This window comes from Oncorhynchus tshawytscha, linkage group LG19, assembly GCF_018296145.1.
Source record: "Oncorhynchus tshawytscha isolate Ot180627B linkage group LG19, Otsh_v2.0, whole genome shotgun sequence".
Lineage (NCBI taxonomy): Eukaryota > Metazoa > Chordata > Actinopteri > Salmoniformes > Salmonidae > Oncorhynchus > Oncorhynchus tshawytscha.
Genome location: NC_056447.1, coordinates 14,115,456 through 14,237,351, shown reverse-complemented (window position 1 = coordinate 14,237,351; position 121,896 = coordinate 14,115,456). Strand labels below are relative to the sequence as shown.

Sequence of the window (121,896 nt, the reverse complement as noted above, 5' to 3'; positions counted from 1 at the left end):
CTACCAACATATTTTACTTACATGGATTACCAACTGGGGTCATTTGGACTCCAAGATGAAACGGTGGATGTGGGTTTAAGAACCTGTAAATACTGTAGCTAGACATGCCTTGTTGACCTGGTCCATTGTGAGGTGAGACAGGCACTACCACCAGCAGTGCACCAACATTCTCTTGTCAGAGGCATCTGTTTTGATGTTCATAATGTGTTCCCTTGTATGCTAAAACACATCAGAATTTGTTGTTGTTGGGGGAGGTCAGAGGGAGGTGCTCATTTTTTATGTGGGCTGCTATTTTTGAAGTTGGTTACTCATAGACGGAGAAGATCTCTGCTGCCAAGCTACTTAAACATCCACCCGTTGTATCACGCCTTGTGTACTAGTGCAAACTAGTGGAACTGATACAGTATGTCTCCACGTGCTGTACATTGGCTGACAGTACGTGGCATACAGATTGCATGCCTGCATAGGACAAAAGCAAAGCAGCTAGCAAGGTGCTGCTCCCTGTCTGCAGTCATAGTCAGCCTAGCTGTATGGAGAAGAAAGTGCTTTTTGGTATCCATATATCCCTGATCTTTGAAATCTTTCTCGACTGTCATGTGATTTGTGGATTTAAATAACGTTTTTTATTTTTTATTTTAATGTTTGTGTGTGTGTGTGAGAGAGAGAAAGGTAGTGAACGTTAAACGGTGTCTGAAGCTACTTCAAAACAAAATAATATTATACAGACATAAACCATCAAATAATGGAGCTACCAGCTAGCATGCGTATCTAGGCCCTACATCCTTCACTTCTTCTTTGTGAAAATTGAAAATCACTTGAAATGAAGACTGTAGGAAAATGGAATCCTTCCTGCTACAAGGCAATGTAGATTTACCTTGAGGGAGCCGTCCCCTTGCAGCAGCCCACCACACAGCCAGGTGGTCGGGCTCAAATGGACCGCACAGAGGAGGCAGATCCACCTGCCGTGGAATTAATAAAACTGTCAAAGACCAGCGTTTGAGCGTTATTCCTCGGGAGCCCAAATTAAATGGAAAACTTTTAAAGAAGCCATGAGGTAGACAGCGGCATTACCGCGGGATGTCCGAGGGACATGCAGTCGACAGAGATCATTGCGGTCTGCATTTAACATGCTGCGGTTGGGAGCAGGTGGTCACACAGACAACTTTGGGATGAAAACATTTGTTGTTGTCCCGCAAATAGTTTGGATACGGTAATCTTTCTGCGTTGTATGCATTAGCCTACCTACTGTATTAAAAACACATCTTTGTCACATTATTCACACACTCAGAATTTGCTGCTTCAAGTTAAGTAGCCTACCTCTTCGGTCCGAGTTGAGTGTGCGTACTACCTGTATCTGTGGTCTCAATGAAAAAGGGTAGGCTGCCAATGCATTGGCGGAGAATTACGTATCAGCTATCTCTCCAAGGAAATTACATTAAATATGATTAGACTATAGTTTACCTCAGTGTCTGTAAATAAATATCGATCATGTAAAGAAGTGGAGGTGCAATCAAAAATTGTGATCGTCATTGAAAAGGAAAAGGCGCAACACGTGCACAGGTTTGGCTACCATGGTGAGCGAGCATTGCAACTTTTCATTTTCAATAAATATTGATTACCCATTTATTTGTCTTTGCCTGCAAATCATCCTCCTAAAAGTTAGCCTATATTCTATATGCAAAACATAGCTCAAGAGAAAGTGCAAGTGTCTGCTCTCATCATTCGCTGCTTCAAGTTTAGTAGCCATATGTGCTAGATCAGGAGCACGTGTGGTCTCACTTAAATAGAGTAGGCTTGGCTATAGCCTATGCATGGGTGGAGAACAACGGGGCAGATATCTTTCCACGGAAATGTACTTCCTAAATATGATTCGGCTATAGTTCACTACAAGGACCGCCTGGAACCAAAAATCAGCCCTGGCATTTCCTTTAGGCCCCCACACCGGACAATTTTTAACCCTTGAGGCCCCTACACTGGCCCACACTGGCCCATATTTTTCCTCGAGGTCCCCACACCAGCCCATTTATTTCTGTATGGCCCCCAATATTAGCCAGATAATAGTAATTTTGCACAAAAAACCCAAGTTAGACAGGCCCACTGGGCTAAAAATAAACCAGCCCATCTGGCATTTTGGGCAAAGTCCACCCCTGGTTTACTACATTGCCTAGAAGGGATGAATAAATCAGTCCTGCACAGACCTCTATCACGAGGTGACAGATTTCCCAGCAGGGCAGGAACAGGAAATGATTAGATGGGACACCCCCCCACCCTTTAAATCCCACACCTCCAGAATGGTACGCCCGCCCCTATGTCACCCAGCCCTGGGCTTCCGCTGGTGGGCTAATGTTTCAAGGCCGCATTCCTGAGGTCTACTTGCCCCTCGTCAACTCTGGGAACCTGCAGCTTGGCTGCTTGGGGGAAAAGGATCACTTTCAAAGGCAGGGCCTTTGTAAATCAAAATTTCAAAACACTTTCTTTGAATACATATCTCTAAGAGATTGAGTCTGTTGCATTCATTACATCTGCTGTTACACAATATACCTTATTCTATCTGCTGAGAATGAATAACAGACTACAAGCCAGACGGGACACAGACACATACTCCACACCAAACCACAACTCACATGCAGATACACAAATATACACACACATGCGCACAAAAATGCAAAGACACACACACATACACAGACTGACACTAGCCTTGCACTGCACAAGAGGCTCCCAACCAACTGGCCCGTGGACAAGAGGCTTTTAAATTGTATGTCTAATTGGCAAGCTGGAAAACCCATTCACTCTGGGGCAGACACTGAAACCTAAAACTTGACTTGCACTTTCTAAAAGTAGACTGAGCGAGAGGTCTCAGGCCTCTGCTTGTCACCAGTTTAATTCATCTGCCTGTCTCCCCAGTACACAACACCCTAAAAAAATAGACCGTATTGTCTGCTGTGTGTGCTGGCTGGCCAATCATCATGTGCTTTGATCCATTAATACAGGCCAGGGGTGTCCACATTCTAAACCAAAGTGACCATTCATTCATAGTCTTTGCCGTTATGAAATGGGCAAAGAAAGAGTGAATGACATTGTCGGTTCATGTCAGTTATGTAGATTGGATATCAAAGTTGTTCATTCGTGGCATTCTTGATTCGGGTTTGGCTGTACAATTTGTTTTTCATGCCGGGCTGGCAAGGTTGTGTTAAGCTCAAAGCTAATTGAGTAGACAGCAAATTCTCCAGTGTTATATCAACACCGAGTGTTAAATTTAACACTGGTCCAGTGTCTTTACAGGTCCACACTTTTCAGTGTTAAATTAACACACTGCTTCGTAAAAAGTTTTATTGACATATTTCCCAGAATGCCTTGCCATTCAAGTAAAATTTTGAGTTTACCACCCATGACTGTATCTGTTAGTGACAGAGACATGGTTGTTGCATACATCCATTTTCAGTCCTGTGACCTTCAAGTAAGATTCTAGGCAAACATATTATAGTTCAAATAAAATGATTTAACACAATACAATGCATATTTCACAAGGTGTTATTTTCAGGGCCTAGTTTTACCCTAACACTCATCAGGCCTGTAAGTCACATTATACAGGTTTGCAAACTGACTTGTAATTCCTATCGGAATTCAAACAGACCTGGGACAGCCAACATTCTGACATTTCATTCACCTGCAACTTGCATTCAGAATGACTAAGATATGAGACTATCTAAACTGTATGTCACATCTGCTCCTGCTATGCCCTCTGGTGTTCATCCGTGTCTTCTTGACCTGCAGTTACTCCCCCTGTACACTCTCTCTCTCTCCCTCTCCCTCTCTGTGTGGTTGGAGACAGGTGTGCTGAGTCAGAGCAGATCTCTACTAGCTGCAATTCGTTCCATAATCAAGACCTCTACAAATACTCAGTCCTGCCACTTCCATTTTGCCAGATTGTAATCTCTGCTCAGTCAGTTCATGATTCTAGCCATTTATGATTATTCAAGATCCTGTTACTCTGCTGTGCCTGGTTCCCTGCCTGACACCGTGTATTGCAGTTACCGCTCTGGCTCCTGTCTCCTGTTCCACATCTCACCACCCAACTACCTTGCTCTGGATTTTACTCACCACCACTACCTTGGATTCCCCTCAGGACCTGTTTGCCCTGTTCTACTCTGCCAACTCCAACCGCAGTCTCCACATCAGGTTTTTCTGATACTCATCCGAGCTTCCCCGGATCTGCACTCCATATCTCTCTGTGTAACAATAAATAGTTTGGTTCATTCATCCCTGTTTCCTCATCTGAGACTGCTCTTGGGTTCCCCTTTGTCGCTCCGCTTAACACTGTAACAACCAATTATTGGAAATTTGCCCTTCAATGCCGTCTGGGTTGTGTTCAATAGGGCACACAATAGAAAACACTTTAAAATGTTTTGCGATGGAAACGAAAATGAGCGTCTTTCCATGTTTCACTCTGTTTTCGACCATTTGGTGCCTAATGAACATGACCCAGGTCGCTCTCCAAAAATACCTCCAGAGACCTGGCTGGTATTTCACATGGCAGAATTAACCTTAACCTTACCAGTTAAAAGCTGGCAAGCTAACTCATTGATACTGCTTTAAGAAATACCTAGTATAAAAGGGATTACATAAATCCTAAATAGGGCTGAGTAGGGTGATTTGGTGAAGGTAAGATGTCGGTGGCCTGCTGCACCCGTCGGTCTGAAGTAAAGGAGTAGAGAGGGAATTAGAGAGAAGCGAGAAAGGGGCCCCTGGGTGGATCTTGGCCAGGCAAAGAGCTGAAAGGTAGGTCGGGGGGCGCTGCATGGGGGAATGTGATTCCCCAGAGAATCTCAGCCACCACCGCATGCTCAACGCCACTATAAATAACTTTTATTAGCTTTAAGAGGAATTTGTGGAGATGTTAGTAGTCAGCATGGACGCAGATATACAGTGACAGACTGGCTGACACGGAGGGAGGTAGAGTGAGTGACGTCCATATGTAGACTGCACACACACACCAATGCTCAAGCAAGATAATACACACTCACAAAGCCAAGCACATGACCATGAGCATACTCTCAAGCAAGTGAGCACACGTACAACCAAGCAAAAACACATTCACAAAACTAGCCAAGCGCACACTCACAAAACCAAGACAGCACACACTTGAAAAACGAAGCACACAATCATGAATATGAGCACACAGAAATACACAAGCAAGCAGGAAAAACACACACACGTTTGTTTTGCTATCCTTGTGGGCACCAAACAATTGATTCCCATTGAAAATGATATTTTAACCCTAACCTTAATTCTAACCCTAAATTAAACCCTAACCCCTAAGCCTAAAACAGACTTTGTCCTTGTGGTAATCGGCAAAATGTCCCCACTTGTCTGAATTTTCCATATGTTATTATCCTTGTGAGGACTTCTGGTCCCCACAAGGATAGTAAAACCACACACACACACACATGCACAAAAATATAAGGATGACTGCATCGGCACACACATACACTGACAAATAAGAAAACAAGCATGCCGATGAGCACAAAACACAACACACACAGCCAAGCGAACAGAAACAAGGAACCACACATTATTTTCTGTCCAAAGGCACAGATGATAATAGTATAATCATGCAATAACTACAGACAAGAGCTCTAACAAAGACACACATTGACCATGTACATAGTAACACAATCTTGAGATATCATGATCTGTCTTGTCATCATTTAACAAAGTCAAAAACAGCTTCTGTAAGAAAATGTAAACTTTATTGCAGTTTGTCGATTCTATTTCTCTAATTTACAGAAGAGAAAAATAAAACATGTAATTGCACAGTCATTGAAATATGTACATTGCTGATGTGGTTATAGTAATACCCGGTCCGTCCTCCTACTGTATAAGAGAGGGCTGACAACAAGGTACATATCATCACGCTTGCTCAGCGTGTGGTGGGAAAAGTGTCTCCAAGCTTTTCTTAGCAACTTACATCTACAGTACCATAAAACAGCATACACTGAAAAACATAAGCAGGAAAAAAGAAAAGCTCTTAACATAAACAGTTAGTTCTACTGCATTTGGGCCATAACGGTTAAGTACATGAATCTCTAATAGGGTTTAAGACGTTTAAGACACATGCCCACAATGTGCTGTGGCACTAAGACATTGTGTGATTTGATTAGCTACTAACAGTAGACCTGAGTGTTCTTTCTGTATGAAGTAAACAAGTCAAATTAAAGTAAATCAATTCAGTTGTCAAAATGAAAGGTGTAATTAAATGACGCAGTTTAGGTCCCAGGATGACAAACAAAACAGAGAGAATCCGTACCGAGGTTTGATTTGTTAAGCAACGACTGTTTTTGGTTTCTTACGAAGGAAACGTTTTTTTTTTTTTTGAAAATTACATCACCGGGAGAAATAGCTGAAAACCTTTTCTATCTTTCTGACTACAAAACCTAGAAATGCACCGTTTTCACATACACTGGTATGGTGCTGGATATAAAGAACGAGGTGAAAAATCTGTCTGTGAACTGAGGGTATAGTTACAGTAAATCAAATAATGAATTCACTAACCAAATCACTTAGCAGGTCTGTAATGTGTGGAGACAATTGCTCTATGTTTGGACAGCCTCTATAAAAATCACATGCTTTCTAAACCAGATTGGCTGTCTATCTAACTGTATAGCAGGTAACTCTGACAACTCAGTCAAATGTTAATTCAAAATCTTTACAGTAGATCCGTCTTTCAATTGCTGTGTAGCCTTCAAAATATATTTGAGAATTTTTTTCATAAAACTCTACTACTGCAGTAAATTAATCAGATGCTTTGAGGAGAGGATGTAGCTAATAATTCATAGAGATCAACTCAATATTATCTTGATAAGGGCACTGATGCCAATTCATGGATCCAATGAATGGTTCCTACCAGCCCTTCATGTTAGACAAATATGCTATCATATTATGAAAGAATAATACAGAAACATTGGATTTCTACTCTAACCAATCAAGATGTAGCTGTGTGAACTATCACTTTAAAGGGATAGTTCAGTGAGATTACATATTTAGATATTTAGAAATTCTGACTTTGAATGACTGCAATCCACAATTTGTTTTTGTTCAACTAGCTACAGGTAATATTAGCATTTTGGGACCAAATATTATCCCCATTTCAAATGTTCTGCCAAAATCATCTGAACCATTGAGCAACACAATCCATTTAAGAGATGATTTGGATTGCAGTGTGGATTGCAGTCACTCATTGTACCTAGACTGCTTTCAAGGAAACATATCTAAATATGTAATTTCCCTGAACTATCCCATGAAGGTTAGGGTTACTGGAAAGAGAGAGAGCGCACACATTTCTTTGAGACTGAATTGTTTGTAGAAGAAAGTTAAGTTTAACAGGCTGGAGTCTATTTCGTTGAATATATTTTTTTGTATTTGGTGCATTTATATATTGGGTCTATTTACCGACAGCCTGTATAGGTCCGGAAAATCAGTTATTGTCTATTTTATTACTCTGCCTGAAATCACTATCTCTTTAGTTCCTATGTCTCTTTCCATGGATGCTTTCCCGTTCAGGGAAAAAAAGCGAGCATTTCTTGTGCTGCAGGAGCTGTATTTACTATGCTCTCTTCTGGGACAATGTGGACTGATCGGAGTTTCGATGCAACAATTGTTTACTTGCAGAAGACGATAGGAAAGAAGTGACTACTCTTAGTAAACAGATTAAAAACTTGCACAATCTACTGGGGAAAGTACCCACGCCTACCTTCTCCACACCACAGGCTGGACGTCGTTTCAATGTATTGAGAGTATCACCACCATCTTAACACTCCTTGACTGAATGGCCAATGCCTTCCAGGGACCCCTCCCCAAAGAAGCCTCCTACTCCCCTGGGAAATGGAGCAGGACCGTTGCTTCTGGTGGATTTCGAGGATAATACTCTCACCAATTCTGCTGCCCAACCATGGAAGTACGTCACCTGCCATAGGCCAAATGGAGGGAAGTGGCCTGTGGCAAGTGGGGTTCCTTTGGTGCTGGGAAGCCCGACCCAAATCCAGTTGTCAAACAGCTTTACCATCTTGGCTTCCTGAGACTCCAGCGCCATCGCCCCCATCCGGACTCTTTCCGAGGGGGATTCTGCCTCGAATTCTCTAAGTTCCCGAGGGTGTACTGTCCCAGATTCCGATCCGCTGCACTCCTCCTCTCACCGGACCTCGAGGGTGTCTTGACGCAGTGTCTTGACGCACCGGCTCCTAAGTTAGCCATAATGAGTTTTGTGGCTGGAGGGAGGCACAAAAACCTCCGGACCTCCGCTGCCATCTCACCAGCCTTTATCATCGCCAGCTTTATGGTGTGAAACATCTCGGTTCCCGGGACAAAAACCTTGTGCTATCCTGGGGCTCGGCTTCAGGACTTTACTGGGCTGCATCCTACTCTTTTACGCCAGAAAACAGGGGTTGTCGCTGTAAGTAGTCCATGTGGGTTCTAATGACATTAGGAAGGCAAGCTCAGAACTGCTGAAACGGAATTTCAAAGAACTGATTATTTCAGGCCCAGTACCATCATGGAGTCATGGCAGCGAAAGATTGAGTAGGTTGCTGGCATTGTACGACTGAGTCTATTGTAGCTCTGATAGGCGGAAACATATATGCATTGAGCTAAATCTAACTCAGTTGATAACTGAACAAACCCACCCCATCTTTGAACACCCTGAAAAATCTACTCTTTTAGATATTATTTTGAGAAATGACCCTCATAAGTATACAGACAATTTTATTTTTGCTAATGAGTTCAGTGACCATTGTCCTGTTGTCTGCATAAGAGAAGCAAAGCTACCTACACCTCGCCCTCACATTATTTCAAGATAAATTATAGGCATTTCGCATCAGGCCCTAAACTGTTTTACTTCTTTGCTCTATTGCAGATAAGCATGCTCCATTCAAGAAACTAAGGGTAAGGGATAAAGCTAATCCCTGGTTCACGCATGAACTATCAGAAATACTTCTGGAGAGAAATGTAGCTTGGGCTAAGGCTAGGATGACTGAATTTTAGTCTGACTGGCAGTCCTTCAGACGCTTGAGAAATATGTCTATGCCTGGTTAAAAAGGCAAAATCGACATACTTCTTGAACTGGTGAGAATCCAGCTGCCTTCTGGAAGGGAGTCAAATCTCTGAAACAAAACTCCATCCCCTCATTACTCCGGCACGTTACGACAGCCTCTGTTCCCATAACAGATAAGATGGACATTTGTGATGGACATTTTTAATAACTACTTTGCCTCAGGGGGTCACCTATTTGATTTTATAGCTTCTGAAAACTCTGATTCCACCTCGAGCCAGGTTGCAGAGAACAATACATTCCCAGATACACATTCCTCATTTCAACCATTGGATGTCTACAGTATGTACTAGGTGCCTTATTGAAGATCGATGTAAAAAAAAAAATTGGCTGTAGCTGACTCTCTTGATCCCTTTCTGCTGCAGATTTCTGCCCCACTTATTGCAGAATCCTTATCCTATATTTTTAACTTGCCAATTGTTTCTGAAGTTATCTGGAAAATGGCATAAGTCCTCCTCCTACACAGTCCTCCTGACTTAACCTGGATAACTACCATCCAATTTCCAAGCTATCTTGCCCTGCCGAAGTTTTAGAGTCCCTGGCCAACTCTCAGCTTGAAACTTTCTTTACTTCTCATTCTATTCTTAATGACCATAAGTCTGGTTTTAGACCCGAACATAGCCCTGTTTCAGTGGTTACACTTGTCTTAGATGATGTGCTATATTGTTTCGACCATAAAAATATGTGTACTGACCTATTTCTTGACCTATCGAAAACATTTGATATGGTTGACCATGTTTTACTTCAAAGTTTGTCTGAAATAGACCATGATCAGGCATCTTGCAATTGGTTCAAGAACTATCTAACGGACAGGACACAATGTGTGCTTACTGATGGTATCAAATCTAGTTTTCTACGATTTTGGGCCCTGTTGTCAACTATTTATGAAAATAATATTGGTCTATCTGTTAAGACTTGTAACATTCATCTCTACGTGGATTATAGTTATTTACTTCTGTGTACCTTCATTACAGCAGGCCATTCATGACCTTCATCCTGGTTTTGACTCAATTCAAAAATCACTTAGTGATCTTAAATTAATGCTAATAAAAACAAATGTATGTTGTTCTCTAGGTCTCTTAATATTGACCCTGAGGACTTGCATATTTGCTAATTGAATGGAGCCCAAAGTTCCCCATTTAAAAATACTTGGGGATTTGGATTGACGATAAGCTCTCTTTTAAAGCACACGTTGAAAAACAATTTAGATTGGTTTCTTTTATTGAAATAAATCCTTCCTCACTTTGGAAAGTAGAAGGAGAATTGTTCAAGCCATGCTTCTCCCAGTACTTGATAATGGCGATATAATCTACATGCATGCGCAGCCTTTGCTTTAAAACCCTTTCGAATCAGTCCATCATTTAGCACTGCGCTTTATCACTGGGGACAATGTTTTTTACACACCACTGCATTATCTATAGCTCTGTTGACTGGGAGTCTCTGACTACCAGAAGGGCCCAGCGGTGGCTACTTGTATATAAAGCGGTTCTTCTAACTCAGCTCCCGTATTAACTGGAGATCCAGCAATTGTCAGACCCACTCTCTGGACTGGCTGGTTCTAGAGGTCCCGCGGGTCTCCACTGACCTGGGTAAAAATACCTTTAGTTTTTATGTTTCTATGCCCCCAGGTCATGGAATAACCTTCAGGCCACCTTGAAATTCGACTCGCTTGTCTGAATTGGACAGTTTAGATTGAGTTTAAGGGAGGTGATATGTGAGTTGTTTGTTTTGATTACTCGTATGTTATTTATTGTATTGATATTATTTATTGTATGTTCCTGTTCCCTGGGCTCCCTTGAAAATGAGATCCTGGTCTCAATGGTGATCCACCCTGTATACAATTGGGGGAGGGGCTTGCATTCTTTGACAATAGTCATTCTAATCTGCATCCAAACTGTGCTGCAGCGGTTGCTATGACAGCTCAAACAGTACATAGGTGTTTCCAACCATTGACATATACAGGTACTTTGGGGCACCTTATTTTTTGGGGGGGAGGCGTTATAGACCCAGAACATCCCTGTCTTATTTGAATCTCCATTACAACTGGCGTCCACCTTTAGAGCCTGGTGTCTTTCTTTAGAGCTTCCTCTGGCTACCACGAAAGAGCACACCAACACAGCACCAGTGCCAGTAAAACATGACCATACGATTAAAACATTTTAAGACAGACAGCATATTGAGTAGGAGGTTTGAGTGGGCTAAGCTGCTATAAGCAACATCTGTTGCGTATGGTGCATGCTCTTGCTGGGACAGTGGTTTAGGTTCAAGTTCATGTATAAAAAAGGCACTCAAATGGGTTGCTTATACCAGAATAGAGCTTGAAAAGCTACACTATGTATACGAAAGTATGTGGACACCCATTCAAATTAGTAGATTCAGCAATTTCAGCCACACCCGTTGCTGACAAGTGTAAAAAATTCAGCAGACAGCCACAGAACGGGACCACTGAGTGCTGAAGAGCGTACAAAAATGTCTGGCCTCAGTTGCAACACTCACTAACAAGTTCCAAACTGCCTCTGGAAGCAACGTCAGCACAGGAAGTGTTTGTCGGGAACTTCACGAAATGGGTTTCCATGGCCGAGTAGCAGCACACAAGCCTAAGATCCCCATGCGCAATGCCAAGCATCAGTTGGAGTGGTGTAAGGCTCGCCACCAATGGACTCTGGAGCAGTGGAAACGGGTTCTCTAGAGTGATGAATTACGCATCACCATCTGGCAGTCCGACGGACGTTTGGCGGATGCCAGGAGAACGCTACCTGCCTCAATACATAGTGCCAACTGTAAAGTTTGGTGAAGGAGGAGTAATGGTCTGGGGCTGTTTTTGAAAGGAAATGATAATGATACAGCATACAATGACATTCTTGACAATTCTGAGCTTCCAACAATTTGGGGAAGGCCCTTTCCTATTTCAGCATGACAATGCCCCCGTGCACAAAGCGAGACCCATACAGAAATGGTTCGTTGAGATTGGTGTGGAAGAACTTGACTGGTCTGTACAGTTCCCTGACCTCAACCCCATCGAACACCTTTGGGATGAATTGTAAAGCTGACTGCAAGCCAGCCCTAATCACCCAACATCAGTGCCCGAACTCACTAATGCTCTTGTGGCTGGATGGGAGCAACTCCCCGCAGCAATGTTCCAACATCTAGTGGAAAGCCTTCCCAGAAGAGTGGAGGCTGTTATAGCAGCAAAGGGGGGACCAACTCCATATTAATGCCCATGATTTTGGAATGAGATGTTTGACCTGCAGGTGTCCACATACTTTTGGTCAAGTAGTGTATGTTAAGGTTGTAAAGTACAATAAAGAATATTAGCATTATATTCTGCATATTGTTTGAGCATGAGTTGAAAGAATAAGTGCTTTAAAGGAAAGGGGTGTCTCGAAGTCTTGAAGTGTGTAAGTGTTGATTGTTAGCGTAGTAAAGCAATGAAAAAACTGAAGTTGAGGTACATTCATCATACATCAGCTCTAAGCCTAGGTCAAGTAAAAGCTGTTCTAAAGAATGAAAGAGACATACCAAGCTGCTTCAGCCTCTTTCATATTAAGCAAAACATCTCATTCATTCCTTCCAGGCTCTCCGTTAGCAGAAACCATATTCTTCTGTTTCTTTTCCTTCGTTTGGTCTTCTTTAGAAATTCATATATTTTCTTTTTAAGCGAACGAGGGGCTTGCGTTGGTACTCTATGTCTCCATGAGAACCGGCAGCAGTTAAACGTTAGAAATGAATCATATGTAAACACATAGGTTTCTTTCTTAGATACAAAAAAGCAAGAACAGCAATGATTAGAAGAAACAAAAAAGAAGTCCTGAAACAATCAGCCGAGAGGTACAGCAGATTAAAGTTTAAAAAAGGAAGAAGAGAGAAGAAAACGACGTCAATAAAATACAAATCGTTCTGAATTGTAAAGTGCAAGTATAAAAATATTCACATCTAATCTCAAGAAGAAGTCTTGAGCCTCTGTCAATTGTCTTTGTGGAAAAGTGCAACTTGAGAACAGCACGAGTAAAACATAAAATAAAAGATTCAAAACTAGTATCCGGATAGGTCACGTATAAATCACGTGACTTGAGCCTCAAGATCTCCTCCGTAAGAAAATGGCAACCTCCTCGAGGGCGACAGGGTAGTCCTCCAAGAGAGTTCCCCCGTCGAACACCTGGGCGTTGCGGCTGTCCTGCCACTGAAAGCCCCCGTCGGGCAGGTAAATATTTCTCCGTACTGTCCCCCTCTCTATTACCGGGGCAACAAGGACCTGGAAAAACACATTAAAGGAGAAGTTCAGTATTTTAAAACTTAATGTTAGATGGTTCCTCACCCTGAAAGTAGTTTATCGGCCAGGAGAAACTGTACTCCATGGTTTGGTTTTCATTAAACCACTATAAACATTTTCTAACTTTAGTCACCGCTAGCTAAAAATCTATGGGAGTGATAGGAGCATGCAACACATGTCTATCCCACTTCTGACATGCAACACATGTCTATCCCACTTCTGACATCAACTGTAATAAAGATGCCTAGGGCCTCAGTCTTCTAGGATGGCATTGGCCACTAGTTGACGTTGGTGTTAGAAGTGGAATCCACGCAGGACTGTCTGAGATGAATACTGAGGCCCTAGGCCTCTTTCTTACACTTGGAAACCGGGGGGGGTCTCCTTCAGTAGGCCCCAAACGGGATATTTAAAAATATATTTTTTTTATTGAACCTTTTGTTTAAACAGGAAAATCTCATTGAGACCCATGCTTCTTTTCCAAAGTAGCCTGCAATCAATCATACAAATGTACAATTCCAACGCAATAAAAACATACAATATTCACAAGCAATTTAAGAAAAGTAGCTTCATGAAACGACCATAAGAAAAATAAAAACTAATTCTCAGTTTAAAGTTGCCCTAGCGGTACCAAAACATCCAATTTGAGAGAGTTCTGGAGATCACTGAAAAAGTAACGTAAAAAAAAAAAAAATGAAATGCAGATCTACCTAACTCCCAAAAGGATCTCCAGAGTTGGCCATCTCTGGGACCGGGTCTGGTAGCTCGTACGTCTGTAGGTTAACATTGAAGTAAGGTACGGCTGAAGTTCGTGCAAGAGGGCTTTATAAACTGAGAAGTTATACCAGAATTTATGCAATAATAATGTTTATTATCGCTGTGCGTCCTTCAATCTTAACCAGCAAAATCAGAACAAGTATAAAACAATGCCACGTCTGAGTGTCATTCGGTCACCTCGTCTCCGATGAGGAACTGGTCATCAATGGTGAAGGTCGCGGGGTCATCAGGGCTGAGCCACCACAGGGGCCGGTAAATTGGGCTCCCCGAGGTCATCCAGTCCTCTGCATACCTCGTCACCAGTGGAACCACAAAGTCCTGGTGCCACGCGATGAGAGCCCGCGTCAAGTTCAGCACCTAGGGTGGAGGGACAATCACATAGAAATACACAGAAACAACATACTTTTGAACAATCATTGGAACTGCCAAAGCTGTAAGCAGTACTGAGGGCCAGTCTTAAACCAGATTTAGCCTTTCCCACTGGGAAAAAACTGATTTTTAAATCATTTCAACAAAATAAATATAATGTAATGACGTTGAATCAACATGGAAAACTGATTGAATTTGAAAAAAGTCATTAACGTAAGGGACTTTTTTCTTTCTTCCCCCACCCAACTTTGAACCTAAATCCAATGACATGGTGACATGTTTTGTTGATCTCACACACAATCAGGTTAGTTGACAACTAAATCAAATGTAAATCAAAAATAGAAGTTGAACATGTCTGTGCCCAGCTCTTTCAGTGGAGATTTTTCTTTGAACATGTATTTTAGTCCAGGAGTGAGCTTAATCTGGCTGCTGAAACTGGTCCTCAGTGTACATTAAAGACCTGTAAATGCATTTGAGTTGAGAGAGAGGTGGGCCAATTTCAGCTGTCCTTCTCAGACATGCAGGAATAAAGAACAGAGCATTGTTAACATTGTGGTCTAACAGTGTCCGTCTCCTCTCTCCGGCTCGGGCCAAACCTCTCGGACATTCCAGGAAGGGTCACACACCCGGGTTAACGTCCTCTCCAGTCTCCCGTGACGGAAACAAAACCCAACCACAACCATAAAACTATGTATTTTGACAAGGGGGGGAAAACATTTGTCGAAATGAATGTGGAAGAATCATAGCCTGGCTAAGACTGGAGCTCTAATTGAGAAAACAGGCATGCGGTTTAAACCATGGTTGTATTCCTATTTGGACTCAAAACGGTGATTGATGTAACAGTCTCTGAAGGGTGTTGCGCATGCACGCGCACACACTCACACACACACACTATGATGGCCAATGCAAATACACCCAAACACACACGCACACTATGGAAAATAAAGGTAGTCCAAGGTATTTCTCACGACAACACAATAATAGCAGTCTGTCATACCTACTGTAATTTGTCATGTGTTGTATATCCAGCAGAACACCACTTAATTCAAGCTCTCTGAGACACAAATGACACCCTACTTCCCATACAGTGCACTACTTTTGACCAGAACCACATATGGAGGAAAAGGGTGTCATTTGAGATACAGCCAAAGACCGACATGGAAAAACTGCAGTCCCTCAACTGACCAATATTTTCTCATGTCCCATTTCTCCATAATTGTCATGCAAATGATGTTTCTCTCTGGATATTTTCTCCCTCTCTTCGCTTCCCAAACGTGGAAAAATGAGTTGATCTCCCTCAGCCCTGTCACACTAGTCAATTACACATGGGAACCTTAATGACGGTAATAAAGTCTTTTTCCAAGACTTGTCCTCAAATTCATTATCATTCCTGCCGAAGTGGCTCGCGTCATGGCCCGAGAGTGAGAGAGTCATAAATCTAGAGGAAGGCCCTAATGTCGACCAGATGGACTCCTAACCACAGGTGATACTGGGCCGGAGGGAGGGAGGGGGCCAACCGATTGCTCCCATTGACAGAAGGGGGGAAAACACTCTTTCCCCACCATCACCTCACCCTCTATCCTGTCTAAAAAGACACTGTGCTTTGCTTAAGGCAAAACCTAGCCACCCAATCCAGACAATTCCAACCCCTCGCTTCCACTACCACAACCCCCAAACCCCAACACTATCACCCCACCCACCATCAACCCCCAAAAAGCCACTGGGCCTAGCTGAAAACCCTTACTTGCATTCTAAATAGTAGGCTCATTGGGTATGCAGAACAGAACATTTTATGAGATATAATTTTTTTTACTGGAGTATGTTTTAAATACCAGGATGTCATACTCATTTTGGCTTTCATCTAGTATGAATTCGCTGCACATTATTGAGGAAGATAATCTTCTTTTCAGATCAACGTGTGTTTCACAACAGCTGATAATCAAATAAGGCGATGTTCCAAAATGAATTAATTGCAGGGAACAACCCAATTGTGCATTATATGACAACTTCTTAGTATGGATATGCAGTAGTATGTTGACCATACCCTATTCAAAGGAATTTAAGCATTTTGTCTTGCCCATTCCCCCTCAATGGCACACATACACAATCCATCTATCAATTGTCTCAAGGCTTAAAAATCATCTTTAACCCGTCTCCTCCCCTTCATCTACACTGATTGAAGTGGATTTAACAAGTGACATCAATAAGGGGATCATAGCTTTCACCTGAATTCAGCTGGTCAGTCTATATCCTGGAAAAAGCAGGTGTTCTTATTGTTCTGTATACTTTGTGTGTTTGTTCCGTTTCTACTAAACAGTATTCTGAAATATAATGAACAAAAATAAATGCAACATGCAACAATTCTACTGTGTTACAGTTCATATAAGGAAATCAGTCAATTGAAATGAATTCATTAGACCCTATGGATTTCACATGACTGGGCAGAGACGCAGCTATGGGTGGACCTGGGAGGGCATAGGCCCACCAACTTGGGAGCCAGGCCCAACCAATCAGAATGAGTTTTTCCCCACAAATGGGCTTTATTACAGACCAAAATACTCTTCAGTTTCATCAGCTGTCTGGGTGGCTGGTCTCAGACGATCCAACAGGTGAATAAGCCGAATGTGGAAGTCCTGGGCTGGCATGGTTACATGTGGTTTGCGGTTGTGTGGCTGGTTGGACGTACTGCCAAATTCTCTACGTAAATTCTTTACGGTAGAGCAATTAACCTTAAATTTCTCTGTCAACAGCTCTGGTGGACATTCCTGCAGCCAGCATGCCAATTGCACACTCCCTCAAAACTTGAGACATTGATGGCATTGTGCAAAAACACTGCACATTTTAGACTGGCCTTTTAATGTTCCCAGCACAATGTGCACTTGTGTAATGATAATGCCATTTAATTAGCTTCAGGTGGATGGATTATCTTGGCAAAGGAGTAATGCTCACTAACAGGGATGTAAACAAATTTGTGCACAAAATTGGAGAGAAATACGCTTTTGTGCGGATTGAAAATGTATAAAATTTCAGCTCATGAAACATAGGACCAACAACTTACAGTGGGGCAAAAAAGTATTTAGTCAGCCACCAAGTAATTTTCATCATAGGTACACTTCAACTAAGACAGACAAAATGAGAAAAAAGATCCAGAAAATCACATTGTAGGATTTTTAATGAATCCTAATTTGCTAATTATGGTGGAAAATAAGTATTTGGTCACCTACAAACAAGCAAGATTTCTGGCTCTCACAGACCTGTAACTTCTTCTTTAAGATGCTCCTCTGTCCTCCACTCGTTACCTGTATTAATGGCACCTGTTTGAACTTGTTATCAGTATAAAAGACACCTGTCCACAACCTCAAACAGACACACACCAAACTCCACTATGGCCAAGACCAAAAAGCCGTCAAAGGACACCAGAAACAAAATTCTAGACCTGCACCAGGCTGGGAAGACTGAATCTGCAATAGGTAAGCAGCTTGGTTTGAAGAAATCAACTGTGGGAGCAATTATTAGGAAATGGAAGACATACAAGACCACTGATAATCTCCCTCGATCTGGGGCTCCACGCAAGATCTCCCCCCGTGGGATCAAAATGATCACAAGAACGGTGAGCAAAAATCCCAGAACCACACGGGGGGACCTAGTGAATGACCAGCAGAGAGCTGGGACCAAAGTAACAAAGCCTACCATCAGTAACACACTACGCCGCCAGGGAGTCAAATCCTGCAGTGCCAGACGTGTCCCCCTGCTTAAGCCAGTACATGTCCAGGCCTGTCTGAAGTTTTGCTAGAGAGCATTTGGATGATCCAGAAGAAGATTGGGAGAATGTCATATGGTCAGATGAAACCAAAATATAACTTTTTGGTAAAAACTCAACTCGTCGTGTTTGGAGGACAAAGAATGCTGAGTTGCATCCAAAGAACACCATACCTACTGTGAAGCATGGGGGTGGAAACATCATGCTTTGGGGCTGTTTTTCTGCAAAGGGACCAGGACGACTGATCCGTGTAAAGGAAAGAATGAATGGGGCCATGTATTGTGAGATTTTGAGTTAAAACCTCTTTCCATCAGCAAGGGCATTGAAGATGAAACGTGGCTGAGTCTTTCAGCATGACAATGATCCCAAACACACCGCCCGGGAAACGAAGGAGTGGCTTCGTAAGAAGCATTTCAAGATCCTGGAGTGGCCTAGCCAGTCTCCAGATCTCAACCCCATAGAAAATCTTTGGAGGGAGTTGAAAGTCCGTGTTGCCCAGCAACAGCCCCAAAACATCACTGCTCTAGAGGAGATCTGCATGGAGGAATGGGCCAAAATACCAGCAACAGTGTGTGAAAACCTTGTGAAGACTTACAGAACATGTTTGACCTCTGTCATTGCCAACAAAGGGTATATAACAAAGTATTGAGATAAACTTTTGTTATTGACCAAATACTTATTTTCCACCATAATTTGCAAATAAATTCATTAAAATCTTACAATGTGATTTCTGGATTTTTTTTTCTCATTTTGTCAGTCATAGTTGAAGTGTACCTATGATGAAAATTACAGGCCTCTCTCATCTTTTTAAGTGGGAGAACTTGCACAATTGGTGGCTGACTAAATACTTTTTTGCCCCACTGTACATGTTTTGTTCAGTAAAGTATGTAATATGGTTAGTACACCGTATATAGTCGAAGTAGTATAGGCAAGAATGATTTCGGCCACGGCCACTGTGCTTTGGTGAAGGGAAAACATAGCCACCTCTTACGTACAATACATGAACAAAATGGTGTGGACACCTGCTCGTCAAACATCTCATTCCAAAATCATGGGCATTAATATGGAGTTGGTCCCCCCCTTTGCTGCTATAACAGCCTCCACTCTTCTGGGAAGGCTTTCTACTACATGTTGGAACATTGCTGCGGGGACTTGCTGCCATTCAGCCACAAGAGCATTAATGAGGTCGGGCACGGATGTTGGGCGATTAGGCCTGGCTAACAGTCAGTGTTCCAATTCATCCCAAAGGTGATTGATGGGGTTGAGGCTCTGTGAAGGCAAGTCAAGTTCTTCCACACCGATGTCGACAAACCATTTCTGTATGGACATCGCTTTGTGCATGGGGCAATGTCATGCTGAAACAGAAAAGAGCCTTGCCCAAACTGTTGCCACAACGTTGGAAGTACAGAATCGTCTAGAGTGTAATTGTATGCTGGAGCTTTCAGATTTCCCTTCACTGGAACTAAAGGAACTAGCCTGAACCATGAAAAACATCCCCAGACCATTATTCCTCCTCCACCAAACTTTACAGTTGGCACTATGCATTTTACAGTTGGCACTTTGCAACCCAGATTCGTCCATCAGACTGCCAGATGGTGAAGCATTATTCATCACTCCAGAGAACATACTTCCACTGCTCCAGAGTCCAATGGTGGCGAGCCTTACACCACTCCAGTCGACGCTTGGCCTTGCACACCTGATCTTAGGCTTGTGTGCAGCTGCTCGGCCATGGAAACCCATTTCATGAAGCTCCCGACAAACAGTTATTGTGTTGAAGTTGCTTCCAAAGGCAGTTTGGAACTCAGTATTGAGTGTTGCAAACGAGGACAGACTATTTTTTACGCTCTTCAGCATTTGGTGGTCCCGTTCTGTGAGCTTGTGTGGCCTACCACTTCACGGCTGAGCCGTTGTTGCTCCTAGACATTTCGACTTCACAATAACAGCACTTACAGTTGACTGGATCAGCTCTAGGAGGACAGAAATTTGACTGACTTGTTGGAAAAGTGGCATTCTATGATGGTCCCATGTGGAAAGTCACTGAGCTCTTCAGTAAGACCATTCTACTGTCAATGTTTGTCTATGGAGATTGCATGGCGGTATGCTCTATTTTATACACCTGTCACCACTAATATGAAGTGGTGTCGACATACATTTACCCATGTAGTGTATTCCCTGCAGGTTCCCACTGGATTTCTTAACACACTACTAAAGGGATATTACGAGGAGCTCCGTGTCAAGCCTTCTTGATACTATACAGAAGAAATGGCATGGGAAATGGTAATTGTCTGCGTTCAAAATCCCGCCCCAATGAAATTACATCTCTATTAGGAACAACGAAATCGAAATATGAAAAAGATCAAGTGGAAGAATTACATTTTACAACTGAAATAAAATTATTCAACCAGAAATGTAACTTGTCAATTTACGATGATTTAGTGAATACATTTTTAATTGCACACAAAATTTGTTGTTGCAATTAAGACAAATTATGCCTACATCAAAGCTACTCTTCTGCAAAAATAAAGTTATTGAAGACTAACTTGTATTTCATTTCCACATTGTAAATGAAAGTGATATGGAATGCCGCAACGTGTGATAGACAATTTAAATATCACTATAAAACAAAGCACTTTGCAAAGCTTGATCTAGTTCATTATTTGAATCAGCTGCGTAGTGCTAGGGCAAAAAACTAAACGTGCATCCCGTCGTGTCCCCAGAACCAATTTTGGGAAATGCTAAGCTAATATAACGTCTTCCAAATAACACGAAATGACTCTCCCATACCACATTTCTTTCCAATTCAGACATTGTTTCTTCAATAAAGTACAATTTGTGCAAATTCTTGTGCAACCTAAAATCCTTAAGTGTCTATTGACGCACCTGTGCATCAATCTAAGTAACATAATGACATCAGTTTAAGCTAGAGCTTGGGCTGCGTCTCAATCCACTGCATCCGCCTATATTGGTCTTCCGCATCTGTGGTGGAAGGTGGCCGAGCTACAAACTTGTTTGTCAGACCATGAGACACGAAAACGAACAATTTGGCCTATTTTGCTCTACGACCCCCACTAGTGCCTTAAAAACAAACTTGTATGTCATCTGCTAATACAAATACAATTGTTAAATTACAAGCCTAGTTGGTTGAGCCACAGAAAAAGCCAGGAACCTTCCCGTACGCCATGATTGGCGGAGATAATGGGTGGCTGGACATGTTGAGAGATGAGTTCAGATTGGTCTGCCATGTAGCACGCTTCTGTCTATAACATGAGCGGGTGCGTATGTGTCGGTAATGTTCATGATGTCACTGCGACAATATCACTGCGACAATTCGCTCTGGCTATCTACTCCGATTTCAAAGCACTTGTTTGAGTGTGCCAGAGCACAGAATAACTGACGAATTTACAAAAGCTCAACACCCGTTGAATATGGCCGGTGTCAGTAAACATGGGCAAAAAAGCATAATTAAATTGTTAACAGCAGCACAGTTGCAGTCACCAATGCTCTGGATAACATAAAAACTAGTAAAATCGTTAGAGTGAGCTGTTCCCTCATTTGTGTCCGGAAGTAGCTAGCAAGCCAGCCAACATTAGCCAGTTAGCTTGGGTGCTTGACTGCTGTTGTTAGGTCAGAAAGCTTGGATCAACCCTACTCCTCGGCCAGAGCGTCCAGTGTTTGCTCTGAATTTACGAAAGGACAATCTGACAACTCTCTGAGTTTACGAACGCACAAAGCGCACTCTGAGCACACTCTGGCACTCCAGATTGAATTTACGAAGACACCCGTAGTATAAACCAGCCTTTAGTCTTGACTTATTTGGTTGTTTAGTACATGGCCTCAAGTGAATCCTTAAAGAGCTCGGTGGGGCTAAGGCTTAAGAGGGTGTGAACAATGCTGAATGGGTGTAGACAAAGAAGTGCTCTTCAGTAGATGTACCAAAACTTTCAAGGGCCATTTTCTCAAAAGTCAGGTTACAAGTTTATCAACTTTTAAAGCAGAATTACTTTCCCATTGTTCCTCAACTGTAGTGTATGATATACCATTTTCAAGCTCGGAGTCTCTACTTCTATCCAATATAAAAAACACTATTTCAAAGACCGAATCAAGACAGTCGGTCACATTTTTCCTGACCTTACTTATATCTCCTAGATATTGGACAGACACTTCAAAACTTTTGTAAAAAATACATCAGAAGGAATGTCTTTTTTTTTGTGCCATTTATGAACGTGATATTCAATGCATTTTAAATAGCTAAATGATCCATGGTACGTCCATCTTAAAACAATTCCATATCAGCTGGCATTTTCAACCTGTCCCTGACTGAGTCTGTAATACCAACATGTTTCAAGCAGACCACCATAGTCCCTGTGCCCAAGAACACTAAGGTAACCTGCCTAAATGACTACTGACCTGTAGCACTCACATCTGTAGCCATGAACTGCTTTGAAAGGCTGGTCATGGCCCACATCAACACCATTATCCCAGAAACCCAAGACCCACTCCAATATGCATACCGCCCCAACAGATCCACAGATGATGCAATCTCTATTGCACTTCATACTGCCCTTTCCCACCTGGACAAAAGGAACACCTATGTGAGAATGCTATTCACTGACTACAGCTCAGTGATAACACCATAGTGCCCTCAAAGCTCAACACTAAGCTACGGACCCTGGGACTAAACACCTCCCTCTGCAACTGGATCCTGGACTTCCTGACGGGCCGCCCCCAGGTGGTAAGGGTAGGTAACAACACATCTACTGCGCTGATCCTCAACACAGGGGGCCCCTCAGGGGTGCCTGCTCAGTCCGCTCCGGTACTCCCTGTTCACCCACGACTGCATGGCCAGGCACGACTCCAACACTATCATCAAGTTTGCCGATGACACAACAGTGGTAGGTCTGATTACCACTAACGATGAGACAGCCTATAAGGAGGAGGCCAGAGACCTGACCGTGTGGTGCCAAGACAACAACCTCTCCCCCCTCAATGTGATCAGGACAAAGGAGATGGCTATGGACAACAGGAAAAGGTGGACCGAGCACGCCCCCATTCTCATCGACGGGGCTGTAGTGGAGCAGGTTGAGAGCTACAAGTTCCTTGGTGTCCACATCACCAACAAACTATCATGGTTCAAACACACTAAGACAGTTGTGAAGAGGGCATGACAAAGCCTATTCTCCCTCAAGAGACTGAAAAGATGTGGCATGGGTCCTCAGATCCTCAAAAGGCTTCACAGCTGCACCATCGAGAGCATCCTAACTGGTTACATCACTGCCTGGTATGGGAACTGCTCGGCCTCCGACCGCAAGGCACTACAGAGGGTAGTGCGTACGGCCCAGTACATCCCTGGGGCCAAGCTTCTTGCCATCCGGGACCTCTATACCAGGCTATGTGTCAGAGGAAGGCCCTAAAATTGTCAAAGACTCCAGCCACCCTAGTCATAGGCTGTTCTCTCTGCTACCGCACGGCAAGCAGTACCGGACCGCCAAGTCTAGGTCCAAAAGGCTTCTTAACAGCTTCTTCCCCCAAGCCATAAAACTCCTGAACATCTCATCAAAGGGCTACCCAGACCCCTCTTTTACGCTGCTGCCGCTACACTCTGTTTAATATCTATGTATAGTCACTTTAACTCTACCAACATATTACCTCAATTGCCTCGACTAACCTGTGCCTCCGCACATTGACTCTGTACCATTTGATAATCTAGTGGCCAATTTTCATTGCAATAGGCCCATTGATATCAGTGACCAGCAATGTTGGACTGGTCGTCGGGAGCACCGGGACATTTCCCAGTGGCCTTAGGGTCATTTTGGCCTGCGGTGAATTGTTAACTTGACCAGCAATAATACAGCAAGCAGGAATGAGTTGACGGAGAATCCACGCATCAGGCGCGACTCTCACTCACTCGCTGCAGTGTCCCCGCGCGAGGGTGCGTGCACCAAAAATGATATCAGGTCTCTCCGCGACGCACATAGCAACCGTCTACCTGCCTCTCTACGGATAACATGTTAGACAAGTTGCACGGCAAAATGGACAGTCAGAAGAGGAAAGGTGGAGCAGAGAGGGAGAGAATAAAAAAAGAGATGTTCACCAGTAAGGGACCAGGTTAGTCAAAAACACAAGCTAAACCACACACACTGACACACACACACGACACCTAGCATGACTAGCTAAGTAGCCTAGCTAATAATAGTGACACGTCTTACGTCTTCGCGGAAGAATTATATCATAGCAATGAGTGCAACATAGCGATCATAATATGACATTGAAGGCAATATGTTTCAACTAGTAAAAAATAGTAAACCTAAACTATGGACTTGCCAGCATTCGGTCATGACTCATGCCACATAAGCTAGGGAAAGTGCACATACACTGTACAGAGAAACAGGCTACAGTAACGTATCCATAATACATCCATGAACGTGACACAACACAGGCAACGACAAAGATCATTAGCACCATTAGTACCAGCATTACAAGTTACAATAATATACAGTTCTGGGAAAAATTAAGAGACCACTCCAAATTAAGAGGCCACTCTTCTTTTTTTCCAGAGCCGTATTAATGTAGCCTACTGATACACTAATGATTGTGAGTATGATAATAGTCTTTTCTTCAAGTTCAGAGCCCAGTACAGAGAAAATAGAAAGGGACAGCGAAAGCACTGAACATCCATCCTCAATCCAAGGATTTTTACTTCTTTTTTCAGTACCATCCAAAACAAACCCCTCAAAGAGTCATTCCCAATGTATTCCACCTCAACGATGGCACAAACAGAAAATGGCTGACATACAAGGAAGTAACTCACTCCTTGTTCAGCTCAGTATGTCTTGCATTCGCAAAACCTTCAGTCAGTGATAGTGCATTTGTCAAAGGAGGCCTGGAAACATGCCCATCAGAAAGTACAGGAACATAGAGAAAGTGCAGAAGCCTTTTTCCTCAGAGCCAGCAAATCCGTACCCTTCTGAGTGATAAGCAAATGTCAGTTCAACGAGACCAGATCAGAAAGAGGAGGCAGGTCATGGAACGTGTGATTGATGTAGTTAAAGTGATTGGTAAATGTGGGCTTAGCTACAGAGGACACAGACACGAAGCAACATATAACTTGGAAAACATGGCCGACAATCATGGCTAGTTTTTTGAGCTTATATTGTTACTAGTGGTAATTACTTCCTGGTTACTCTGAAGGAGCTATGCTATGACTCTTCCTTATTAACAGGCTGACAAGGGTGAAAGAACATTTGCTGTGAGTTCAAGCTTTTGTACAGAGGCATGTTTTTTGGACTTTCATATTCTACCTGCAGTTATGTAGCCAATGTTCCATTTCATTGACTCAGTGTATAGATGTGTTTATTGTGTGCTGTTGGCTTTATGGGCACCAGTGAGGGAACATTGTAATCTCATTTTTTTGTAGAGGAGTGTTTTTTAGACTTTTGTATTATACTTACTTACACTGTTGTAGCTTATGTTTAAGTTCTGTGAATGTGTGAAGTTTTTTTGCTACTTTTGATATGCTTGATGCTTGAATATAAAGATAATCATTTGAACATTTGAGCTAACTCTGTATATCTCATTCTCTTTTAAAAAGTGTAGGCTAATTGTTTTGTGTGCCTAGCCTTGTACATTTGTATGTGCTATGATTGGTGTATTCCTAGTGAGTTTATGAGGGTGCACCCATAGCCATAGCATACCTTGAAAACTCAGTGTTTAGATAGGCTACATGTTGGTCAGTCCCAAGTGTTTGTATTCTGTAATGTGGATAACTTTTTTCCCAGATGAACATAGTGGCCAAATGGATAACTAGCTTGGAACCCGTTACATCAACAAATAGGGTTAGCCTACAAAATTAGAGGTCTGGTGGTTTGCGTGAACAGGGTGGCCTGGGATGGAGTCAAATTCCCGGCCTGAATTATTGTTTCAGTCCGCCCCTGGTGACCAGACACCCTGAGACTACCCTTGGGGCCCTAATCCCTTGTTTACCTTGCCCACTAGGTGAAGTGTATATTTCTGATGTCCATCAGAGAGGTAAGGACGGGGAGTGATCCAGTATCATGCTGGGAAAGAGAGAGGGGAGAGAGGAAGGGAGAGAGAAAGGCCTAGGTTTGGATAGACCCAGGGACAATGTGCTCAATGTACTCTAAACACTTCAACAAACACACAAAAGTGACTGACAAAAAGACAGACAGATGGACTGATGGACAAAAGCGGTGTGAAAAGCGCTGAGTGACCCAGAGGCAAAGGGAGAGGCTGCTGGATCAATAAACACACTATCAGAATATCAGGCCTCCACTGACAGAGCACACACCGTAACCCTAAACACACTAGCTAAAACTATCCTATAAGAATGAAAGAACATCTCTCCAGCACATCGAATTGGTCAAATTCACTCCCCACCTCACAACTGTGTTAGGAATGTGTGGTGGTGAGTATGTAAAAAGGTCTTCGCTCTAAAGTCCCAAATATTGTAGTCTTCCAGGAGGTCTGAACATTTTGGGTGTTTGAGTGTATGACGGTTTAGGGTTGCATTTTCGAACTAGGAGTTTTGAAAACCCTGGGAACGTTTTTGAAATGTTGAAACCCTATTTGGAGACTTTATGGTGTCTTGTGAGGGTGGTGTTCACTCACCCGGTCCTCCCCACAGACCCAGGGAGGTGTCTCAAAGCTGATGACGGGGAGGAAGGCTACAATCTGCAGCCACCTGATGAACAGTTCCTCGTCAGTCACCAGGTCCCCAGATAGAGAACCACCTGGAAGAAAGAAAGAAAGAGATGGGCGGGGGGTGGGGGTGGGGAGGAATATGTAGGGAAGGGTGTGGGGGGGGAGAGAGAGAGTTAGAATTTAGCTTGCTATGCCCATATACTGTAGAGGTAGACGGACATTTCACTGAAGGCGTGAAATCCAACAGTTATTAATACAGCCTTTTAGTCTGAGAGGGTGATAGAAGTTAGTGTGATTTCCAGCCCATCTATCCTTCCTCTCGCTGACACATTTCTGTTTTCTCAACATCAAAGTAAATAGTTGTCTGATATGTTCCCTAACCGGAATTCAGAGTATTTTGGGAATATGTATTTTTTGTTGCCAAAGCCCAAGGATGTTTCACCTTTGGGAATATGCAGTCGTCCAGAATATCAAAGGTGGTCCAATGGATGTTAATTTAAATAGAATCAGGTCTGACTGCAGACTTTATGGCAGAAATAGCAGTGAACCCATGACCAAACCATCTCAAAATAACTTCAAATCAAGTCATTGATCAACACAATTCATTCAAGAGATGATTTGGGCGGCCTCCTGAGTGGCGCAGCGGTTTAAGGCACTGCGTCGCAGTGCTTGAGGCATCACTACAGACCCGGGTTTGATCCCCGTGTGTCACAGCAGGCCCAGCATCGTCCGGGTTAGGGAAGGGTTTGGCCAACCAGGATGTCCTTGTCCCATCGCGCTCTAGCGACTACTTGTGGCAGGCCGGGCACCTGCAAGCTGACTTCGGTCACCAGTTGTACAGTGTTTCCTCCGACACATTGGTGCGGCTGGCCTCCGGGTTAAGCGAGCAGTGTGTCAAGAAGCAGTGTGGCTTGGCAGGGCCGTGTTACGGAGGACGCATGGCTCTCGACCGTCGTCTGTACGAGAGTTGCAGCGATGGTACAAGACCGTAACTAAACTAAAGTGTGGATTGCAGTCCCTCCTTGTCCATAGACTGCTTTCAGGGCAAGGAAACAAACATGTACTTTTGCTGAACGTTCCCTTTATGCAGGACTATCCAAACAATGTAAAAGCAGTGAGCATTTGAATCAGATTTAATGTATTATTTTTTTCATTTTTTATTGAACTGACGGTATAGTGATGGTGAGTAACTGTGGTATTACCTACTGCGTCGGGAATGAGTAAGTTGTACCCCAGCAGAGTGTGGTGCAGCAAGGAGGGAATGAGGCCCTTCAGTCCAGAGGAGCTCCAGTCAGACTGCAAAGGAGGCATCCGCACAAACACAGGCTTGTGGCTCGACCTGGGGGAAGAGAGATAGATGATAGTTATGCATATTGTCAGTGTATTGTGAGTGTGTGTGTGTGTGTGTCCTCCCTCAGCTCTCACCTTGTCCCAGCATTCATGATAGCCGACTCTTCTATCCTGGCTGCCACATCTGCCAGTTGGCCAATATACTGGTCTCCCCCGCCTAGGTCCAGCGGGTTCCCCTCTGCCCCCTCCAGATGGATGGACTCCATGCCCAGACGGGCCTGCAGCAAGCCCACCCGGTCCAGGAACCAGCTGACCGCCTCTGGGTTGCTGATGTTCAGTTTCACGCAGAACTGCCCTCGCCACTGGGTCAGCACAGGCACCTGGAAAGAGAGAGAGTAGATTGGGCAATATGTCATTGTATGGCCTTTACATACTTAAAACATTAGAACATGCCTGACTTGGACAATACCTGAAGAGGACAAGCAGGAAATTAACACCACAATAAATATCAAATGCAAGGATGACAGTTTTTCTTTTTATCTTCCAGATAACAACCACCCGCCACCCCATCACAACAGACACCTCCCTCAGGTCTAATGGATCTCCCATTTACACTCGTAGAAAAAACGGTGCTAAGTAGAACCATATAGCGTTCTTCGGCTTGTCCCGATAGGGGAACCCTTTACAAAAAAAACTTCCAAAAAGGGTTATTCAGATGAAAACGGTTCATGATAAAACCCGATCCCTTCGCAAAGAACCCTTTTGTAATCTTTTTTTCTGAGTGTAGAGGTCCACCACTCCCCAGAGCAGGTGAGGGTTGGATGGGCTAGGCTGCTTACCAGTCGCCCCTGTGGGGCTACGGGGAGGCTGAGCCAATAGGCCTCAGTGCCATCCAGCAGGGACTTGTGGAACTGGGTGGTGTCCACGCTCAGGAACGGGGACAGGGTGATGGAAATGTTTAGAAGCTTGATCAGTGAGAGGTCCCTGAAGTCCCTGGTCTGTCTCTTGGATGTCCCCCTTTTCCTGCTGGCGAGGTAGTCTTGGTCCTGTAGGGAGAGAGAAAGAGATATTGGAGCAGAAGACTGGAAGAGAGACAATGCAAGATATGAACTGGGAACTGAAGAAGACCATGTCGGTCCAAACACTGTGATCATATCACCTAAGCTTCATAACAGAAATTGCATTTGGGAGCAGCAAATCAGTGAGCGGACTTTTCTTCTCTTCCTTTTTTTTATCGAAGTTACTTGTTCGTCACTTGTTACTTGTTCATCACTTCAATAAATACATTTCAAAGTAAGCCAAGTACAAGAACAGCTCCAGTATCAAATAATAATAATACTAATGTTGAAACATAACCAAGAAAGGCACACTGAAGGACACCATTGGTTGAAAAGAACAGAAGTTCCACTATTCTAAATTCAACTATTGAGTAAAGTAGCTGACTCATGCTGCCTTTGGACTCTGTGGCTGCTATAACTACTAAGTAAAGATGTAACTATGGCGATATGACCTCTGCCACGACTGTTTAACATCTCAGTTAATCATCTGGTGATGAGACGTGAGAAAAAAAGGGCGAAGGGGATTTCTGCTTAACTAAGAAAGACTTTTTATAAAAGTTGACCTTTTGAGCTTGACCCCATGAGGTCAACCATTACACAGTAATTATTACACTTCATAAGCAAATATCATGAAGGGTGGAAAAAGGGTTGTACCGCATTTGACAGAGCAACAGATGTAAGGACTGAGTATAGCTTGTAAATGTAGCTTGTAAATTATTTGAGAAATATCTACCGATATGTAGTGCTTATAAAGACTTTATGAATGCTCTATAAAGTCTTTAGTCCCTTATAGTATTTATCATACTAGCTAGCTGTAAGTCGCTCTGGATAAGAGCCTGTGCTGAATGACTAAAATGTAAAAGTACAATTGAATAATGCTTATCTAACAAAAATGTATGATCCGATTGCATTTTGTTTGGCCAACCTTATATTACACAGAGTTTTTTCAGCAATAAAGGCAGAAACCTGGCAGTCCTATTTATATCCCATTTCGCTCTACGCCAAGTGGTTGTTCCAACTCAAGAGTCCGTTGTATAAAGCTAATATGGAAACTAGAAAATAAAACTTGTGGCTTGACTGATAACTCATGAATACTTGTAAAAACATAACGAGAGAGAAGCATAGTCCTTGCAGCAATTCATTGTTGTCGTTCACATTCACACTTACGCTACTTTGCCAATTGTGCCAAAGTTTCCATACGCTAACTGTACCCTTGGATTATTTTACGTTATTAGCAAAGTGAACTGGGTGGCCTCAGCAACTGTAGAACGCCCTTTGATCAAGTTGAAAAAAAAACTTTAAATCCGCTTAAGAGACGCTCTTGTTCTGAATCTAAAAAATATTGTCCTTCTCTTTCTCTCGCAATGTTTCTTTCTCCATTATCCTTATTTTATTTAACTTCTTGGTCTAGCTCTCCGTTCCTTACTTTCTCCACCTGTCTCCCTCTTTCTCTCTGTTTTCCATCTCACACCCTCTCTGTCCCTCTATCCGCTCTCTCTCTCTTCTCTCTCTTTCTCTCTCTCTCTCTCTCTCACTCTCACTCTCTCACTCTCTCTCTTCTCTCTACTCTCTCTCTCTACTCTCTCTCTCTACTCTCTCTCTCTCTACTCTCTCTCTCTCTACTCTCTCTACTCTCTCTCTCTCTACTCTCTCTCTCTCTCTCTCCTCTCCCTCTCTATCTTCCCTCCCCATCTCCCTTCCATCTGTGGGAAAGTGACTGTGGAGATGGAACGCGAACCTGGTGTGTTATGATAGACAGTGAATTTAGAATAACAGGAGATGAACTGGCGACTCCTCTCCCATGTAGCTGAGGCAGATCACTGCACTAGCTAGGTGTCAGTTTCAACTAAACTAGTTTCTCTTGGCTCCCTGCCCCGCCTAGCCCAGCCTCAGTCAAACGTCTCGGCTGTCCGACTATCAGCCGGGGGCATAGGACTATTTTTCTTCCTACAGATGTATTTGTTTTAATGAGATGTCAAAGTATTGCAGACACCGGGGGGTAGTACCTGACCAGCACAACCCAACTACTAAGCCGTTACACCAAGATATCAAATCCGAATACGACCTTACTGTGAAATGCGTACTTACAAGCACTTAACCAACAATGCAGTTTTAAGAAAATCGAGTTAAGAAAATATTTACTAAATAAACTAAAGTAAAATAATAAATAATAATAATAAATAAAGTAACACAATAAAATAACAATAATTAAGCTATATACAGAGGGTACTGATACCCAATCAATGTGCGGGGGTACAGGCTAGTAGGGGTAAAGTGGGGTAAAGTGACAACGAGTGGCTAATCTGCCCATGTCTTCAATCCTGCTAGCTAACGTTCAGTTGCTGGAAAATAAATGGGACGAACTGAAAACACGCTCATCCTACCAACGGGACATTAAAAACTGTAATATCTTATGTTTCACCGAGTCGTGGCTGAACGACGACATTAAGAACATATGGCTGACGAGTTATACACTCTATCGGCAGGACAGAACAGCAGCCTCTGGTAAGACACAGGGCTGGGGCCTATGCATTTATGTAAACAACAGCTGGTGCACGATATCTAAGGACGTCTCGAGGTTTTGCTCGCCGGAGGTAGAGTATCTCATAAGCTGTAGACCACACCATCTACCGAGAGAGTTTTCATCTGTATTTTTCGTAGCTGTCTACATACCCCCACAGACCGATGCTGGCACTAACACCACACTCAATGAGCTGTATTCCGCCATAAGCAAACAGGAAAACGCTTATCCAGAGGAGACACTTCTACTGGCCAGGGACTTTAATGCACGGAAACTTAAATCAGTTTTACCTAATTTCTATTAGCATAAATGTGCAAAAAAATGTAAAAAATGTACTCCACACACAGAGACACGTACAAAGCTCTCCCTTGGCCTCCATTTGGCAAATTTGACCACAATTTTATCCTCCTGATTCCTGCTTACAAGCAAAAATGAAAGCAGGACGCACCAGTGACTAGATTAATAAAAAGTGGTCAGATGAAGCAGATGCTAAGCTACAGGACTGTTTTGCTAGCACAGACTGGAATATGTTCCGGGATTCCTCCGATGGCATTGAGGAGTACACCACATCAGTCATTGGCTTCATCAATAAGTGCATCGATGACGTTGTCCCCACAGTGACCGTACGTACATACACCAACCAGAAGCCATGGATTACAGGCAACATCCGCACTGAGCTAAAGGCGGGAGCTGCCGCTTTCAAGAAGCGGGACTCTAATCTGGAGGCTTATAAGAAATCCCGCTATGGCCTCCAACGAACCATCAAACAGGCATGGCGTCAATACAGGAATAAGATCGAATCATACTACACCGGCTCCGAGAGCTGCCCAGTGACACGAGCCTGCCAATAACTTCTATGCTTGCTTCGAGGCAAGTAACACTGAAACATGCATGAGAGCATTAGATGCTCCGGCAGACTGTGCTCCGCAGGTGATATGAGAAAGGCCTTTAACCTCTCTTGGGTAGGGGGCAGTATTTTCACGTCCGGATGAAAAGCGTGCCCAAAGTAAACTGGCTGTTACTGGAAATCACTCTAAAGTTTCTAAAACTATTAGAATTATGTCTGTGAGTATAACAGAACTGATATGGCAGGCAAAACCCCGAGGACAAACCATCCCAAAAAAAGAAAATTCAGCTACTGTTTTCAACGGCTGTCACTTTTATTTGAAGGCGAAAACCTCCCAGATTGCAGTTCCTAGAGCTTCCCCTAGATGTGAAAATAAGCCAGAAATTGTATTTTTTCTAGGTGGCTCCCATTTTGGCTGTAGTGTTTCCAAGTGCGTGGAAGAGAGCACGTTCTTTTGTATTTTTCTCCGGTAAAGACAATAACAATTCTCCTTCTCAAATGTTATCGTTTATTTACGTATTAGGGTACCTAAGGTTTGATTATAAACGTTGTTTGACTTGTTTGGAAAAGTTTATTAGTAACGTTTGGGATTAATTTGTATGCTTTTTGATGGACGGAAACTGGGTGGATTATTGACTGAAGTGCGCCAGCTAAACTGAGTTTTTATGGATATAAAGAAGGACATTATCAAACAAAAGGACCACTCCTTTTGGAGTGCCAACAGAAGAAGATCATCAAAGGTAAGGTATTTATTATATCGCTATTTCTGACTTTCGTGTCACACCTGCCTGGTTGAAATATGTTTTTCATCCTTTTTGAAATCTGACACAGCGGCTGGATTAACAAGTTACGCTTTATTTTGATGTATTACACTTGTGATTTTATGAAAGTTAAATATTTATAATTCTGTAGTTTGAATTTCGCGCCCTGCAATTTCACCGGATGTTGGCCAGGTGGGACGCTACCGTCCATAAGAAGTTAAACAGGTAAAAATTCACAAGGGCACAGGGCCAGATGGATTACCAGGACGTGTACTCTGAGCATGCGCTGACCAACTGGCAAGTGTCTTCACTGACATTTTCAACCTCTCCCTGTCTGAGTCTGTAATACCAACATGTTTCAAGCAGACCACCATAGTCCCTGTGCCCAAGAACACTAAGGTAACCTGCCTAAATGACTACCGACCTGTAACACTCACACCTGTAGCCATGAACTGCTTTGAAAGGCTGGTCATGGCTCACATCAACACCACTGTCCCAGAAACCCTAGACCCACTCCAATAAGCATACCGCACCAACAGATCCACAGATGATGCAATCTCTGTTGGACTAAACACTGCCCTTTCAAACCTGGACAAAAGGAACACCTTTGTGAGAATGCTATTCACTGACTACAGCTCAGCGTTCAACACCATAGTGCCCTCAAAGGTCATCACTAAGCTAAGGATCCTGGGACTAAACACTTCCCTCTGCAACTGGATCCTGGACTTCCTGATGGGCCGCCCCCAGGTGGTAAGGGTAGGTAACAACACATCCGCTACGCTGATCCTCAACACGGGGGCCCCTCAGGGGTGTGTGCTCAGTCCCCTCCTGTACTCCCTGTTCACTCATGACTGCAATGACAACAACCTCTTCCTCAACGTGATCAAGACAAAGGAGATGATTGTGGACAACAGGAAAAGGAGGACCGAGCACGCCCCCATTCTCATCGGCGGGGCTGTATAGTTCCTTGGCGTCTACATCACCAACAAACTAACATGGTCTAAGCACACCAAGACAGTCATGAATGCAGGCACAACTAAAGTGATGTACTGGGCTGTACACACTACCCTCTGTTGTGCCTCACGGTCGGATGGCGAGCAGTTGACATACCAGGCGATGATGCAACCGGTCAAGATGCTCTCAATGTTGCAGCTGTAGAACTTTTTGAGGATCTGGGGACCCATGCCAAAAATGTTCAGTCTCCTGAGGGGGAAAGGCATTGTCGTGCCCTCTTCACGACTTTCTTGGTGTGTTTGGACCATGATAGTTTGTTGGTAATGTGGACACCAAGAAACTTGAATCTCTCGACCCGCTCCACTACAGCCCCATCGATGTGAATGGGGGCGTGTTCAGCCCTCCTTTTTCTGTAGTCCATGATCATCTCCTTTGTCTTGCTCATGTTGAGGGACGGGTTGTTGTCCTGGCACCACAAACACACATCCGAACTTCTCGATTTGTTTGTGAGGTGCTGTTGGGCTAATAAAGTTTGCTATACTATCCCTTATTTTGAAAAAACTTTTTGGGGGTAGCCTCGAGCAGGACTCAAACCTGGGTCCAGCGACTGTCAATCAAACACCTAGGAGGGTCAAAATGAAGATGAGGGAGGAGGAGTCGGTAACACTTTATTTTTCAGGCCGCTGCTTACCAGGTAGTTAATTAGAAACTGCTTGTTATAATCGTAACCATTTAGGTTGAATTCTTTGACGTAAGGAGAGGAGAGGAGGGACATACCATGTCTGCGAGGAGGGCGGTGGAATGTTCGTTGAGGCTGATGGCCCCCTCTCCCAGCTGGTGTCTCCTCAGACGGTTGGAGAAGGTCCTCAACTCCCTCTCTACCTTTGGCCCTGAGTCCACACTGGCCAGAAGCTTCCAGAAAGGCAACCTGGATGGGGGACGGATGGACAGACAGATAGATATTTGGTCAAGTAGACCGAAATTCTAACTTGAGATCACATTCATATGTTTTTGACATCAATGCGTTATGCACCAATTATGCGACTGCTGAGTTAAAGCACAGGCATCTCAAGTTAGGATTCCAACTGAAATGGACATTTGTGAGATCTCGTTGGGTTTCAAACTATCCGCGCTAGCTGACACCCACATAGCTGGTGTCTTGGCAGTGTTGGAAGTGGAACTGCGTTAGAGCTGTCATATCCATAAGCGGCTACCGGAGTTATACCAATCGTAGGCATTGCCTGTGGATGCATCTAGTCATGTTATGAATAGGTAATGATCTCCATCCATAAGTTATCACACATAGATAGATTTTATGTTAAATGTCCACTGTCATCTAAATGAAATGTAATACAATTTAGGAAATCGAAGATGAGGGAGTTGTACCATAAGACGTCCATGTTGGGCAGCTCCCTGCTGGGCGATGAGAGCTGCTGCAGCGCCTCCTGGTGTACAGCCCTGATGTTGTGGCCCACGCACACAGTGTACTGAAGCGGGGTGCGCTCCAGGCTGGAGGGAGACTGCAGGCAAAAATGCTGTCGGCTCTCCATTCCCACCTGAAGAGGAACATCTGGGGACACCAGCACTGCTACACCTGGAGGAGAAAGAGAGAGAGACTCAGGTTAAGATCTATAGTAAATAAATAAGGAATGTCAAACCCTATGTCTTACCAAAGGGGGCTGTATAGGAAAAAGCACTAAAATAAGGTTGCTGCCCCTGTTATCGCCAAGCCTATCTCCAACCTTTTTAACCTTTCTCTCCTTTCTGGGGAGGTTCACATTGCTTGGAAGGCAGCCACGGTTCGTCCTTTATTTAAAGGGGGAGATAAAGCTGATCCTAACTGTTATAGGCCTATTTCTATTTTGCCCTGTTTAAAGTGTTGAAAAATGTGTCAATAATCAACTGAATGGCTTTCTTGATGTCTATAGTATTCTCTCAGGAATGCAATCTGGTTTCCGCTCAGGTTATGGATGTGTCACTGCAAACTTAAAGGTCCTCAATGAGATGTCACCATTGCCCTTGACTCTAAGTAACATTGTCCTGATATTTTATTGACTTGGCTAAAGCTTTTGATACGGTAGACCATTCCATTCTTGTGGGCTGGCTAAGGAGTATTGGTGTCTCTGAGGGGTCTTTGAGCCTGTTTGCTAACTACCTCTCTCAAAGAGTGCAGTGTATAATGTCAGATATTCTGCTTTCTCAGCCACTGCCTGTCACCAAGGGAGTACCCCAAGGCTCGATCCTAGGCCCCGCGCTCTTCCCAATTTACATCAACAACATAGCTCAGGCAGTAGGAAGCTCTCTCATCCATTTATATGCAGATGATACAGTCTTATACTCAGCTGGCCCCTCCCAGGATTTTGTGTTAAATGCTCTACAACAAAGCTTTCTTAGTGTCCAACAAGCTTTCCCTACCCTTAACCTTGTCCTAAATACCTCCAAATCAAATGTAATGTGGTTTGGTAAGAAGAATACTCCTCTTCCCACAGGTGTTATTACTACCTCTGACGGTTTAGAGCTTGACGTAGTCACCTCATACAAGTACAGTCGTGGTCAAAAGTTTTGAGAATGACACAAATATTAATTTTAACAACATCTGCTGCCTCAGTTTGTATGATGGCAATTTGCATATACTCCAGAATGTTATGAAGAGTGATCAGATGAATTGCAATTAATTGCAAAATCCCTCTTTGCCATGCAAATGAACTGAATCCCCCAAAAACATTTCACTGCATTTCAGCCCTGCCACAAAAAGACCAGCTGACATCATGTCAGTGATTCTCTCGTTAACACAGGTGTTGACGAGGACAAGTCTGGAGATCACTCTGTCATGCTGACTTCGAATAACAGACTGGAAGCTTTAAAATGATGGTGGTTCTTGGAATCGTTGTTCTTCCTCTGTCAATCATGGTTAACTGCAAGGAAACACGTGCTGTCATTGCTTTGCACAAAAAGGGCTTCACAAAAAGGGCTTCATTGCTGCCAGTAAGATTGCACTAAATCAATCATTTACTGGATCATCAAGAACTTCAAGGAGAGTGGTTAAATTGTTGTGAAGAAGGCTTCAGGGCGCCAAAGAAAGTCCAGCAAGCACCAGGACCATCTCCTAAAGTTGATTCAGCTGTGGGATCGGGGCACCACCAGTGCAGAGCTTGCTCAGGAATGGCAGCAGGCAGGTAAGAGTGCATCAAAGAAGGGCAGCAAAGAAGCCACTTCTCTCTAGGAAAAACATCAGGGACAGACTGATATTTTGCAAAAGGTACAGGGATTGGACTGCTGAGGACTGGGGTACAGTCATTTTCTCTGATGAATCCCCTTCCCGATTGTTTGGGGCACCCGGAAAAAAGCTTGTCGAGAGAAGACAAGGTGAGCGTTACCATCAGTCATGTGTCATGCCAACAGTAAAGCATCCTGCGACCACTCATGTGTGGGTTGCTTCTTAGCCAAGGGAGTGGGCTCACTCACAAATTTGCCGAAGAACACAGCCATGAATAAAGATTGGTACCAACACATCCTCCAAGAGCAACTTCTCCCAACCATCCAGGAACAGTTTGGTGATGACCAATGCCTTTTCCAGCATGATGGAGCACCTTGCCATAAGGCAAAAGTGATAACTAAGTGTCTCGGGAAACAAAACATCGATATTTTGGGTATATGGCCAGGAATCTCCACAGACCATAATTACATTGAGAACATGTGGCAAGGCGGGTGGACAAACAAAAACGCACAAATTCTGACAAACTCCAAGCATTGATTATGCAAGAATGGGCTGCCATCAGTCAGGCAGGATGTTGCCTACAAGTTAATTGACAGCATGCCAGGGCAGATTGCAGAGGTCTTGAAAAAGAAGGGTCAACACTGCAAATATTGACTCTTCGCACCAACTTCATGTAATTGTCAACAACAAAAAAAGCCTTTGACACTTATGAAATGCTTGTAAATATACATCAGTATTCCATAGTAACATCTGACAAAAATATCTCAAGACACTGAAGCAGCAAACTTTGTGGAAATTAATATATGTGTCATTCTCAACACTTTTGGCTACGACTGTACTTGGGAGTATGGCTAGACGGTGCACTGTCCTTCTCTCAGCACATATCAAAGCTGCAGGCTAAAGTTAAATCTAGGTTTGGTTTCCTCTATCGTAATCGCTCCTCATTCACCCCAGCTGCCAAAATAACCCTGATACAGATGACCATCCTACCTATGCAAGATCACAGAGACATCATTTATAGACCGGCAGGTAAGGGTGCACTCGAGCGACTAGATGTTCTTTACCATTCGGCCATCAGATTTGCCACCAATGCTCCTTATAGGACACATCACTGCACTCTCTACTCCACTTTAAACGGGTCATCTCTGTATACCAGTTGCAAGACCCACTGGTTGATGCTTGTTTATAAAGCCCTCTTAGGCCTCACTCCCCCCTATCTGAGATATCTACTGCAGCCCTCATCTGCCACATACAACACCTGTTCTGCCAGTCACATTCTGTTAAAGGTCCCCAAAGCACACAAATCCCTGGGTGGCTCCTCTTTTCAGTTCGCTGCAGCTAGCGACTGGAGCGAGCTGCAAGAAACACTCAAACTGGACAGTTTTATCTCAATCTCTTCATTCAAAGACTCAATCATGGACACTCTCACTGACAGTTGTGGCTGCTTTATGTGATGTATTATTGTCTCTACCTTCTTGCCCTTTGTGCTGTTGTCTGTGCCCAATAATGTTTGTACCCTGTGCTGCTGCCATGTTGCGTTGCCACCATGTTGTTATGTTGTGATGCTACCATGCTGTGTTGTCAAGTGTTGCTGCCTTGCTATGTTGTTGTCTTAGGTCTGTCTTTATGTAGTGTTGTGTTGTCTTTCTTGTTGTGTGTTTTGTCCTATATTTATATTGTATTTATTTATTTATTTTAATCCCAGGACCCGTACCCACAGGGGGCCTTTTGACTTTTGGTAGGCCGTCATTGTAAATAAGAATTTGTTCTTAACTGAATTGCATAGTAAAATAAAGGTTAAATAATAAATAAATAAAAACAGAGAGAGAGAGAAGGAAATACATTTCTGGTTCTATGCATATGTACAACAAGCATGAGACAGGGGTTGAATCCCTGTCTACCCTTCACTCTGCATCTCCTGCTCACCATTAGAAACTCAAGGCTAATCTGAAAACAAGACTCCCTAAATTTTATCAGCATATCGATTGTGCAACCAGGGCTGGAAAAACCTTGGATCACTGCTATTCTAACTTCCGCAATGCATATAAGGCCCTGCCCCGCCCTCCTTTCGGAAAAGCTGACCACGACTCCATTTTGTTGATCCCTGCCTACAGACAGAAACTAAAACAAGAAGCTCCCGCGCTGAGGTCTGTTCAACGCTGACCGGAAACATGACCGAATACAAACAGTGTAACTATTCCCTCCGCAAGGCAATCAAACAAGCTAAGCGTCAGTATAGAGACAAAGTAGAATCTCAATTCAACAGCTCAGACACAAGAGGTATGTGGCAGGGTCTACAGTCAATCATGGATTACAAAAAGAAAACCAGCCCCGTCACGGACCAGGATGTCTTGCTCCCAGGCAGACGAAATAACTTTTTTGCCCGCTTTGAGGACAATACAGTGCCACTGACACGGCCCGCAACTAAAACATGCGGACTCTCCTTCACTGCAGCCGACGTGAGGAAAACATTTAAACGTGTCAACCCTCGCAAGGCTGCAGGCCCAGACGGCATCCCCAGCCGCGCCCTCAGAGCATGCGCAGACCAGCTGGCTGGTGTGTTTATGGACATATTCAATCAATCCCTATCCCAGTCTGTTGTTCTGAGCTAAACGACTACCGCCCCTTAGCACTCACTTCCGTCATCATGAAGTGCTTTGAGAGACTAGTCAAGGACCATATCACCTCCACCCTACCTGACACCCTAGACCCACTCCAATTTGCTTACCGCCCAAATAGGTCCACAGACGATGCAATCTCAACCACACTGCACACTGCCCTAGCCCATCTGGACAAGAGGAATACCTATGTGAGAATGCTGTTCATCGACTACAGCTCGGCATTTAACACCATAGTGCCCTCCAAGCTCGTCATCAAGCTAGAGACCCTGGGTCTCGACCCTGCCCTGTGCAACTGGGTACTGGACTTCCTGACGGGCCGCACCCAGGTGGTGAGGGTAGGCAATAACATTTCCACCCCGCTGATCCTCGACACTGGGGCCCCACAAGGGTGCATTCTGAGCCCTCTCCTGTACTTCCTGTTCACCCACGACTGCGTGGCCACGCACGCCTCCAACTCAATCATCAAGTTTGCGGACGACACAACAGTGGTAGGCTTGATTACCAACAACGACGAGACGGCCTACAGGGAGGAGGTGAGGACCCTCGGAGTGTGGTGTCAGGAAAATAACCTCACACTCAATGTCAACAAAACTAAGGAGATGATTGTGGACTTCAGGAAACAGCAGAGGGAACACCCCCCTATCCACATCGATGGAACAGTGGTGGAGAGGGTAGTAAGTTTTAAGTTCCTCGGCGTACACCTCACAGACAAACTGAATTGGTCCACCCACACAGACAGCATCGTGAAGAAGGCGCAGCAGCGCCTCTTCAACCTCAGGAGGCTGAAGAAATTCTGCTTGTCACCTAAAGCACTCACAAACTTCTACAGATGCATAATCGAGAGTATCCTGTCGAGCTGTATCACCGCCTGGTACGGCAACTGCTCCGCCCACAACCGTAAGGCTCTCCAGAGGGTAGTGAGGTCTGCACAACGCATCACCGGGGGCAAACTACCTGCCCTCCAGGACACCTACATCACCCGATGTCACAGGAAGGCCATAAAGGTCATCAAGGACAACAACCACCCGAGCCACTGCCTGTTCACCCCGCTATCATCCAGAAGGCGAGGTCAGTACAGGTGCATCAAAGCTGGGACCGAGAGACTGAAAAACAGCTTCTATCTCAACGCCATCAGACTGTTAAACTGCCACCACTAACATTGAGTGGCTGCTGCCAACACACTGACTCAACTCCAGCCGCTTTAATAATGGGAATTGATGGGAAATGATGTAAAATATATCACTAGCCACTTTAAACAATGCTACCTAATATAATGTTACATACCCTACATTATTCATCTCATATGTATATGTATATACTGTACTCTATATCATCTACTGCATCTTTATGTAATACATGTATCACTAGCCACTTTAACTATGCCACTTTGTTTACATACTCATCTCATATGTATATACTGCACTCAATACCATCTACTGTATCTTGCCTATGCCGCTCTGTACCATCACTCATTCATATATCTTTATGTACATATTCTTTATCCCCTTACACTTGTGTCTATAAGGTAGTAGTTTTCGAATTGTTAGCTAGATTACTTGTTGGTTATTACTGCATTGTCGGAACTAGAAGCACAAGCATTTTGCTACACTCGCATTACCATCTGCTAACCATGTGTATGTGACAAATAAAATTTGATTTTCATTTGATGATAGAGAAAGAGGATTAGCACAATCATTAAAGGGAGTGAGTCATTTTTATTTATTTAACAAGGCAAGTCAGTTAAGAACAAATTCTTATTTTCAATGACAGCCTAGGAATGGGTTTAACTGTTCAGGCACAGAACAACAGATTTGTTTTACCTGTTAGCTCAGGGATATGAACTTGCAACCTTGCGGTTACTAGTTCTATGCTCTAACCACTAGGCTACGCTGCCACCCTGGGTTAAGAGATCCACAACATATAGAGCCCTTATACACATTGTCTAAATCAGCCACAGCTAAAGTATTTGAACGTATTTGACATAATGTGTTAGATGCAGGTTTGCCGCTGACAATGCTTCTCAAATGGTGCATCGTGTTTAGTTCCTATTGGGTTGTACCTGTTTTGCGACTGCCTATTCACATTTGTTTTGTTTACCTGATGGGTCACCAGAGAACTGTGAGTCACAAATCACGATGCAGGAACATTTGAGAGTCACAGGCTCGGAAATGACAGTGCCAGTGAAATGACATAGTGTGAGAGAGCGAGAGGGGTGACATAATGTGTGAGCGAGAAGACGAGAAAGGTGTTGTGGCAAGGGTGGGGGAGTGGGTGGTAGTATCAGCTGATCTCAGTGCATGGTAGTGGGAAAAGCATCTTTAGGATTATATCTAGGGGCTCAATATCAATCCAACCCCCATTGGGGTATTCACGCTTGGTCAAATATACTCAAATACTGGTTTTGGGTACTGTGCAAAAACCTCCAACTACTACCAGTTACACTCCCCTACAGTAGGTGCCCCATCATACATAATTTCATAGTGCTCAATTCTGCTCAACTAACCAAGCAACCACAATCTTAAACCCCCTAAATTCAATGCCACGCCATCACAGAGATCTAATTAGCATAATCACAATCTGTCAGTTTAAGCTCGAGATCTGTTTTTTTTTTGCATTGGATGAGTCTCAATCCACCGCATCTGCATATGTCACACTTCTGTGTTTAGAGTGAAAGGTGACAGAGCTAGAACAGTGTTTGTCAGACCATGAGACATCCCGAAAATCAGTCTTCTCACAAAATATTTTCCTCTAAGGAAAGAAGAGACTCTCACAAACACCATGGTGTTCTGTGTTTTGCTCTATGACCCCGGCAAGCGTCTTGGGACTAGTTTGAAGTCGGTATAGCCGATCTGCCATCTTCTATCTGTAGCATATACTGTACATGTCAGTTGTTTTGCTCTAGGATGGCCACAGGCCTCACAAGACTCAAGACTCATCTAAAGGTCCCCCGGTACCAGTTGAAAAAATGAATGGAAGTATATATGGAGACTGTTTAGTTCCACAAATAAGGGGTTAAATACATGTGTAAAAACATATATATATATATAAACATATATATAGTTGAGTGGTTTCAGGCATATGTCACGTGTAAAAATTTGTTTTTTGGCAGAAATACCTTCTGGAACATGTAAACTTTCATGTACCTTAACCTCTCTTGGGTAGGGGGCAGTATTTTCACATCCGGATGAAAAGCGTGCCCAAAGTAAACTGCCTGTTACTCAGGCCCAGAAGCTAGGATATGCATATAATTGGTAGATTGGATAGAAAACACTCTAAAGTCTCTAAAACTGTTAATATAATGTTAAAATAATGCCTGTGAGTATAACAGAACTGATATGGCAGGCAAAACCCAGAGGACAAACCCCCCCCAAAAAAGAATTCAGCCTACCACTATTTTATTATAAGCAAAGTCCTCCCAGATTGCAGATCCTAGGGCCTCCACTAGATGTCAACAGTCTTTAGCAAGAGCCTCATGCTGGTTTTTGGAAAAATTAGTGTTTGTGTTTCCAAGCACGTGAACGAGAGCGCATTCTTTGGTATTTTTCTCTGGTAAAGACAATAACGATTCTCAGTCTTAAATTTGTATCATTTATTTACGTATTAGGGTACCTAAAGGTTTGATTATAAATGTTGTTTGACTTGTTTGGAAAATTTTATTAGTAATGTTTGGGATTCATATTGTATGCATTTGATGGAGGGAAACTGGGTGGATTATTGACTGAAGCGCGCCAGCTAAACTGAGTTTTTATGGATATAAAGAAGCACATTATCGAACAAAAGGACCATTTGTGATGTTACTGGGACCTTTTGGAGTGTCAACAGAAGAAGATCATCAAAGGTAAGGCATTTTTTTATATCGCTATTTCTGACTTTCGTGTCGCACCTGTCTGGTTGAAATATGTTTTTCATGCTTTTGTATGTGGGGCGCTGTCCTCAGATAATCGCATGGTGTGCTTTTTCCGTAAATCCTTTTTGAAATCTGACACAGTGGCTGGATTAACAAGAAGTTAAGCTTTATTTTGATGTATTACACTTGTGATTTTATGAAAGTTAAATATTTATAATTCTGTAGTTTGAATTTCGCGCTCTGCAATTTCACCGGATGTTGGCCATCTGTAAATACAAACAAGCCTACTTGGTTTAGCCACAGAAAAAGGAAGCAATCTTCCCGCTAGCCATGATTGGATGAGATAATGGCTTCTGTCTATAATGACCTGCTCAGTTGTTGTAGGTTATCCTTTCAAACTGAGATTTTTAAAAAGTTATCTATCCACCTTCTGGAGGACCGAGTTTTAAAATCAGTGGAATGCCCGTTGGAAGCAGAGTACGATAGCTAAGGAGATGGAGAAAATTCAGGCGTTTGATTGCAAATGTGGAGGGAGTCGAAAAGAGAACACAGAAGGCTGTTGTATAAAACACCTGTCTCCGGATTACATCTTCAAACTAAAGGCAACCATGGCATCCGCGATAGAGAAGGAGAAGCCTTCATCCATGTTTAGAGGAAAAAGAGCTAAATTTAGCGAAATGTTCAGATATTCTAAGTTTCTAATTTTGTCAGAAAGTCATTTTTAATTAATGCGTACTGTTAGCTACCTAGCTAACTTTAACTGGCTGGCTCGCTAGCTAATGTTATGTTATGTTATGTTATGTTTGATCTGTGTAGTAATATTATTTGTGTCTCAGAGCCATTTGCATTGCTAGTTATAGCCTAATTGCACCTAGTTTGCACCTAGTTTGTTAGCATTTAACATTTTAGTTTAACATTGCACCTAGTTTGTTAGCATTCTGCTACCTGTAGATTCATGCAGGCTAGTAATGTTATGAGTTTGGATTATGGTTCATTGTTTAGCTAGCTAGCTAGCTAGCTACATGTCTAAACAAAAGACTCCACTATGCAAGTAACCATTTCACTGTACCATTTACACCTTCTGTATCCTGTCCATGTGAGAAATAAACTTAGATTTTATTTGATATAGTGTGTGCTTACCAGAGACAGTAATGTGAAGAACAACATGACCTGCCCCAAATTCAAATCAGGATATAACGTCAGGCCAACGACACGATGTCCCATGTTCTAAAATTCTCTGTTAGAATCCCCTGCTATTATTTCTTCACACTCACAACTGTAAGCTATTTTCTTATTATCCTTGGTATAGCTTAGTAGAACCCCCTGTTATTCAATGTGTTTGTATGGGCTTATAGCAGTAAGGCCGCATTTAAAAATATATAAATATTTGTATTATTTGTTTTATAATTCTAAATTAAAAATCAAATAGCTAAATTATCCTTGGTATGACACTCCATTTAGCTTAGTAGAACTTCCCAGCTTAGACAGGCCTTAAACTCGTATGGGCTTTAAGGGATAGTTGACTTTAGTTGAAGTTAAATCTTATTTCTGAATAAGTGTTATTTCTAAACCATTTTGAAGTTGGAAAGCAGGTTATTTTAACTCGTTTCACCAAGGCAATTCACAAAAAAGACTAAATAACCGGCTAATGAACTTGGTTAGCAAAAATTGGTTTGCTGCCACCTAGGCAAATAAAATATATAAACTTTCAGTTTTTAAGAAATCCACAACAAAGTACACGTTAACAGAACATTTTTCTACACAGCAAAATCAAATCTACTTAACTTCGCTATTGCTTTCTTGAGACATATGCTGTAGGTTAACTCTTTCTGTACTCTCATATCCTCTCTCTCTCCCTCACTCCTGTTTGTATGTATGGTGTTCATGTGAAATGAGATTATGTGAACCAGATAATTGTGTCCACAGATGTAGCTGCCCTACCAGGAATGCCTCCTGCCTCTCAGGTTACCTCCCTCCTCACCTCACCCCCACCAACCTCCTTTCCACCATCCATGTCTCTACCAGGTCTCTCTTATGAAACTGTTCCATGCCCTGCCCCATACACCAGGACAGAATCCTATATAGTTACCCCTATAAACACTGATCTAAGGTCATTTTTGCATTTCCCCACCATTATGGTTTAGGTTACAATCATGGGAGGGTAGGGTAATCCTAAATCTGTGCCTAACTAAGGTCATTTAGGCCGTGTCCGAGAGTCCAATAACCCTGAGAACAGAGCTCCTTAAGACTCAAATGTGAGTCTCTCTTGTTTCAATGGCTTTACTGTGATCACGTCGGCAATTGATCACAATAAGATCAGATGAATAATCTGCTGTACATGCTGTACTATATAAAGTATATTATATGCCAGGTGATCAGAAAAAAATAGCAGTGGCTCTGATTGTTGCTGTGTAAAAACAAGGACTATTCTCTCTAACTCACAACATGACTATGCTGATGGATTTCTCTGTCTTTATGCGTACTCCAATGCTCCAACAACACAGTACCTTGACATATATTTTTACTTCATTCAAAAATTATAATATCAAATTGCCAATAAATACATGAATTATTCTGTCCGGCACCTCATGGGAAGTGAAACGCCTCAGACCACAAACATTTTCTCAGTGTGGTCCGAAAGCATGGTACAAAATGAGTCAATACATTTTCAATAAAATAACAGTGATGGTGCGAGCATGTGTGTGCAATGGAGAATGTCAAAGGGATAGTGGTAACACTTCAGCCGCCTTTCCCAAGGTATTAAGTCACCACCCCACTCTTAATGACCAAATACATTGCATTTCTTAAGTTTTAATTGTGGATCAACATCTAAATATAACGTCTACAGGCACCCAAATTGATTATGGGTAACTATTTCAGTCCACTTTAAGCACTAATGGTACTCACGTTAACTATACTGTAATTGGGTTCATATTTTAAACTAATACTTAACGATATGACCGTTGCCGGATGAAATGCTGATGAGCGATGTTACACTTGCAAAAAATATATGTGCATGGGTGCGCTTCCTACTGCTGCAAAGTGATAGCTGTGGGACCAAAACAGCAGAGAAAGTTTAGCGTTGTGATTCATATTCTTCATTGTTGCAGAAATCAGATGATATTACTATTTACTTCATGCATCGCTGACTCTACCTTTAAAACAGGTATTATTTATATTTGTCGTTGTTGCAGAAATCGGATGATATTACTGTTTACTTCCTGCATTTCTACTTTTAAAACAGGTATTATTTAAGTATCAGTACTCAGTAGAAAAGATGTCGCAATACTCTGTACTGTTTAGTATGAAAAAAGTATGAACACCGTTGAAACGTTTGAACTTGAGTCATCGACAACAAACACTGTCAATCCATAAAGGAAGGAAGAGGAAGTGGAAAGGAGAAGACAAAGTGTAAAAATATGTCACACAACTGTGTGTGTGAGTGTGTGTGTGTGTGTGTGTGTGTGTGTGTGTGTGTGTGTGTGTACCCTTTGACTTATTCCACATTTTGTGTCACAGCCTGAATTCAAAATGGATTAAACAATATATATCACCTTTATACACACAATACCCCATAATGACAAAGTGAAAACAATGAAATACAGAAATATCTCATTTACATAAGTATTCACACCATTGAGTAAATTAATGTTAGAATCACATTTGTAAGCGATTACAACTGAGTCTTTCTGAATCTCTAAGAGCTTTGCACACTGGATTTTGCAATAACGGTAAAATAAGAAAATTAATTTAATATTTAAACATGACAAGGCGACTGGTAATATGGCAGAATATAAACAGCTTAGTTATTCACTCCGCAAGGCAATCAAACAAGCTAGACGTCAGTATAGAGATCAAGTATAGTAGCAATTCAACGGCTCAGACGCGAGACGTACAGCAGGGTATCCTAGTGGTTAGAGTGTTGGACTAGTAACCGGAAGGTTGCAAGTTCAAACCCCCGAGCTGACAAGGTACAAATCTGTCATTCTGCCCCTGAACAGGCAGTTAACCCACTGTTCCTAGGCCGTCATTGAAAGTAAGAGTTTGTTCTTAACTGATGTGCCTAGTAAAATAAAGGTAAAAATAAAATAAAAAATGTAGCAGGGACTACAGACAATCATGTAAAACCCTCCAAACGTTTACAGATGCACAATTGAAAGAATCCTGATGGGCTGTATCAACGCCTGGTACGGCAACTGCACCGCCCACAACCGCAAGGCTCTCCAGAGGGTGGCGCTGGTCTGCCCAATGCATTACCGAGGGCAAACTACTCCTTCGGGACACCTACAGCACCCAATGTCACAGGAAGGCCAAAAAGATCATCAAGGACATCAACCACCCGAGCCACTGCCTGTCATCCAGAATGTGAGGTCAGTACAGGTACATCAAAGTTGGGACAGCTGGTTTACAGCAAACTTTACAGCAAAAGTCATACCAGAGATTCTCAATTGGATTGAGGTCTGGGCTTTGACTAGGCCATTCCAAGACATGTAAATGTTTCCCCTTAAAACATTTTAGTGTTGCTTTAGCAGTATGCTTAGGGTCATTGTCCTGCTGGAAGGTGAACCTCCATCCCAGTCTCAAATCTCTGGAAGACTGAAACAGGTTTCCCTCAAGAATTTCCCTGTATTTAGCGCCATCCATCATTCCTTCAATTCTGACCAGTTTCCCAGTCCCTGTCAATGTAAAACATCCCCCACAGCATGATGCTGCCACCACCATGCTTCACTATGGGGATGGTGTTCTCAGGGTGATGAGAGGTGTTGCGTTTGTGCCAAACATAGCGTTTTCCTTGATGGCCAAAAAGCTCAATTTTAGTCTCATCTGACCAGAGTACCTTCTTCCATATGTTTGGGGAGTCTCCCACATGCCTTTTGGCAAACACCAAACGTGTTTGCTTACTTTTTTCTCTAAGCAATAGCTTTTTTCTGGCCACTCTTCTGTAAAGCCCAGCTCTGTGGAGTGTACGGTTAAAAGTGGTCCTATGGACAGATACTGCAATCTCTGCTGTGGAGCTTTGCAGCTCCTTCGGGGTTATCTTTGGTCTCTTTGTTGCGTCTCTGATTAATGCCCTCCTTGCCTGGTTCGTGAGTTTTGGTGGGCGGCCCTCTCTTGGCAGGTTTGTTGTTCTGAAGGTAATTGGTTGCACCAGATCTTATTTAGGGACTTCATAGCAAAGGGGGTGAATACATATGCAAGCACCACTTTTCCGTTTTAATTTTAGTTTTTTGAAACAAGTTATTTTTTTCATTTCATTTCACCAATTTGGATTATTTTGTGTATGTCCATTACATGAAATCCAAATAAAAATCTGTTTAAATTACAAGTTGTAATGCAACAAAATAGGAAAAATACCAAGGGGGATGAATACCTTTGCAAAGCACTGTACCTGGCATTATTCATCTCATATATATATATGTATATATGTATATAAGTATATATATATATATATATATATATGTATATAAGTATATATATATATGTATATAAGTATATATATACTTGTCACGCCTTGATCTGTTTCACCTGTCCTTGTGATTGTCTCCACCCCCTCCAGGTGTCACTTATTTTCCCCGGTGTATTATCCCTGAACCCGCCTGCCTGACCATTTCTGCCTGCCCTGACCTTGAGCCTGCCTGCCACTCTGTACCTCCTGGACTCTGACCTTGTTATGATCATTTTGCCTGTCCACAACCATTCTCTTGCCTGCCCCCTTGGATACTAATAAATATCAGAGACTCAAACCATCTGCCTCCCGTGTCTGCATCTGGGTCTCACCCTGTGCCCTTATAATACTGTATTCTATACTAATTCTATGGTATCTTAGTCACTTAATGTTTACATATCTGGCATTACTCATCTCATATGTATATACTGTTTCTTATACTATTCTACTGTATCTTAGTCCGTTCAGCTCTGACATCGCTTGTCCATACAGTGGGGCAAACAAAGGGTATATAACAAAGTATTGATATAAACTTTTGTTATTGACCAAATACTTATTTTCCACCATAATTTGCAAATAAATTCATTAAAAATCCTACAATGTGATTTTCTGGATTTTTTTTCTCATATTGTCTGTCATAGTTGAAGTGTACCTATGATGAAAATTACAGGCCTCTCTCATCTTTTTAAGTGGGAGAACTTGCACAATTGGTGGCTGACTAAATACTTTTTTGCCCCACTGTATGTATATAGTCTTAATTCATTCCTACTTAGATTTGTGTGTCTTGGGAATATGTTGTGTAATTTGTTAGATATTACTGCACTATCGGAGCTAGAAGCACAAGCATTTTGCCACACCCGCAATAACATCTGCTAATCACATGTATATGATCACGTGTATGTGGGGGGTGTCTTGTCAGCATGGGGCGTAATGGGGTGGAGTGTGATACAAAATGTTTTTAAAAAGTAACGACAACCTTGTTGTTGTGTGTTCTGTAGAGTCTAGGACAAAAGATTTTCAAGAAGTCAGTCAGCAAAACAATGGGGGAGGGGGAGGGGGAGGGATGTATACAAAATAACATTTCAAAATAACTTTGTTGGTCTGGAGAGTATAGGACAGGTGGTGCAGAGCAATGGCACTGGCTAGGTTAGGTTTAGGAGGGTTGAAGTCAACTGAAATCAACTCCATGTTTGTTTTGATGTTCCTTAAAGGTTATTTGGCCACAACAAAAAAACATGCACACATGCCCCTAAAGTTAGCTGAAGGTTGTAGTGGCGTTAAAAGAAAATCAAACCATGGATCACAGAATTTCAAGGCCAAGTCATGACCAATTCAACCCCATATTTGGTTTGATACGACATAAAGGTGATTTTAACGTTAAAATAACATGCACACATGCCCCTAGCAATCACTTCAATTGATTGTTAGCTAGGTTTGGGTAAATTTAGCAAAAGTTTGTGTCTATTTATGATTTTTCCTGTCCCACAGACTACTTGCAACGTGTGGCTCCATCATGAAGTTGTAAAATCCTGAACTTCCCCTTGAAGTCAACCCAAAAAATGTTTAGTTATAGTTTTTACATTGCCAAACAGAATCAACTGAAATGCTCGACTGTATTAAAATATGGAAACAAACCCTGTTCTCCTTATGTGAATGGTGTAGTTTCTTTATACTGTCATCATGATCTTATTTGGTCCATAGGTCAAGTAGATGTTTAGGTGCAATACTTGACGGCAAACAATTTCAACATTATTGATTATACTGATTTTTTTTTTAAGGCTTTATCCCTCTAATTTTTCCAGCTGTAGCTATCCCAGTCCTTGCTAATGCCAATTTAACAGTCTTAGATACTCTATAGAGTTTAAGTCAAAAGTTTACATTAGAGGTTTTTTTATTTAAAAAAGGTATTTCTTTATTTTTTCTATACCTTTATTTAACTAGGCAAGTCAGTTAAGAACACATTCTTATTTTCAATGACGACCTAGGAACGGTGGGTTAACTGCCTCTTTCAGGGGCAGAACGACAGATGTTCACCTTGTCAGCTCGGGGGATCCAATCTTGCAACCTTACAGTTAACTAGTCCAATGCAATAACGACCTGCCTCTCTCTCGTTGCACTCCACAAGGAGACTGCCTGTTACGCGAATGCAGTAAGCCAAGGTAAGTTGCTAGCTAGCATTAAACTTTTCTTATAAAAAACAATCCATCATAATCACTAGTTATCTACACATGGTTGATGATATTACTAGATATTATCTAGCGTGTCCTGCGTTGCATATAATCTGACTGAGCATACAAGCATACAAGTATCTAAGTATCTGACTGAGCGGTGGTAGGCAGAAGCAGGCACGTAAACATTCATTCAAACAGCACTATCGTGCGTTTTGCCAGCAACAATTCGTTGTGCGTCAAGCTTTGGGCTTTGCACTGTTTATGACTTCAAGCCTATCAACTCCCGAGATGAGGCTGGTGTAACCGAAGTGAAATGGCTAGCTAGTTAGCGGGGTGCGCGCTAATAGTGTTTCAAACGTCACTCGCTCTGAGCCTTCTAGTAGTTGTTCCCCTTGCTCTGCATGGGTAAAGCTGCTTCGATGGTGGCTGTTGTCGTTGTGTTGCTGGTTCGAGCACAGGGAGGAGCGAGGAGAGGGACGGAAGCTATACTGTTAACTGGCAATACTAAAGTGCCTATAAGAACATCCAATAGTCAAAGGTTAATGAAATACAAATGGTATAGAGGGAAATAGTCCTACAATTCCTATAATAACTACAACCTAAAACTTCTTACCTGGGAATATTGAAGACTCATGTTAAAAGGAACCACCAGCTTTCATATGTTCTCATGTTCTGAGCAAGGAACTGAAACGTTAGCTTTCTTACATAGTACATATTGCACTTTTACTTTCTTCTCCAACAGTTTGTTTTTGCATTATTAACCCAATTGAACATGTTTCATTATTTACTTGAGGCTAAATTGATTTTATTAATGTATTATATTAAGTTAAAATAAGTGTTCATTCAGTATTGTTGTAATTGTCATTATTACAAATACAATTTTTTTTTTAATTGTCCGATTAATCGGTATCGGCTTTTTTGGCCCTCCAATAATCGGTATCGGTGTTGAAAATTCATAATCGGTCGACCTCTAGTTTACATACACCTTAGCCAAATACATTTTGCGTACCATTGTTTGTACAGATGAACGTAGTACCTACAGGCGTTTGGAAATTACTCCCAAGGATGAACCAGACTTGTGGAGGTCTTTTGATTTTCCCATGATGTCAAGCAAAGAGGCACTGAGTTGGAAGGTAGGCCTTGAAATACATCTACAGGTACACCTCCAATTGACTCAAATGATGTCAATTAGCCTATCAGAATCTTCTCAAGCCATGACATAATTTTCTGAAATTTTCCAAGCTGTTTAAAGGCACAGTCAACTTAGTGTATGTAAACTTTTGACCCACTGGAATTGTGATACAGTGAATTATAAGTGAAGTAATCTGTCTGTAAACAATTGTTGGAAAAATAACTTGTGTCATGCACAAAGTTGATGTCCTAACTGACTTGCCAAAACTATAGTTTGTTAACAAGAAATTTGTGGAGTGGTTGAAAAACGATTATTAATGATTCCAACATAAGTGTATATAATCTTCCGATTTCAAACACCCCTTCAAATTTCTGGTTACGGCTATTTCAGACACACCCGTTGCTGACAGGTGTATAACATTGTGCACACAGCCATGCAATTTCCATAGACAAACATTGGCAGTAGAATGGCCTTACTGAAGAGCTCAGTGACCTTCAACGTGGCACCGTCATAGGATGCCACCTTTCCAACAAGTCATTTCGTCAGGAGCAACAGCAGCTCAGTCGCGAAGTGGTAGGCCACACAAGTTCACAGAATGGGATCGCCAAGTGCTGATTCGCATAGGTTGTAAAAAACTTCTGTCCTCGGTTGCAACACTCACTACCGAGTTCCAAACTGAATCTGGAAGCAACGTCAGCACAATAACTGTTCGTCGGGAGTTTCAAAAAATGGTTTCCATGGCCGAGCTCATACAAACCTAATACAAATCTAAGATCATCATGCACAATGCCAGGGGTCGGCATGACTGGTGTGAAGATCGCCGCAATTTGACTCTGGAGCAGTGGAAACATGTTCACACTTCACCATCTGGTAGTTTGACGGACAAATCTGGGATTGGCGGATGCCAGGAAAATGCTACCTAACCCAATGCATAGAACCAACTGTATAGTTTGGTGGAGGAGGAATAATGTTCTGGGGATGTTTTCATGGGTCAGGCTAGGCCCCTTAGTTCCAGTGAAGGGAAATCTGAACTCTAAAGCACATTCTAAACGATTCTGTGCTTCCAACTTTGTGGCAACAATTTGGGGCAGGCCCTTTCCTGTTTCAGCATGACAATGCCCCTGTGCACAAAGCGAGGTCCATACAGAAATGGTTTGTCTAGATCGGTGTGGAAGAACTTGACTGGCCTGCACAGAGTCCTGACCTTAACCCTATCGAACACCTTTGGGATGAATTGGAACTGCAACTGCAAAACAGGCCTAATCGCCCAACATCAGTGCCCGACATCACTAATGATCTTGTGGCTGAATGGAAGCATGTCCACGCAGCAATGTTCCAACATCTAGTGGAAAGCCTTCCAATAATAGTGGAGGCTGTTATAGCAGCAAAGGGGGGACCAACTCCAAATGAATGCCCATAATTTTGGAATAAGATGTTCGACAAGCAGGTGTCCACATACTTTTGGTCATGTAATTTAATGTATAGTTTTTTGGGCGGTCATGACATATAAAGCATACTAAAAGGGGGAAATTGACCTCGTTTTTAATTAGCAAATGCTAATATTAGCTAGTGGATTGCTGTCTCCACTGGTTCATAGAATGCAGGGTCTAACATTTTGCATACATTCAAATAGCATGGACAAATTTGCTATCAATGCGTATCACTTTTATCCTGGTCCTTTATACGTCTGGTCTGAGCTGCCAACTCTTACGTTTTTGTCCTGTGACAACAAAGTTGCATCTGACCTAAACTTATCACAAATCTCTGCATTCCGTGGGAAAGGAATAGGAACAGTAAAATGTCACCGATTATGTTGACGTAAGTAAATAGTTTCAAGTTTTATTAGTCATATGTACAGGATACACATGGTATACACCATCCAACAAAATGCTTACTTGCAAACTCCTTGTCAATGCAACAACAATAATAAATAAGAACATTTAAGAATACGAACAAAGTAAACGGCTCAGTAGAATATCATTTTTAGCATAAGTATAATACAGAAAGGCACAATTTATAGAAAAAATATTTACACGTGTTTTGTGGAAGGGGGATATAAGTACACTCTTATAATTAGTGGTGACTCGAGGAACCCCTGGAGTTCCTCAAGGAACCATTGCTAGTTAATGGTTCATATTTGCACCTTCAGTTAGTTGAGGGCTTCTTGGAGGAACCTTTAATGGTTCAATGTAGCATTGGGTTCCTGGAGGAACCCTGGAGTGAAGGCGTGGCTTAGTAGGGGCGTGACTTTAAGATATTTTTTTGGAATAAATGTAATTCCTGTTCATCTGTTCTGTTCTGTTGTATTGTCATCACGTTAGGGTTGAACACTGACAGTTTTGTAGCCTCAATGAGGCTAACAGAGGCGTATGAGTTTCTCAAGAGCCTATGCAAATCCCAAAGTTGGAATAGTTACCACTTAATAGCTATATGTGATTAGCAATGTTAATATTCTTCATATTATATTAGAATAAGTAATATGAATACATATTTTTTTGCAATGTACAAACTTAACATGATGAACAGGAATTACTTTTACACTGAAGGGTGGCCCAAAATAACTATCTCAAAGCCACACCTCCAATAAGCCACGCATCTGATATGCTGCCATCTCTACAATATATTATTAAAAAAGTTCAAAATGTAACCTCTCCCATTACAAAAAGGTTCCGGTTCGCACCTTTATACAGGGGTTCCTCAAAAACCCTTTTCAGAGCGGTTCCTCTTAGAACTGGAAAGGTTTCTGCCGATGTGGCAACACAAAAGGTTCTTCCAATTCTAAGAGTGTACTGAATATGTACTCTATAGGGCAGGACTAAATCTAAACATGTCACCAGGTTTTCAGGTCAGGTCTAAATACAGACTAAAGACATGCACAACAGAGCTGTTTGAAGGAATATGAAGTTAATCTGGCTTTTCTGTCCACACAGCAAATAACGTGCTCATGGTGAAATAGAAACAGACTTTTTTTTTTACCTCACCCCAAATTGTTTTCATACCCCTTGCTGGAAAATCTTGTCTGCGTTTTGGATTGAACAGTGGCCTATGATGCCTGTAACAGACAGGAATCCAACCAATAAGAGAATCATTAACTGTAATTTGTTGAAATGTACGAGTTTTAGGGTTTGAGTTACATCCAAGGTGACTTCCTCAGGAGTTTAATGGTATATTGGAGGGCACTCAGGGGTGCCTCTTATTTTTAGAACAATTCCCTAAATACTACCAGGTTCCATGAAATATTTTCCACTAGCTCTTAAAAGAAAAATTGAATGTCAGACTGACCGTATCCTTTTACCTTCAAAGTCGGCAGACGCATAGAAGTAAAAATAAAAAATAAAGTGAATGAATTTTATTGAGCAGACGTGAATGATATGGCACTCACACATGTATCGGTTTTACAGCTGTTGAGCTGGAACATAAATCAAACACCATCTCTCTGTCTCTCACGATTCACTCATTGCACACATGTACACACACATGCGCACAAACACACACACTCTAATGCTCTCCCAGTGTTTGAATACAGATTTTTATAAACCTTGTTCACAGGTAAAAGACTGCAGCCCATCTGGTCCACAGCAGCAGCAGGGAGTCAGGCTGGAGCATTCGCCCCCAATTCCCCCATTCATCGGAGGCTAGCCACCACTGTAAAACCCACCTAATCCTTCACAAGGAGCACAGGGTCACTTCAAATGTCACCTTTTAACTTGGACCTTTCACTACAGAGGGACAGGAAGTGAGGAGTGAAGCACATTTACTTTTTAATAAGCCTTTCTTGTTTTTCTTGGATGGCTTTGGCATCCTGTTAAAATGTGTGTTTGTGTGTGTGTCTGCATGCACTCTCAAATTTACAGTGCATTTGGAAAGTATTCAGACCCCTTGAATTTTCCACATTTTGTTACTCAACAGCTTTATTCTAAAATGGATTAAATCGTTTTTTTCTCCTTGTCAATCTACACACAATACCCCACAATGACAAAGAAAAAATGTTTTTACCAAAAAATAAATAAAATTACTGAAATATCACAATTGCAGTGGAGATTTTAGCATGTGAATCTTGGTGGAGCAAAAAAATAACAATTGATTTCATGCATGCCAGCAAAGCCACCACACAAAACTATAACAGTGACAAACGGTGCCCGCAAACTGTTAGGGCCTACATAAAGCCCTCCCAACAGCAGAGTCCCAACAGCTGTCCCAACACCTTACCACTACTACAACTGGCTATCAGCGGAGCCTTGTCTGGCAGCGAAACAGTTCATTCAGCCTCATTTACTGCCTTTAAAAAAAAGATAGCTGATATGGCTGATTTGTTTAAATAAATGTGGTTTCTACTGACAATGGAGATGTACAAACTATGGCATAAGGGAACGATGAGCGGATATAAGGCAATCCGTAATTTTGATTAAGACATTAATGAGCGAGCTAGGATGGACGTTGTCAATATAACTTTGTTCAGCACTTATGAAATGTACAGAGACAGAATTCAAAACGTGGGTCATTCTTACAGTATTCTCCCTGTACACCAAGTCAGAACCATAGGAGAAATAACAGGAGCATATAAGCAGACAATGAAAGGCCTTACTATATTCGATGATTACATTTCTCTAAAACAGGCTATAGGCTACATATGCACCGCAAAGTCAGAACAGAAGGCAAAATTAAGAGGGGAAAAGGGACCAAATTATTAGCATGAGGCACATGGGCTACTAACAGCTTACACCTAGTATTACTTTCTTAGCTACAGTACACATATGACATAATTTAAGCAGCAGTACACATATGACATAATTTAAGCAGCAGCATACAATACATTTTTGGACTCATCTTGTTGTGCTGTGCTCACTTTCTTCCAAACCACTCATTGTTGAATTTGCGATTTCCAACTTGCTGTGTAATGTTTATGTCCAATGACCAATGAGCACCGATACGTTTTATCTATAATTTCTCTTCATTATTTATCTTCATATGACAAGGATTGAAAAGGATTTGCCAGTAGATTGTCTACTTGATTCATGATGATGACTGCTAGCTAAGATTTTGAAAGTATGATGTTGACATGATCAGTCCAATTAAAGCTACTGTGCATATAACATGATTTGACGTCATTTTATCTGTGGCCAATTACCTTGAGCCTTCTTGGATGGGCACTTCTAACGTAACTCTATGTCAGCACCCAAAGGGCTAGAATTTTTGAAGTCACAGAATCACTGACAGAATCACTGAGCCAATCATGGTGCAATGCTCCATATTTTCTGCTGGCTTGTCCCACCACCACAGAAAGCACTGAGCTTGGCTGAAACACCTACATTTTGGAGCTGCCTTACTCAAGAAAACAAAAAAGAGATCATGATTGTATGAGGCTTTATTAGCCCAATGATACATACATATTTTTTTACATTGTTTGCAAACTGATATGTGACATGGATTAATGCCAAAATGTAAAATGGATTTTTTTTTTACATTTAAATGTGGGGCTCAAAACAAGTGGGGCTCTGCCCCAACTGCCCTGAATGACGGGTCGCCACTGCACATTTACATAAGTTTTCAAAGCCTTTACTCAGTACTTTGCTGAAGCACTTTTGGCAGTGATTACAGCCTCGAGTCTTCTTTGGTATGACGCTACAAGCTTGGCACACCTTCTCTGCAGACCCTCTCAAGTTCTGTCAGGTTGGATGGGGTGCGTTGCTGCACAGCTATTTTCAAGTCTTTCCAAAATTGTTCAATCAGGTTCAAGACCGGGCTCTGGCTGGGCCACTCAAGGATATTCAGAGACTTGTCCCGAAGCCACTGCTGCATTGTCTTGGCTGTGTGCTTAGGGTCGTTGTCCTGTTGGAAGGTGATCCTTTGCCCCAGTCTGAGGTGCTGAGCGCTCTAGAGCAGGTTTTCATCAAGGATGTCTCTGTACTTTGCTCTGTTCGTCTTTCCCTCGATCCTGACGAGTTTCCCAGTCCCAGCCGCTGAAAAACATCCCCACAGCATGATGATGTCACCATCATGCTTCACCGGAGGGATGGTGCCAGGTTTCCTCCAGACATGATGCTTGACATTCAGGTAAAATAGTTCAATCTATGTTTCATCAGACCAGAGAGTCTTGTTTCTCATGGTCTGAGAGTTTTAGGTGCTTTTTGGTAAACTCCAAGCGGGCTGTGATGTGCCTTTTACGGAGGAGTGGCTTCCATCTGGCCAGTCTACCATAAATGCCTGATTGGTGGAGTGCTGCAGAGACGGTTGTCCTTCTGGAAGATTCTCCCATCTCAACAGAGGAACTCTGGAGCTCTTTCAGAGTGACCATCGGGTTCTTGGTCACCTCCATGACCAAGAACCTTCTGCCCCGATTGCTCAGTTTGGCTGGGCGGCCAGCTCTAGAAAAAGTCTTGGTGGTTCCAAACTTCTTCCATTTAAGAATGATGGAGACCACGGTGTCCTTAGGGACCTGCAATGCTGCAGAAACGTTTTAGTACCCTTCCCCAAAGCTGTGCCTCAACACAATCCTGTCTCTGAGCTCTATGGACAATTCCTTCAACCTCATTCATGGCTTGGTTTTTGCTCTGACATGCACTATCAACTATAGGACCTTATATAGACTAGTGGGTGCCTTTCCAAATCAAGTCAAATCAATTGAATTTACCACAGGTGGACTCCAATCAAGTTGTAAGAAACATCTCAAGGATGATCTATGGAAACAGGATGCACCTGAGCTCATTTTCGAGTTGCATAGCAAAGGTTCTGAATGCTTATGTAAATAAGGTATTTCTGTTCTTTATTTTTAATAAATTAGCAAACATTTCTAAAAACCTGTTTTCACTAAATGGTGAGCCTATCATTGTATTCATGAATAAACTAAATGTTCTCATGGTATTTCACGGAAAACTTTAATTGTGCATGAATGACTCATTAGTGAAAGTTTCGGTTTGGTGGCTATTGAACACAACCCTGGTTTCCAGTGGTTTAGATTGGGGTACCCTAGAGCAGTGTTTCCCAACTCCAGTCCTCGAGTACCCGCAACAGTTTGTCCGGGGCTATAACACACGTGTGCTGTTGGGGGTACTCCAGGACTGGAGTTGGGAAACACTGCCCTAGAGGTAAACCTGCTTCTGAAAGACATTTGAGACCACTTCTATGTATGACCACTCTGTCCCTACTGTCTCTGAGCTGTGCTTGGCAAGGTCTTCTAGAAAAACAACTAAAGAAAGAGGAGAGTCTCTCTTTTTCGAGGATCAACAGATGGAAAGATATAGAGACAGAGAGTGAAAGAAAAAGAGACGGAAAGAAAGAAAAAGAGATGAGAGAGAGAGAGAGGTACAGAGAAAGAGAGGGACAGAGAGCAGGGAATAGAAAGAGAGAAAGAGGAGAGCAGGGAGAAGTGGAAAAGTCTCACAGAGTTGATCTGAGGTCTTGTTCATTGTCTAGAATTAATTTCAAACGCTAATCCCTGATAGCAACTTCTTTAAAGAGGGAGAAGGAGGGAATGGAGGAAAAAATAACAGATATCAGAAGACAGCCGAATGAATTACTTTTATTGGTTCCAGACTGATTCTAAGACAGGTGATCTCTTTGGAGGAGCTATCAGGCCATCATTTAAAAGAGCCTGCTAGGAAAACAACAAAGGACAGGATCTTTTCTGGGCCTTATTTGTAATGATGGGTTGTGGAAACTTTGAGGAGAGCCAAGCGATCTGTCTTATTTAGGTATGTCAGCATAAGGGGATTTGAAGAGAAACCCTTTGTCTGTGAATTATGGATCTCCAGAAAAAAAGAGAATGGAAAATAGGCTAATTATATTTGAGTGGAAAATAGTATGCTATGATATTATGTCTCCTAAATGTACGATGTTCAAGTCAAAGCTAGAAAAATAAATGCAAACACACGCACACAAACATACACATGTGCATGCACACGCATGCACACACACACACACACACACACACACACACACACACACACACACACACACACACACACACACACACACACACACACACACACACACACACACACACACATACCTAGACACATTACTTTGCTTATCGTCTGAACATTTGAACATTTGAACATCTTGGCCATGTTCTGTTATAATCTCCACCCGGCACAGCCAGAAGAGGACTGGCCACCCCACATAGCCTGGTTCCTCTCTAGGTTTCTTCCTAGGATTTGGCCTTCCTAGGGAGTTTTTCCTAGCCACCGTGCTTCTACACCTGCATTGCTTGCTGTTTTGGGTTTTAGGCTGGGTTTCTGTACAGCACTTTGAGATATCAGCTGATGTACGAAGGGCTATATAAATACATTTGATTTGATTTGATTTGGTCTGACAAACATTAACATTTACTGTACAATCGTTGTCACACTTCAGAGTTTCACACACATAAAATATGAAATATACAAGATTAACCAAATATCTAATTGCTCTCACAGATGAAAAAACTTTACTTGGCAAAACATTCATTTTTCCATTCAATAATACTATTTTCAATAATATTTTGTTTTCCCAGGTATAGCCCATCTGTGAAAGTTTACCTTACCAATCAGAGATGGATTTGAACTTAACTAACAATCTGAGGGGCGTTATAGAGCAGTGCACTAATACAGCCGACAATGCACCTTTTTAAGGCAATGTTCCCGATGTTCACAGAGATCACATTCACAGTTAATGCTGCAAATGTTGGCTAAATCGCAAACACACACCTTTAATGTCAAGCGCTCTACATCACAATGCGCCTCGGATTTAATCCCAGCCTTAGTGAGACCAAGTTCATGAATCACATATGAGTAGTGAATCACTAATGAATCACTAATATGAGTAGTGAATCACTAATGAATCACTAATATGAGTAGGTGACAATGTTTACGTATCATGAACTGTTATAAACCGGTAGTATATCACCTATCCTATAGTATACTTTACACCAATAATGCTTACGTCTTGGTTGTGGTAACCCCCTGTAACGTGTATCTGCATTACTTAATGATGTGTAAATATAGGAATAAGCCTTTGGGCTTTAGAAGGCTCGCATGATAGCTCCAAAAAAAAAAGGTATCTTGCATCTCAGCGATATCTAATCTGCACTCCAGTACTTCCAGTTGTTCTGTACAGTTTAAGACAGGTGGGCATAGGACAAGCTCCCCCAGTTGGCAACTAGCTCAAATGTCACTTTCCTGCTCTCTCTCTTTCCTGCTCTCTCTTCCTCCTGTACTCTCCATTACCCTCTCTTTTTTTTAATCTCTCCTATCTCCCGTCTCTGTGTCTTCCCCGTATGCTCTTTCTCTCCTGCGCTCTCTTTAGGACTTTCTCTAGCTCTCCCATTTTCTCTCTTCTCTCTCTGTTGCTCTCTCTCTCTCAGAACTCAGAAGGAAGCATTACCTACCAAAGTGTCTCAAGGCCAAAGCCAAGCCTGGTTTGGACCAAAGAGGATACTAGACCACAGTTGACAGGTCCCAGGTTAGACAACTCAGAAACAACAATAGCCCACTGTAAAAAAACAACAACACACCCCTCGACTGTCCCAATGTCTTAATATACATGGGGTACCGCTGCAAAAGTTTAAAAGGTTACCAGTGGGTCGAGGGAAGCTCATTTTACCAGCCAAGACAAAGACATGGTATTCAGCTGCTGCTGGACAGACGGACGAACAGACAGACAGAAGTATAGACATAGAATTAGGAATTAAAATACTAGAATGGACATGAACCTTCTTATGATGGTCCAAAGGTCAGCCATGTTGGTCAACCACGGTTTGCCAGTGCTGTGATAAGATATTGTGTGAAACAATGAATGTTTATAATGTTTCTGCACTGTATGTGTATTATCTAGATGGCCAGACAGTTTTAAAGGAATGATTGCATACATTTTTTCAAATTAACTGCCAAAATTCCATTCAAACAATAGAGAGCTTGCAGTTGCATCACAAATTACCTAGCAACCGCACCAGGTGCCATGTCCGAAGACCAATCGTCCACATGGGTGGCTGCGTTTTTCTATCACCGGAAACTTCAGGAAGATTGCCCATTATTTAGTTTTTCTAAGGACCTAGAAAGTGGAGGCATTTATAGAACCTATTCAAGTAAGTAAATTAAATTTTGAAAATGATATCTACAGGAACTTTGTGTGCAAGCTATTTCAAAAGGGCTGCTAACGTGATGTTCGCTAGCTAGCTAACTTTACATACTGTATAGCTTGCCAAGTGAATTAAATATCACCAGCTAGCTAACTTCATATAAGCTAGTTAGCTACCAATCTTAACGTATTTATTGTTGTAACTCGAAATGTATTTGTAGCTAGCTAATAGCCATAAAAGAGGGTAAAAGGATTAGCTAGCAGTTCCAGCTGTCATAGAAGGGAGAGTAGGCTATTCTAGATAGAGCACTTACCTTTGTGAGGACATTATGAAAAGATTATCCAGTTCCAGTCCCTAGTGAGAAAAACTATGAGGACAGAGTGATTTAGCAACATAATATTCAGTGCTGTCTAATTTGAGTATAATACAGCCTGTTTCTTTTAGATGTTTTCTGTCCTCAGATAAAGAGAGCCATGAAACACAATCTGCAGATTAAGAGGTCCCAATTAATGTCCCAAGAGAATAAGGGCAAATCCTTGTATACCATGGATTATATGTGTACCTTGGGCTGTTACGGTGACCGTATTACTGCCACACCGGCGATCACGAGTCATGATGTCAGTCATGATGCAAGTCAGTTAAGGACACATTCTTATTTTCAATGACGGCCTAGGAACAAGGCAGAACGACATATTTTTACCTTGTCTTGGCTTGGGGGATCCAATCTTGCAACCTTACAGTTAACTAGTCCAATGCTCTAACCACCTGCCTCACGAGGAGCCCGCCTGTTACGCGAATGCAGTAAGCCAAGGTAAGTTGCTAGCTAGCATTAAACTTATCTTATAAAAAACAATCAATCAACGACTGTCGTTGCACCAATGTGTACTTAACCATAAACATCAATGCCTTTCTTAAAATCAAAACACAAGTATTTATTTTTTAAACCTGCATATTTAGCTAAAAAAAATCCAGGTTAGCAGGCAATATTAAGCAGGTGAAATTGTGTCACTTCTCTTGCGTTCATTGCATGCAGAGTCAGGGTATATGCAACAGTTTGGGCCACCTGGCTTTTTGCGAACTAATTTGCCAGAATTTTACATAATTATGACATAACATTGAAGGTTGTGCAATGTAACAGGAATATTTAGACTCATGGATGCCACCCGTTAGATAAAATACGGAACGGAATAAACATTTTGTTTTCGAGGTGAGAGTTTCCGGATTTGACCTAAGGCTTGTATTTCTGTGTGTGATTTGATATTTGATAGAGCAGTCTGACTGAGGGGTGGTAGGCAGCAGCAGGCTCGTAATAGTCAAAGGTATTTGGTTTTGAGGGAAATAGTCGACTCGTTATAATTCCTGTAATAACTTGTGGCTGAACTTGAAAGGGGTTCCTTCGTTATTTTACCGTTCATGTCTTCCTTAGAGAATGTCTTGATCTACTTCCAATAAGGTCTGTGTTTCGTGCAGGCTTAAACCGCCTCGGCGTTTTGATACCCGTGTAAATCTCACTAGGATAAGGTAACGTTTGTCAAAATATTTTCATAAATCAACTCTACAAATAAAAAAGATCTTTGCTTATATTTAGCCAATATTGATCAGAGTTACCTTGTCCTATGGATATCGACACAGTTATAAAATTGGCAATGTGGTGTAAGCCTACACGAAACACAGACCTTATTTTAAGTGAATCTGAAAATATCCTATGGAATGACTGAATGAAGGAACCGCTTTTCAGATTTTGCTATAAGGTGTCATGGGAATTATGACTCGCACTTTGGTAGTCAATTCTTACCATGTCCATTATTAAAATAGGATTTCCTGCATATAGAAATTACAGTTTTTGTTTTCAAAGGTAACTTATTATTATTATTATTCAAACAGTTGAGAGTATTTGTCTCCTAAGCAGACTCTTCAGTATCATTGTCACTTCAGAGCTGTGTGTGTGTTTTACAGATGGCAGAGAAAAGCAGAGCATCAGTGTGGGACAATGACATGGAATTGGCACCAGGGAAAGCAAGGTGTCTTATTTGTGATAAAGATGTAAGCATGGGGTCAGCAACGGCTAAATCAGAAAATACCACCAACCTGTGGAATCACCTTAAGAACACCCATCCAAAAGCCCATATGTATTTTATTAAGTTAATTTTCATTCAGTATTGTTGCAATTGTCATTATTACAAAAATGTGTGTATATATATATACATTTTAAAAATCGAATTGACTGGACATGATTTGGAAAGGCACACGCCTGTCTATATAAGGTCCCACTGTTGGGAGTGCATATCAGTGCAAAAACCAAGCCATGTGGTCGAAGGAATTATACTTAGAGCTCCGAGATAGGATTGCGTCGAAGCAGAGATCTGAGGAAGGGTACCAAAGCATTGAAGGTTCCCAAGAACACAGTGGCCTCCATCATTCTTAAATGGAAGAAGTTTGGAACCACCAAGACTTTTCCTTGAGTCCACTTGGAGTTTGCCAAAAGGCACCTAAAGACTCTCAGACCATGAGAAGCAAGATTCTCTGGTCTGATGAAACCAAGATTGAACTCTTTGACCTGAATGCCAAGCATCACTTCTGGAGGAAACCTGGCACCATCCATATGGTGAAGCATGGTGGTGGCAGCATCATGCTGTAGGGATGTTTTTCAGCAGCAGGGAGTGGGAGACTAGTCAGAATCGTGAGAAAGAACTGATCATGTGACTGAGAGCCATGTAAGAGAGAGGTGCTTCGGCACCCAGCGGGGAGAAGGGAATTATAATTATTACATTCAGCCAAAGGGAACAACGGCCACTGGCCGCAAAAGGCATGGATTATTTTAGGGGGATTATAGCCACACAAAGAGGATGCAGCCAGGAAATTTGAGGCCTTATCAAGTGCTTGTCAAATTGTAAATGAGAGACTCATGAAGTGTGTACAGCCTGCGCAAAAAACAAAGCAGAGCTCATGCCTTTCATGTGAATTTTTTCAAATCATCATTAGAGTTGCATCATGCAGCCTTACAATGTATTAAAAATCAAAACATATAGCTCAACATTTTTAGCACAACTAAAGTTACATAAATAACTCAAAATTAAGCATATAGGAGTACCTATTTCTTTGTTAACCGGCGCTCAACACAGAACAGCCACATGTGCACACTCCCTCAAATCGTTTGGAGAAAATGTCCTTTCTATTTTATTCAGTAATATTCAATTGTATTCTTCATACTATAAAATTATATAAAATAATGCCACAGAATTCTAAGCAAATCTTGTCTGCTAAATGAACTAGTATTACCCACAGCCAAATGGCATTGCCAGATCAGGGCCTAACATACACTCTAAAAATTAGGGGTTCAACAAGGGTTCTTCTAAGTTCCTCAAAGTTCTTCGAAGAACCTTAGGGTTCTTGGTACTGAAAATTGCCGCCAAAAGGTTCTTCCAAGAACCCCATAGTAGGTGGGGTTCATCGAGGAACCTCATTAGTTGGTGGTGGTTCTTGTAGGAACCTAACTGCCCAACTGAAACATTTGGATTTGAATTTGAAAGGACCGCAGGTGGAGGTACTTAACTGAAAAATGTTAAAGTTCTCCTCAATTTAAGGTAAGGTTTATCCCTTATATGATCTGAAGTGATTTTGTTTTATGACGATACCATCTATTTTTTCATATTTGCGCAAATCTTTCTAAAATCAGAAAATGGACACAATTCAATGGATATCAATCAACAGAGGTAAGAATATGTACTGTATGCTATAAAATATGGTTAGCTGTATTGCGTGTAGATGACTGAACTGCTCACAATGTGTCTGTGTCTGCAGGTAGCGTTCTCCTGACATCAGCCAAACCCAGAGTTGTCTGTCAGACTGCCAGATGGTGAAGGGTGATTCACCACTCCAGAGAACGCGTTTCCACTGCTCCAGAGTCCAATGGTGGCGAGCTTTACACCACTCCAATCGAAGCTTGGCATTAATCATGGTGATCTTAGGCTTGTGTGTGCCTGCTTGGCCATGGAAAACCATTGAAGCTCATGATGAACAGGTCTTGTGCTGACGTTGCTTCCAGATGCAGTTTAGAACTCAGTAGTGAGTGTTGCAACCAACGACAGATGATTTTTACGCACTAAGCGGTTCAGCACTAGGCGGTCCCATTCTGTGAGCTTGTGTGGCCTACCACTTCTCGGCTGAGCCATTGTTGCTCCTAGATGTTTCCACTTCACAATAACAGTACTTACAGTTGACCGGGGAAGCTTTAGTAGGGCAGAAATTTGACGAACTGACTTGTTGGAAAGGTGGCATCCTATAACAGTGCCACATTGAAAGTCAATGAGTCCTTCAGTAAGGCCATTCTCCTGCCAATGTTTGTGTATGGAGATTGCATGGCAGTGTGCTCGATTTTATACAACTGTCAGCAACGGATGTTGCTGAAATAGCCAAATCTACTAATTTGAAGGGGTGTCAACATTCTTTTGTATTTATAGTGTACTAATCATTATACTAGAACTTGATGTTGCCTTGTGCTGACAAGAAATTGTTTAGTGCAAATCCAACCCTTGTAATCTGTAATGTCTGGAAGCAGGAAGTGATGGGATCCTTAGCTTTAAAATCTCTAAGGATTAGCCCCCTTTTTATTTTTATTTTTTATTTTTTACAATTTTCACCTAAAATTACATTTCCAAATCCAACTGCCTGTAGCTCAGGCCCTGCAGTGAGGATAGGTATATTCTTGATACCATTTGAAAGGAAGCAGTTTGAAGTTTGTGGAAATTTGAAATTAATGTAGGAGAATGTAATACATTAGATCTGGTAAAAGATAATACAAAGGAAAAAACATGTTTATTTGTAATTTTTTTGTACCATCATCTTTGAAATGCAAGAGAAAGGCAATACTGTATTATTCCAGCCCAGGTACAATTTAGATTTTGGCCACTAGATGGAAGCAATGTATGTGCAAATTTTTAGACTGATCCAATGAACCATTGCATTTCTGTTCAAAATGTTGTATTAAGACTGCTCAAATGTGCCAAATTGGTTTATTAAAACATTTTCAAGTTCATAACTGCACTCTTCTTAAACAATAGCATGGTATTATTTTACTGTAATAGCTACGGTAAATTGGACAGTGCAGTTAGATTAAAAATAATTTAAGCTTTCTGCCAATATCAGATATGTTTATGTCCCGGGAAAGTTTCTTGTTACTTGCAACCTCATGCTAATCGCATTAGCCTACGTTAGCTAAACCGTCCCGCAGGGGACCCACCGATCCTGTAGAGGTTTAAAACATTCACACTACTACTACCAAGTTCAATTCCAGATACCTTTCTCACAAGAAGGTCTGAGTGGCACTTGGAGGTGCCACTGTCATAATAGTTTGCCTAAGACTACCACAACAATTATAATATCTATGCTAAATGTGTTTAAATTTTAGGCTATATTAAATATATTAAGAGATGACAAACAAAATACTTTTAATTTCACCCATACAACAATATAGCCTATTATTAAAGTACAGTGAGCTTACAATATCATTAACAAGTCTTTTACATGTTGTTCCAAGTTACATTTTATATATTTATATGGTTTATTTTGTCATGAAGACAAGGTGAAGGTGCTCTACTCATATTGCACAACAGAATCATTCAGATTAACCAAAGCACAGCATATAACAACCATCTCGTATAATTGAGGGATGTCTCCTTTCATATCTGGAAAAGGACAACATAGTAAAAGTAGAAACTGATGCTGCTGCAGAATTCCTCATCTTCACAGGGGGAATCCAGTTGACATTGGTGTCTTGATAAAAGTCAGCTGATGAACAGAACATAAACAAATGAAAATCACACCTGATGTTAGAATATCACTTCTTTAGGTCACCTAAACCATCAGGGCTCTTGTTTGGTTGTGTTTAATTATAGCAAGTGTTTTAGTGTCATATATAGATTAAATCTATTGTTGGGCTGGAACAATGGGATAAATTGTCCTATCCCATTGAGGCATTTTTCCTATGCTGTAATGTCTATACAATTTCCCTCCTCTTATTAATAAAGTTCTCGACAAATGATAATTGGTTCAGTGCCACTGGAGTTGTTTTGGACAATAATGTCCTCCTTCAGGCTATATGGACCTAATATTGTACAATTTGTGTCTCCCCTTTTAATGGTCATGGCTAGAAGGGATCCATCTTTTGTCAAATTAACGTAATTTACGCTGCAGACTAGGATAATTAACGTAGCAGGTTAGTTTAATTAGGTTAAGATAAGGAAAAGAGTTAGGGTTAGCTAAAGTGCCAAAAATGTACTTTTGACATTAATTTGACAAAAGCTAGATCCATTCTAGCCATGACCCTTTTTCATAGGCCTAGATTACATGGTTACATTCAAGACATAGTCATTTTTATTGATCTGTTGTCAGTGTCAGCAGAGTAGGCCTAGGCTACCATCAAATAACAAATTATTCTGCTAATGTCTTCAGTCTTCAGTATAGTAAAAGTGTACGACATTTTTATCAAAGGCCACGTTTCCTGTGCAAAGGAAAGAAAAGTCTCTGATATAGCCTTTAGGTCTTTGCCAATAAGTGCTCGTTAATAGCCTAAATTATGACTATCCAATCTACTCATAACATTAGGAATAGTAGGCTTACATTAGTCTGCAAATGTGATGATAGACGCATGCGATCCATCCATACTAATAGCTAGACTACCAGCTATCTAGCTAGCTAATTTTAGCTAACTTACTGTTGTTGTTAACACCTGCTTAGCATAACAGCTAAACTACACTCAAAATCGATCAGACTTGACATACCAGTGATGAAATTATCGTAGCAGACCTTGTACTGACAGCTGTCTGGTTTCAGGTCTTGACGGGCAAAATTGTTTTTTTCTCGCATTTCTGACAGTTCTTGAGACTTATCTTCTTGATGTCACCAATGGTGTTTCATGATTGCGGGGAATCTGTAAACATGTGTTTTTCATATTTTCTTTCCTGCCTTGTTAGAGCAGCCAAATACTGCACAGAAAATGATCGTGGTAATGGATCAACTAGTTTAAGGCACTGTTATCATGCAGTTTGGGGTAGCCACTTAACTGTTGTTGCCGGAATAATTAATGTGGTGGTCTTCCAACATGGCCGCCAGGAGGCATCATACGTCAACTGCAAGCCCTCTATGCAGTCAATCCACATGCATACACTGGCTCAAATCAGTTGATGATAGGACGTAGACAAGTAGCAAATGCAACAAGTACTGAGGTTGTATCATATAATAGCACTCACAGCTTTCCTGAGACATTTAAGGTCTGTTTACATATATTTTAAAGGCTTTTTATACAGAAAATGTGTATAAAACCTGTATAAACTGCATTAATAAAGTTGACTCTAATTCCATTACACCATTTCTGATACATCACATGCCTTACTTTTATTGTATTGCATAAGTAAAAGCAGGAAATGCATCACCTATGCCTCTATTGCCATTCATTCCAATTAGACTGGTTTTGGATTTCCATTCTGGAACTTTGAGTATTTATAACATAGCCCCTCTAGTAATTTAAAATAATCTCTATGAGTATAGACACACACACACACACACACACACACACACACAGACAGACAGACAGTCAGCCACACACACACACACACACACACACACACACACACACACACACACACACACACACACACACACACACACACACACACACACACACACACACACACACACAGACAGACAGTCTCTCACAGCCAATGGCTGAGTCTCGGGGCCTGTTTGAATACCTTTAACATGCATTCTGACTTCCCAGCTGGCAAACCCCATGGCACATGCACTGTAAAACCTAACAGTATATCGTGCTAAAATAATTAAGTACAATTTACTCAAAGGTTACTAAAAGTAAAATGTACTCACTTTCACTCAGTAGTTATTTCTGAATTATTAGTTATTATAGATTGCACTCAATAAGATTGAGTGTATTTGATAGAACAAATGAGTTAGATGCAAGCTCTTTCAAGTGTGACCATGATTACGTCTGACGTCATGCACGTTGACGTTCCAAAGGCACATTTGTCAAGTTCCGAAAAATGACTTCCAACATGCCAGCAAAATCGCCACGATTCCTTAAATCGGTATTATCTCCATAGCAAGCTGTTATCAACTATTGCCGGCAACAGTGGATACTTTCTCAATGGTATAAAGTTATTAATTGTTAATTTGAATCATGTGTGTTAATTTGTAAAATTTCAAAGCATAATCTGTCAAGCTAGTAATCAGGCTGCTAACTGGCATGCCAGGGCTAACGTTACGTCGTAATAGCTAACATGACGTCATCAGATCCTCTCTCCTTCTCAAAACCCAATGGACGAGAAGGTAAGAGTTCCCTCCCTTCTGACCTTCTCACCCAATGGGTTTTGAGATGGAAACAAAGAGAGAGGAAATGCATTTGAGATTCTCCCCATGACACTCAGACCTTCAAGAAGACATTGACAAACAGAATCCAGTACATGATGGATTATTCTTATCATCTCAAGTATAGCCTTGATGCAGATCATATTTGCCCTGTGACGTCACCTACAGCCCACCTGTAAAGGAGTTCCTTTACAGGTGGAAGGTAGTCGAAGGTAAAATTCCACAGCTGTTTTTTTTTACACAAATATAACAATTGTTTTGCTGTGCCAAACTTGTGATAATATGGCTAAAAACTGTTCTTTGCCGTCTGTCATTTCCAAATGTAGGTGTATGTAGTTTCTGCAAATAACGTACCAGGACATGCCGAACACCTTCGATGCAGGATCGCTGACGCTTTGGTTGACATTCTGAGGTGTCATGATCTAGGCTACAGGCAAGACGGAGGACTCGGATCTTTAGGGCACTGCATATAAAGCTGGAATCAGATCTGGTTCAAAGATCAACTACTTGTTACACCTTGAAAGTATAATAATAGTATTAGGTATAGTATAAGGTATAATATAATAGTATAAGGTAGCAAAGAGTTTACCTTTTTGTACATTTTCAATTAAACCAAGCCCAGCACTTATCACAAGTGATTTTAGGCAAAATATACAAATGTTTCTCTGGTGGATATTTTGTCAATTATTACCAATGATATACTGTTGATGTACCAGGTTATATTAGTAAGCCTATGTCATTGTTTCCCAACTCCAGTCCCTAAGTATCGCCAATCAGCTGTGCTTTTTGTACCCCATATCCGGAGAACAAAAGTAACTTTGTTTTATACGTTTTTTACAGATATTTTGTTTCATATACATTAATTGAATAGGTTTAAGACAATCGGTTTCCTTAAACCATTTAAGTAGCAGGTTTTCACGTTCAAGTGACCTTAACTCAATTGTGTTTACATCAACTTCACTGACAAGGGTTACAAGTCAACAACATAATTTAAGCACTTCACTCAATTATTCAAGTAAAGCCAACAACATAATTTAAGTTAGTTTCAATCAATAGTGTTATGTTACATTTACGTTGTTTATTCAAGTACAGCTAACAGGAACACTTTGCTTATATTTTGCTTACATTTTGCTTAGTACATTGCTTACTCAAACATTGACAGTACAGTATAATCAAATGATTCATTTGCCAACTCAAATGGCTCAAGGCAATCGGTTTCCTCAAAACCATTTGATCAACTTACCTGATCAGGTTTTGGTGTGACATCTTAATGAGGTCATTGTCTGGTTGTAAACGTCTTACACCATATTACAACCCTCTGGTCTTAACAATGTAACCGATGGTATTTTTAATGACAAGATCAAGACATTATGGGAATGACGTCATATTCTGGTTGTTTTTTGTAGCAAAACATCTCTATACAACCAGTATGTAATCTGACCATGATGTCATCTTTATACAACAAGTATGTAATCTGACCTTGATGTCATTGTTACCAGTTTTGCCAGCTGGGTACTTCTATTCACATAGAGATGATAGACCACTGATCTGTAAGTGAGTGGATAGGTAAAAACATGGCTTCCACCCTTTTGCTTTCACCAATATTACAGTGACAGATCACTGATTTTCCCAAGACAGTCTGCGTTTCAGCTTGATCAGCTGCTGCTATTATCACGTTCAGTAGATACAGTAGAACAATGAAACCTGAGCTCATTGTTACCGTGGATTCACTCTACAAAATCACAAATTTTCAATGGAGGGCAGAGACAAAGGAGCCAAAGAAATGGATACAATGCATTTAATGTAAAACAAATAGAATAGAGAACCACGTGGGCTCTATACATTATGGTACGTTTTCCTAGCCCTGGACTAAAAGAAAGATGGCGCCGACAGACATGACAGCTCTGCTTCTAGCTCCTAAGCAACTTTGCAATATTTTGTTTTTTTTGTGTGTTATTTCTTACACTATTAGCCCAGAACGTTTTTTTGTGTTATTACATACAGCTGGATATAACTTTTGGATATCAGAGCGGCGGTAACTCACCAGCACTACGACCAGGAATACGACTTTCCTGAATTGGATCCTTTGTTCGGCCCCCCAGGGCAATTGAACTTATCCCAGAGGCTGCTCCAAAACGCAGCCGGCAAAGAAGAGGTATTCGGAGTGGACTTCTAGTCTGACTCAGGAGGCGGGCACACCATCCACCGCTTCCAAGTATATTACTCGCTAATGTTCAATCTCTGGATAATAAAGTAGATGAGCTCAAGGCAAGGATTTCCTTCCAGAGAGATATCAGGGACTGTAACATACTCTGTTTCACGGAATCATGGCTCTCTCCGGATATAGTGTCCCTGTCCATACAGCCAGCTGGGTTCTCAGTACATTGCACAGACAAGAATAAAGATCTCTCCGGGAAGAAGAAGGGCGGTAGTGTATGTTTCATGATTAACCAATCATGGTGTAATTGTGATAACATACAGAAACTCAAGTCCTTTTGTTCACCCAACCTAGAATACCTCACAATCAAATGCCGACCGTATTACCTCCCAAGAGAATTCTCTTCGGTTATAGTCACAGCCGTGTATATTCCCCCTCAAGCCGATACCACGACAGCCCTCAAGGACCTACACTGGACTTTATGCAAACTGGAAACCACAAATCCTGAAGCCGCATTTATTGTTGCTTGGGATTTTAACACAGCAAATTAGAGGAAAATGCTACCGAAGTTCTTTAAACACACTGACTCTATTCTCTCTTCTGGGATGCCTACAAGGTCCTCCGCCCTCCCTTCAGCAAATCAGATAATATCTCAATTTTTCTCCACCCTTCCTATAGGCAGAAACTAAAACAGGAAGTACACATGCAAAGGTCTATTCAATGCTGGTCTGACCAATTGGAATCCATGCTTCAAGATTGTTTTGATCACGTGGACTGGGATATGTTCCGTGTAGCCTTGGATAATATCATTGATGTATACAATGACATAGCGACTGAGTTCATCAGGAAGTGTATAGGGGATATCGTTCCCACTGTGACTATTAAAACGACCAAAACCAGAAACCGTAGATAAATGGCAGCATTTGCGCTAAACTGAAAGCGCGAAGCACTGCATTTAACCATGGCAAGGTGACTGGGAATTTGGTTGAATACAAACAGTGTAGTTATTCCCTCCATAAGGCAATCAAACAGGCAAAACCTCAGTACAGAGACAAAGTGGAGTCGCAATTCAACAGCTCAGACACGAGACATGTAGCAGGGTCTACAGACAATCACGGATTACAAAGAGAACTAACCACATTGTGGACACCAACATCTTGCTCCCAGACAAGCTAAACACCTTCTTCACCCGATTTGAGGATAACACAGTGCCATAAACGTGGACTGCTCCCAATGACTGGCTCTCCTTCCCAAGGCTCTCCTTCTCCTTGGCCTACGTGAGGAAGCTATTTAAGCATGTTAACCCTCACAAAGCTGCCAGCCCAGAAGACATCCTTGGCCGCGTCCTCAAACCAGCTGGCTGAAGTGTTTAAAGTCATATTCAATCACTCCCTATCCCAGTCTGCTGTCCCCACTTGCTTCAAGATGTCCACCATTGTTCCTGTACCCAAGTAAGCAAAGGTAACTGAACTAAATGACTATTACCCCGTAGCACTCACATCTGTCATCATGAAGAACTTTGAGATGCTAGTTAAGGACCATATCACTTCTACCTTAACTGACACCCTAGACCCACAAATTTGCTTACCGCCCCAATTTGCTTACGTTGCAATCGCCATTGCACTGTACACCGCCAAATCCCATCTGGACAAGAGGAATACCTATGTAAGGATGCTGTTCATTGACTATAGCTCAGCCTTCAACACCATAGTACCCTCCAAGCTCATCATCAAGCTCGGGTCCCTGGGTCTGAACTCTGCCCTGCACAACTGGGTCTTGGACTTTCTGACGGGCTGCCCCCAGGTGGTGAAGGTAGGAAACAACACCTCCACTTCATTGATCCTCAACACAGGGGCCCCACAAGGGTGCATACACAGCCCCCTCCTGTACTCCCTGTTCACCCATGACTGCGTGACCACACACGCCTCCAACTCAATCATCAAGTTTGCAGACGACACAACAGAGGTGGGCTTGATTACCAACAATGACGAGACAGCCTACAGGGAGGAGGTGAGGTCCCTGGCGAAGTGGTGCCAGGGAAAATAACTTCTCCCTCAACGCCAACAAAACGAAGGACCTGATCGTGGACTTCAGGAAAAAGCCGAAGGAGCACGCCCCATCCACATTGACAGGACCGCAGTGGAGAAGGTGGAAAGTGGAGGCTGAAGGAGGAGGAGGCTGAAGAAATTTGTCTTGGCCCCTAAGACCCTCACAAACTTATACAGATTCACAATTGAGAGCATCCTGTCAGGCTGTATCCTCGCCTGGTACAGCAACTTCACTGCCTGCAACCGCAGGGCTCTCCAGAGGGTGGTGCGGTCTACCTAACGCATCACCAGGGGCACACTGCCTGCCCTCTTGGACACCTACAGCACCCGATGTCAGAAGCAGGCCAAAAAGATCTCAAGGACATCAACCACCTGAGCCACGGCCTGTTCACTCCGCTATCATCCAGAAGGCGAGGTCAGTACAAGTGCATCAAAGCTGGAACAAGAGACTGAAAAACAGCTTGTATCTCAAGGCCATCAGACTGTTAAACAGCCATCACTTGCCAGCTACCATCCGGTTACTCAACCCTGCACCTTAGAGGTTGCTACCCTATATACAGTACATAGTCATGGAATCACTGGTGACTTGAATAATGGAACACTAGTCACTTTAATAATGTTTACATACTGCTTTACTAATTTCATATGTATATACTGTATTCTGTAAGAACCAACGCTGGAGATGAGAAGCAGGTACGGAGAGTGAACATTTAATTTACACAGACATGGAACAGGACAGGAACAGCATCAGAACCGGGTAAAACCGAGACATACGGCAATCAATTCGGAAGTGGGGAGCAGAGCTTGGGGACAGACAAATACAGGGAAGGAAATAATACAGGTGATTGAGTCCAGGTGAGTCCAAATGGTCGCTGATGCGCGTGACGAGGGAAGCAGGTGTGTGTAATGATGGTGTCAGGAGTGAGTAATGCAGGGCAGCCTGGTGCCCTCGAGTGCCAGGGAGGGAGAGAGGGAGCAGGTGAGACTGTATTCTATTCTATTGTATTTTAGTCAATGCCACTCCGACATTGCTCAACCTAATATTTGTATATTTCTTAATTCCATTATTTGCTTCTAGATTTGTGTGTATTATTGTGAATTGTTATATATTACTGCACTGTTGGAGCTAGGAACACAAGCATTTCACTACACCCACAATCAATCACATCTGCTAAATATGTGTATGTGACCAATACAATTTGATTTGAAAAGCGCTTTCAGTGGAGCTTTTTAATCCAGGACTAGGCTTAATCTGTGTCTGGGAAACCGGCACTACATTTTTGAATGCGGAAATATTACCTGCAAAATGTTAGCATTAGTATCACATTAGCATGTCTGGCATGGTTGGGGATCAGCTTTGCTATGCCCAGAGATAGCGGCAGTAGCTTCAGCCCAGAGCACTTTTGTTATTTGTCTTCAAAGCACAGTGATAGACAGTGGGTTAAAAGGTCCTGGACATTACTGCTGCCCTCTCAGAAGGTGGAGAAGAGATTTAAGTCATGTGACAGTTAAGCCCCTGCTACTGTGTTATATAAGACTGTGTGTGTGTGTGTGTGTGTGTGTGTGTGTGTGTGTGTGTGTGTGTGTGTGTGTGTGTGTGTGTGTGTGTGTGTGTGTGTGTGTGTGTGTGTGTGTGTGAGAGGGGAAACAATGGTGTGATGAATCACAAAGGGCTTTTGTTTGTATCACATGATGATAATTATGGCTTTTAGTTGATGTATTGCCCCATGCTCTGATCTGGACTGGCAAAGCTGTCTGGGACAAAGATTAGCATGTTTTAGCTCCAACAAACACACACAGTCATGGTACACTCTCTCACTCACACATGTGCACACACACACACACACACACACACACACACACACACACACACACACACACAGACACACGCGTGCGCACATACACACACATACACACAAACTCAGACACACACGTACACAAACAAACCTCGACTCACACACATTGCATTAAGATGTCTTTGTATTTTGTACCCTTTTCTCATTGTGTGTGTGTTTGTGTGTGTGTGTGTTTGTGTGAGTGTGTGTGTGTTTGGCATTTACATATGGCTCACTTTAAGCAGAGACTGGGTTTGGAGCTCAGAAGCCCTGTCACACATGCCACACATAGCAGGCGTGGTGGTCCATAGTCCCCGGGGGTCATTGCAATACCCCTCATCACACACACACACATTTACATCCGGCTGGGACCACTAGCATGGCATTCCCCACACTCCTATCTCGATAAAACCAACACCCCCCCCAAAATAACCTTTCCAATAAAGTAATCTGTTGCTTCTAATAATAGAAATAAAAGGCAATTAGTGCTGCATCCCTAGGAGTTCATGTAAATGTGGTGGTTTTCCTGCCTTTTGTAGTATAATCTCTCAATGAATAAACCCAGGGACAACCTGTATTGTGTTACACTCTATTTACAGAGCATGTGTCCCGTAGGCCTGTAAGTGATACAGTAAGTCAACAAAAGAACAACGACAGGGCTTTCCCCTGTCACTTTGACTCATCAAGTCACCAATAACCACAGATCTCTTCCCCTGTCCTAACCATAACCATTAGGGGATGGAAAACGTATCTAACCCTGTATCAGTGAATAGGGGCAACTTTTAGCTAAATCAATCTGGCTCAACATTCTCATTCTGCACCCGTTATTAAGCCGACGGACCAGATATTGCGCTCGTTGTCAAGGCGAAGACCCCTTACCTGACGAGCCCAGGAAGTAGCGTTCGAGGACTGAGCCAAAGCCAGACGGGTTGTCCCTGAGGTTGCTAACAGTGAACGGCTGCATGGTGACATTCTGCTCGTTGATTGGCCAGCTCTGGTTCTGGACGCTGGCGCCACCGTACCACGACATGTTAGCCATGGAGAAGCAGTCCTGGGGAAGGGGGAGACACACACACACACACACACAGAGAAGATACAGTTAAAGAGTGAGTGAAATAGGAGGAGGAGAGAGAGAAGTAGATGGTTGGAAAAGAGAGGAGAGAGGAGATTAATACAATGGCAGCAAGAGGGAGTGAGAGATGGACAAAGAAAAAAGAGACTGGGCTTGTGACAGTGGAAGGCGGGAGGAAGAGAGAATATTCCTCTAAAGAAACAGAATGGGGAGAGAAAGGTGAATTGGAACAGGGTAAAGAAGGAGGGAGTAAATGATGAGAAATAGATGAAAGGTAGTTGAATGATAAAGAATACACCGTGGAAGAAAACAGAGATTGAGACAGAAAATCTAAAGGGGTTGATCTGAGGTCTTTAGTGTCATCTAGAATCAGTCTCACACACTAATAGATATATTCATAAAAAATAAAGGAGCAGGGGGGAGGAGAAGGAGAAGGGGGAAGAGGAGGATAAGGAAGAAGAAAAAGGAGGTGCCATGTAAGAGCGGACGAGCGTTGAAGATCTAACTTTAAAAGTCTACAAAAATAATGAGCTGGTTGTGACTGAGGACAACAGACTTCTCTACCAAGAGCTGAGATTTAAATAAATATATTAATAATAATCTCAAGTAGAAATTCTCAACAAATTATCCAGACAAATCTGCCATATCTGGAAAACACTTTTTTTATTTCACCTTTATTTAACCAGGTAGGCTAGTTGAGAACAAGTTATAATTTACAACTGCGACCTGGCCAAGATAAAGCATAGCAGTGAACAGACAACACAGAGTTACACATGGAGTAAACAATAAACAAGTCAATAACACAGTAGAAAAAAAGAAAAAAAAGAGTCTATATACATTGTGTGCAAAAGGCATGAGGAGGTAGGCGAATAATTACAATTTAGCAGATTAACACTGGAGTGATAAATGATCAGATGGCCATGTGCAGGAAGATATACTGGTGTGCAAAAGAACAGAAAAGTAAATAAATAAAAACAGTATGGGGATGAGGTAGGTAAATTGGGTGGGCTATTTACCGATAGACTATGTACAGCTGCAGCGATCGGTTAGCTGCTCAGATAGCAGATGTTTAAAGTTGGTGAGGGAGATAAAAGTCTCCAACTTCAGCGATTTTTGCAATTCGTTCCAGTCACAGGTAGCAGAGACCTGGAAGGAAAGGCGGCCAAATGAGGTGTTGGCTTTAGGGATGATCAGTGAGATACACCTGCTGCAGCGCATGCTACGGGTGGGTGTTGCCATCATGACCAGTGAACTGAGATAAGGCGGAGCTTTACCTGACATGGACTTGTAGATGACCTGGAGCCAGTGGGTCTGGCGACGAATATGTAGCGAGGACCAGCGGACTAGAGCATACAGGTCGCAGTGGTGGGTGGTATAAGGTGCTTTAGTAACAAAACGGACGGCACTGTGATAAACTGCATCCAGTTTGCTGAGTAGAGTATTGGAAGCTATTTTGTAGATGACATTGCCGAAGTCGAGGATCGGTAGGATAGTCAGTTTTACTAGGGTAAGTTTGGCGGCGTGAGTGAAGGAAGCTTTGTTGCGGAATAGAAAGCCGACTCTAGATTTGATTTTAGATTGGAGATGTTTGATATGAGACTGGAAGGAGAGTTTACAGTCTAGCCAGACACCTAGGTACTTAGAGATGTCCACATATTCTAGGTCGGAACCATCCAGGGTGGTGATGCTAGTCGGGCGTGCGGGTGCAGGCAGCGAACGGTTGAAAAGCATGCATTTGGTTTTACTAGCGTTTAAGAGCAGTTGGAGGCCACGGAAGGAGTGTTGTATGGCATTGAAGCTCGTTTGGAGGTTAGATAGCACAGTGTCCAAGGGAGGGCCAGAAGTATATAGAATGGTGTCGTCTGCGTAGAGGTGAATCAGGGAATCGCCCGCAGCAAGAGCAACATCATTGATATTTACAGAGAAAAGAGTCGGCCCGAGAATTGAACCCTGTGGCAACCCCATAGAGACTGCCAGAGGACCGGACAACATGCCCTCCGATTTGACACACTGAACTCTGTCTGCAAAGTAGTTGGTGAACCAGGCAAGGCAGTCATTAGAAAAACCGAGGCTACTGAGTCTGCCGATAAGAATATGGTGATTGACAGAGTCGAAAGCCTTGGCCAGGTCGATCAAGACGGCTGCACAGTACTGACTTTTATCGATGGCGGTTATGATATCGTTTAGTACCTTGAGCGTGGCTGAGGTGCACCCGTGACCGGCTCGGAAACCAGATTGCACAGCGGAGAAGGTACGGTGGGATTCGAGATGGTCAGTGATCTGTTTGTTGACTAGGCTTTCGAAGACCTTAGATAGGCAGGGCAGGATGGATATAGGTCTGTAACAGTTTGGGTCCAGGGTGTCTCCCCCTTTGAAGAGGGGGATGACTGCGGCAGCTTTCCAATCCTTGGGGATCTCAGACGATATGAAAGATAGGTTGAACAGGCTGGTAATAGGGGTTGCGACAATGGCGGCGGATAGTTTTAGAAATAGAGGGTCCAGATTGTCAAGACCAGCTGATTTGTACGGATCCAGGTTTTGCAGCTCTCTCAGAACATTTGCTATCTTGATTTGGGTAAAGGAGAAGCTGGGGAGGCTTGGGCAAGTAGCTGCGGGGGGGCGGAGCTGTTGGCCGAGGTTGTAGTAGCCAGGAGGAAGGCATGGCCAGCCGTTGAGAAATGCTTGTTGAAGTTTTCGATTATCATGGATTTATCAGTGGTGACCGTGTTACCTAGCCTCAGTGCAGTGGGCAGCTGGGAGGAGGTGCTCTTGTTCTCCATGGACTTTACAGTGTCCCAAAACTTTTTGGAGTTAGAGCTACAGGATTCGAATTTCTGTTTGGAAAAAGCTGGCCTTTGCTTTTTTACTGACTGCGTGCATTGGTTCCTGACTTCCCTGAACAGTTGCATATTGCGGGGACTATTCGATGCTATTGCAGTCCGCCACAGGATGTTTTTGTGCTGGTCGAGGGCAGTCAGGTCTGGAGTAAACCAAGAGCTATATCTGTTCTTAGTTCTGCATTTTTTGAACAGAGCATGCTAATATAAGATGAGGAACATTACTTTTAAAGAATGACCAGGCATCCTCAACTGACGGGATGAGGTCAATATCCTTCCAGGATACCCGGGCCAGGTCGATTAGAAAGGCCTGCTCGCAGAAGTGTTTTAGGGAGCGTTTGACAGTGATGAGGGGTAGTCGTTTGACTGCGGGCCCGTAGCGGATACAGGCAATGAGGCAGTGATCGCTGAGATCCTGATTGAAGACAGCGGAGGTGTATTTGGAGGGCCAATTGGTCAGGATACACTTAGGTGTAGCCTGTCAGAACAATCTTACAACAAATGTATCCAATGAAATCTTAATTATAGTGATCGCTATATCCACTTGACTTAACTGTACGCTGTGACGTAAAACTGTCATTTATAGAGTAATTTGGTGTATCATCAACAGTAAAATACTGTGAAACATTTTACAGCTGATGAAACTAACACTGTAAAAGTGTGAACAAATGTGATCAGTGTTATGTCCTTTGGATGATAGACCATTCTTGATACTGGAAACTGCTGAGCGTGAAAACCACGTAGTTCTTGACACACTCAAACTGGTGCGCCTGGCACCTACTACCATACCCCGTTCAAAGGCATTTAAATATGTTGTCTTGTCAATTCACCCTCTGGATACCACACATACACAATCCCTGTCTCAAGGCTTAAAAGTTCTTCTTTAACCTGTTTCCTCCCCTTCATCTACACTGATTGAAGTGGATTTAACAGCTGACATCAATAAGGGATCATAGCTGTCGCCTGCAATCACCTGGTCAGTCTATGTCATGGAAAGAGCAGGTGTTCCTAATGTTAAGTACACTCAGTGTATATAATCAGCATGTTTCGAATGGGTGGGGTTTCAGCTTGTAAAATAGTTAATGAACCAATAACAAAGAGCGAAAAAGTTGTTGCTAAAAAGCTATTTAGGATTATTTTTAACCTTTTGAATGGAAAACTATTACAGTAATCTACTTAATTGTTACCCAGAAATGACTTAAAATGTATATAAAAATGGCTTCATTGGGCCTTTAAGCCTTAAATGGTTGAACATTTTGCCATTTATTTTTGGTCTGTTTTGCCCTGTAGTCTCTGCCAGGTTGGAAGCCTTTGTTAAGGCCTCTAGTAGGGCAAGTAATATAAAACACCAAATATTCATAAATGCATTACCTAGCAGCCAACCTGCTTACACCAATCCTATGTAATTACAGTAAAATATTGTGAAATACAAACCCCTCCCCTCAATGAATTTCATTCATTTATCCATTCATTCATTCATTCATTATGATTACAGTAGCATTTACTTTTTTACAGTATAATACATGCAATTGTATGGTATCGTACTGTGTGTAATTACACAGTACCTGCTTTGATAACATACTCATTATATACTCTAATCCAATTGTGATAAGTACTGTAGTGCTGTAAGTGACTGTGTTTTGTCATTTTTGAGCATCGAAATTTGGTTAAATTTAAAATATACCTGATTAATATTCCACTTATAGTAAAGCTGGTGAATTATGTGGAATAATAATGGCATGTGACATTGAATCAAATGAAAAATGACAGGCCTACAATATTACATAACATTTTCTTCAAATGTGCAGAGAACATGGTCTGCTGGCCGGTCATATGATTCCACATGAATTCAAATGTGGCACTTGAATCTATCTCCACTTCACTGCTTTACTGTAGCCTAAAGAAGAAAATATGTCCACGTAAACCCCATCACGCCACATTTGTAGTCTTTCACCCTAGCCTCTATGATGTTCATTCTGCTTTTTCTCCAAATGATTTTCCGCTCCGTGCCAGGAATTTATACAAGTGCCAGGCGGTCACCTGAGACACGTGTGACAGTTACTTTCTTTACTATCAAATGAGGAGAGACAAACTTATCACACAAGACAGAGTTATACTTTAGTGAATAAAGATTTAGTTTATTAATAAGGGAGCAGATCAAGACAACACACACATATAAAGTGAATCGATTGAGTGCTCTAGATGAGTGTTCTAACAACCCCTTATTCTGTTGCATAAAACAACCATTTGATGCAATAACAGCATTATAACATAATCTTGTAATTTCTCTCACACACGTGATAGGATTTGGGACTTATGAAATGACCATCTTTCAGGATATGAAGCCACTGGAATCCCCAAATGACACGGGACAACATACTTATGCCAGGGAATGTACCAATACAAGGATTAAACTTTCAAAACATCCGAATTGTTAAGCGATTAATCATTAGGCAGCAAGAGGGATAGAAGGAGAGTAATTCTGTGGTCTTAGAACCCAGTGCCATGACGAAGCAGACTGGACGTTCAAGATCCCGCTTCCCTTCCACAGCCATGTCTGTGCATCGTGCGTGCACTGGACATCTGATTAAAATGTATTCAAGTTCAACCAAATAATATAAATGTCTAAGATAAATGTGACCAACTGGCTCAAATTGGTCTTATGTAGCAACATTTGAAATTGTGTTTTTTACATTGGATAAAAAAAGAGAAATGGTATATCATACAATGCATTTTTTTTAGGAACAATGGAAAAGTAACTCTGCTTTGAAAGTTGATAAACTTGTAAACTCACTTTTGAGAGAATGGCCTTTGAAAGTTGTGGTACCTAGTGAAGAGCTCTTCTTTGTCTACAACCATTCAGCATCATTCACACCCTCTTAAGCTTTAGCCCCACCCATCTCGTTTCGCTGTCGGAGCGTTCGGAACGCAGACTTGACGCTCTGGCCGATTATTTGTTTACCTCTGGATAACATGAAAACAGCCTAACCTGCTCTGCTGGCAACAATTGCATTACTCTTTTTTGCCGTTTACTGACACTGGCCATATTCAACGGGTGTGACGCATTCATAAATTCATCAGTTCTTCTGCGCTCTGGCATACTCAGATTGAATTTACAAACTTACCTAAAATGGTTACTTGCATAGTGGAATCTTTTATTAAGACATGTAGCTAGCTAGCTAGGTAAACAATGAACCTAGCTAGGTAAACAACATGTAAGATCATACACATCACGTAGCATTAGCTAGCGAGCCAGCCAGCTAACATTAGCTAGTTAAACAACAATGAACATAGAGCCAAATAATGTCGTTACTACCCTGCATGAATCGGATGGGCGTTAACCAACTAGATTCAATGTTAGTTAGCTAACATTAGACTAACAAGTAAAGCAAATGGCTCTGAGAAACAAATAATAACATCATATACGTAATGTTAGCTAGCGAGCAAGCCAGGCAGCTAGCTAACATTAGGCTCTAACTAGCCAAGCAAACGGCTCTGCGATACGAATAATAATATCATACACGTAACATTAGCTAGGGAGCCAGCCAGCTAACGTCAGCTAGATAGCTAACAGTACAATTTAGCTTGAAATGAAACCACTTTCTGTCAAAATTAGAAATGTGTAATATCTGAAAATGTAGCTTGCGAGACTATCTTACCTGTATACCTTATCATGCATGATGGACTGTCACGGATGCCATGCCACGGTTGCCCTTAGTTTGAAGATGTCATCCGGAGACAGGTATTTTCTCAATTTGTTTAGCTATCATACTCTAATTCCACTGATTTCAAATCTCGATCCTCCATAAAGTGGAGATCAACCCATATGCAGCTCCACTACACGATACATAAAAAATCTGCGTTCGACAGAATTACCAACACAGACTGACCAGCTCAAACAAACAGACAGAAGACAGAACATATGGCAGACCAATCTGAACTCCTCTCTCGGCATGTCCAGCCTGCTCATTATCTCAGCCAATCATGGCTAGTGGGAAGGTTACTACTTTTTCTGTGGCTTAACCAACTAGGCTCGTAATTTAACAATTTATTCGTATTTACAAATCACATACAAGTTTGTTATTAAGGCACATAAAAGTTCACATGTTCCAGAAGGCATTTCTGGCAACAGCAAAAAAATAGTTTACGTTCAAATGGCTCTCCTGTGAAGTAGTGACCCGCGACATGCGGCATACGCCTAGTTTGCTGAAACAAGTCACAAATGAAACTGTTTCCAGGGTATATTTTAACAATCAATTAACTAATTTGTCAGTCCCCCAAAACTTCTACAAACAATAGGCTACAAACAGTAGGCCTAGTGCACACAATCCAAAAAGCTTCACTGTTACAGTATTTATGAAAAATTGGCACAATATTAAAGTATAGAGGAGACTGGGGTTACTTGTCTCAGGAGTTGGTTGTCACAGTGCTAATTACTCCCAATAAAAATGGCACTGTGTGTTATTTTTTAAGGTTCGAATATGTGAACTCTTTGAAAGAACTCATCCACCTGGTTAATTTATGTCAGCATGATATACATGTTTTTCATACACTACCATTCAAAAGTTTGGGGTCACTTGGAAATGTCCTTGTTATCCATGAAAACATACATCAAATGAGTTGCAAAATGAATAGGAAATATAGTCAGGACGTTGACAAGGTTATAAATAATGATTTTTAATTGAAATAATAATTGTGCCCTTTGCTTTCGTCAAAGATTCCTCCATTTGCAGCAATTACAGCCTTGCAGATCTTTGGCATTCTAGTGGTCAATTTGTTGAGGGAATCTGAAGAGATTTCACCCCATGCTTCCTGAAGCACCTCCCACAAGTTGGGTTGGCTTGATGGGCACTTCTTACATTCCATACGGTCAAGCTGCTCCCACAACAGCTCAATAGGGTTGAGATCCGGTGACTGGCCTGGCCACTCCATTATAGACAGAATACCAGCTGACTGCTTATTCCCTAAATAGTTCTTGCATAGTTTGGAGCTGTGCTTTGGGTAATTGTCCTGTTGTAGGAGGAAATTGGCTCTAATTAAGCGCCGTCCACAGGGTATGGCATGGCGTTGCAAAATGCAGTGATAGCCTTCCTTCTTCAAGATCCCTTTTACCCTGTACAAATCTCACACTTTACCACCTCCAAAGCACCCCCAGACCATCACATTCCCTCCACCATGCTTCACAGATTGTGTCAAGCACCCCTTCAGCATCTTTTCATTTTTTTCTGCGTCTCACGAATGTTGTTCTTTCTTCTTGTGATCTGAACACCTCAAACTAAGATTTGTCTGTCCATAACACTTTTTTCCAATATTCCTTGGTCCAGTCACTGTGTTATTTTTCCTATCTTAATCTTTTCTTTTTATTGGCCAGTCTGAGATATGGCTTTTTCTGTGCAACTCTGCCTAGAAGTCCAGCATCCCGGAGTCGCCTCTTCACTGTTGACGTTGAGACTGGTGTTTTGCTGGTACTATTTAATGAAGCTGCCAGTTGAGGACTTGTGAGGCATCTGATTCTCAAACTAGACACTCTAATGTACTTGTCCTCTTGCTCAGTTGTGCACCGGGGCGTCCCACTCATCTTTCTATTCTGGTTAGAGACAGTTTGCGCTGTTCTGTGGAGGGAGTAGTACACAGTGTTGTACGATATCTTCAGCTTCTTGGCAATTTCTCACATGGGATAGCCTTCATTTCTCAGAACAAGAATAGACCGACAAGTTTCAGAAGAAGTCCTTTGTTTCGGGCCATTTTGAGCCTGTAATCGAACCCACAAATGCTGATGCTCCAGATACTCAACTAGTCTAAAGAAGGCCAGTTTTATTGCTTCTTTAACTAGCACAACAGTTTTCAGCTGTGCTAACATAATTGAAAAGGGGTTTTCTAATGATCAATTAGCATTTTAAAATGATAAACATCGATTAGCTAACAACAACGTGCCATTGGAACACAGGAGTGATGGTTGCTGATAATGGGCCTTTGTACGCCTATGTAGATATTCCATTTAAAATCATCCGTGTCCAGCTACAATAGTCATTTACAACAATATCCATGTCTACACTGTATTTCTGATCAATTTGATTATATTTTAATGGACAAAAACAACAAAATTAGACACAAACTTTTGAACAGTAGCGTAGGTGACAGTAAAAGAAAATGTGGGTATCAAATCAAATCCAATTGTATTTGTCACATGCGCCGAATAGAACAGCCTTACAGTGAAATGCTTACTTACAAGCCCTTAACCAACCATGCTTTAAGTTAAGAAAAACATTTAAATAAGTGTTAAGTAAAAAATAGAAAATCAAAGTAACAAATTATTAAACAGCAGCAGTAAAATAACAAGCGAGGCAATATACCAGGGGTACCGGTAGAGTCACTGTGAGGGGACACCGGTTAGTCGAGGTAATTGGGGTAATATATACATGTAGGTAGAGGTAAATTGACTATGCATAAATAATAAACAGAGCGTAAAAAGAGGGGGGGGCAGTGCAAACAGTCGGGGTAGCCCTTTGAGTAGCTGTTCAGGAGTCTTATGGCTTGGGGGTAGAAGCTGTTCAGAAGCCTTTTGGACCTCGAATTGGTGTCCGGTACCGCTTGCCGTGCGGAAGCAGAGAGAACAGTCTATGACTAGGGTGGCTGGAGTCTTTGACAATTTTATGGCCTTCCTCTGACACTGCCTAATATATAGGTCCTAGATGGCAGGAAGCTTGGCCCCAGTGATGTACTGGGTCGTACGCACTACCCTCTGTAGTGACTTGCGGTCGGCGGCCGAGCAGTTGCCATTCCAGGCAGTGATGCAACCAGTCAGGATGCTCTCGATGGTGCAGCTGTAGATGGTGCAGCTGTAGCCATGAACAATTATGTTTGTTGAAAAGAGGAAAGGGAGAGATATATTTCAAACCTATTTCTGAGTTCCTAGGTCATGTGGTAACTAGCATCTTAATTAGCATTGGGTGGGTGGTTGTCATAATCAACTCCATTATAAAAACAAATTGGTGTTGATTGTGGGCAATTCTATGGTAACATAAGGATGGTAACTGTAACGACTCTCGTCCTCCTCTTCTGAGGAGGAGTAGCGAGAAGGATCGGAGGACCAATTTGCAGCGTCGTAAGTGTTCATGATGTAATATTTAATGAATCAAACTGAACACTGAAATACAAAAAACAATAAAGTGAACGAAAGAAAACCGAAACAGTCCTGTCTGGCGACATACACAAAGACAGAAAATAAACACCCACGAAACACAGGTGGAAAAAGGCTACCTAAGTATGATTCTCAATCAGAGACAACTAACGACACCTGCCTCTGATTGAGAACCATACTAGGCCCGAACACAGAAAGCAACATAGAAAAACAAACAGACTGCCCACCCCAACTCACGCCCTGACCATACTAAAACAAAGACAAAACAAAGGAACTAAGGTCAGAACGTGACAGTAACAGAATGACATCATTGGTCCCTGATCTGTACAATACAGAAATGCATAATAATGAATGTCATTATCTTCATGATAAAATTTTAGAATCGTTATTATTATATTATTATAATATTATTCTATATACTGGCTATTATTCTAATGAGCTTCACCTCCAAACAAAACCAAATTTGGTTTCGCCCAGACTGGACCAAATCTGTACCAATCATAGACATCTATGTTTCACAGGTTTGGACATCACAGAACAGCACAGTAGAGAACAGTACAGCACAGTTTAGTACAGTACACACAAAAGAGTACAGTATAGTACAATACAGTAAATTATACTGTACTCTACGCTAGTGTGCTCAAATGTACTGTACTGTACTGAACTCTATTGTATTGTACTGAACTCTAGTCTACTGTACTGTATTGTACTCAAACTGTTTTCTAAGACCCCTCTTCCATATGTTGTTTGACCAGAAATCATTAGGATGACAACATACCGATAGCATTAATATTTAAATTAAAATATCCTTGGAATGTTGTCCTAACATTCACTAAAATGTAACAACCACAAAAGAACATTTCCCGAACCCAAACGTTCTCATTAGGTTTCCAGGTAATGTAATAGCACAATGTACCAGTAATGTTTTTTGGACCGGGTTATTATTATTAACATACTGCTGCAACAAAATGCGAGAACAACATTCTGGGAACATTCTTGCAACATCAGGAAAATGTTTTTTTTTGACAGTTTTTGTGTTGTGAGAACATTTGCCACAACCTAACAAATGTTCTGGGAACTTTCACAGAACCAATTTTGGTTTGCTGGGCATATTGTTCAGGGACATTACAATATATCCTAAGATCTTTTTTTGCTAGTACTATAGAGAGCTCACTTTCGTGCCTCCCTCTCACACACATATTTTTAGAACAAAAATATGACAGCACTCTTAAATTTACATTCACACGTACAAATTTACTCTATGTCATGTTATTATCAAGGGATAAAATGCTGAATGTTGTTAGGAATATTGTTAAATCATATGCTATATGCTATATTGCTTAATTTCCTGTTACAAAAGGAATAAGCTACTAGCAAACATTGTGACAACCAACCCCCATACTGTGTGACAACCAACCCCACAATGGGGCTGGTTGTCACAAGTGGACAGAGGGTTTGATGGCTTATAACTAACTCCATGTTGGAATAAGATATGCAGGATAAAACGGAACCCCATTTCAACCAAAGACCTTGGTCTTTCTCACAATATTGAAAAGACTCTTGTAAAATATACTGGTGCTGACAAATACACACAAGAATGAAAAGTGTGACAACCATCATAAAAGCCACTTATGTATGTAAATTGATTGATTTGGAAACGACCATTTTGGAAAACATATCCTGATGGGTTTATGTGAATAAAACACCTCTGAATAGTCTGATATCTGTCTGACAGGCTGAACCGGCTGTGTGTATGCCACACACTCAGAGAGAGAGAGAGAGAGATAGAGAGAGAGAGAAACCGTTCCCGTACCTTCAGCTCCACATGACAGTGCACCGGCGACCATGTCATGCTATAACACTCCGTCTCCGTCGCCTCATTCACCTCCAAAGAGATTTTAACGTCCGCCACCGAATCCCATGTGTAGCAGAACTCCGTCTTATTGAGCCAGCACAGGTTCCTGACAAACGGCACTTCAATATCGGGGTTCCCCACGTTGCCCACGTCAATCTCCACGTAGGTCTTGTCTTCTGTCAGTGTCTGTATGACCAGAGAGTGAGTCCGTCTCTCCCAGATAAGCCCGCTATAACTCCCCTTTAGGATCCAGTTCTTGTTAGGCTGATCCACCACTTGCCAGTATATGATCCCAATGGTCATGACGAAAAAGACTGCCACCCCGAGACAGGCAATAGCTCCCTTCCAAGTTTCGTTCATCTCCTTCAATCCCGTATCCCATGTTACCTCAGGGATGGGGCTAGGGTTCCTATTTCGAGCATGAGGCATGTTTGTTTTTGAAATGATTAATAATCAAATTTAAAAAATGAAGAAAAAATCTCTGCAAGTGGTTGTTGAAAAGCTTGGGTGCCTCATCATCATGTCATGTTGGTTTCAAAGTGGCTGAACGTTTGTTAGTCTACTTTTGAACAATCTCCAACACGCGGTGTTACCGCAGTTTTTGCGCAATTATGCCAGCCAGAGACAACTGGTCAAAGTGTCATGTGAGTGAAAACGGTATAAAAAAAAAATCCCAACGGCTGGAAAAACGAATCAGAGAAAAATTGACTTACCACATGCTGCCGCGGTTTAAAAGTGTTCCTTTTTAATGACATTGAACGCTGAGCTGTGAGTGAGCAGCCTTAGTCCTGGTTTGGCAGCAATGCCTAGCTCCTCAGACTCCGACTTGCTTGCCCTGCGGTTTTTGCCCGGGTCTGACGTAACGCCAGGCTGTTTCTTCAGAAAGGTAGAGTAGAGAAGATATAGTGATAAGGGAGCCGGTAGACGCGAGGAGCTTGGCTTGACAGGCAGTCCCAGAGCAGCCGGTTGGGGCGAGCAGGCCATTGGCGGTGGGGAGTGACCGGTGCTCGCTCCCCTTGCATGCGCTCCAACTGGCAGGCTCGCCATTGCACGTTTTTACAACACTGCGCTTAAGTTAATATCAGCCGAATAAATATTAATTTGGAGAGGGGTAAAATGGTGTAGCTTAACAATTTTTGGAACTCAATGTCTTTAGGTTGCAATTGACTTGACTTTCTATGGAGTAGGCCTAGGCCTATAGTGGGCAAAACATCAACAAGTAGGCTACATTTGGCCAGTTGCAATTAAATTTGACCCTAAAAGCCGATATTCACAGGAAGCTATCTGGATGCAATTTATGTTGCTTGCAATAAAGTTGCATCTGGGTTGGTCAGTGTCTCAACCTCCAAAGATTGCCTGCAATTTAATTGAATTGCATCACAAGAAATATAAATCAATCATAGAGCAATAGCCTAATGGTCACTTTTTGTAGGCACTAACCCTGCCATGGCTCGTTGGTCAAAGCCTATTGGGAAATGAATGGGTTTTTCTGTAGGGTTTTTGGATAAATGCTGAAAATAAGGTATGTGATAAAAACAGGTGTAGGAGATCTTATACATTTTGTTCTATGACAATCTTCTTCAGCTAACATAACCTTTTGTGAATTTTGAAGCATTTATGTCATCAAAACAAGCGCATAAAGGCTTCATAATTCATATAGGTCATGCTGACTGATATTATATCATAGAATAAAATGTGTCAGATGTACTAAGTCTGTGTTAACCTCAGACCTTATTTTTGGCATTTATCATAAAACCCCATTCTTTTCCCACTTATGTCCCCCATACAGTATGAATGGCTGAACAAACCAGAGGTAACCCATTTCCATTTTTTAGGACCACAAGCTGGTCAGCTCAATACCATTCTGTTAGGAACCCATTTGTCATGTCAACACAGCTGTTACTGCTGCTTCAAACCACAACAAAATATATATGCCAAATGGGAAATGTATAACAAATTCTAGACCCCATGGTTAGTCAAGGTTTATGTACATGGTCTAGCTGTCAATAAATGTAATTTTAAAAGTGAACCCAAACTTTTCTCGTTCCAGTTTCAACTGAAATTGTCCAACGTGAACTGCACTAGCTAGATATCTAGCTTAGCTCATCACTAGCCTGGTTATCTAGCTAGCTTGGTAAAACATGGTTGCAAACAGGCAACCTTTTGGCAAGATCGATGCTTTTACAATTACCAAATGTTTGGATAAAAAAATGATACATGAAATTGTAATAACACATGGAACTCTTTATGCCTTGGAAGAAGTGGCTCTTTATAAACTGTGATTTATTACTGAACCGGAGCATGGCGTAACAGACAGGCAGTCGCAGCTTCACTAACAACGTGTGTCTTGGGTGTGTCACAATTAGGTGGTGAGCCATAGCAAGCTATCTGCTTTAGTTTGGGAGATGATTGATCTCTGTTGAGGGAGAAGGTGTTTTTTACATATGTGACTGGTTTTCAAAATGCCTTTTTGACAGAAATACCTTCTGGAACATGTGAACTTTCAAGTGCCTTAGTAGCAAACTTGTATGCCATCTGTAAATACGAATACAATTGTTAAATTACGAGCCTAGTTGATTTAGCAATGGAAAAAGCCAGGAACTTTCCCGCTAGCCATCATCGGATGAGATAATGGATGGTTGGACATGCCGAGAGATGAGTTAGGATTGGTTTGTCATCTAGCACACTTCTGTCTATAATGAGCTGCTCAGTTGTTGTAGGTAATCCTTTCTAACTGGGATTTCTTTTAAAGATATCTAGCCACTTTCTGGAGGCCCAAATTTTGAAGTCAGTGGAAGCAGAGTATGATAGCTAAGGAGATGGAGAAAATGTAGGCGTTTGATTGCAAATGTGGAGGGAGTCGAAAAGAGAACACAGAAGGCAGTTGTATAAAACACCTCTCTGGATCACATCCTCAAACTAAAGGCAACCATGTCATCCATGACAGAAAAGGAGAAGCCTTCATTCATGTTTACAGGTGAAAGAGTCTTGCTAGCTACATTTTCAAATATTATAATTTTCTAATTTTGTCAGAGAGTTGTTTTTCATTGCAAGTTAAAGCGTACTGATAGCTAACGTTAACTGGCTTGCTAGCTAATATTACTGTTACGCCCAGGGTGCAGTGGAGGAAGAAGTCAGGCGCAGGAAGCAGAGAGTTCAGGGTAGCGCTGCTTTATTTGCACCACAACGGTGAAAACAACGCCAACCCAAACAAATGCCCCAAACACGGGGAACTTAAACAGTCCAGCAAAATACAAAATACACGGACAACCATGACCTACAACCGTGTACAACAACCTACATGATAGGTTCGTCAAGGAGTGACCATCAGACTTTATGCGCGTCAGACTTTATGTTCATGGAGCCTGGTCTATAAGACAGAGTGAACCTAAATCGGGTGAAGAACATGGCCCACCTTGCCTGACGGGGATTCAGTCTCTTAGCTGCCCGAATATACTCCAGATTCTGGTGGTCGGTCCAGATGAGAAAGGGGTGCTTAGCCCCCTCAAGCCAGTGTCTCCACACTCTCAGGGCCTTGACCACTGCTAACAACTCCCAGTCCCCCACATCATAGTTACACTCCGCCGTATTGAGCTTACTTGACAAGAAAGTGCAGGGGCGGAGTTTTGGTGGCGTACCCGAACGCTGTGATAGCACGGCACCCACCCCAGCCTCGGACACGTCCGCCTCCACTATGAATGATAGAGAGGGGTCCGGGTGCGCCAACACGGGTGCATCTGTGAACAGCGCCTTCAACCTATTGAAGGCTCTGTCAGCCTCTGCCGAACACCACAAACGCACCAGCCCCCCCTTCAGCAGTGAGGTAATGGGGGCCGTTACCTGGCCAAAACCCCGGATAAACCTCCGGTAGTAATTGGCAAACCCCAAAAACCGCTGCACCTCCTTCACCGTGGTAGGAGTCGGCCAATCAATGCACGGATGCGGAGACCTCCCTCCTTTTTCTTCACAAAAAAGAAACTTGAGGAGACGGGTGAGATGGAGGGCCGAATGTACCCCTGCCCCAGAGATTCCGTGACATATGTCTCCATAGCCAACGTCTCCTCCTGGGACAAGGGATACACGTGACTCTTGGGAAGCGCAGCGTTTACTTGGAGATTTATCGCACAATCGCCCTGTCGATGAGGTGGTAATTTAGTCGCTCTCTTCTTACTGAAAGCGATTGCCAAATCTGCATTTTCAGGGGGGATGCGCACCGTGGAACCCTGGTCTGGACTCTCCACTGACCGGAGTAACGGACGGCTCTGGCAGCTCCTGACTGACCGGTGGCTCTGGCATCTCCTGACTGGCGGGCGGCTCTGGCAGCTCCTGACTGGCGGGCGGCTCTGGCAGCTCAGGACAGACGGGCGACTCTGGCAGCTCAGGACAGACTGGCGACTCTGGCAGCTCTGGACAGACGTGAGACTCTGGCAGCTCTGGACAGACGGGAGACTCTGGCAGATCTGGATAGGCAGGAGACTCTGTAGGGAGGAGACGGAGAGACAGCCTGGTGCGGGGGGCTGCCACCGGAGGCCTGGTGTGTGGAGGAAGCACCGGATAGACCGGACCGTGGAGGCGCACTGGAGGTCTCGAGCACCGAGCCTGCCCAACCCTACCTGGCTGGATGCTCCCCGTAGCCAGGCCAGTGCGGCAAGGTGGAATCGACCGCACTGGGCTGTGCTGGCGAACCGGGGACACCATGCGCAGGGCTGGTGCTATGTACCCCGGCCCGAGGAGACGCACTGGAGACCAGATGCGCTGAGCCGGCTTCATGGCACCTGGCTCGATGCCCACTCTAGCCCGGCCGATACGAGGTGCTGCTATGTAACGCACCGGGCTATGCCTGCGCCCCGGGGACACCGTGCGCCTCACGCCATAACACGGTGCCTGCCCTGTCCACCTCTCTCCACGGTAAGCACGGGGAGTTGGCTCAGGTCTCCTACCTGACTTAGCCACACTCCCCCTGTGCCACCCCCAAGACATTTTTGGGGCTGCCTCTCGTCCCAGCCGCGCTGCCGTGCTAGCTCCTCATAATGCCGCCTCTCGGCTTTCGCCGCCTCCAGCTCTGCCTTGGGGCGGCGATATTCTCCCGGCTGTACCCAGGGTCCCTTGCCATCCAAGATCTCCTCCCAAGTCCAGGAGTCTTGAACCCTCTGCTCCTGGGTACCACGTTGCTTGGTCCGGTTGTGGTGGGTGATTCTGTAACGCTTGTCTTCGTCCTCCTCAGACGAGGAGTAAGAAATGTCAGACCAATGCGCAGCGTGGTCGGTGTCCATGTTGTATTTAATACGAATACTGAAAACTTGAACAAAAAAACAATAAAACGACAAAAAATCGGACAGTCCTGAACGTTGAAGCAAAACACAGAACAGAAAATAATCACCCACAACTCAACGGTGAAACCAGGCTACATAAGTATGGTTCTCAATCAGGACAACGATTGACAGCTGCCTCTGATTGAGAACCATACCAGGCCAAACACAGAAATCCCAAATTATAGAAAAAAGGACATAGACTGCCCACCCCAACTCACGCCCTGACCAATCCTAAAACAAAGACAAAACAAAGGAACTAAGGTCAGAACGTGACATAGTAGTTCGGTGACGACGACCGCCGATCGCCACCCGAACAGGAGGGGGAGCCACCTTCGGTAGGAGTCGTGACAATTACATTTATGAACTATGCAGTACTATAATTAGCATCTCAGAGCAAATTGTATTTCTAGTTATAGCCTAATGTTAGCTAGCTAGCTAACATTGAACCTAGTTTGTTAGCGTTTAGCTGCCTGGAGATTCATGCAGGTATTGTTATGAGTTGAGATTATAGTTAATTGGTTAGCTAGCTAGCTACATGTCTAAACAAAAGACTCCACTATGCAACTAACCATTTCACTGTACCGTTTACACCTTCTGTATCCTGTCCCTGTGAGAAATAAACTTTTTTTTATTTTTTATATAGTGTGTGTTTACCAGAGACAGTAATGTAAAGAACAACATTACCCCAACCAAAGTCAAATCACGATATAACGTTAGGCCAACGAGACAGAGTCCATGTTCTAAAATTCTTCCAGTAGAATGCCCTGCTTTTATTTCTTCACACTCACAACTGTAAGCTATTTTCTTTTATATTCTGTAACTTATAAATAATGATCTTGTTGTGAGTTTATTTTCCTGTAAAATTTAACTGTATACAGACATGTCGATAGATGTAGTATAAACCAGCCTTTGTCTTGAAATCTTTGGTTGTTTATTACACGAATGTACTTACTGTTTAGCACATGGCCTCACATGTGAATCCTTAAAGAGATGAGTGGGGGTATGTACATAGGTTCAGAACTTTTGTGAAATAGCACAGTTTCAAATAGAAATCAAACTGGATGGACATCAGAAATAGAGACTAAAAACAAACAAAATATAACTATTGTAAAATAGATTGTGTCTGTAAAATGTGTATAAGATATATAAACTGAAGCTAGAAGCCTAAGTGTTTTTTGGTTTACTCTAATTGGGGGAAGGGTGGTAGGGATAATAAAGGTATATTCTAAAAAAAGTATGAATATATAGGTATGTATATGTGTATATGTATGCATGCATGTACAGTGCCTTGCGAAAGTATTCGGCCCCCTTGAACTATGCGACCTTTTGCCACATTTCAGGCTTCAAACATAAAGATATAAAACTGTATTTTTTTGTGAAGAATCAACAACAAGTGGGACACAATCATGAAGTGGAACGACATTTATTGGATATTTAAAACTTTTTTAACAAATCAAAAACTGAAAAATTGGCCGTGTAAAATTATTCAGCCCCCTTAAGTTAATACTTTGTAGCGCCACCTTTTGCTGCGATTATAGCTGTAAGTCGCTTGGGGTATGTCTCTATCAGTTTTGCACATCGAGAGACTGAAATTTTTTCCCATTCCTCCTTGCAAAACAGCTCGAGCTCAGTGAGGTTGGATGGAGAGCATTTGTGAACAGCAGTTTTCAGTTCTTTACACAGATTCTCGATTGGATTCAGGTCTGGACTTTGACTTGGCCATTCTAACACCTGGATATGTTTATTTTTGAACCATTCCATTGTAGATTTTGCTTTATGTTTTGGATCATTGTCTTGTTGGAAGACAAATCTCCATCCCAGTCTCAGGTCTTTTGCAGACTCCATCAGGTTTTCTTCCAGAATGGTCCTGTATTTGGCTCCATCCATCTTCCCATCAATTTTAACCATCTTCCCTGTCCCTGCTGAAGAAAAGCAGGCCCAAACCATGATGCTGCCACCACCATGTTTGACAGTGGGGATGATGTGTTCAGGGTGATGAGCTGTGTTGCTTTTACGCCAAACATAACGTTTTGCATTGTTGCCAAAAAGTTCAATTTTGGTTTCATCTGACCAGAGCACCTTCTTCCACATGTTTGGTGTGTCTCCCAGGTGGCTTGTGGCAAACTTTAAACGACACTTTTTATGGATATCTTTAAGAAATGGCTTTCTTCTTGCCACTCTTCCATAAAGGCCAGATTTGTGCAATATACGACTGATTGTTGTCCTATGGACAGAGTCTCCCACCTCAGCTGTAGATCTCTGCAGTTCATCCAGAGTGATCATGGGCCTCTTGGCTGCATCTCTGATCAGTCTTCTCCTTGTATGAGCTGAAAGTTTAGAGGGACGGCCAGGTCTTGGTAGATTTGCAGTGGTCTGATACTCCTTCCATTTCAATATTATCGCTTGCATAGTGCTCCTTGGGATGTTTAAAGCTTGGGAAATCTTTTGGTATCCAAATCCGGCTTTAAACTTATTCACAACAGTATCTCGGACCTGCCTGGTGTGTTCCTTGTTCTTCATGATGCTCTCTGCGCTTTTAACGGACCTCTGAGACTATCACAGTGCAGGTGCATTTATACGGAGACTTGATTACACACAGGTGGATTGTATTTATCATCATTAGTCATTTAGGTCAACATTGGATCATTCAGAGATCCTCACTGAACTTCTGGAGAGAGTTTGCTCCACTGAAAGTAAAGGGGCTGAATAATTTTGCACGCCCAATTTTTCAGTTTTTGATTTGTTAAAAAAGTTTGAAATATCCAATAAATGTCGTTCCACTTCATGATTGTGTCCCACTTGTTGTTGATTCTTCACAAAAAAATACAGTTTTATATCTTTATGTTTGAAGCCTGAAATGTGGCAAAAGGTCGCAAAGTTCAAGGGAGCCGAATACTTTCGCAAGGCACTGTATATAAAAAATATATATGGGGGATTGGAAATGATGCAGACAATTACATTGATGGAAGCAACATTCTTTCCTCAATTTTAAGCTGGTCCACCCCTTAAAATAAAACAAAAAATAAAAAAAGAGATGGGTGGGGGTAGGGCTTACAAGGGTGTGATTGATGCTGAATGTGTATAGACAAAGAAGAGCTCTCCAGTAGGTGTACGAAAAAATTCAATTGACATTTTCTCAAAAGTGGGGTTACAAGTTTATCAACTTTCAAAGCCTAATTGTCACGTTCTGACCTTTATGTCCTTTGTTTTTGTATTTATTTAGTATGGTCAGGGCGTGAGTTGGGGTGGGCAGTCTATGTTTGTTTTTCTATGATTTGGGGATTTGTATGTTTCGGCCTAGTATGGTTCTCAATCAGAGGCAGGTGTCATTAGTTGTCTCTGATTGAGAATCATACTTAGGTAGCCTGGGTTTCACTGTTTGTTTGTGGTTGATTGTCTATGATAGTTGCTTGTGTCAGCACAGGTCTCATTTATAGCTTCACGGTCGTTATTTGTTTATTGTTTTTGTATAGTTTGTATTCAGTGTTCAGTGCTTTCTTTTATTAAATATTCATCATGAACACATACCACGCCGCATTTTGGTCCTCCGATCAATAATAATTACAATAATTACAATAATTAATAATTACAATAATTACTTTCCCATTGTTCCTCAACTGTTGTGTATGATATACAATTTTCTAGCACAGTCTCTATTTTTATTCAATGTAAAAAACACAATTTCAAACTTTGCTACATAAGACCGAATCGAGCCAGTTGGTCACATATTGTGTATACAGTGCCTTCGGAAAGTATTCAGACCCCTTAACTTTTTCCACATTTTGTTAAGTTACAGCCTCATTCTAAAATGGATTTGTTTTTAAGTTCTCAGCAATCTACACACAATACCCCATATTGACAAAGCGAAAACAGGTTTTTAGAAATGTTTGCAAATCTATTAAAATCTATTAGTATTCAGACCCTTTGCTATGAGGCTCGAAATTTAGCTAAGGTGCATCCTGTTTCCATTGATCATCCTTGAGATGTTTCTACAACTTGATTAGAGTCCATCTGTGGTAAATTAAATTGATTGGACATGATTTGGAAAGGTACACACCTTTCTATATAAGGTCCCGCAGTTGACAATGCATGTCAGAGCAAAAACCAAGCCATGAGGTCGAATTAATTGTCCGTAGTGCTCCAAGACAGGATTGTGTCGAAGCACAGATCTGGGGAAGGGTACCAAAAAATGTCTTTAGCACTGAAGGTCCCCAAGAACACAGTGGCCTCCGTAATTCTTGAATGAAAAGAGTTTAGAACCACCAAGACTCGTACTAGAGCTGGCCAGCCGGCCAAACTGAGCGATCGGGGGAGAAGTGCCTTGGTCAGGGAGGTGACCAATAACACGGTGGTCCTCTGATAGAGCTCTAGAGTTCTTCAGTGGAGATGGGAGAAACTTCCAGAAGGACAACCATCTCTGCAGCACTCCACCAGGCGGAAGCCACTCCTCAGTAAAAGACACATGCCAACCCGCTTGGAGTTCACCAAAAGGCACTTGAAGACTCTCAGATGATGAAACCAAGATTGAACTCGTTGGCTTGAATGCCAAGCATCACATCTGGAGGAAACATGGCACCATCCCTAAGGTGAAGCATGGTGGTGGCAGCATCATGCTGTGGGAATGTTTTTCAGAGGCAGGGACTGGGAGACTAGTCAGGATCAAGGCAGGGATGAATAGAGCAAAGTACAGAGAGATCGTTGATGAAAACCTGTTCAGAGCGCTCCGGACCTCAGACTGGGGTGAAGGTTCCCCTTCCAAAAGGACAACGACCCTAAGCACACAGCCACGACAATGCAGGAGTGGCTTCGGAACAAGTCTTAGAATGTCCTTGAGTGGCCCAGCCAGAGCTTGGACTTGAACCCGATCGAACATCTCTAGAGAGACCTGAAAATAGCTGTGCAGCAACACTCCCCACCCAACCTGACAGAGCTTAAGAGGATCTGCAGAGAAGAATGAAACTCCCCAAATAGAGGTGTGCCAAGCTTGTAGCGTTATACCCAAGAAGAGTCGATGCTGTAATCGCTGCCTAAGGTGTTTCAACAAAGTACTGAGTAAAGGGTCTGAATACTTACAGTTGAAGTCAGAAGTTTACATGCACCATAGTCAAATACATTTAAACTCAGTTTTTCACAATTCCTGACATTTAATCCTCGTAAAAATTCTTAGGTCAGTTAGAATCACAACTTTATTTTATGAATGTGAAATGTCAGAATAATGGTAGAGAGAATGAGCTTTCATTTCTTTCATTACATTCCCAGTATGTCAGAAGTTTACATACACTCAATTAGTATTTGGTAGCATTGCCTTTAAATTGTTTAACTTTGGTCAAATGTTTCTGGTAGACTTCCACAAGCTTCCCACAATAAGTTGGGTGAATTTTGACCCATTCCTCCTGACAGAGCTGGTGTAACTGAGTCAGGTTTGTAGGCCTCCTTGCTCGCACACGCGTTTTCAGTTCTGCCCACATATTTTCTATGGGATTGAGGTCAGGACTTTGTGATTGCCACTCCAATACCTTGACTTGGTTGTCTGTAAGCCATTTTGCAACAACTTTGGAAGTATGCTTGGGGTCATTGTCCATTTGGAAGACCCATTTGTGACCAAGCTTTAACTTCTTTACTGATGTCTTGAGATTTTGCCTCAGTGTATCCACATCATTTTCTTTCCTTGTGATGCCATCTATTTTGTGAAGTGCACTGGTCCCTCCTGCAGCAAAGCACCCCCACAACATGATGCTGTCACCCCCGTGCTTCACGGTTGATATGGTGTTCTTCGGCTTGCAAGCCTCCCCTTTTTTCCTCCAAACATAAGGATGGTCATTATGGCCAAACAGTTCTAAGTTTGTTTCATGAGGCCAGAGGACATTTCTCAAAAAAGTACAATCTTTGTCCCCAAATTTGTGGAGCAATTGAAAAACGAGTTGTAATGACTCCAACCTAAGTGTATGTAAACTTCCTCCTTCAACTGTATGTAAATGTAATATTTTTTTATTTTTTGTAAATTTGCCAAGATTCTAAAAATCTGTTTTTTTTTGCTATGTCATTATGGGATATTGTGTGTAGACTGATGAGGGACAAAACGATTTAATCAATTTTAGAATAAGGCTGTAACTTAACGCAAAAGGTGGAGAAAGTCAAGGGGTCTGAATACTTTCCGAAGGCACTGTATTTGTTTCATCTGAACACATTTCCATGTGTTGGCAATGTCAATTCTTGCACATTTTTGTAAAATACTTATTTTTATGTTTGCTAGCTGGACAGGCAAACGCTGCCTAGTACTAAACTGTAAACCAATCAAAACGTGTGTTCTATCCATGGTGCGATCTCTGCTGATCACGTCTGCTAATCACTTTATCCATACCTAAGGTAGTAGACAGCTGGTGACAGCCAGAGTTCTCTATATAATTATGGGATGCTCATGTTTCCACCCTAACAGTGGGAGTCATTGTCCCAAAGGCGGGAAGGAGGTGACAAGCTTCGGTCCAAAATAAGCACATAGAAATCACTCCGCTTGTCACAGTAATACTGTGGTCTGGGGACATACACATTACCACACTCATGTGCTGTTGAAGCACACCCATAGAGCTATTAGCACATATACCGGTACTCACATTACCATGGTAGTCTACTTATACACCATCATCGGCGATCACTTAAGTCAAGTATGATTGTCCTCCATTGTGCCTTCTAGATGTGGGCTAGATGGCTGTAGAAGCCAATCCGGGAGCCACATATTTTGGTGCAGTGTGGGCAGGGGTGGTGGTTGGGCCTTCCTGGTTGGGCCTCTACTTGTGTAGCTGCCACTAGTCCTCCGCGGCATTGTGGATATCTTTTTTGTGTAGTGCAATTCCCTCTCGAGTGTTTTCTCTTCAGTTATGTCTGTTTAGTACAGTGTCCTGTAGACCAGGAGTTTCGTTTGGACCTGTAGGTCCAGCCAGGTCACCTGTGATACAAGTCAGTATTCAACGTCCATCCATGTCTGAGGACGTCGAGAGATGTCGTAGAAACCAGCCACTAGGGACAACAGTGAGCACTGTTACCGTCAAGTAGGTTTCGGTTTTGCTAGATCTTTGTGGACAGGGATGCCAGATGGGTGTAAGAATCTGCCTGATGCCAAAGGTTGTGTTTTCAAATCCAGCAATAGAAAGTCAATTTAAAAATGTTTGTTTTAAGCCTATCCCAAACCTTAACCCTTACCTTAACAATTTGGATGTAATGCCTTAACTTAACCTTAACCTTAAAAATTCTGATTTAATGACTAATACTACCCTTAAACACTTTGACATTTGATGTTTGAAAGAACTTCGAAATTTGACATTTGAGAAACATGGATGAACATCATTCTGACTTGAGAGCTAGTTGTATAGGTCATGGTCTTCAAACACAAATGTTCTTTGTTCTTGCATAAGCTCCATAGGCACAACTCGGGGGGTGGTTTATCGCCGAGTCAGTGTCGGCTTTGGAGAAGGTAAGGCTGTCGAGGTATGGGAAGTGAGACACATTTTCAAGGGTGTTATCGTCAACCTGTATTGTGGGTGGAGTAGAGGGCTTGTTGGGTGGTGGTTGGTGAAGATTTTAGTATTCTTTAAATTCAAGGCTAGACCCAGGAGCCTCTATGACTTGGCAATGGCATCCAGGAAACACTGAAGGTCTTCTTCGGAGTCTGCTGCGATGACATTGTTGTCGGCATAATGAAGCTCCATGAGGTTGAATTGCCTGCCATCTTTCCGGTACAGGATTTTAATTCACTGTGGCAGCTATTGGCCAACAAGGTGCATGATGGCAGCAATGAAGATTGCAAACAGGGTGGGCATAATGATGCAGCCCTGTTTGACCTCTGTCTCTACAGTGAAGGGCTTTGACTGAGCCACTGTTGCTGAGCACTGTGGCAGACGTCATCATGGTCAGTACCTGGATGGGAGACCAGATGCTGTTGGAAGTGGTGTTGGAGGGCCAGTAGGAGGTACTCTTTCCTCTGGTCTAAAAAAATAAATATCCCAATGCCCCAGGGCAGTGATTGGGGACACCGCCCTGTGTAGGGTGCCGTCTTTCGGATGGGACATAAACGGGTGTCCTGACTCTCTGAGGTCATTAAAGATCCCATGGCACTTATCGTAAGCGTAGGGGTGTTAACCCCGGTGTCTTGGCTAAATTCCCAATCTGACCCTTGAACCATCACGGTAACCTAATAATCCCCAGTTTATAATTGGCTCATTCATCCCCCTCCTCTCCCCTGTAACTATTCCCCAGGTCGTTGCTGCAAATGAGAACGTGTTCTCAGTCAACTTACCTGGTAAAATAACGGATAAATAAAATAAAAAATTAAAATCATGAAGCAGTCTTAGTATTCTGACAAGCTTGTCACGGAAGCCGTATTTTGAGAGTATCCGCCAGAGAGCGTGGCGGTCCACTATGTACTATGAATGCCATGTACAGTGGGGAGAACAAGTATTTGAAACACTCACGATTTTGCAGGTTTTCCTACTTACAAAGCATGTAGAGGTCTGTAATTTGTATCTTAGGTACACTTCAAATGTGAGAGATGGAATCTAAAACAAAAATCCAGAAAATCACATTGTATGATTTTTAAGTAATTAATTTGCATATCATCTTCTCAGAGTATCGCCACCTTGCCTTGGTAGAGAAGCTTACACAGTTCCAATGATCCCGAGAGCGATGCCGTCTGGAGCTAAGCTAGTTCCTGGTAGGTTCACCCATGGTGGTAAGGTCAAGGGGGAGGTGGTTCATCACCAGATGGTTCTGCAAAGTATTGGCAAAGTAGGATTGCCATTGTTATCAACGTTCAACAGATGCCGCATCAAGATTGATGCCCAAAAGTAGAACGGGGGCTAATGACTGTTTCGACCAGTCACTAAACCTTTAGTCCCAAGTCCCCCTGTGCTTGAGTCCAAGTCCAAGTCACCATTGATCGAGTCACGAGTCGAGTCATGAGCCCCTATGGCTGAAGTCCGAGTCCCAGTGATTGATTCCTGGTCCAAGTGCTCAAGTCTGAGTCGCTGAGTCAACATTAATTCAAAATACAATTATTTACCCAGTCAGATATAGTGTAGTAGAAAGAAATTGTTTGCTATCCCTTTTCCTTTCATTCTGTGCCACCAAATATTTAAATATAGGCTACTGCTAATGTTACCAGGGCCATGTTCAGTTGCAAAACGTTCTCGAATGTTGCAGATAGAAAATCCATGAATAAAGCCAACGTTATTCCTCATTCAACATGTCAGAGAGGCATGTTTGTTCTACATAGCATATTTCTATCTGCACGTTCCAAAATATTGTGTCCTATAGCTAACTAATGAGTTAACATGACTGAACAAATGGTTAATGGTCCGGTCTGCAAGTAGCCCGGTTTTGGAACTGTTGGGAGACATGCTTTATGAATGTAAAATGCAACCCGTCAATGTATGATAGAAAGAAGAAAACCGGTAACATGGGTCACATTTTTTAAGGTAATCTCTCAAGCCGTTTTCTCTGAGGGATAGAGGGAGACTTGACTACAGAACCTGGATATGAAATGCAGTGGGAGGGTTGAGCATGACTACAAATTCAAAGACTACTTTTATGTTCTCAAGGGAGAAAAAAAACATTGCTATACTGTTGTTTTACTAGTAAACTCAATGCTGCAATTTTTTTGTTGTTGTAAAGCAGCTGGTGTTTCTTAACCAGGCAAAGGATAGCTAACTAGAAATCTGGTGGTGACTGGATAGCTACAGGGAAGAAAGAGAGTTGCCTGCGCAATGTGTTTAATCGGAGGTGGAGCCAGAGCGGAGCTGGTCTGCATGTCTGGCTACTGTCATCACTTTGTGTGTGCCGGGTGTGGTGCAGTCTTTCCCACTGCTGAACAGCACTGCGTTGCATATCTGAGCTGCTAAAATGAATTGTGCTTATCACTGAAAAGCTCTCAATATCTCCATAAACTCTTGTCCAGTCCACTTAGTAGTCAGATTTTAGTCAGAGATAATTTTGTCTAATTTTGGTCAACAGAAAGTTTAGTTATAGTTTTTTTCTGTTTGGTCAGTTATAGTCTTGTCAATTGCCACTGAAAAATCTGTGTTTTTTATGAATATTTTAGTCACTCTTTTTGTTGATGAAATTAACACTGATCTGGAAGCTCCTAGTCACGAGCTGACACATCAAGCAGTGGGTGTTAGATTCAATTGCTGGGCTCTTGGACTGAAGCAGAGCCCTTCGGCAGCTGCGCCCATGACTGAGCAGCCCTCTTTAGGATCCACTGCTCACCCCAGTAGGGGAAGGGCCTAGAAAAGGTGCCCTAAAAATAGCCTGCCTCAAAAAAATCCTGATTGGATCACCATGTCCAGAGGGATCACCTACATGCGGTCAGAAACAAAGGAAAATATATTTTGGAGCCTGGAATGTGTGCACCCTAATGGATAGTGCAACCAGTGATCGACCCGAGAGGAGAACTGCAATCATAGCCAGAGAACTTCGTTGTTGCCAGATTGACCTAGCTGCCCCCTCTGAAACCCGGCTGGCAGATGGAGGGCGAATAAAGGAGGAGAAGGTTGTGTACACCTTCTTCTGGAAAGGGAAAGCCGCTGATGAGTCCAGGATCCATGGCGTTGGATTCGCTATCAAGAACCAGCTCATCAGCCACCTCTCTGAATTTCCCATTGGGATCAGTGAGCATCTCATGAACATCCATCTTGTTCTTGCTAACAATGAGATGGCAACAGTTTTGAGTACCTATGCTCCAACTCTGGACTCACAGCAGGAAGTAAAGGAGACTTTATACGACAGCTTAGACACAACACTGTCAAGCATCCCAAATTAGGATAAGATAATTATTCTTGGGGACTTCAATGCCAGGGTCGGCCGGGGTCACAACATTTGGACAGGAACAATAGGAAAGGAAGGCATTCCCTTGAACTCAACTAGTAAACATGATGTTTGGCCGACCTTGCGGTTCTCCTTTACAAACCAAAGTGTAGATCAAATATTTCCCATAATAATAGTCCAATATTGTAGTATCTCTGGACTCTCAGAGCCATATGGCACATCCTTGGGTGGCATATGCCGCACGTTTTGGTCAATACTGGGCAAGATTGAAATCCACCGGAAATCTAGATCCACCAAACCGTGACTATGTTGGAGAGACACTCTTATTCCAATCAATTGGATTAGTGCAGCTGATGTTTACTCATTCATTCCACTGCCTAACTGGAGAGATGTCATACTTGTTTTCAAGGAAGAACCTCCATTATGCCTCTTCTTAGAAGTCCAGTCAGCCCAAGAGACAGCTGCAAAGTGGAAGGACTGGACAATGGAATCTTCCATTAAGCTGCGTGTTAGGATGGTCTTTGTAAAGTTCTGGAAGGAAAGAGTTCCAGATCACAACGATTAAGTGTTTCTAAACAGGTACTAAACTATTTTGCAACCTGCAGTGAAACCTGTGGATATGTTTGGGATATGGTAGATATGGTATGGAGGTGGCAAGTACAAAGTGCTCCTGCGCAAAATCACCAGTGGGCAGTAAATAACAACCCCTAATTAAATCTCCCTGGGCCTGTACAACGGGAAGTCCTACCCTGGACAGATCCCTCGGTGTTACATCTGCCAGGGGCCGCCAACAGGTCAAGGATTTCCCACATATGAAGTATGAGATGCGGAGTTGCGGAGAACTTGGACACAAATCCAGGTACTGTGATACTCCAAGCAAGTGGACCCTGTGTGCAAAAGAGGACCACGACTTCTTCAAGTGTCCCCAGTCGTATGCTTACAAAGCGAGGGCTGGTCCCCCATCTAGCCCAGAGGAAGAGCTAAAAGATGCGAGAGAGAGAGTGGCAGAGCCACTGACCCCGAGAGGGAGTTCCATCCCTCGTGCCACAGCCGAGCTGGTGGTCACCACGACAGGTCAGAGTGCAGCTGAAAGTCAGGTGCCAGTGAATGAGAAAGGGAGCTGAATCCAAATGTGAGTGTGACCAGCTTTCAGACGAAGGTGTCGATGAGGGTATCCAATTCTTCAGGTCCAGCCGCAGCGAGAATGAGGAAGAAGTGTCCTTTGAGGACATGAGCAAATCAGACTTCAGCACTAATTCCCCAACCCCCGAAAAAGAGAGAGAGATGACAATGATTCCCTTCCCCCAATGCCCCCCTCCCCTCTGCTCCCTTCCCTGCCAGAGTTAGTTCCCACCACCACCACTCCAAAGCCATGTTAAAAAGAAAGGTGAGAAACAAAGTCTCCAGCAGAAGGTATGTATCTAAAAGAGCTTAGAATAACAGACTTTGCAGACATCGATCATTCAATATCGTACTGCTTCTTCAGAGGAACAAAATGAAGAGGGATAAATGTATATGGGGCGGCAGGGTAGCCTAGTGGTTAGGGCGTTGGACTAGTAACCGGAATGTTGCAAGTTCAAATCCCCAAGCTGACAAGGTACAAATCTGTCGTTCTGCCCCTGAACAGGCAGTTAACCCACTGTTCCTAGGCCGTCATTGAAAATAAGAATTTGTTCTTAACTGACTTGCCTAGTTAAATAAAGGTAAAATAAAAAAAATAAATATGGGCCAACAGCACCAGATACAAATAAGAGAACTAAGGTGTTATTTACAGTGCATTTTGTTACTTTACAGCCTTATTCCAAAATGGATTAAATACATTTTTGCAAGTGTATTAAAATAAAAAACAGAAATGTTTACGTGCTGCCTATGTTTGTCTATGGAGATTGCATGACTGTGTGCTCGATTTTATACCATAACTGTCAGCAACGAGTGTGCCTGAAATAGCTGAATCCAGTCATTTGAAGCGGTGTCCACAAACGTTTGTATATGTAGTGTATATATAAATCCCAAGTCTGTCTTTCACGGTGTCTTCAAAACTCACATGGTTGACATTACTAAATAATTATTGTGGACAATAAAATTGGTAAGACAAGATGCATTAAGACTACAAAGATGCATTAAGACTACATTAAGACTAGAAAAGAAGGCATTGGCAACATCAACTCCAATGGAGTACGACCTTACCATCACGAACACTTTCTTCCGCCAGAAAAATGTACTCATAGCATCTTGGAGGCACCCCCACTACAAACGGTGGCATCTCATTGATTATGTAATTGTTCAAGCTTTCATTGCACTTGACTCCCCTTCTCCCCCGCTCTGACTCATTCTCTCTGACTCTCTCTTTCTGCCTCCCCCCTCTCTACTGTCTCTTTCTCCCATGCATTCAGAGTATGTTTTAGTGGAGGTTTGTTGTTTCGTGCATACTGTGCATGGGCTAGTATAAAATGTATTTACTCTAACTCATAGATAGCCTACATATACGTTTATGAGCAACTAAGAATGAACAAACAAATCTTTTATCTTGTAAGTCATCATCAGTTTACTGTGTGTATCGCTGATGTTTTGTGCATGGACAAGAGAACGTCATTACATGTCATAAATTGATATCTGGGTGTTGTAATTTAATGTCTGTTAGGTTTGGAGCTGTCGCGGTGCTGATGCAGTGCGGCGTGTAGCCAGTGAGTGTCGGCTCAAATGCATTAAAAATCAGTGTCCCCTGGCCCTGTTGGTGCATGTCAGGCTTCCTGAACCACCACATACTGTACCTCTGGCAGGTTCACAGTCAATGGATAAGGCTGTGGGAACCTCACCCTCTGTGAGCGCCCTACTTTATTATCCCAACCATCAGTGTGTGTGTGTGTGTGTCTCAGCACCTAGTCTTCTGATCTGTACTACATTCCCAGAAACCAAAGCCATGAGAGAGAGAGAGAGAGAGAGAGAGAGAGAGAGAGAGAGAGAGAGAGAGAGAGAGAGAGAGAGAGAGAGAGAGAGAGAGAGAGAGAGAGAGAGAGAGAGAGAGAGAGAGAGAGAGAGAGAGAGAGAGAGAGAGAGAGAGAGAGAGAGAGAGAGAGAGAGAGAGAGAGAGAGAGAGAGAGAGAGAGAGAGAGAGAGAGAGAGAGAGAGAGAGAGAGAGAAAATGTGTCTGTGTATAAAAGTGTACACGAGTACATAAGTATAATGTGCTGTATCTTTACCGTGTATTTGTGTTGTACACATGCATGTATCCATCTCTGTATGAGTGTGTATCTCTCTCTTTCCCCTGAAATTCAAGTTCCACGTCAGCCGTGTGGCTGCCCAGCTCCCGGGTTAAAGGTCAATGTGATGACATCAACGGAACCCCCCCCACAAATCGTCCCAGACTAAATATAGGCGGGAAGCTGCCGTATGGCATGCATACACTCGCTCCCTCTCTGAGTGTTGTGGCATGCCACACGGCTCTAGCACCTTTATACTTTATATATGGGCTAAAAGAAGAATAAGCCAGACGTAACAATTTATTGTGACAATGAATTTAGAAAACAACATTTGATACATCATGCCTGTACTAGTTACAAACTCTCACTGTCAGACAGCTCACACAGCTCACACTGTCAGACAGCTCGCACAGCTCTCACTGTCAGACAGGTCACACAGCTCACACTGTCAGACAGCTCACACAGCTCTCACTGTCAGACAGCTCACACAGCTCTCACTGTCAGCTCACACAGCTCTCACTGTCAGACAGCTCGCACAGCTCTCACTGTCAGACAGCTCACACAGCTCACATTGTCAGGCACAACATCACAAGACAATAAATATTATAGGATACTTGACAACACCACATATTTACCTGTCAGTTATAGTTATTAACATGTTACTAATGTATTAATAAGCTTACAATGAAGTTAAAGCTCATTGTCACAAACTCACAAACCTTTGGCCCCAGTAAAACCCTTAGTGCATTGCCTAGCTGGTGGCTGTGGCTGGTTCAGGTCAGATTCCTCTGTTTTTTAGCCAATATATAAAGTATAAAGGTGCTAGAGCACTTTATACTAGATAGTATAATCAGATTTATTTAATATATCTAATTTAATGTAGTCTGATGAGATTGGTTTAGTATAATATCTTATTCTCAAGCCACTGTTTCCAAACTCAACCCCCCCCACCCTCAACACACCGTCTAAAATAGCATCCAAGCAACCTCCACCAAATCATTAGAAAGGGGATGCACGCATTGTCTGCGTCCCCCCATGTCAGCCTCATCCCTGGCTGTGACTCATAGCTCAAATAGCCCTTCCTCTGGAATTGGAGAACACACCATATCGTTGCCGCTCCAAGACCACACCCTACTGTCTCGGACTCTGTCCCACTTCCTATCGTCTCTGACTCTGTCCCAACCTCACACCCTAATGTCTATGTCCTAACCCCACCCACTACTGTGTATGACTCTCCCAACCCCACAGCCTACTGTCTCTGACTGTCCCTACCCCACAGCCTACTGTCTCTGACTGTCCAAACCCCACAGCCTACTGTCTCTGACTGTCCCTACCCCACATCCAACTGTCTTTGACTGTCCCTACCCCACAGCCTACTGTCTCTGACTGTCCCTACCCCACAGCCTACTGTCTCTGACTGTCACTACCCCACAGCCTACTGTCTCTGACTGTCACTACCCCACAGCCTACTGTCTCTGACTGTCCCTACCCCACAGCCTACTGTCTCTGACTGTCACTACCCCACAGCCTACTGTCTCTGACTGTCTCTTACTGTCACTACCCCACAGCCTACTGTCTCTGACTGTCCCTACCCCACATCCTACTGTCTCTGACTGTCCCTACCCCACAGCCTACTGTCTCTGACTGTCCCTACCCCACAGCCTACTGTCTCTGACTGTCCCAACCCCACAGCCTACTGTCTCTGACTGTCCCTACCCCACAGCCTACTGTCTCTGACTGTCCAAACCCCACAGCCTACTGTCTCTGACTGTCCCTACCCCACATCCAACTGTCTTTGACTGTCCCTACCCCACAGCCTACTGTCTCTGACTGTCCCTACCCCACAGCCTACTGTCTCTGACTGTCACTACCCCACAGCCTACTGTCTCTGACTGTCACTACCCCACAGCCTACTGTCTCTGACTGTCCCTACCCCACAGCCTACTGTCTCTGACTGTCACTACCCCACAGCCTACTGTCTCTGACTGTCTCTTACTGTCACTACCCCACAGCCTACTGTCTCTGACTGTCCCTACCCCACATCCTACTGTCTCTGGCTGTCCCTACCCCACAGCCTACTGTCTCTGACTGTCCCTACCCCACAGCCTACTGTCTCTGACTGTCCCTACCCCACAGCCTACTGTCTCTGACTGTCCCTACCCCACCCCATCCTACTGTCTCTGACTGTCCCTACCCCACAGCCTACTGTCTCTGACTGTCCCTACCCTACAGCCTACTGTCTCTGACTGTCCCTACCCCACCGCCTACTGTCTCTGACTGTCCCTACCCCAAATCCTACACTGTAAAAATAGAAAGACTCAAAACACTATGATTGTATAATGAAACCATGAAAAGTAGTACATCTAACCTGAAATCTGGTGTTGGGAGGGTGTTTGAATATAAATGTAAGTGTTAGCCAGGGAATTTAGCCAGGACACCGGGCATAACACCCCTACTCTTACGATAAGTGCCATGGGATCTTTAATGACCTCAGAGAGTCAGAACACCCGTTTAACGTCCCATCCGAAAGACGGCACCCTACACAGGGCAGTGTCCCCAATCACTGCTCTGGAGCATTGGGATATTTTTTTAGACCAGAGGAAAGAGTGCCTCCTACTGGCACTCAAACACCACTTGGAGCAGCATCTAGTCTCCCATCCAGGAACTGACCAGGAACAACCCTGCTTTGCTTCAGAAGCAAACCATCAGTGGTATGCAGGGTGGTATGCTGCTGGTAAGTCGTTAGTAGTTTTGGCAAGTCAGATAGGACATCTACTTTATGCATGACACAAGTCATTTTTCCAACAATTGTTTACAGACAGATTATTTCACTTATAATTCACTGTATCACAATTCCAGTGGGTTAGAAGTTTACATACACTAAGTTGACTGTGCCTTTAAACAGCTTGGAAAATTCCAGAAAATGATGTCATGGCTTTAGAAGCTTCTGATAGGCTAATTGACATAATTTGAGTCAATTGGAGGTGTACCTGTGTATGTATTTCAAGGCCTACTGTCACGCCCTGACCTTAGAGAGCCTTTTTAAATATTTATTTGGTTTGGTCAGGGTGTGATTTGGGGTGGGCATTCTATGTTTTTGTTTTCTATGATTTTATATTTCTATGTTTTGGCCGGGTATGGTTCTCAATCAGGAACAGCTGTCTATCGTTGTCTCTGATTGGGAACCATACTTAGGTAGCCCTTTCCCTCCTTTCAGGTTGGGAAGTTAACTTTGATGAAGGTAGCTTCACGGTTGTATTGTTTTGTGCTGTATTGTTTATTGTTTTTGTCGGCGTTATTTCTAAATAAAAGGAATATGTACGCTCACCAAGCTGCGCTTTGGTCTGCTTCATTCGACGGCCGTGATACCTACCTTCAAACTCGGTGCCTCTTTGCTTGACATCATGGGAAAATCAATAGAAATCAGCCAAGACCTCAGAATTTTTTTTTAGACCTCCACAAGTCTGGTTCATCCTTGGGAGCAATTTAAAAACACCTGAAGGTACCACGTTCATCTGTACAAACAATGGTACACAAGTATAAACACCATTGGACCACACAGCCGTCATACCGCTCAGGAAGGAGAAGCGTTCCGTCTCTTGGAGATGAACGTTCTTTGGTGCGAAAAGTACAACTCAATCCAAGAACAACAGCAACAGCATCATGTTGTGGGGGTGCTTTGCTGCATGAGGGACCGGTGCACTTCACAAAATAGATGGCTTCATGAGAAGGAAAATTATGTGGAGATATTGAAGCAACATCTCAAGACATCAGTCAGGAAGCTTGGTCGCAAATGGGTCTTCCAAATGGACAATGACCCCAAGCATACTTCCAAAGTTGTGGCAAAATAGCTTAAGGACAACAAAGTTAAGATATTGGAGTGACCATCACAAAGCCCTGACCTCAATCCCATAGAAAATATGTGGGCAGAACTGAAAACGCGTGTGCGAGCAAGGAGGCCTACAAACCTGACTCAGTTACACCATCTCTGTCAGGAGGAATGGGCCAACATTCACCCAACTTATTGTGGGAAGCTTGTGGAAGCAAGCTTAAATAAACAATTTGAAGGCAATGCTACCAAATACTAATTGAGTGTATGTAAACTTCTGACCCACTGGGAATGTGATGAAAGAAATGAAAGCTGAAATAAATAATTCTCTCTACTATTATTCTGACATTTCACATTCATAAATTAAAGTGGTGATCCTAACCGACCTAAGACAGAGAATCTTTACTAAGTTTAAATGTCAGGAATTGTGAAAAACTGAGTTTAAATGTATTTAGCTAAGGTGTATGTAAACATCCGACTTCACCTGTACATGTTAGAATCACCTTTGGCAGTGATTACAGCTGTGAGTCTTTCTGGGTAAGTCTCTAAGAGCTTTGCACACCTGGATTGTACATTATTTGAATAATATTATTTTTCAAATTTTTCAAAAAATTCTGTCATGTTGTTTGTTGATAATTGCCAGACAGCCATTTTCAAGACGATTTAAGTCAAAACTGTAACTAGGCCACTCAGGAACATTTAATGTAATCTTGGTAAACATCTCCAGTGTAGATTTGGTCTTGATTTTTAGGTTATTGTCCTGCTGAAAGGTGAATTTGTCTCCCAGTGTCTATTGGAAAGCTGACCGAACCAGGTTTTCCTCTAGGTTTTTGCCTATGCTTAGCTCTATTACATTTATTTTTTATCCTAAACAACTCTCTATTCCTTGCCGATGCCAAGCATACCAATAACATGATGTAGCCACCACCATGCTTGAAAGAGTGGTGAAGAAGAGTGGTGCTCAGTGATGAGTTGTCTTGGATTTGCCCCAAATGTAACACTTTGTATTCAGGGCATAAAGTACATTTCTTTGCCACATTTCTTTGCAGTATTACTTGAGTATTTAATTGCAAACATGATGCATGCTTTGGAATATTTTTATTCTTTACAGGCTTCTTTCTTTTCACTCTGTCATTTAGGTTAGTATTATGGAGTAACTACAATATTGTTGATCCATCCTCAGTTTTCTCTTATCACAGCCATTAAACTCTGTAACTGTTTTAAAGTCACCATTGGCCTCATGGTGAAATCCTTGAGAGGTTTCCTTCCTCTCCAGCAACTATCTTTGTAGTGACTGGGTCTATTGATACACCATCCAATGAGTAATTAATCACTTCACTATGCTCAAATGGATATTGAATGTATGCTTTTTTATTTTGATCCATCTCCCAACAGGCTCTCTTCTTTGCGAAGCATTGGAATTCATCCCTGGTCTTTGTGGTTGAATCTGTGTTTGAAATGCACCGCTCGACTGAGAATTCTATGTGAGTGTTACAGAGATGAGGTAGTCATTCGAAAGTAACGTTTAACACGATTATTGCACACAGAGTGAATCCATGCAACTTATTAGGCAACTATTTAAAAAGCACATTTTTACTCCTGAACGTATTTAGGCTTACCATGGCAAATGGGTTGAATACTTATTGACTCAATACATTTCAGATTTTCATTTTTTATTAATGAGTAAAAGAATCTAAAAACATAATTCCACTTTGAAATTATGGGGTATTGTGTGTAGGCCAGTGACACAAAATCTCAATTTAATCCATTCTAAATTCAGGCTGTAACACAACAAAATGTGGATAAAGTCAAGGGGGGCACTTTTGGCTCATGAGTGCTACTTTCAGAATAACTGGATAAAAAGTATACAAAAGTACCAGAGAATCTCTTTAAATCAAATTAAATCCATTTTTTTTGGTCGCATACACATATTTAGCAGATGCTATCGCGGGTGTAGCGAAATGCTTGCGTTCCTAGCTCCAGCAGTGCAGTAATATCTAGCAGTTCACAACAATACACGCAAATAAAAGTAAAAGTAAAGGATTGGAATTAAGAATATATCAATCAAATTTCTTTATAAAACCCTTTTTACATCAGCAGATGTCACAAAGTGCTATACAGAAACCCAGCCTAAAACCCCAAACAGCAAGCAATGCAGATGTAGAAGCACAGTGGCTAGGAAAAACTCCCTAGAAAGACAGGAACCTAGGAAGAAACATAGAGAGGAACCAGGCTCTTAAGTGTGGCCAGTCCTCTTCTGGCTGTGCCGGGTGGAGATTATAAGAGTACATGCTTGTTCTTCAAGATGTTCAAACATTCATAGATGACCTGCAGGGTCAAATAATAATCACAGTGGTTGTAGAGGGTGCAACAGGTCAGTACCTCAGGAGTAAATGTCAGTTGCCTTTTCATAGCTGAGCATTCAGAGGTCAAGACAGCAGGTGCCGTAGAGAGAGAGCGTTGAAAACAGCAGGTCCGGGACAAGGTAGCACGTCCGGTGAACAGGTCAGGGTTCCCTAGCCGCAGGCAGAACAGTTGAAACTGGAGCAGCAGCACGGCCAGGTGGCCTGGGGACAGCCAGGAGTCATCAGGCTAGGTAGTCCTGTGGCATGATCATAGGGCTCAGGTCCTCCGGGAGGGGAAAGAGAGCAGCATAGATACTGGAGACTGAAACAAGGGTGGGTGATGGGATACTGTGGCAGGATGTAACCTCACCCACTTTCCAAAGCACAGCCCCCACACCACTAGAGGGATATGAACAGACCACCAACTTACTACCCTCAGACAAGGCTGAGTATAGCCCACGAAGATCTCATCCACCCCACGAGCCCAAGGGGGCACAAAACCAGACAGGAAGATCACGTCTGTGACTCAACCCACTCAAGTGACCCACCCCTCCTAGGGATGGCGTGGAAGAGCACTAGTAAGCCAGTGACTCAGCCCCCATAATAGGGTTAGAGGCAGAGCATCCCCGTGGAGAGAGGGGAGCCGGCCAGGCAGAGACAGCAAGGGCAGTCACCTTTGCATTCCTGGGCCAGACTACATTCGATCATAGGACTGTCACACCCGGATCTGTTTCACCTGTCTTGTGCTGGTCACCACCCCCCACCAGGTGTCTCCCATGTGTCCCCATTATCTCATGTGTATTTATAACTGCGGTTTCTGTTTGTCTGTTGCCAGTTCGCCTTGTCCCATCAAGTTAAATAAATGTGCTTTTTTTATTCAAAAAAGTTATAGATCCAGTTGCGGCATGTTAAGGCGAATCCGTTAAGGCGGGTTTCGGAGCTCTACGTGATTTCTGTGATTTTCTGTATTCACACACACGCACACAGTCAATGTGGAGTGACACAGTGTGGGGCTTAAAGACACACAGAGCCTGCAATAGTTACCTGGGTTCGAACTATCAAAGAACCGTCAGACCTAGAGCTCTGAAACTTTATAAACCTATTCTAGGGCTTCAGTCGGTATTGCACGGTGAGTTATGTGGCTCTAGAAGGTTCATCCTTGTCCCAAAATTGTTTTGGGATTTGATAATGAGGGGTGTTGAGAGGTGACAAAACAAACAAGCCACAAAATGCCACAACCAAAAATACAGTGTGCCTGTGTGGCGAGAGTCTCCTCAATGAATGGGGGAAAGGTGTATTTATCCCTGGGACACATCCGAGCACAGGTGTGTCCCATTTCGCTGACGACCCTCCCGGCTCCGCCCACCGACATCCTGTTAAGGAAAACAAGAGCAAAGTTAAAGAATTCAGCAGATGGGTCGTCACACCATGTATCTAGAATTAAACCCCTGTCTCACCTTCCTTTGTCTCCTGTTTCCATGCCCACCTCTCGGCCCCGTCTCATTGATGGCCATCCGGCATACACGGTGAGGCGCCTCCTGAGTGTTTGTTGGATAGCTGTAAAAAAAAAAATCTGCCCCAGCCTTAACAGTAAGCTAATGTAGAGAGGCTAGCACTGGAGTAACATGATCAAATGTTTTTGTTCCATTCAGGATTCTAGCTGACGTGTTTAGCACTAACTGAAGTTTATTTGGTGCTTTATCCGGGTAGCCAGAGAGTAGAAAATTTCAGTAGTCTAATCTAGAAGTGACATAAGCATGGCTTTTCTTATCTGGATAATTTTTGTACAGAATGTTTCATATTTTTTTTGATAGTGGCTCCCCCCTCAATTGTCTCCTACACCCAGGTTCTGTTATCTCAGGTCATAAATTCCTGGCAGAGACTCTCTCCCCCTAATCATGCAGAAAGAGAGACACAGAGAGAACAAAGGATTTCACCTGGCGAACTCCTAAATCCCCCAAATGGGAATTTGAAACAAAATGTACACTTGTGAGAAGGTGGGAATGATCCGTGGACACTCAAGGGACGGTTATGATGAGTGTGTTTCATTTGGTGACCTCAGAGAGGACAGGAAACACACATAACTATATCTCTGAATGTGTACATTTCTCAATTGTGGGGTTTGCAGCAAATTCTTGTAGAAAATGAATGAGTAAAGATAAAACTATTTGTGAAATTATGTAATGTGATGTTAATAACTCTTTAATGTGAGAAAATTGTATTCCCTTTCAAGTTTAACTAAGTCATTGGCACGCCCCCGTGAGCACAGACATGATCTGGCGCCCTGAACCGCCCTTTCCTATTGTTACGAATAAAAAACCCTCCTGAGGAAATCCTCTTCAGACCACAAAATCTCTGTGTAAGCTAAGGTTGCAATGGTTGTTGAATTCCTAACCATACCACGTGGAGCATTGGCTACACGGTGGGAAATGGTTAAACTCTGAGACTATCGATCCCAATAGAATAAGAGCAAATCTTAGATACTATTTATTAGTCTGCAGCTAGAAATGATGTAAACCTAAGATGCTACTATCGACAACCGCCGAAACATCTATCTATTCTATGAGAACATTTCTGAAAGGTATTCTGAAGTAACCATTCTAACCAGGGAATACTTTGATCTTCATGGCAGCAGAGAGAGAGAAAGAGACTCGGATGAACTCTCCAACAGACGGACTGACGATTCCAACAGAGATCACGACGACACACTGGGCGTAAATATATATTGACTGCAATTGTTCCCGAATGTGTGAGCGTTCATGTGCAAAGGATTAGAATTTCAATTAATATGATTACCAACTGTGTAGTGATCCCTTTTGTTTTCCCGCATGTTCTCTGTCCACACTCACTTCCCTTTTTCCACCAAGCCGCCATATCGGCTTAGGCCACTAGGGAACCTCCCCTATCATTTCCTTGTAACCATATCTCCTGTTTGTTTGTTTATGCATTTCTGTGAGTATTTAGTTAATTAGTAAATAAATGATTAAGCCAATTCGTGTATGGATGATTCATAGTAAAGGCTGGGTTCATGCAGATAACCAACAATTTACGACGTTTGGAATGAGACTGACATGAGAAAATAATAATTCATCAATAAGAAGACTAATTGATCAGATATTAAAATATCTGAAGAGTTATATTAGGAAAATTATAACTTTGTAACCTGAAGATTTTCCTGGGTTCACATGACTTCCTAGTTAATTACGTTTACACAAATAGTTTAATCACATAATAATAATTACAGAGAATTGATTTGATAAAATAACAGTCTTCACTTTTAATGATGCAAAAGACACAACATATTATGACACCCAGTGCTAGGAATCTAAGATAGATTTGGTCTTTGCTGTTGAACTATGTACAGTTGAAGTCGGAAGTTTACATACACTTTTGTTTTTCAACCACTCCACAAATTTCTTGTTAACTTCTTGATGCACCCATCCTGTTAGTGGGATCATTTTCATCAACATCCGCTGAATTGCAGAGCGCCAAATTCAAATTAAATTACTAACAATATTTAATTTTCATGAAATCACAAGTGCAATATAGCAAAACACAGCTTAGCTTGTTGTTAATCCACCTGACGTGTCAGATTTCAATAAAGCTTTTCGGCGAAAGCATAACAAGCGTTTATGTAAGAACATCTCTCTCAGTAGACAAAATATTACAAACAGCTAGTAGCCAAGTAGATTAGTCCCCGAAAGTCAGAAAAGCAATAAATGAAATTGCTTACCTTTGATGATCTTTGGATGTTTGCACTCACGAGATTCCCAGTTTCACAATAAATGTTCCTTTTGTTCCATAAAGATTATTTTTATATCCAAAATACCTCCATTTGTTTGGCGCGTTATGTTCAGAAATCCACAGGCTCAAGCGGTCAGGACATCGCAGACAAAAATTCCAAATAGTATCCGTAAAGTGCGTAGAAAGATGTCAAATGTTTTTTATAATCAATCCTCAGGTTGTTTTTACAATGTATAATCAATAATATGTCAACCGGAATGTAGCTTCTTCCATAGGCGAAAGAGAGAAAATGACTGTTGCGCACCCAGCCATCCACTGGCACCCAGCCATCTGGCACCCACTGGCACCCAGCCATCCACTGACGCGATGGGTTCTTTCTCAATCATTTTTCAAAATAAAAGCCTGAACCTATGTCTAAAGACTGTTCACAGCTTGAGGAAGCCATATGAAAAGGAATCTGGTTGATATCCCTTTAAATGGAGGCAAGGCATCCAATGGAACAGAGAGCTTTCAGGATAAAGCTTTTTCGCCTGCAATATCAGTTCTGTTATACTCACAGACAATATCTTGACAGTTCTGGACACTTTAGAGTGTTTTCTATCCTAATCTGACAATTATATGCATATTCTAGTTTCTGGGCCTGAGAAATAGGCAGTTTCAAATGGGTACGTTTTTTAGCCAAAAACGAAAATAATGCCTACACTCAAAAAGTTAACAAACTAAAGTTTTGGCAAGTCAGTTAGGACATCTACTTTGTGCATGACACAAGTCATTTTTCCAACAATTGTTTCCAGACAGATTATTTGAGTTATAATTCACTGTATCACAATTCCAGTGGGTCAGAAGTTTACATACACTAAGTTGACTGTGCCTTTAAACAGCTTGGAAAACTCCAGAACATGATGTCATGGCTTTAGAAGCTTCTGATACTCAAATTGACATAACTTGAGTCAATTGGAGGTGTACCTGTGGATGTATTTCAAGGCCTACCTTCAAACTCAGTGCCTGTTTTCTTGACAAAAAGGCACAAAAGAAATCACCCAAGACCTCAGAAAAAATTGTAGACCTCCACAAGTCTGTTTCATCCTTGGGAGCAATTTCCAAATGCCTGAAGATGCCACGTTCATCTGTACAAACAATGGTAAGCAAGTGTAAACACTATGGGACCATGCAGCTGTCATATCACTCAGGAAGGAGACACGTTCTGTCTCCCAGAGATGAACGTACCGTGGTGCAAAAAGTGCAAATCAATCCCAGAACAACAGCAAAGGACCGTGCACCTGGCAACCTTGGTTAGCGCGCACTGCGCCCGGCCCGCCACAGGTGTTGCTGGTGCACGATGAGACAAGGATTTCCCTACCGGCCAAACCCTCCCTAACCCGGACGTTGCCCCACGGACCTCCCGGTCGCAGCCGGTTATGACAGAGCCTGGGCGGAAACCCAGAGTCTCTGGTGGCACAGCTGGCACTGCAGTACAGCGCCCTTAACCACTGCGCCAACCGGGAGGCCCTGAAAGGGCCAACATTTACCCAACTTACTGTGGGAAGCTTGTGGAAGACTACCCAAAACGTTTGACCCAAGTAAAAAAATGTAAAGGCAATGCTACCAAATACTAATTGAGTGTATGTAAACTTCTGACCCATTGGGAATGTGAAGCTGAAATAAATAATTCTCTCTAGTATTATTCTGACATGTAACATTCTTAAAATAAATTGGTGATCTTAACTGACCTAAAACAGGGAATTTTTTACTTGGATTAAATTTCAGGAATTGTGAAAAACGGAGTTTAAATGTAGTTGGCTAAGGTGTATGTAAACTTCCGACTTCAACTGTATATATAAATTGTGCAAACAGAATTGTGCAAACAGACAGTTGTATGTGAATAGAGAAAGATATTGGTTGTATGCGTTTCTATTTGAACAAGCTATTTGGAAGTGGCTTCGTTTGTGGTCGATAGCATCAGAGCAATGAGTTGTAAATTCCAGATTTAGTCCTTTAGGCCAAACGGTACTGTTTCTGTCAGTCAATATTAATTTCTAGAGCAAGGGCATAGTGCCCGTAGTGTTAGAAGTTAGAGAATAGTATTATCTGTCTACCGCGCTTTGCCAGTGCAGGTAGGCCACAGGCGTATCTGTATTTATTTACCATGTTGTTCCGGTAATATAATGCAAACAAATAGCGTGCCAGATGGGTTAATGTGAGACGTCCCTAGTAAACCCCCCTTTCCATGGTGAAGGCAACCCTATTTTGTGCTTGGAAGTGAGCTTTCTGTACAAAGTAGGATTAGCTTACATGAGATGCAAAGCTAACAAAGGTAAACAACATTTTCTTTTCCCTGTGTCACTTTGAAATTCCTCCGCCTTGTGTGACGGATGTCCCGCCCTTTATACTTCCGGGATTTTAGCTTTCTGCGATCAGTGACCCCTCTGGTGGTGAAGAATTGCCTGTACATTTCTTGGAAAAAGAATTAGGT

At 42.4% G+C, this 121,896-nt stretch overlaps 2 protein-coding genes across 2 annotated transcripts; both read right to left on the bottom strand.

Annotated features, from left to right (window-relative positions):
• Positions 1 to 12,316: 12,316 nt before the first annotated feature.
• On the bottom strand, positions 12,317 to 63,482 carry LOC112219202 (SITS-binding protein-like). Its single transcript, XM_042302008.1, has 9 exons — positions 63,419 to 63,482; positions 35,755 to 35,962; positions 35,146 to 35,296; positions 29,067 to 29,273; positions 28,363 to 28,607; positions 28,140 to 28,276; positions 26,905 to 27,026; positions 14,328 to 14,507; positions 12,317 to 13,358 (listed from the first exon to the last, which is right to left on the bottom strand). The coding sequence occupies exons 1-9, from the start codon at positions 63,480 to 63,482 to the stop codon at positions 13,182 to 13,184; spliced, it is 1,491 nt and encodes a 496-aa protein (XP_042157942.1). The 3' UTR covers positions 12,317 to 13,181.
• A 14,650-nt stretch (positions 63,483 to 78,132) lies between these two features.
• Positions 78,133 to 91,174, bottom strand: LOC121840051 (SITS-binding protein-like). Its single transcript, XM_042301366.1, has 2 exons — positions 90,137 to 91,174; positions 78,133 to 78,324 (listed from the first exon to the last, which is right to left on the bottom strand). The coding sequence occupies exons 1-2, from the start codon at positions 90,605 to 90,607 to the stop codon at positions 78,133 to 78,135; spliced, it is 663 nt and encodes a 220-aa protein (XP_042157300.1). The 5' UTR covers positions 90,608 to 91,174.
• Positions 91,175 to 121,896: the final 30,722 nt, after the last annotated feature.

Excerpts from the sequence above, each read along its gene's own strand:
- LOC112219202 (XM_042302008.1), bottom strand. The coding sequence starts at position 63,482 with ATGACTGACATCATGACTCGTGATCGCCGGTGTGGCAGTAATACGGTC. Across the intron at positions 35,297-35,754 it reads CCCAACATGGACGTCTTATG|GTTGCCTTTCTGGAAGCTTC; the intron begins GTACAACTCCCT and ends TCCCCCATCCAG. Across the intron at positions 28,608-29,066 it reads TAGCCCCACAGGGGCGACTG|GTGCCTGTGCTGACCCAGTG; the intron begins GTAAGCAGCCTA and ends CTCTCTTTCCAG.
- LOC121840051 (XM_042301366.1), bottom strand. The coding sequence starts at position 90,607 with ATGCCTCATGCTCGAAATAGGAACCCTAGCCCCATCCCTGAGGTAACA. Across the intron at positions 78,325-90,136 it reads ACTGTCATGTGGAGCTGAAG|GACTGCTTCTCCATGGCTAA; the intron begins GTACGGGAACGG and ends CCCCTTCCCCAG.